The following is a 144,179-nucleotide window of genomic DNA, read 5'->3' on the forward strand; positions in this document are numbered from 1 at the left end:
ACCCCATTACGGAGATTATTCCTTGGTCCGCCTGACCTTTCCTACTTACCGTATATACTCGAAGATAAGCCGAGTTTTTAAATCTCTTTTTGGGGGCTGAAAAAGCCTCCCCCGGCTTATAATCGGGTCAAGGTCAAGCCAGGCAGTGGAGCCTGGAGACTACAGTATGTTTTCTTTTCCAAAACCTCCCTTCTCTGCTTCTCCTCCCAGGCTGGAGTTATCTTATTTTTTAAGAGAGAGAGAGATAAGGGAATGTTTTCAAAAGCGAAAGGAGAGTGAGTGTGTGACGCCTCAAAGCTGCGTGAGCACTGGAAACCAACACGGAGGCCAATAAACAATCTAATATCTTTATTAAAGCAATAAAAGAATCAAACAAAAATAAGCAAAGTATATAGTCAAGCAATAGTCCTTTCAGGAAAAGTCAAATATAGTCCAGTAATATAAAGTACAATGTCCAGTATTAGAGTTCAAGTTTTTCAAATCCAATAACCGAAACACACTCAAACTTCCAAGCAGTTTGAGTGGGGAATAAAGCAAGGTCTTTCAAAGAGTTCCAGGTTCGAAGTCCAAGGCAGGGATAACAAGGCAAGGCAAGGAAGCAAGGCAAGTTGGTCGTGGTGGAACTGAAACGCAGTCCAGACTTGGCAGGGAGACGAGACGCAACGCCCGGTCTACTCAAGAGTAGCGCGCCGCAGGAACTAGAGTCGATGTTAACTCTCCAACTGACACGTTGACACCGCGATGGCTAGCCTGTGCCCAGAACTTTTATGGGACTTCAAATCTTCCCCCAAACCAGGTGCCTGATCACACTTTCCCAAGGGAAACGGACTGAAGACAACAACTTTGCCAGATGCAACCCTCCCTGAAAACTCCCAAGGGAATCGGTTTAATTAGCGTCCTCTCTCTCCCCTAATCTCGCGCTTCGTCTCCGAATCTCCTTCTCAGAGCGGTGTGTTTTGGGAAATGATTTTCTATCAAAAGGAACACTTTCCGGGGAACCAGGCTCTGTTTCAAGGGCTTTTGTAATTAGCTTTGGACCCAATCTGTCAACAGGGAACATCTGGAAGGGAACAGAATCTTGCTGAGTTGGAAAAAAACCCATATCCTCTTCAGTTTGATCTATAATGGCTGCGGGGTCATGACTCGAGGGCCTCTGAGACATCACAGAGAGCCTCTTGCAAGCCAGGAAGAAGAAAAATATTGCATGGGTGTAAGGGGAAGAAAAAGAGAGACTCTTGCAAATTGGCAGGATTTATTATTACTATTATTGCAAGAACGTTTGAGTCAATAGGGAGGGAAGGAGGGAAAGAAGAGCAACAGAAGGTGTGTATTTCTTTTTATTCCTAAGGAAACAAAAATGGGGTGGGTTTTTTGGGAGAGGAAGGGAAGTTTTAAAAAGCCTTTTCTGGCTACTTTTAGAGTTTGAAAAGGGATAAATGAAAGAGGTGGGAGAGGGGAGAAGAAAAGAGGCCACAGTTGTTTTTATGAGGGCTTTGTTTGCATTTCTTCCTTGGCCAAATGCATGCCCCAAAGCTTGTAAATAATATATAGATTTCCCTCTACAAATACATTAATATATGAATTTTCCCCTCATATGTTTGCAAGTCTCTGCAAGTCCTATAAAGATATAATTCTCTCTATATAGAGCAATATCTAGATAGATAGTTATTAATATAGATATAGGCCTTTTAAATATGCACACACACACAGGTGTCTAGATAGATGTAAACATAGATAAATGGGACTTGCAAATATTGCAGGAGGGAAATGAACAGAGGATTTGCAAACTTTTCAGGGGGGAAATGCAAATGTGAAATTAGTATATATAATTATAGAGCTATATCTAGCTCTGTATTGATTATATAGGCATTGAATATTTGCCTGTTACTATGTTGGAAGCCAGCCTGAGTCCCCATGGGGAGATAGATAGAGCAGGATACAAAGGAAGTTGTTGTTATTGTTGATGATAACAATGATGATGATTATTATAAAGTTATTGTTGATACCATATTGTTTTTGTTGACCCTACTTATGCACTTACAGAGTGAGCTTACTGTTTTTCTTTGAAATACGGTAAATATTCAAAAAACATTTACCCCACTTATGCCTCAGTTAATGTAATTTTATTGGTATCTATTTTTATTTTGGAATTTACCAGTAGCTGCTGAATTTCCCACCCTCAACTTATACTCGAGTCAATAAGTTTTCCCAGTTTTTTGTGGTAAACCTAGGTGCCTCGGCTTATATTCGGGTCAGCTTATACTCGAGTATGTACGGTACTTTGTTACAAACATTTCTGCTTTCTTTTCTCTGTGCTGATAATGCACATACCAACTCATCAAACATCCCAGTATTGTACATCTCTCCTGAAGGAGACTCAAAGTGGCTTAACATCTTTATTAATGACTTAGATGAAGGGTTAGAAGGCATGGTCATCAAGTTTGCAGACGACATAAATTGGGAGGGATAGCTAATACTCCAGAAAACAGAATAAGAATTCAAAATGATCTTAACAGATTAGAGAGATGGGCCGAAACTAACAAAATGAACTTCAACAGGGACAAATGCAAGATACTCCACTTAGGCAGAAAAAAATGATATGCAAAGGTACAGAATGGGAGACAACTGGTTCAACAGCAGTATGTGTGAAAAGGATCTTGGAGTCCTTGTGGACAAGTTAATCATGAGCCAACAATGTGATGTGCCAGCTAAAAAAAAGCCAATGGGATTTTGGCCTGCATAAATAGGAGTCTAGTGTCTAGATCCAGGGAAGTCGTGCTACCCCTTCATTACGCCTTGGCAGAGGCGGTCCACCGGCGAGGCCATTTAAGTGGCTGCTGGTGGCGCAATCATTCCGGGGGCGCAGTGAGGCCCCCGGGAAGAAGGCGCCACCCCCCGCCTCCTTCTTTGGGCCTTGCGGACCTTCTTCGGGCTGCCCGGCCCTCCAGAAGGGCCGACGCGGGCTCCAGAAGGCCCGCCTGGCCCACCGGAAGGGCCGACGCGGGCTCCGGAAGGCCTAGCGCAAGCTCTGGAAGTCCTCCTCGGCCCTTCAGGTGGGCCGGGCGGGCCTTCCGGAACCTGCGCTGGGCCTCCCGGAGCCCGCGTCGGGCACTCCGGAGCCTGCGTCAGCCCTTCCAGTGGGCCCGGCAGGCCTTCTGGAGCCCACGTCAGCCCTTCCGGTGGGCTGGGTGGGCCTTCTGGAAGCAAGGCAAGTGGGGTTTATTTGTCTGTGTGGAATAATGTCCAGGGTGGGAGAAAAAGCTCTTGTCTGTTGGGAGGCAGGTGTGGATGTTGTAATTAATCACCCTGATTAGCATTTAATAGTCCTATGGCTTCAAGGCCTGGCTTCCCCTTGCCTGGGAGAATCTTTTTTTGAGAGGTGTTAGCTGTCCCTGATCAGGAGCCTCCGATGGCCTAGGGCAGGGGTCCTCAAACTTTTTAAGCCGAGGGCCGGTCCACAATCCTTCTGACTGTTGAGGGGCCGGATTATCATTTGAAAAAAAAAATACAATCAAATTCCGATGCACACTGGATATGTCTTATTTGTAGTGCAAAAACAACAACAATGAAAGAACAATACAATATTTAAAAATAAAAAACAATTTTACCAACATACATTGATCAGGATTTCAATGGGAAGTGTGGTTCTGCTTCTGGCCAATGAGATAGTCAAGTTAATTAGGGTGGTTGTTGTTGTTGTTGTTGTTGTTGTTCTGTGCCTTCAAGCCATTTCAGACTTTGGGCAAGCCTAAGTCTAAAATTAATTAATTAATTAATTAATTTATTATTTACTGCATTTATTTACTACATTTGTATCACACCCTTCTCACCCCAAAGGGGACTCAGAGTGGCTTACAAATTATATGTACATACAATATATTATATTATTAGCATAGCACAAAATTAGCATTATATATTACTATATTGAACTATACCACTATACTATAATATTATTAGTAATATTATATGTAATATAGAATATATAATTAATATTATTATATGGTATTATTATTAGTGTTATATTGTATTACATTATAATATTATTATCAATATTATATGTATATACAATATATTATATTATAAAACTGAGGGCGGGGGCCAGGTAAATGACCTCGGAGGGCCGCATCAGGCCCCTGGGCCTTAGTTTGGGGACCCCTGGCCTAGGGGATAAAAGCCTCGTGACTTGAAGGTTGGGTTGCTGACCTGAAAGCTGCCAGGTTCGAATCCCACCCGGGGAGAGCGTGGATGAGCTCCCTCTATCAGCTCCAGCTCCATGCGGGGACATGAGAGAAGCCTCCCACAAGGATGGTAAAACACCTGGGCGTCCCCTGGGCAACGTCCTTGCAGACGACCAATTCTCTCACTCCAGAAGTAATTCCGGTTGCTCCTGACACGAAAAAAAGCTGTCCCTGATTGCTTCCTGTCTGGATTTCCCCTGAGTGTTGTTCTTTATTTAGGCTTTTCCTTAATCCCTCCTTATTATCCAACATTTTCGCTTATCCAACGCTTTTATTTTTCAGTGATTGGTTTGGGGGAGGGGCGCCAAAATTTCTGTTCACCTATACTTGAAAATTGCCTTGGACCTGCTTTGCGCCTTGGTCAGACCACACCTGGAATACTATGTCCAGTTCTGGGCAGTTGAAAGGAGATGTTGTCAAGCTGGAAGGTATCCAGAGGAGGATGACTAAAATGATCAAGGGTCTGGAGAACAAGCCCAACAAGGAGCGGCTGAAAGAGCTGGGTATGTTTAGCCAGCAGAAGAGACGGCTGAGCGAAGACGTGATAGCCATGTATAAATATGAGGGGAAGTCATAGGGAGGAGAGAGCAAGCTTCTTGTTTTCAGCTGCCCTAGAGACCAGGACACGGAACAACGGCTTCAAACTACAGGGAAAGGAGATTCCCCCTGAACATTAGGAAGAACTTCCTCACTGTGAGAGCAGTTCGGCACTGGAACTCTCTGGCCTGGAGTGTGGTGGAGGCTCCTCCTTTGGAGGCTTTTAAGCGATTTCCTGCTTCTTGGCACGGGGTTGGACTGGTTGGCCAATGAGGTCTCTTCCAACTCTATAACATAAAAGCATTAGCATACAATTTAAAATACAGTAGAGTCTCACTTATCCAACATAAATGGGCCAGCAGAATGTTGGATAAGTGAATATGTTGGATAATAAGGAGGCATTAAGGAATAGACTATTAAACATAAAATTAGGTTATGATTTTACAAATTAAGCACCAAAACATCATGTTATACAACAAATTTGACAGAAAAAGTAGTTCAATACATAGTAATGCTATGTAGTAATTACTATATTTACGAATTTAGCACCAAAATATCATGATGTATTGAAAACATTGACTACAAAAATGCATTGGATAATCCAGAACGTTGGATAAGCGAGACTCTATTGTATACAAATTTAGCTCTGTATGGCCATGTTCCAGAAGTATTCTCTCCTGACGTTTTGCCCACATCTATGGCAGGCATCCTCAGAGGTTGTGAGGTCTGTTGGAAACTAGGCAAGTGGGGTTTATATATCTGTGGAATGTTCTGTGGCAAGTGTGAATGATGCAATTGATCACCTTGATCAGCATTCACTGGCCTTGCAGCTTCAAAGCCTGCCTGCTTCCTGCCTGGGGGAATCCTTGGTTGGGAGGTGATTAGCTGGTATCAGAAGAGCTGTAAGACCAAGAACAAGCCACGAGAGGAAATTCAAAGATTCACCTAGAGGAAAAGTGTTCTTACCATACATCAAGGGAACCACTGACCGTATAGGGAAGCTGATGAAGAAACACAACCTACAAACTATACAGACCCACTAAGAAAATCCAACAAACGCTATGTTCAGCAAAGGACAAGAGGGATCCTCTCACCTCTGCAGGAGTCTACCGTATACCATGCAGCTGTGGACAAGTCTACATGGGGACCACCACACACAGCATTGGCGAAACACGAATCAAGGAACATGAAAGGCACTGCAGACTAACTCAACCAGAGAAATCAGCAATAGCAGAGCACTTGATGAATCAACTTTGGACCAGCACATTATTTGAGAACACAGAAATGCTGGACCACTCTCACAACCATCATGTCAGACTACACAGAGAAGCCACTGAAATCCACATGCATGTGGACAATTTCAACAGAAAGGAGGAAACCATGAAAATGAACAAAATCTGGCTACCAGTATTAAAAAACGCTAAAATCAGGATAGTAAATAAAGAACAACACTTTGAAAACTGGGGAATTCCAGACATGAATCAATCAGGGCCAGCTAACACCTCCCAACAAAGGATTCCCCTAGGCAGGAAGCAGCCAGGTTTGAAGCTGCAAGGCTATTCAATGCTGATCAAGGTGATTTATTGCACCATCCACACCTGCCTCCAACAGAGAAGAGTTCTTTTTCCCACCCTGGACATTATTCCACAGATATATAAACCTCCCTTGCCTAGTTTCCAATATACCTCACAACCTCTGAGGATAGCATCAACAGGGCCTAATTCAGCTGCATTTCCCCAGAGCGGGGAAAAGGAAAGCGCGCCTCGGTTTCGTTTCTCCCTCCTTTCCCGCCAAACGGGACAGAGGCGAAGAGGGTCCGCCTGTTTCCCCGAAATGACGTCGCGGTGGTCACGCCCCCAAGCGAGAGGGGCGGGGCTTAGCGTGCAGCTGGAAGCGCAACAGGAACCTGGGCGCGGGGCATTGAGGTCCAGAGCAGCTTCGCGGGCTCCCTCTGCGGCCTCTCCGTTCAGGTAGGACCTTTGGGTGAAGGCCTTAGGAGATGCTCTCAGGTTGGTGGGTCAAGATGCCTCAGGAGCTGCTATTGGGGTGGCTGTGCATGCTGGGGGGAGGGGCGCCTACACTGGAGGATCAATGTAGTTTGATACCGCTTTACCTGCCCTGGCTCAACGCTGAGGGCATCCTGATAGTTGTATCTGCCAAAGACTGCTGGGAAGATTCCCCATACTGCATACCCTAGGATTCTATTAGCCATGAGAATTAAAGTGGTGTCAAGCTGTATTTATTCTACAGTGTATATTTTAAATAGATTTTAATAACTACCAAAAAGTAAGAACTGTGGTTTGTTTCCCTATCTCAGGCCACTTCCACACAGCTGAATAAAATCCCACATTATCAGCTTTGAACTGGAATATATAGCAGTGTGGACTCAGACAACCCAGTTCAAAGCAGATATTGTGGGATTTTCTGCCTTAATATTCTGGGTTCTATGGCTGTGTGGAAGGGCCCTGGGTTATCTGCGTCCACGCTGCCATATATTCCAGTTCAAAACTGATAATATGGACTGTCTGCTGTGATATTATATGGCCGTGCACAAGGGGCTCCAGTGTTTACAGTCTGATTCCATCCTTCTTGCACTTCTGCATGCAGGTAACTCACAGGGACTTTGGGTGCATTTACATTGTAGACTCAGTGCAGTTTGACACCACTTTAACTGCCCTAGCTCAGTGCTAGAGAATCGTGAGAGTTATAGTTTTGCAAGGTCTTTAGCCTTCTTTGCCTCAGGGCCCTTCCACACAGCCACATAACCCAGAATAGCAAGGCAGATAATCCACAATATTTGATTTGAATTATCTGAGTCCACACTGCCATATAATCCAGTTCAAAGTGGATTTTATACAGCCGTGTGGAAGGATCCTAAAAGTGCTGGTGCCTCACTAAACTGCCAATTCCAGGATTCCGTAGCAACGAGCCATGGCAATTAAAAGTACAAGAGTCTCACTTATCCAACATTCTGTATTATCCAACGCAATCTGCCTAATCAATGTTTCAATACATTGCAATGTTTTGGTGCTAAATTAGTAACTACAGTAATTACTACATAACGTTACCATGTATTGAACTGCTTTTTCTGTCCATTTGTTGTAAAACGTGTTGGTGCTTAATTTGTAAAATCATGACTTAATTTGACATTTAATAGGCCTTTCCTTAATCCCTCCTTATTGTCCAACATTTTTGCTAATCCAATGTTCTGCCAGCCCATTTATGTTGGATAAGCAGGACTCTACTTTAGTGCCAAAGTGTATTAATTCAACAGTGTGGATGCACCCTTAATGCCCCATCAAAAGGAAGAGCTGCAGAATCGGAAGCTGCTTTGAGTCCAGTGCAAACCTCTGCACCACTTTGAGATCATCCACACGGGGGAGTTACAGCTGTTTGGCACTCCATCCTCTGGAATCTTGGGATTTGTAGTTTTGTTGAGGTACAAGAGTCTTCTGATGAATTTCTTATAAAGTTGCGGATCCCAGAATTCTGTAGATGTAGGTCCTGGCAGCTAATGTGGTGTTAATCTGCTGTAATTTTGCCTTGCGGATGCAGACTTTGTGGGAACTCACCGACAGGGTCATGGTGCAGATGGGAGAAAGAGGGAGAGAGAAAGGAGTTTACTATGTGACTTGATAAGGTGCTAAGTTGGTGACCTTGGGCAAGTGGCCCTCAGCCAGGATCTATGCTACATTATCATGTAATCCAGATTATTTATTTTGAACTGGATTATATGAATCGACACTGCCATATAATCTGGTTCAAAGAAGATAATCTGGATTTTATATGGCAGTTTAGATGAGGACTCAGAGGAAGGCAGAGGCAAGCCCAAAGGGAATTGATCTCAAGTTGCCAGAAGTTGGAAAGGGCTTGAAGACACAGCAACAACGGAGCCAATGAGTCGATTAAAGAAATCTGGAAAGAGACTTATTTGCCTTGCCTGCTACTGCTGCAAAGGAATGTTTCCAAAGCACCCTTTCCTTCCAAAAGAGATTGGATGAGCAATAGTTGTGATGAAGGCAATAAAGATTAGCGGCTAGAGCCACAACTTTGTGCAAGTTTTGTACTGAATCCTGGGTTAGACATTTGCCTCCATCCGATTAGAAGAGAGATGCCCAGGGTAGTGTTTGGAGCACCCTTGGAAGGACTGACTTATCCCTAGTCTTGGTGGGCCCTTCCACACAGCCCTATATGCCAGAATATCAAGGCAGAAAATCCCATATTATCTAAGTGTGGACTCAGATAACCCAGCTCAAAGCAGAATTGTGGGATTTTCTTCCTTGATATTCTGGGATATAGGGCTATGTGGAAGAGCCCAGTGTTGCTCCTATTCTCTAGACTAGAGTTTTCCAAACTGTGTTGCAACATGTTGGTGTATCAGCTGCAGGGGGCAGTTTTGTTGTGCAGATGTAAGGGGAAACCTCTAGTCCAGAGCTTTCCAAACAGTTCATGTTGTTGACACATTTTTTAGACACCCATCATTTTGTGACACAGTAATTCAGTTTTACTAGCAAGCTGAAAGTTAAACCAACCTCTTATAAGAGGTATGGACACATACATACAGTAGAATCTCGGTTAACCGATTTAAACGGGCGGACCCCAACTCGGGTTACCTGGATTAATCGGATAACCCAGATTCTAGGCCCAGGCACCTAGCGGAGGGAGGAAACTAATCCCTCCGGCAGGCGCTTGGACCCAGGGAAGCGGGACATGCCTCGCGCTTCCCTCCCTGTGTCCAAGTGCCGGGTGGAGAGAGTTTTCTCCCTTTGCCTGGCGCTTGAACCCAGGCAGGGAAGTGCGAGGCGTTCTGCTAAGCAGCGACACGCGCTTCTCTAAAGGCCCAAGTGCCGAGTGGAGGGAGAAAACTCCCTCCACTCGGTACTTGGGCCCAGGAAAGCAGGCCACGATCGCTGCTGCAGCAGCAGTGATCGCGGCCCGCTCGCGCGGAGGAGCGGGAAGCACCCCACCTCTTCCTCCTCTCGCGCAAAGGAGCTCCTAGTGAGAGGAGAGAGAGAGGCCGGAGAAAGTGGCCCACGTGGCCTGCTTCCCTGGTGTCACGACCCAGGCGGCAGAGGCACCAATAACCATACACAGAGGCCAGAATCTATCTAATATCTTTATTGAAGGAATATATAAAGTTAATAAAAGCAAATGTAAAAGATAGTCCAGAAGCAGACCTTTCAGGAAAGGTCAAAATTAGTCCAAGGAATTAATGTCCAATATGAAATATTAAGGTCCAAAGTTGTAATCCAATAACCGAAACACTCACTTTGCCAAGCAAAGTGAGGGGAGATGACAAGGTCCTTTAGTCCATAAAACTTGAACGTGGCTAGGAAATAACTTGATACTTGAAACAAGGCTTGAACGTGGAACAAGGTAACTAAGAACAAGAACAAGGTCCGTGGAATAACTTGGTAAAATCCGTGAAACAAGGCAAGGATTGGTCCTGGGAAACAAGGCAAGGTCCGCAGGTAAACAAGGCTGGGAAGCAAGGCGAAGGCTGGATAGCAAGGCAAGGCTTGAGCAAGAGCGAGGCTTGAATCGGAGCGCGCTGTCCAGACACAACTCGCTCCGTAGGCTGACGAATTGACTCCGCGAAGTTGCTACGCGGGCAAAACACCTATATAGAGTCCAACTTTCTCACCAAAGCGGTTCTCTGGGAATCAGAAACGAAAGCTAAACTCTGAGACCAGATGTTAAACTCCTTAAAGATTCTCACGAGAACCAATGTTAATTGGCAACATTCTTAGCTGCTATCCTCGCACTCCTGCGCGAAGCTGAATCCAAACTTCTCTGTTGTTTACAAAACTCCCGGCGCAAGAACACGGGAGAAGTAGGCTCTGGGGTTGTTTGACATACTTCTGGGGCACAACTTTCTTGCAGGTGCAAGGTTTCCAGATCTGCCTGGGAAGGGTCTGGCTGAGAGGAATCCAGTTCAGACTGGGAAGGTAAAAAACCCAAGTTTTCATCTTCATCAGGAATTACAATGTCCTGAGCAGGACTACAAGGCCCATGGTTCATCACACTATCCCCCTCCTCAGGGCCCCTCCCAAACTGGGGTCCTCTCCCCGAGGCGCGAGGTCGCGGTTTGGTGGGATAGGTCAGATGGAAGCGACGGGTTAGATCAGGAGCATGGACTGTGGAGGCGTCTTCCCAAGAGCGTTCCTCAGGGCCAAAACCCACCCAGTCAATGAGATATTGTAGGCGGCGGCGATGAAAGCGAGAATCCAAAATGTCCTCAACCTCGAACTCCTCCTCCCCATTCATCAAAACAGGAGGGGGGGCCGGTTGGTCTGTATCAGGACGCACACCATCCGCCGGAAGGAGCAGGGAACGGTGAAACACTGGGTGAATGCGCATTGAACGCGGAAGTTGGAGTTTGAAAGTCACGGGGTTTAATTGCGCCACCACTGGATAGGGGCCAATGAAGCGGGCATCTAACTTCCGGCATGGGCGGTGGGAGGGCAGAAAGCGAGTGGACAGAAAAACCCGATCTCCTACCTTGATTTCGGGGCCCGGCTGGCGGTGTTTGTCAGCGTGGCGTTTATAGTCCTCCTTGGCTTGGTCCAGTTGCTGGAGCAAAAGTTGTTGCACCGCTGTGAGTTCCTGCAGCCAATCCTCTGCTGCGGGAACTTCTGAAGTTTCAATGACAGGGGGAAAGAAACGTGGATGAAAGCCGTAGTTTGCAAAGAACGGCGTTTCTTTTGTAGAAGCTTGAACTCCATTATTGTAGGCAAACTCAGACAGTGGTAACAGAGAAGCCCAATTGTCCTGTTGGTAGTTTACATAACAGCGAAGATACTGCTCCAAAGTGGCATTGGTGCGCTCCGTTTGCCCATCTGTTTGGGGATGATGAGCTGAAGATAAGCGAGAGTCTATGCCCAGTAGTTTTTGTAGTGCCTTCCAAAAACGAGAGGTGAATTGAGATCCACGGTCTGTGACTAAACTCTTGGGCAATCCATGTAGTCTGAAAACATGCTGAAGAAATAGATCCGCAGTTTCCTTGGCCGTGGGGAGGCCTTCGCAGGGAATGAAATGGGCTAACTTGGTGAATAGGTCCACCACCACTAAGATCGTGGTGAATCCACAGGAAGGTGGTAGGTCAGTGATGAAATCCGCGGAAATTATTTCCCATGGGCGAGATGGGGTAGGAAGGGGGTGTAAAAGCCCTGAGGGCTTCTCCCTTCGTATCTTGGAGCGCTGGCATACTGGGCAGGTGTTGACATATTTTTCCACATCCTTGCGGATCTTGGGCCACCAAAAATCTCTTAGGATCAAATGCATGGTTTTAAATAGTCCGAAGTGTCCTGCTGGTTTGCAGTCATGACACAGACGAAGCGCTTTTTCCCTGCCCGGTCCGGGTGGGATATAAACATGATTTCTATAGCAGAGCAGCCCATCTTTAAGCGAAAAGGGAAAATGCAGACCTTGGCGAAGTTGGTCCTGCGCCCAGGCATCTGCTTGCTGACTAGCCCTGATTTCTTGAGCACAGATGGGTCCTGGAGTAGGGGAAGTTGAACCAATGGGACTGGATTTGGTGTTCCCCACTGTGAGCGTGGCAAAGTTCTCAGGTTGTAGCAGTTGGGATTCAAAGGTCTCCTTGCGTCCTGCAGCGTATTCCGGTTTACGTGACAGGGCGTCTGCTTGCTTGGTTTGAGCTGGGGTCACATAATGGATCTGGAAGTTGAAACGTTCAAAGAATAAAGCCCAACGTTGCTGCCTCTGATTTAGTTTGCGGGCAGTTCTTAGATGTTCTAGATTACGATGATCAGTGTGGACTTCAATGGGGAATTTGGCCCCTTCTAGCCAATGTCTCCAAGTTTCAAAGGCTGCCTTTATGGCCAGTAGTTCTTTTTCCCAAATGGTGTAATTCCTCTCTGGTGTGGTTAGTTGACGAGAATAAAAGGCACAGGGGTGGAGGTGATCTCCCACCGGTTGTAAGAGTACAGCCCCAATTGCCACATCAGAGGCGTCCGCTTGCACCACAAAAGGGGTTCCAGGATTTGGGTGCTGTAGAATTGGCTGGGAGGTGAATAGTTTCTTCAGTTGCTGGAACCCTTTCTCTGCTTGATCAGTCCAGCGGAAAGGCTGCTTTCCACGGATGCAGCTAGTGATGGGGTCGGACCAGCGGGCAAAATCTGGAATGAACTTGCGGTAGTAGTTCGCGAACCCCAAGAAACGCTGCACCTCTTTCTTGTTAGTTGGCGCCCGCCATTCCAATACTGCTGAAACTTTGGCTGGATCCATGGAAAGCCCTAGAGGCGAGATGCGGTAGCCAAGGAAATCTACCTCTTGTAGATCAAAAGCGCATTTTTCTAGCTTGGCATAAAGTCCATGATCCCGCAATCGTTGCAACACCATTTTGACGTGGTTCTCATGTTCTGATTGTGATCTGGAAAACACCAAAAAATCGTCCAGGTAGATTATCAAGAATCTGTCTAGATAGTCCTGAAAAATATCGTTGACAAAATGCTGGAACGTTGCGGGAGCTCCGCATAAACCGAAATTCATAACTCGGGACTCGAATAATCCGAATTTAGTCTGGAAGGCGGTCTTCCACTCGTCCCCTTCTCTGATGCGAACTAGATTATAAGCCCCCCGAAGATCCAGCTTGGTGTAGACCTTGGCTCCTCGAAGTCGGTCCAGTAGATCCGAGATTAAGGGCAGGGGATAGCTGTTCCGCTTGGTGATATTGTTCAATGCTCTGTAGTCCACCACCAAGCGTAATTCCCCTGACTTCTTCTTCACAAACATCACTGGGGAGGCGGCTGGGGATTGAGAGGGTCTGATGAACCCCTTGCGAAGGTTTGTCTCTAAGAATTCCCTGAGAGCTTCTTGCTCTGGTTCAGTCAGGGAGTAGAGATGCCCTCGCGGGATCGGGGCCCCCTCCACCAAGTCAATGGCACAGTCATAAGGTCTATGTGGGGGTAATTTTTCGGCTTCTTTCTCATTGAATACATCCCAATACTCGGAGTACTTCTTTGGCAAGGTGATGATGGGCTCGGAGTCTGTGGCATGGCATACCTTGGCTACGAGGCAATGGTTTTGGCAGTACGGTGAAGCAAACTGCAGTTCTCTGTTGGACCAGGAGATGTTAGGGTCGTGGAGTGTCAGCCATGGAATTCCCAAAATCACAGGGAAATGGGGAACCTCGGTAACAAAGAAGGAAATCTCTTCCATATGTTCCCTTATCCACATCCTGGTGGGTTCCGACCACTGGCTTACGGGGCCCGTCTTGAGGGGACGGCCGTCTATGGCTTGCACCACACGGGCATTCTTGAAATCATGATATTGTAATCCCAGAGAGTCGGCATACTCTCTATCGATGAAATTGTTGGTAGCTCCAGAGTCTATCATGGCGTGGATCATGACGGGTCCCCTTTTTGCTGACCATAATGTGACCACGAGAAGGAACAGGACCCCGGTTGGCGGCTCTTGGATGGATTTTTTGACCGGGTTGGCGAGCCTCTCTACACCCGGTCGTTGGCTTCCCCCGCCGGCTGTGTGCCAGTCGGCTCAGACGCCTTCGACTCCGTGGAGGACGCCGCCGCAAGACGGGCGGCAGGCTTCCCTTTGGCTGGGCACTCTCTGGCGAAGTGGCCCCCGTTCCCGCAGTACCAGCAGAGGTTCAAGCGTTGACGACGGGCCTTCTCGGCGGCATCTAGTCTGGGACGCACATTGCCCAACTGCATCGGCACCTCCTCGCCTCCTCTGGGGTATGGGGTTGGCGGCGGGGGTCCCCACACCGGACGTGGCTGAACACTGGCGGGAGCGGGGGGTTTTGCCCCGGCTCTACCGCCCTGGCCTCGAACCCATTGTTTCCTGTTGGCAATCATGACTTCAGCCCGTAAACATTGATCAATGAGTGCCTCGAGGGTCTGGGGAGGATCCACCTTGGAGATTTCTTCCAGCATTTCAATGTTGAGACCCTCCCGAAATTGTCCTCTGAGGGCTACATCGTTCCAGCCGGTGTTGTGGGCCAGCACGCGGAACTCGGCTATGTACTGAGACATGGGTCTGTCTCCTTGAAGGAGGCGCCGGAGTTTGTGACCGGCTGCCTCCAAATTGTCCTCGATTCCCCAGGTCTCCTTAAGGTGATCCAAGAAGCGTTGTGCTGAACTCAGGTGGGGGGAGGCTTGATCAAACAGGGCCGTCGCCCAGCTAGCCGCTGGTCCGTCTAGAAGACTGTAGACCCACGCCACCTTGATGTCTTCTTGGGGAAACTCGGCATCACGGGCCTCTAGATAAGCTTGACATTGGCGGCGGAAAACATGAACCTTAGCAGCTTCTCCAGAAAACTTGGTAGGCAACGCCATGGCCGGGAGGCGAACTCCGCGCTCCCTCAACCCTTTTATTTCTCCATCCTGCGCGTTGAGTCTGTCACGGATGCGGTCCACTTCGTCCTTGCTGATGGTGTAGCTGAGCGGCTGTCCAGCCGGCGCGGCTCCGGTAGACATCCTGGCCTCGGTTAGTTGGTGCTTATGGGTGGCGGAGTCAAACTGTCACGACCCAGGCGGCAGAGGCACCAATAACCATACACAGAGGCCAGAATCTATCTAATATCTTTATTGAAGGAATATATAAAGTTAATAAAAGCAAATGTAAAAGATAGTCCAGAAGCAGACCTTTCAGGAAAGGTCAAAATTAGTCCAAGGAATTAATGTCCAATATGAAATATTAAGGTCCAAAGTTGTAATCCAATAACCGAAACACTCACTTTGCCAAGCAAAGTGAGGGGAGATGACAAGGTCCTTTAGTCCATAAAACTTGAACGTGGCTAGGAAATAACTTGATACTTGAAACAAGGCTTGAACGTGGAACAAGGTAACTAAGAACAAGAACAAGGTCCGTGGAATAACTTGGTAAAATCCGTGAAACAAGGCAAGGATTGGTCCTGGGAAACAAGGCAAGGTCCGCAGGTAAACAAGGCTGGGAAGCAAGGCGAAGGCTGGATAGCAAGGCAAGGCTTGAGCAAGAGCGAGGCTTGAATCGGAGCGCGCTGTCCAGACACAACTCGCTCCGTAGGCTGACGAATTGACTCCGCGAAGTTGCTACGCGGGCAAAACACCTATATAGAGTCCAACTTTCTCACCAAAGCGGTTCTCTGGGAATCAGAAACGAAAGCTAAACTCTGAGACCAGATGTTAAACTCCTTAAAGATTCTCACGAGAACCAATGTTAATTGGCAACATTCTTAGCTGCTATCCTCGCACTCCTGCGCGAAGCTGAATCCAAACTTCTCTGTTGTTTACAAAACTCCCGGCGCAAGAACACGGGAGAAGTAGGCTCTGGGGTTGTTTGACATACTTCTGGGGCACAACTTTCTTGCAGGTGCAAGGTTTCCAGATCTGCCTGGGAAGGGTCTGGCTGAGAGGAATCCAGTTCAGACTGGGAAGGTAAAAAACCCAAGTTTTCATCTTCATCAGGAATTACAATGTCCTGAGCAGGACTACAAGGCCCATGGTTCATCACACCTGGGCCAAGCCCTCGCCCGGTGTGGGCTCTGAGATCTGCCGGGTAGGCATTCTCTCAGTCCCACGTCCGTCCCAAGTGCAGCTAGTGGGGATGAGAGAGAGGGCCGTCTTGGTGGTGGCCCCCTGGCTCTGGAATTCCCTCCCTAGAGAGATTATGCTAGCCCCCACTCTCCAAGTTTTTGGTCTAATCTGAAAACATGGCTTTTAAAATAGGTTCATGACCTTGATTAGAATTTTAGTGGTTAGACTCAAGGACTTAGTGATTGCTTCACTTTGGTACTTTGGATTGATACTTGAAGACAGCCATTTTTATGTTGTCATTATTTTATATGCTTATGTATTGTATGTGTGTCGCACTTTGGAGTGCTTTTGTGAGCCGCCCCGAGTCTCTCCAAGAAGGTGGTGATGGGATATAAATAAAGTTGTTTATTATTATTATTATTAGTATTAGTAGTAATAGTATTTATTATTATTGCTGCTACTACTACTAGCAGTGAATATACAGGATACCTCCAAAATTTAGACTATTTAACAGCTAACCAGCTTGGGGGTAACTGGGGTACCAAAATTGTTTCTAGCAGTATTCAAAGTGTGTTTAAAAAAGTTCTTTGTCCCAAGAAAATTCTCAAAAATTCTGCCTGAGCTGATGGTTATTGGGGGACAGGTCTTTAAAAGGTCCTTTATGATGTTAGTTGTAAAGGGTTTTGCTTTTCAACTGGAAAGGTATAGCTGAGATGCACTTGGAAGTATCATTTGTATTTTCATAGCATTGCTAAAAATCTTGGGTAACCAATTTAAAAAAAGGAAATATGTGTTAGAAGGACTTAGGTTTTTATTTCCAGTTGCAGTTAGTGTTTAGGCATTTTATTATTGTAGAAGTCACTAGGATCTTATAGGTACAGTAGAGTCTCACTTATCCAAGCCTCGCTTATCCAAGCTTCTGGATTATCCAAGCCATTTTTGTAGTCAATGATTTCAATATATCGTGATATTTTGGTGCTAAATTCGTAAGTACAGTAATTACAGCATAACATTACTGCGTATTGAACTACTTTTTCTGTCAAATTTGTTGTATAACATGATGTTTTGGTGCTTAATTTGTAAAATCATAACCTAATTTGATGTTTAATAGGCTTTTCCTTAATCCTTCCTTATTATCCAAGATATTCACTTATCCAAGCTTTTGCTGGCTCGTTTAGCTTGGATAAGTGAGACTCTACTGTATTATTGTGAAACATAGTTATTGTTTCCATAATGAAACAGCTGAAAAAACAGACACTGAGAAAAGCTATCTACGGAACCTGAATGTTGTTAACTATCCACCAGATCCTCAAGGGTTTGAATATTACTAAAATATTTGTATGGTAGCTCTAAACTGTACAGTTAGGTTTCTTATGCATTATGTGCAAATAAACATGTCTTATCGACAGCAAGGACATTTTAGAAAACTATGCTTTAGTTCATTACTTTAGTTTTGAGTTCAGCTGCAGCAGTGTGTAGAAGGGCATTCGATCCAGCTGATCCACTAAGAATATATTATGTTGTAATATTAAGCATGAGTAAATGAACATTGCTGTTTTAAGTAGGCGAGGGCTGATTAGGTTTGTTTGTTTCCAGCAATGACTAATACCAGATGAGATATTTTTATAACACTTCCTTTGAGCCATCAGTTTCTTTTCTTCAAGCCTTATTCTTGCTGCAACTTTATCAAATCCTGTTCTGAAACTTGCCATGTCTTTTGCATTTTTAATTGGTCACATTTTTAATTTATTTACATTGAATTGGTTTTGCAAAGGAGAGAGACTGAAAAAAATACCTTTTTCCTTGTACTACAGCTTGTAGAATGACTCAGACAGCATTATTTCGTACTCCAAAATTTTCCAAACTTTGCCCGGTTCAACCAAGATGTCAGCTCACTCCAGCCGCTTTCAAATGAACACAAGAGACTCGCTCTGTTATCACTGAAAACTTTACTGTAGGATACTTTGACACGCATAAAGCCGAGATTGCTGGTCGGCCCAGAAAGACTCCCTTATATGCACTCCCCCCACATTCAAAGTAACAATTCCCGCCCAGAGAAAACCCCACACAATTCTTCCCGCTCAGCACGCCAGCCGTTTTCCTTCAGGGCCGGGAACCGCAGGTGCCTTATCAGTCTGTGATGTCAGCGTCCTTGATTTGTGGCGCCAGAGTACAGGCCCTGAAATTATGGTCCTGACACAAGATTCCACACACATTTGGGAAGGAACTAAGCCATTAAATAAGCACATGAATACATGCTGGCCAGTGGATTTTGAGGGTGTACTCTAAAAAAAGTATAATTTCAATGCACTAGTATGGGATACAGCATACAGCTTCTCAGTTATTTCTACTAAGCCCCTTTCAATATTGTCCCTATATTCTGGAATCTGATTTGAGATTATCTGTTTATCCCAAATTATCTGGCAGTGGAGACTCGTATAATTCAGTTTAAATCAGATAATCTGGAATCAGGTCTTGGGATATAGGGACAGTGTGGAAGGGGCCTTAGACCTGTGACTAACAGTTACTTCTGAGTTTATTACTTTATAGTCCCATCTGCCATTCCCGCCTTATCCTGAAAAGGTTTCTGTATAATAGAGTTGGAAAGCCCAAGTGTCTTCATTGAATTCAATCCTACAGTCTATTTCCCCCTCGATAGATTGTCACATTGTCGTGGTGAGGGGGCTTGCATGTTCCGATGAACCTGTGGGTACAACCACCAGAGTCATGCACTTCCAGGAGTGGCCGCAGGGGAGGTTCCAGACCAAGCACAATCCGAAGACCCAAAGACCTCAAAGGCGGAGAGGCGGATGATAGCATGGTACATGTTACAACGGCTGTGAAGGCGGAAGAAGGCTGCAACAGACTGAGAAGCCACTCTTCGTTGTGTTAACCACACCACTGCTGGGACCTCACTCTGTGAAGAATGTGTGTTGACCGGCCGTGCACCGTCCTCCACACATTAAAAAAAAATCACACACAGGCGTCTTCCAAGAAAAATAAAAACAAACCTACAAAAGTCCCATGGCGATCAGCGAGTGGCGACGGGGGCAGGACTGTGAAATCTGGAAGCCCCTAGCCACAGACTGGCACATGGGTGGTGGATATGGACTCAGTCGTTCTACCTCAAGGTCTGAGGCAGTTGAGTAGTCCGGCAGCTGTATCCATTGTTACCAGGTGAGAGTATAGCGGAATCAGTAGCGTACAAATAACACCATGTGCAAAAGACTCAGACCAAGCAGAGGAATTGAAATGAACAAAGGAAACTTTACTCTTGTTTGTTGAGTTGAAATACAAAACAGTTCTGCAATCATACAATGTCCATGTAGTTGCATAAGATCAATAACTAATCAATCAGCATTCAATATATATATACAGCATAGCATATTAAATCAGCTACTTGACCGTAGCTATTAGAGAGCCTTCTTTTTCCTGTGCTCTCGCTAGCAAGCTCAAATCCCAACTGTCAAATCAAGCCACCTGCCAGCAAAAAAGATACATTGTTTGAGGCGTGGCTTTGCCTCTGCAAAAAGCTGAGCTCTTCTGCAGAGATCTCCTGCAAACATCTTTGCAAGGATTTCTTTACACACACACATACACATTAGCATTTTTGACGCAATATCCATGACTGAGCAGCCCTTTTTGGGATCCGCTCTGCTCACCCCACACGGGGAAGGGGCTAGAAAAAGTGCCCTAAACATAGTCTGCCTCTCTTACCCTGACTGGACTGCCGCGTCCAGAGGGGTCACCACTCTGCGGCCAAAAAAAAAGAAATGAACTTTGGAACATGGAACATACGGACACTGTTGGATAACACTGACAGCGAACGCCCCAAACACAGGATTGCTATCATTGCAAGGGAGCTGGGATGCTTTAAGATCGACATAGCATCCCTTCAGGAGACCCAGAGAGCAGGGGAGGGACAGCTGAAGGAAGAAAAAGGAAGCTACACCTTCTTCTGGAAGGGACTGCCTGAAGAAGAGCGAAGAATACACAGAGTTGGCTTTGCTATCAGAAATGACCTGGTGAAACACCTGACTGAAGCACCCACTGGCATCAACGAACAACTCTCAACCCTCCAAATTAATCTTGCCAAAAACCAGCAGGCAACCATCATATGTGCCTATGCACCAACACTAGATGCTAATGAAGACATCAAGGAAATTTTTTATTGTCAGCTGGAGATACCTAAGGAGGACAAAATCATCCTCCTGGGGGACTTTAATGCCAGAGTCGGACGGGACTCCGACCTGTGGCCAGGGATCATAGGAAAAGACGGGGTCGGAAACAAATAGCATCTTGCTTCTCATCAAATGCGGAGAGCACAACCTTGTCATCACCAACACGCTCTTCCGCCAGAAAAACAAGCTCAAGACATAATGGAAGCACCCCTGGTCAAAGCATTGGCACCTCTTGGACTATGTAATTACACGTGCCAGAGACTGCTGCAATGTGCTTCTCACAAGAGCCATGACAGGTGCCGATGACTGCTGGACGGACCACAGGTTAATCCGATCCACGATGCCTATTAAGATCGTCCCCAAACGCAGACTCCAAGGAAGAAAAACAAGGCGCAAAATGAACACCCAAGCCCTTCAGGAGCCCTCCAAACGAGCCCTTCTCCAAACAACACTCAAGGATCATCTACACACAGAACACCCCGAAAATGTTGAGGAACATTGGAACAAACTGAAGACCTCCATCATCACAGCCTGCGAAGAAACCATTGGATACCAAACTAAGAAACATCAAGACTGGTTTTACGATAACGACAAAGAGATCCAACAGCTAATTGATAACAAAAGGAAAGCCTTCCAAACATGGCAGAGAGACACGAACTGTGCTGCTTAGAAAAAGATCTATGCCAGTGCAAAAGCTAAGGTCCAAAGTAGGACCAGAGAACTCAAGAACATCTGGTGGACAAAGAAGGCTGAAGAAATCCAACACTTTGCAGACACCCATGATGCTCAGGGATTTTTCAAAGCCACAAAGATCATCTATGGACCAAGAAACCATGGCATACAGCGTCTACGCTCATCAGATGGAACCAAACGTCTAAAGTACAAAACATCAATTGCACTACGTTGGAAAGAGCACTACCAGAACCTGCTGAATCGCAGCTCCAATGTGGCCAAAGAGACCCTCTCACAAATCCCGCAACAACAAACCAGGGATGAGCTTGCAGCACTGCCTAGTTTGGAAGAAGTCAGCAATGCCATCAGCCAACAAAAAAAACAACAAAGCCAGCGGACCTGATGGGATCCCTGCTGAAATCTTCAAAGAGGGTGGACCTGAGCTGATACAACAACTCCACCAGCTCATTGAAAAAGTATGGGTGACTGAGAAAATCCAAGCAGACCTCAAGGATGCCACCATCATCACCCTTTTCAAGAAAGGGGACAGTACAGACTGCGGGAACTATTGTAGTATCTTCCTTCTAACCTCTGCTGGGAAAATTCTCGCAAGAATCCTTGCAAACCGCCTTCTCCCTGTTTCAGAAGACACCCTCCCAGAATCCCAGAACGGCTTCCGTCCCTCCAGAGGAGCAGTGGACATGAACTTCACTGCACAACAGTTCCAAGAAAAATGCAGGGAACAAAACCAACCTCTGTACATGGCATTCATTGACCTTGCACAGTGAATCGCAGCGCTCTCTGGACCATCCTCCAAAAAATCGGGTGCCCTGACAAATTTGTGAACATCCTGCAGCTCCTCCATGATGACATGATGGCAACAGTCTTGGACAGCAAAGTGACCCATTTAAGGTGGAATCAAGTGTCAAGCAGGGATGTGTTATTGCCCCTACCTTATTTTCCATCTTCATCGCTATGATACTTCACCTTGCTGTTGGGAGCTTCCCACCGGTTTAGAAATCATCTATTGGACAGATGGCAAGCTATTTAACCTCAGCAGACTGAGAGCCAAAACCAAGGTCACTACAACATCTGTTATAGAACTCCAATATGCCGATGACAACATAGTCTCCCTACCTGAGCTAGCGGGGGTGGTCTCGGGCCTGGCATTGGAGTCCCAGCGGCTTTTAGTGCTGGGGGACTTCAATGTCCATGCTGAGACCATCCTGACTGGTGCGGCTCAGGACTTCATGGCCTCCATGGCAACCATGGGGCTGTCCCAATTGGTATCTGGTCCCACCCACAGAGCGGGGCACACACTTGACTTGGTTTTCTGCCAGGGATGGGAGGAAGGTGGCGGTGTGGAGGAGCTTACCATCGCTCCTTTGCCATGGACCGGCCATCACCTGATCAGGTTTAGGCTGAATGCACCACCTAACCTCCGCAGGGGTGGGGGACCTATTAAAATGGTCCGCCCCCGGAGGCTTATGGATCCAGATGGATTCCTGACGGCTCTTGGGGAGTTTCCCGCTGCCTTGGTTGGTGATCCTGTTGATGCCCTGGTCTCTCTCTGGAATAGGGAGATGACTAGGGCAGTAGACACGATTGCTCCAGAACGTCCCCTCTCGAGTAACCGAGCTAAACCAGCTCCTTGGTTTACTGAGGAGTTGGCAGCGATGAAGCGAAAAAAGAGGGAACTAGAGCGCGTGTGGCGTTCAGAGTGGAACGAATCAGACCGAACACACCTGTGTCTCTACCTCAGGGCATATGCCGCGGCAATAGATGCTGCAAAGAATGCTTTCTTGGCAGCTAATATTGCGTCTGCAAAGAACCGTCCGGCGGAGCTGTTCCGGGTTGTCAGAGGCTTGTTAAATCCCGTCGCTCAAGACGGGATCCCTGACAACTCGGCAGCCCGCTGCGAAGCATTTGCTCGGTTCTTTGCGGACAAAGTCACTCTGATCCGCTCCGGCTTTGACACCATATTAATGGCAGTCTCCGAGGATGTAACTCGAGCACCTGCTTGTTCTATTTTGATGGATTCTTTTAAATTGGTTCAGCCTGAGGATGTGGACAAGGTGCTTGGAGAGGTGAGGGCTACCACATGCATCCTAGACCCCTGCCCATCCTGGCTGATAAAGGAAGCCAGAGGGGGGTTGGCCGAGTGGGTGAAGGTGGTGGTGAATGCCTCCCTTCAGGAAGGCATTTTTCCAGCGAGCCTCAAATTGGCTGTGATCAAACCGCTGTTGAAGAAGCCATCACTGGACCCCACTCAATTAGATAACTTTCGGCCCATTTCCAATCTCCCCTTTTTGGGCAAGGTCATGGAACGTGTGGTGGCCGCACAACTCCAGGCATTCTTGGTTGACACTGATTTTCTGGATCCGGCGCAGTCTGGCTTCAGGCCGGGGCATGGTACCGAGACAGCCTTGGTCGCCTTAGTCGATGATCTACGCCGGGAACTGGCGGAGTGTGTCCCTGCTGGTTCTGCTGGACCTCTCAGCGGCCTTCAATACCGTCGATCACGGTATCCTTCTGGGGCGCCTTGCTGGGATGGGGCTTGGAGGTACTGTTCTGCAGTGGCTCCGGTCCTTCCTGGAGGGTCGGTCCCAGATGGTGTCCTTGGGGGACACCTGCTCGGCCCCACAACCATTGACTTGTGGGGTCCCACAGGGGTCAGTACTGTCCCCCATGTTGTTCAACATATACATGAAGCCGTTGGGAGAGATCATCCGGAGTTTCAGGGTGAGGGGTCATCTGTACGCAGATGATGTCCAGCTCTGTCACTCCTTCCCACCTGTCACTAAGGAGGCTGTCCAGGTCCTGAACCGGTGTCTGGCTGCTGTGTCGGACTGGATGAGGGCTAACAAATTGAAATTGAATCCAGACAAGACAGAGGTCCTCCTGGTCAGTCGTAAGGCTGAACAGGGAATAGGGTTACAGCCTGTGTTGGACGGGGTCGCACTCCCCCTGAAGACACAGGTTCGCAGTCTGGGGGTTCTGGACTCATCGCTGAGCCTGGAACCCCAGGTCTCGGCGGTGGCCAGGGGAGCCTTTGCACAACTCAGACTTGTGCGCCAGCTGCGCCCGTTCCTTGGGAGGTCTGACTTGGCCACGGTGGTCCATGCTCTAGTTACAGCTCGTTTGGACTACTGCAACACGCTCTACGTGGGGCTGCCTTTGAAGACGGCCCGGAAGCTTCAATTAGTACAACGAGCGGCAGCCAGGCTTATAACTGGAGCGGCGTACAGGGAGCACACCACTCCTCTGTTGCGTCAGCTCCACTGGCTGCCAATATGCTACCGAGCCCAATTAAAAGTGCTGGTTTTGGCCTACAAAGCCCTAAACCGTTCCGGTCCAATTTACCTATCTGAACGTATCTCCTCCTATGAGCCCATGAGAACTTTAAGATCGTCTGGGGAGGCCCTGCTCTCGGTCCCACCTGCCTCACAAGTGCGGCTGGTGGGAACGAGGGACAGGGCCTTCTCGGTGGTGGCTCCTCGGCTGTGGAACTCCCTCCCCAGTGACATCCGGCAGACTCCATCCCTTCTGAGTTTCAGAAAAAAGGTAAAGACCTGGCTTTGCGAACAAGCGTTTAATGAATGAATTATGATGGCTTTAACTCGGTCCGGACTAAGGTTTACGTGCAAGGTTTATATGGACGAATGGATTAAGTATTTTATTATACTGTTTTAAATGTATTTATGGGATTGTTTTAAATTGATTGTTTTATATTGCTATGTTTTATTTTTCTACTGTATTGTGAGCCGCCCTGAGTCCCTTCAGGTGAGAAGGGCGGCATATAAATGATGGAAATAAATAATAAATAATAAATAAATAGTCTGTACGCACTCAGAAGAAGACCTATAAGCCACTCTAAGCATCTTCGCAGAAGCATACGAGAAGCTCGGCCTCTCATTGAACATCGAGAAAATGAAAGTGCTTTTCTAACAGGCACCAGCTAATCCCTCTGCAATGCCAGGAATACAACTTAATGGTGTCACATTAGAAAATGTTGACCATTTCCGCTACCTTGGCAGCCACCTCTCCACAAAAGTCAACATCAACACTGAAATACAGCACCGCCTGAGCTCTGCGAGAGCAGCATTTTTCCGAATGAAGCAGAGAGTGTTTGATGATCAGAACATCCGTAGAGATACTAAGGTGCTTGTTTACAAAGCCATTGTCCTCCCAACCCTGCTCTACGCCTGCGAAACGGTCTATAGACGTCGCACTCAACTCCTGGAGCGTTTCCATCAGCGTTGCCTCAGAAAAATCCTGCAAATCTCTTGGGAAGACAGGAGGACAAATGTCAGCATGCTTGAGGAAGCAAAGACCACCAGCATTGAAGCGATGCTCCTACACCATCAACTCCGCTAGACTGACTATGTTGTCTGAATGCCTGATCACCGTCTCCCAAAGCAGCTACTCTACTCCCAGCTCAAGAATGGGAAACGTAATGTTGGTGGGCAGGAAAAGAGATTTAAAGTTGGGCTTAAAGCCAACCGTAAAAACTGTGGCATAGACACTGAGAACTGGGAAACCCTGGCCCTTGAGCGCTCTAATTGGAGGTCAGCTGTGACCAGCAGTGCTGTGGAGTTCGAAGAGGCACAAAAGGAGGGCTTAAGGGAGAAACGTGCCAAGAGGAAGGCCTGTCAAGCCAACCCTGACCGGGACCACCTTCCACCTGGAAACTGATGTCCTCACTGCGGGAGAACATGCAAATCAAAAATTGGTCTCTTCAGCCACCTAAGAACCCACCCCCAAGACACCAGAGATGGAAGACAATCCTCCTCGAGCTACGAGGGATCGCCTAAGAAAAGAAGACAGTCTATTTATGGTCCTTGTGACCATATATCACCCCTTGGCAGTGAATTGTCATTTACTGGGTAATAGAAGACAGAATCAAACAGAATTTATTTTTCACAACTATGTCCTCTGTTGAATCTACAATTTAAAAATAATCCTTCACTGACATAGAAACCCTTTCAAAATAATAGCTTAACCGTTTCTTTATAGTTTGAATTGAGTATGCCTTTTTGAAGTGCTTGGAACCACAAGAGTTTTGGATTTCAGATTTTGGAATAGCTGCATTTGCATACAGACACATAATTTTGGAAATAGGATCCACATTCCAAACACAAATTTAATTTATGTTTTGCATGCTCACAGCCTGAAGGTATGTTTGTACACTTGAAATAATGTTGTGCATAAAACAAAACACTGAACCATCAAAAAGTAAAGGTGTTGCTGTCTCAGCCACCAATGTGGACTATTTTAGGTACTGAAATACAGGCAGTCCCTGAGTTACAAACATCCGACTTATAAACAACTCATATGACCTCATCAGGTGGGCCAAAATTCAGCGGCATATGCCAGTTCCTCTGCAGTTTTGCCATGGAGCCCGACAACGCCCATCCCACAACGTCCAACTACTTATGGCAGGGCTCCATGGTGAAACTGAGGAACTGTCATCTCGGCGGCAACTGTTGCATTACCAACAACAGAAGGAAGCCAGGTGGCGGACACTTCACCTCATAGAATGGGTTAGGGGGATATGGGGCGATATGGGGCATGGGGTTATGGGTTTCCCCCCACACCCTGCTGGGCACTACTGGATTTGCCACGATCCATGGCGATTCCGGAGACAAATGTGATGAAGTCCATAGTTAAAAACGGGGGTGAGACAACAGGAAGTGAGAAAAATCTACTCCACTGAAGGAAAATTCACATCTGAAATAGTTACCATGGGGGAAAGGTGTCTCCACTGAAGCATTATCATCAATCCTTGTTTCCACAACAAGCCACATTTTTCAAAATCCAGTTATTACAGGGATAGAAAATTAAGTCACATCTTCTGAACAGGGACACAGACAGCAAAACAAACACCACATGGTATAAGCCAAGGTACTATTGTTCTTTCAGTGTGAATTGGAAAGTAACACTGTAATCTAACTAAAAGGTTTTTATGTGTATACCATATTTCTTCAGTTCTAAGGTGCCATCAATTGCACACTATTTTCAATACCGCCGCCACCAACAAAAAATACATAACACGCACCCTGTTTTTAGAGAGGTTTATTTTGGGGGGGGGGGGAATGCATTTTGGAATTGAAGAAATGCAGTGTGTGTATTCCATATATATTTCATATATTTATATCCCTTATATCCTTTCCTTTGTCAGAATGAATCCCTTCGACTTTAGGGATCCTCTTGCTTACGCAGACTTCTTGAAAACGGAAGGAAATGAACACTTCAAAAATGGGAGATACTCTGTGGCAATAAAAAAGTATGACGAGGCCATAAATATAAGAACTTATTTATTTCAAACACAAAGGTGAGCTGTTGTCTTTTAAAGCTGAGACAAAGTAATGTGGTGCAGTTTTTCAATGTAGTTTTAACTGTATTTCAGTATTGTTAAGCTTCATGACATCAATATATATTTTTTAATTTTATATTCACATTTTAACGCATGTGCTCTGTTTTCAATTGCATTGTCTCATGTTTGCTGTTAGTCGCTTAAGTCCTTGCATTAAAAGAAAGGCAGAATAGAACTAAAGTGAATAAATACATAAACTGATTTCTAGATTTGGTTCTCCTTAAATTACTTGCGGTGGATTGCAGTTTCCTAGAGTATGGATTGGTTTAGAAATAAAATTTTATATTATTATTATTATTATCATCATCATCATTATTATTATTATTATTATTATTTCCACAATTTCTATGTAATTTTGTAAAACCTATGATATCAAACTCGTTCTTTTGATTTTCATCTTTTAGGATACCTTGCCACCGAGAAATGGCAGTGTTGATGTGCAATCGATCAAATGCCTTCTACAATTTAAATAAATGGGATGAAGCTTGTTACTCGGCACAGATGAGCATCCAGTGGGATCCAACCTATGTTAAGGTATGTGAAAGACTTTCAGTATTGCATGTATTTATGTGTTTATCTATATATAAAAATGAGTGATGGAATCCCGGCGACGAGCTAAACAACAGAACTAAACACCTCCCAACCTCGAAATTTCACAACACAATCCATCATCCACGTCTCGAGGTTGAAACAACAAAACATCACGTCACACACCTCCACAGGGCCTGAAAACCACAAAAAACCCACAACGGACTCCTCCCGCTTCCCCCCATTTTGGCCAATTCACTCACCCAATCCCTTTCACTATGGACGCCACCGACGCCCTCTTTCCCCAATTCCCACCACGAACGCTTTCACCCTCCACAGATCCCCTTCTCTTACCACCGCCGCCATCCCCAGGACAACAACTCAATTCCCCACCTTCCATCCACGCCCGGAGCGTGGCCACACCGAGGAAACCCAGACACCAGCCCTCGCCTTCCCTTCGCAGCTTTCCCCCTCCTTCCCCCCCCCCCCACAACCCCACCAGGAAAAAAAAAAGCTTCTCTCTACACCACAACATCCTTCAAGCAAGGTACAGGGGGAAAGAACAACGCAAACACACCTCCTCAGGGGGAAACCCACACAGCCGGGATAAAAACATCTCGGAGGGAAGAGAACCAAGGGCTCGCCCACCCAGATCTCCAACCCATCCGGGGACAACAACCCCACCCAGGGGGCCTCACTTTCCCTTCCCCGCTTTCACCCTCCACCCATCACCCTTACCCACTTTCACCCTTCGCAGATCCCCCCTCCCACCACACACCCAGAGGAGGAGAAGCCCCATTCCTAAAAAGGGAAGAACACACTTCAAAACCAAGGTACCTTACAAATACCAACCTGGTCCAAACTATCTATCTATCTATCTATATATATATATATATATATATATATATATATACACACATACACAAAAACTAATCCAATATAATAACACAAAAACACACCTATATAACCCACAATGCCAAGGCACTATAATCGATATTATCTGATTTCAACTAGATTATCTTAACTTCAGAATGACATATAATTCAGTTTGGGGTGAATTTTACACACCTGTATAGAAGGCCCCTCATGATATAATCAAGTTCTAACCAGATAATATACGATTATAACCCACCTAACACCTCCCAACAAAGGATTTCCCCAGGCATCGCACGCATCACACTGAGGAATCCTCGAAAACCATGAGCAAATGACCTGGGAAGCCTTCACCAGTTGGTTCCGCTACCAAAGCCGGCCCCCACATCCTCCGGAGGACGGAGGAAACGAGAGGGAACACAAAACAAGTCTCACAATAACGACAAGGGAGGAAAGAAAGACAGACAGATGGAATTAACCCGATGTAATACCACTTTAACTCTCCAAACTCAATACTAATTCAATCCAGGAAGTTCTACATTCACAAGTTTCCTACCTTCTCCATCTCCACTAGAGCAGTAACCCACTTTGAGACCATTTCTAACTGCCCTAACTCAATGGTAATACTACCCTGTGAATTTTACTTTGAGGACGGAGCGAATGACGCGGGGAGGGGAGGGGAGGAAGGAAAGGGAGCCCGATGGAATTAACACAGTTTCATACCACTTTAACTCACCACACTCAATCCTAATTGAATCCAGGGAGTTGTACTTTCCCAAGGTTACCAACCTTATCTATCTCCATCTACACTATACCATTAACCCACTTTGAAAACATTTTTAACTACCCAGGCTCAGTGTTAATCCCACCCTCTAACTTTTAGTTCTACAACGTCAGACAACCCAGATTCAGTTAACTCTCTTCCCCACTGCCTATAAAATACAGATTATCTGATTTCAACTGGATTATATGCCAGTGTAGACTCAACACCCTTCCACACAGCTATATAACCCAAAATGACAAGGCACGATAATCCACATTATCTAATTACAACAGGATTATTTTAACTTCACAATGACATATTATTCCGTTCGGGGTGGATTTTATACAACTCTATAGAAGGGGCCTCATCAACTTCTAACCAGATAATATAGGATTATAAATAAAATATATAATAATTACTGTGGGATAATAATAAAGAACAATATCATCTCTAAAAATAGGACAGTAAATGAACACCAATAATCGCAAAACACGGAAAAACGAGGGCCAGCTAACACCTCCCAACCAACCATTCCCCCAGGCAGGAACCACCCAGGCTTTGAAGCTACAAGGCCTTCAAATGTTAATCAAGACAGCTAATTGCAGCATACATACTTCCTACACCGAGACTATTAATTCCTATTCAACCTACCCAACCAAGAATTCCAAAAGGTAGAAAACAGCCACCCTTCAGGCTGTTCACGCCTATTCAACCTGGCCAACCAACAATTCCCGTACATAGAAAACCATCCACTCTAATATTACAGTAAACTAGCCACAGCAACGTGTGGCCGGACACAGCTAGTAAATTTATAAGTCTTTCATCTGTAAAGGAAGATTTCATTATTGACAGCAAGGACATTTTAGAAAACTATGCTTCAGTTCATTACTCTTTTCATTACTCTTTTCTTGTCTCTTTCTAATTACTAACTATGTTATTTTTAAAAAGAAACCTTGAAGTCTTCACGTTTCAAGCTTTCTGTTGTATAAATTCTCATTAGATTAAAAACAGATGGGCGAGGACTGTTTTTCCCTATTCATAGTAAACACATTGGTTTTCAATGTTACTTCACTCTTGAGGTTGCCAGACATCATGTGTAAGAATTATAAATAATAGGTAGCTATGTTTTAAAGCAGTGATGGGCAACTGCGAGGGGATTATGGGGGCACAGTGCACAGGTATAAAACTTATCAGTCCAGTTTTAGATATGTTTGAGATAATTCTCTGTGCCATCTGGCCAGGACATCTCTTACAGAAAAACAGCAAGGAAGCGTGTGATCTGAAGTCTGAAGTCATGTGGACTGCAGCCCCTTTTATAACTTCTCAGCAACCATAGAATAAAAGAAGCTGCATAACAGAACATACATACAGGAAACAGTAAGCAACAGGATCATAGATAAACATTACTAGGGAAAGCTCGAAGGTTGTCATTTCTGCTGTTTTAAGCACTGGATAAGTATTGTTTAAAAGCAGGAAATTAAAAGGGAATTTTAATTTGGGAATAATTTGGTGAAGTTATCTAAGGTTGGTTTACTTGATAGGATAATCAGGAGGAGGTTGGGAACTGAAATGTTTAGAAATTTAAATAAGAATGCGTTGTTTGATTGCAGTAATGTTTTTCATCTCAATTCTTTTAAAGTCCCTTTTTTCTTTTTTTGGCTCTTCTGGTCTGCCCATGTGTTGCTGCAATAGAGTAATGATTCCCTTGAGACTCACTTCCTTCCTACTTTCCATTCTAGGGATACTATAGAGCTGGTTACTCTATGATGAAGTTGTCACATCCTCTTGATGCAGCTAGAATCTTTTGCCAAGGTTTGAAATTTCTTCATGGTTCATCAGATGTGGGCGAGATATCTGATTTTATTGTTGGAGTCTTTTCAAGTGCTAACAGTAAGTGACATGAGAAACAATGGATGGAATTTAATTAAATACTGAAGGGAATTCATAGGGATTGTAAAAGTCCCCCAATCCTGATTTCCAAGATACCAACTACTGCAAGCAAAAAGGCTCTCGGTCCTGCCTTCTTCGCAGACACGATTGGCGGGCGTGAGAGACAGGGCCTTCTCATTGGTGGCCCCTCGGCTGTGGAACTCCCTCCCCAGGGAGATTAGTTAAGCCCCCTCCCTCCTGACTTTCTGCAAAAAAGTGAAAATGTGGTTGTGTGATCAAGCCTTTGGAGAACTGGTGCAATAAATAAATACGAAATGTACAATTGACTATTAGAACGGCCCAGACTACATTTGTGGATCACGTGACTAACAGTGATGGTATTTAAAAAAATGTTTTTAGCGTTAATTGTTTTTATAATTCCATTTAAAATGTTAATTTTATTGTACTCCATTTTTAAAGGCATTAAATAGTTGCCGATGTGTAAAGCTGCCTGGGGTTCCCTTCAGGATTGAGAAAGGCGGGATAGAAGTATCGTAAATAAATAAATAAATAAATAGTAGGTAAAAACCATCTGTAGGCTTTGCATAAGCTTTGTTACTCACTGCTAGGTTAATGCCATATGGATTTTTGAAAGAAAAAAGTTGCTTGAGAGTTATTCTATGATCCCATCTACACTGCCATATAATGCAGCTTCTGAATGCAGATTTGAACTCATATAATCCAGTTCAAAGCAGATAACCACTAATGCAACACTAATAATTATGAATGTATAACAAAGAACTGATAGACTTGGACTGAGTCTCCGAATGCGCCTCTAAATGTTTTAATGGATGTTTTAACTTAATTAATGTATTATTATTGTTTTATATTGGTGTTTTATAACTGGTTGTAAGCCGCCCTTAGTCCCCCTTCGAGGATGAGAAGTGCAGGATAGAAATGCTGTAATAATAAATAATAAATATTAACCTGCAGTCTGAAACTGGATTATATGGCAGTGTAGATCCAGTCTGTATCACTGCTTCTTAAACTTTGGGTTCCGATCCCAAATGGGGTCCTCTTAGCTCAATGTTGGGGACACAAAAAAATGGCAACAAATTTTCTGCATACCATCTAGATACAGTAGCGTCTCACTTATCCAAGACTCGCTTATCCAAGGTTCTGGATTATCCAAGGCATTTTTGTAGTCAATGTTTTCAATATATCATGATATTTTGGTACTAAATTCGTAAATACAGTAATTACAACATAACATTACTGCGTATTGAACTACTTTTTCTGTCAAATTTGTTGTATAACATGATGTTTTGGTGCTTAATTTGTGAAATCATAACCTAATTTGATGTTTAATAGGCTTTTCCTTAATCCCTCCTTATTATCCAAGGTATTTGCTTATCCAAGGTTCTGCCGGCCTGTTTAGCCTGGATAAGTGAGACTCTACTGTATTACATAAATCTGTTAGTGGCAACGTGCAGTGTTTAGAGTGATTTCTGCAGAAAATGCAGAGAGGAAAAGGAAAATCAGCCTGTTTAGAGATCCTTTCAAATGCTGATTTATTATCAGTAAATGTTTGGTTTTTATGCCTATTTTCTATACCTATATACCTGGAGTCATGTACAAATTTCTTGAGAGGAAAAGGATTGTGAAAAAACGTATTGGGCTTAAAAGGTGAAAACAGTTTTAAAAGTCCTGGTTTATACAAGCAGTGAAATGAAGTGATGGTTTCCACCTTCTTCCTCCTCCTCACTCCTGTTCCATTTTTCTAATCTCATCTCATTTCTGTCTTGCAAATTATCAAGTGTCTTACTCCTGTCCCAGCTTAAAATATCATCCCTCATAAACACTCCCATCCCCCTATTTCCACCCACTTTCCACACTGTTGCCCTAGCTTAAAATACCATCCCTGGCTTGGAAATTTACCCGCCCTCTCTTTCTATCCATTCCTGCCCCAGCTTAAAACTTTATCCTTACAAATATGTCCATCCCTTCTTTCCATCCACCTCACTTACTCCTGGCTTAAAGTTTTATCCTGGCAAACACTCCCATCCCCTTTCCCCACCCACCTCATTCGATCCTGTTCCATCTTAAAATCTAATTTTTATCTTACAAGTGCTTTCTCTCGCTTTTTCTGTTCACCCCACCTCAACTTCTCAAACCCACACAGCTGATGAACGGAATACAGGCAGGCCCCGGGTTGCAAAAAGTGCACTCTTTGTAATTTGGCCAAAAAACGTGCACATTATAGTGGCTGCATGCTTAGCATTCCTTCTTTAAACACAAAAGTGTTAAAACATCAAAGCTTCCAGCAGTGGACAATGAGTCTCTCCTGTTTATCCTGCCTCAGTTTCCTTTGGATGCATCTATGCTGTGAAATGAATGCATCTTGACACCACTTTAACTGCCCTGGTTCAATGCTATGGAATCTTAGCAGCTGTATGTATTATCAAAGGCTTTCATGGCCAGAATCACTGGGTTGCTGTGAGTTTTCCAGGCTATATGGCCATGTTCCAGAAGCATTATCTCCTGATGTTTCGCCCACACCTGTGGTAGGCATTCTCAGAGGTTGTGAGGTCTGTTGGAAACTAGGCAAGTGGGATTTATATATTTGTGAATAATGTCCAGGGTGGGAGAAACAACTCATGTCTGTTTGAGGAAAGTGTGAATGTTGGAATTAATAATACAGTAGAGTCTCATTTATCCAACATAAACGGGCCGGCAGAACGTTGGATAAGCAAATATGTTGGATAATAAGGAGGCATTAAGGAAAAGCCTATTAAACATCAAATTAGTTTATGATTTTACAAATTAAGCACCAAAACCTCATGTTATACAACAAATTTGACAGAAAAAGTAGTTCAATACGCAGTAATGCTATGTAGTAATTACTGTATTTACGAATTTAGCACCAAAATATCATGATACATTGAAAACATTGACTACAAAAATGCGTTGGATAATCCAGAACGTTGGATAAGCGAGTTTTGGGTAAGTGAGACTCTACTGTAATAATAATAAGAACTTTATTCTTATATCCCACCCCATCACCCTGGAGGGATTCAGGGCGGCTCACATGGGGACCAATCCCAAAATACAGCATAAAATGCAACAGCAAAATGCATTTAAAACATATAAATATATAAAACAAAGCAGATAAAATACAGTAGAGTCTCACTTATCCACGATAAATGGGCCGGCAGAACCTTGGATAAGCGAGAATCTTGGATAATAAGGAGGGATTAAGAAAAAAGCCTATTAAAGATTAAATTACATTATGATTTTACAAATTAAATACCAAAACATCATGTTTTACAAGAAATTGACAGAAAAAGCAGTTCAATACACAGTAATGTTTTGTAGTAATTACTGTATTTATGAATTTAGCACTAAAACATTGCAACATTTTCTACAAAAACAATGACTACTAAAAGGCAGACTGCCTTGGATAATACAGAACCTTGGATAAGTGAAGCTTGGATAAGCGAGACTCTACTGTACAATAAAAACATACCGACCAATAGCTAAGGCGCAGTGAGCATATTCAAGATTGGAAATAAGACAGCAATATCTTGCAACCTCTAGAGATGGGCCAGAATAAAGTGCAATGGCTGGGTGTAGGTGGAGGTAAAAGGATAGCGTGAATTGTGCTGAATCGAAATAGCCAGGTTTTCAGCTCTTTTCGGAATGTGGCCAGAGTGGGGGCTAATCTAATTTCCCTCGGGAGGGAGTTCCAGAGCCAGGGTGCTACCGACAAGAAGGCCTTTTCTCTCATCAATATATTGGAGAATTAGCCAGCTTACTTAGCATTAAATGTCCTTTCAGCTTCAAAGCCTGGCTGCTTCCTGTCTGGGGAAATCCTTTGTTGGGAGGTGTTAGCTGGCTCTGACTGATTCATGTCTGGAATTCCCCAGTTTACAGAGTGTTGTTCTTTATTTACTGTCCTGATTTTAGAGTTTTTTTAAATATTGGTAGCCAGATTTTGTTCGTTTTCATGTTTTCTTCCTTTCTATAGAAATTGTCTACATCTTGGTGGATTTCAATGACTTCTCTGTGTAGTCTGACATGATAATGCTAATTAAGATGGCCAACTGCAACATTCACACTTGCCTCAAACAGACAAGAGTTCTTTCTCCCACCCTGGACATTATAAACCTCCCTTGCCTAGTTTCCAACAGACCGCTGAACCTCTGAGGATGCCTGCCACAGATATGGGTAAAACGTCAGGAGAGACTGCTTCTGGAACATGGCCAAACAACTTGGAAAACTCACAGCAACCTTGCAGCTATATTTTACATGGTCTTTAGCCGTCTCTGCCAAAGAATGCTGCTGCTCCAGCAAAGTACAAATCCTAGGATTGCATAGCATTGAGCCATGGCAATTCAAGTGGTGTCAAACATGAAGGAAAGGAGGGGAGGAGTGGAGAGGTACATGGAAGATAAAGGAAATGTCAGTAGGAAGAATAAAGGTGGGATCGGAAAGATATCAATAGAAGAAAGAATGAAAAGTTGGAGATACGAGGGCTATCCAGAAAGTAGATTAAGTTTTGCAGTTAAAAATGAACAAAGTATAGGAGAAAACATTTACCATATGCAGTTGAAAGCCACACCCAAATACCACTTCTCAACATAGTTGCCATTCAAATCTAGGCACTTATCTTAGCGATGAATGAGCTTGGCAACTCCTTCCCCACAAAACTCTGGCGCTTGCGTCCTCAACCAGCCAGTCACCCCTTTACGCAGCTGTGCATCGTCGCCAAAACGCAGCGTTGAGGCCTAAGTGAGGCCTAAGTCTGCCTGTCCCCTAACTGAACCCTGGCTGTCCCTTGGCTGAGTTGGTTGCTAGGAGACCAAGTGGACAGATTAGCCCTCTAAACTGGCAGCAATTGGATAAAAACAATTATTGCTCTCCCTCTAATTAGGACTTTATTTTTCTTTTCTTTTTGTTGTATTAATCTAGAGGCGTGGATGATGGGTTGTGTTGTCAAATTTCGAGGTTGGGGGGCCTGTAGTTTTGTTGTCTTGTCCGGTGCCCTGATTCCATCACTCTTTTATATATATATATATAGATTATTATTAGCATAGTACAATACAGTAGAGTCTCACTTATCCAAGCCTTGCTTATCCAAGCCTCTGGATAATCCAAGCCATTTTTGTAGTCAATGTTTTCAATATATCATGATATTTTGGTGCTAAAGTCATAAATACAGTAATTACTAAATGCTGTATTTTGGGATTGGTCCCCATGTGAGCCGCCCTGAATCCCTCCAGGGTGATGGGGTGGGATATAAGAATAAAGTTCTTATTATTATTACAGTAGAGTCTCACTTACCCAAAACTCGCTTATCCAACGTTCTGGATTATCCAACGCATTTTTGTAGTCAATGTTTTCAATGTATCATGATATTTTGGTGCTAAATTCGTAAATACAGTAATTACTACATAGCATTACTGCGTATTGAACTACTTTTTCTGTCAAATTTGTTGTATAACATGATGTTTTGGTGCTTAATTTGTAAAATCATAACCTAATTTGATGTTTAATAGGCTTTTCCTTAATCCCTCCTTATTATCCAAGATATTCGCTTATCCAAGCTTCTGCTGGCCCGTTTAGCTTGGATAAGTGAGACTCTACTGTATTACTATTATACATTGCTATATTGTACTACTATACCACTATACTGCAATATTATTAGTAATGTAACATGTAATATATACTATATAATTATTATATTGTATTACTATTATTTTATACTGCATTATATTATTATCAATATTATATGTATATACAATACATTATATTATTAGCATAGCACAATATTAGTATTATGTATTACTATATTGTTGCTGGAAGGAGGGACTCCCAACTGATGACCCAGGAGACATGGTGGAACTGTGCCTTCCTAGCTCCCTTTCTTCTGTATAAACAGAAGCCTATTATATTTTGTATTCTCTGCAGATGAAAGGACCGTTACTCTGGACTTTTTATCCATCTGTAGAAAGATTGTGAATGATAACTTCAGTCCCAAAGTTTGGCAACAAGTCGTTGAAAAGCTGGCAAGGAAAGGATTGTGGCAGGTAAGTCTCTCACCATTTTAAACGTTGATATTCTCCTTCTCCTAAACGTAGGATCCTTTAAAAATGAGGCAGAAGTTTAGAAAAACAATTACTAGTTCTGGAAGTTGTTTGCTTCAAGGTTTTAGATCTCACAGCTATGATGGTGCTGTTTAATATTGGATAAACTGGCGCGGGTTCCTTCTGAATGTGTATGCGCAACACATTCAGTATAATTATATTGAAGGATAACACCATGCCTCATAGAGATCTGAAACAGACATGAAATCTAAACATAATTGTAAGTTAATATTTAGAGAGTATACGCTCACCCCTAAAATGTGTGTTTTTCCTCCTAGTCTTGTCTGTTGTTGACTGCTGAGAAAGATAAGTTGCCAAGGCATTTGCGAGTCACCAATTTATCACTCAGAGATCTGTTTGAGGTTAGTCCTGAACTTTCAGTCGAAATTGTTTACTAAGCTTAATTGAATGCATAGAATCAACAGGTGGATTCTGTCGAAGAGTGCACGGATAAGAAGGGGTTTTTGGTAACTAATATCTTCTTTAAAGCAGAGGGCACACCCAGAAAGGTCTGCAGAGTATCCCTTAGCAGCTTATTGTAACAATTGTTGAATTTCCCAGTATTGAAGGTTGGTAGGAATCTAAATTTGAAACTTTGTGGACCTAACCTTACATATACCTGTCTGAGGTCTGCAGAAGGGGGCTACAGTATACAGTGTGGAAGTATATGGAAGAGGACTTTCTTTGCTATAGCACCCTGATTGGCACCAACAGTGCCATGCAAAAAACATTACTTTTTATTAAAGTCTTTGCAACTCAAGTGGGGTTACCTAAATCTGCACAAATGTTACAGTTGTAATTGTTTCATATTAGTTTAACTGGTTTCAGTAGTCTTGTTTCAACCCATCACATTGTTTGATTATCTATATATATAAAAGAGTGATGGCATCACGGCGATGGACAAAACAACAAATCTACAGCTCCCCCAAACTCTGAAATTGGCAACGCAATCCATCATCCCCGCCTCCAGTAAGATACAACATAATCAAACAAAAAACACAATCACAACACCAAAAAAACACAATAGGCAATCTGCGCATGCGCAGAAACACAGTCCTCCCAACTCTTTCCGCGCGCGCACACACACACAGAACCGTTCCCCTCCCTCCCTCTCTTGCACCTCCTCCACCGCCGAAGCCAGGGACTCTGCAGGAGAAGGCACATCTCCGCCTCACGAGGCTGAGCTCCCCATCCTCGAATCGGGAGTTCCACTCCAAAACACCCGGAGGGCCTAAGCCGACCCTTCCCTGCCCTCACCTCTCGCCTGGAAAACAAAAAGGTCCCTCCCTCGGGACCTTCCTGGTTTTTGGCGCCAACACTGTCATTGCCGCGCCAGGCACTTCTGGGAAAGGGAGTCCTGCCTCTCTCCCTCTGTGTGGAGGGGCAGCCTTTCCCACCCCTTTCTCTTCCTCTCGGGCCTGCAGCGGCGGACGAGCACCACGTTGCCCGCCTTCCTGGCCCGGTTCCCCTCCTCCTCCTCGCCGCTGCTCAGGCCTCCTCCTGTCCTCCGCGGGAAGAACATGGAGGCCGGCATCGGGAAGCGCGGAGGCGGGGAGGAAGCCGCGACGCCCCAGGCCTGCGCCTCCACTGGAGCCCGCTCTTGCCTGGCCTACAACCCACCACCACACCGGCGCCACCTCCGGTAGGAGGGGAAGGGCCGGGATTGAGGGGCAAAGGGGAAGGGCAGACCTCACCCCGCCACACCTCCCGCCTGGCCCCTGAGCACGTACAGAGCGCCTTCTCCTCTTCTCTTATTTACCCTTTTCCAGGGCCCGGGAGATGGCGCAAACGCCTTCCTTGCAAAATTATAAATATACAGTAGAATCTCACTTATCCAACATAAACATCCCAGCACAACATTGCATAACTGAATATGTTGGATAATAAGAACGGATTCAGGAAATCCCAATTAAACATCAAATTAGGGAATCATTATACAAATTAACCACCAAAACATCATGTTATACAACAAATTTGACAGAAAAAGTATCACAATTTAAAACACTGAATACACAAAAATTGACTACTAAAACGCAGACTACATTGGATAATCCAGAACATTGCATTACCAAATGTTGGATAACTGAGATTCTACTGTAAAATGAAATAATTACTGTGGTGCAGTAATACACAACAATATAATCTCTACAATCACAACACTAAATAAACAACACCACTCTGAAAACGGGAATTCCAGACAGGAAACAATCAGGGCCAGCTAACACCTCCCAACAAAGTATTCCCATCGCCAAAGTCTGGCAAATCCTCTGTTTTCTGAGGGTCACAGACAGTAGAAGCACATAAAATATCACACACAACACCACTCTGAAAACAAGGAAATTCCAGAGAGGAAACAATCACGGCCAGCTAACACCTCCCAACAAAAAATTCACTCAGGGAGGAAACAGCCAGGCTTTAAAGCTACAAGGTCATTACATGCTAATCATTTTTCCTAATTGCAGCATTCATACTTCCCTCCAACAGACAAAAACAATAAAAAATATTGTATATTCACAACCTTTCGAAAATAATACCCCTGATGGTGCAGCGTGTTAAAGCGCTGAGCTGCTAAACTTCTGGACCGAAAGGTTGCAGGTTTGAATTCGAGGAACAGACAGAGCCCCCATTGTTAGCCCCAACTTCTCCCAACCCTAAAGTTCAAAAACATTCAAATGAGAGTAGATGAATAGGTACCACTCCAGCGGAAAGGTTACGGTACTCCATGCAGTCATACCACATGACCTTGGAGGAGTCTACGGACAACGCCAGCTCTTCAAGCTTACAAATAGAGATAACCACTAACCCCCAAAGTCGGACACGACTGGACTTAATGTCAGGGGAAAACGTTTACTCTTTACCTTAACTACCACCAATTCCTCAATACTTTATTTCCCATACCACCAGACTTCGCCACAGCAACGCGTGGCCGGGCACAGCTAGTACTATATATTCTGTTTTAATAGTCTTTAAATTAATGAAACTGAATTGCTTTCATGTAATATAGGGTGAGAACCAAATATTTTAATACAAAAATTAAAAATGTATTGGGATCGTAGTCTTTCTGTTGATATAATTCTTCTGAGTTATGTTGATAGCAGAGGATGGCAATTCGATGTGCCCCAAATATAACCCAATACTATCATTTTCTGTTTTTTTTCCAACCAGAAATATGTTGTTTTTGGTCACTATGAGAGGATGGAAAGGATGCCCGGACTAGTGCAATGGCTAATTTCCATAGGAGCAGATATACAGAGTATTGGAACCTATCCCCTTCATGCTGTCATGAAGCTTTGTATCAAAGCAAGTAAGTGAATCTTATAAAAAGCATTCTAAAATGAATGATAGCCTAAATTACAGTATCAATTTGAAGAGAAATTTTACACCTATAGCTACAGTTTTTAATTTGTCGCTGAATTAACAAAGCCAAATAAAAAAGCACAGAATTTGGTACTGTTCTGTTGTCCGAATGGAGACCACTAGAGGGTGCTAGAAAGAGGATAGTCCATTTTATGGGGACAGGGGGAATTGAACTAGGAAAACAATTTCCCCCATTTTTGCTGATTATTCCTCCTCCCCACTTCCCATATCATAAATGAGGGTTGTTTCCACAACAAGGACATGGGTGGGGGGAATTACAGGAAAACGGGGAAATGGTTTTCCTTCTTCAACCCACCCGGCACCCCCATAAAACAGACTATTCTTCTTCTCTAGCGCCCCCTAGTGGCCTCCACCCAGATAATGGAACAGTACCCAGAATTCTTATTCATTCCATCCCTATTATAATCTTGTAATAATCTTTAAATTAAAATAAAAAATCATGTTGTATTTTCTTAAATTATTCAGAAGGAAATCACCTTTTCCGATGGTTACTGGATCATAAGCCTGAACTAAAAAGTCTTATCAACCAGCAAAATGAAGATGGATTTACTGTTCTCCATGTTGTAGCATCCATATCCAGTGGATACTCTATGAACAGTAAGTGGAGTACAAAAGTCGGCACTTGTCTTTGATTCCCTCCTCCTTTTTTTCAGCTTTTCTATTACTAAGGATTCAAATAAGGTCTTTTGTATTTAAGGAAGAAGTTGTTAAAATAATTGAATATGCATGAAAGATGTCTTAAATTATTGTTCCTTGTAAAGATGCTTGGTCTGTTGTGAGCAGGAGTAATGTTGCCCAAATAGTTTTCTTTTGGAAGAGAATCTGGTTTTGCTATTCTTCTGGCAGAAGGTTGTACAAACCTGGGAAGCAGAACCCAAGCATTCACCAAAAGCAAAGACAAATTTGGCAGATCACTGTGATCATAATAAAATGTCTTTTTTCTTCGAAGCAGATGAGGAAATTACGTGGTAACCAAATGGGGGGAAAGTCAGAAAGTGGCCATAGGTCGTAATGGTGTACAAACATGTTGAAGAAAACAGTTCACTTAAATGTAGTGATTATTGTAAGTTCCTAACAATTTCCAAATTAAGTTGAACATGTACAAAACATTCTGGACTATGTTCCAAAACATGTTCTGCTGATATGATAAGAGCTAGAACAGTGGAGTAAGATACACAAAATAAACAGGATGTACATAGTTTGGAAAGAGTGCTTGTTCCTTAATAATAATTGTGTGTGTCTTAGTCTTTTGTTGTTCAGTTGGTGCCACTTCATGTTTTTGAAAGGATTCTATATAACTGTATATAAAGTTGATTTGCATCTTCTGAGTAGAACTCTTTCAATTTACTATCAGAATCAATTCATGAACCTAAAAGGGCTAAAAAATTCCCTTTATAACCTGAGGGCAGAGGTGAAGAATTTGTGGCCTTCTAGATGTAGTTGAATGCTAATTCTAGTCACTTTTAGTCTGCAGAACATGTTTTAGGGATAATGGGAGTTGCAATCCTATGATATTTGGGGGACCACATATTACCCATGTGAGCCTAGGCCAGTGGTTCTCAATCTGTGAGTCCCCAGATGCTTTGGCTTTCAACTCCCAGAAATCCTAACAGCTGGAAAACTGGCTGGGATTTCTGGGAGTTGTAGGCCAAAACACCTGGGGACCCATAGGTTGAGAACCACTGACCTAGGCAGTGAGCACATCATACAGCCACCTTTCTGAAGTTAAACTGGCCTCAAACTGGTCTTCTCCCTTGCCTTTCATTATGAAGGTAGGATGAAAATGAGGTATTGGTGTAGTGGCAGACATCTACTGTAGCTTATACTTTAATTTACTTTCTCTATTTTGGTGTTATTCAATTTTGACCATCTCTCTCTCTCTCTATGTGTGTGTGTGTGTGTGTGTGTATATATATACACATATATATATATATAATCACGGCAGTGGACAAAACAACATAACTAAACACCCCACAACCTCGAAAATTGACAGCACAACCCCTCATCCATGCCTCTAGATTGATACAACAAAAAGAAAAGAAAAATGAAGTCCTAATTAGAAGGAGAGGAATAATTGTTTTTATCCAATTGCTGCCAGTTAGAAGGCTAAGCTCCGCCCACTTGGTTTCCTAGCAACCCACTCAGCCCAGGGGACAGGCAGAGTTAGGACTCACTTAGGCCTCTTCCATACTGCCTATAAAATACAGATTATCAGATTTTAACTGGATTATATGGCAGTGTAGACTCAAGGCCCTTCTACACAGCTATATAACCCATTTATATTATCTGCTTTGGACTGGATTATCTTGACTCCACACTGCCATATAATCCACTTCAGTGTGCATTTTATATAGCTGGGTAGAAGGGGCCACATATAATCCAGTTGGCTGTGGCCCAAATTATTCTTTGGAACTTATGCCTCAAGTACCACCTCCCAGCAGTAAAGAACTGATGGGATCACAAACCTGCAAAAGTATTGTGCCTCTGTTTGTACTCTGTGCAATTTTCTTACAGCAGCTGAGGATATGATCAATGGTTTCGTCAGCTTCCTTGCACAGTCTGATTTTGGGTCATCAGCTGATTTTTCGATCTTGGCCTTAATTGCATTTGTTCTGATGGCTTGCTCCTGGGCTGCAAGGATCAGGCCTTCTGTCTCCTTCTTCAGGGTCCCATTCGTGAGCCATAGCCAGGTCTTCTCCTTATCAGCTTTTCCTTCAATTTTGTCAATTTTATTATTTTTATTTTGTCAATTTTATTATTACTACTACTACTACTACTACTACTACTCATTAGATCAGTTTCAGAACAGTTGTGTAATATACTCTTCTCAGAGGCATCATGTTCTTCTGATAGGTTCTTGCTCCTGGTGACTCTCAGATCATACTGAGATAGGTCCAAAAATGATAACTGTCATGGAACCCAGTTACAGGGCTGAATTACCAAGCCCTGGACTGGGAGTCATAACATAAACAATCCTAGAAGCACCTGGCAGAAGAAGATAGAATATGCCTGGGAACTTGGGGTTGAAAATATAAACAATTATAATTGGTCTAGTGTGTGAAAATGGTAGTAATGTGATATTGGGGGTGGAGATTGATGATGATATTTACGTGTGGTGTTACGTAGCATCAGAGGTGATAAAAATGATTGTATGTAAACATTACGTCATTCTTGACTTTTCCAAAGTCGTGTATTCTTCAATAAAGATTGGATTTGAGAGCAGCTATCTCTGATCTGCGTTCAGACTGATCCTTTGAAGTGAGCAGGACAATTAAGTCAAGAATCCCGTTCTCACCCTCCTGCGAATTCGCAGTGAAGTGATAATGAGTGGAGAAGGAGATCAAAGCCCTGACGGAGCAGAGAGGCCTTTGCTAGGGGCTCGGCCGTTGGCGGAAGAAACGTTGCAAGCCATAGCTTCCTCTACGGGGTACCCCAAGCCGGACGGCGTGACCCAGAGGATTCCCAGAGGAGGAAGAGGCGTTCCGGCGGCGGCAGAAACCAGTTGGGGATCTGGAGGAAGCATGCCGGAGACCGTGGCCCTGCGGTTATCCATCCTGGAAACTAATTTATCCAGGCTGTCGGAAACCGTGGGGAGATTGGTGCCACTGTTGGAAGAAAATCTCCAGAAGGAACCCACCCGATATGGCACCGCGACAGAGCCACGTAAGGAAGGAGTTTGGAGCCAAAGGGGCCAACGCGCCTCAACGCAGAGCCCCATAGCGGCGAGGAGCGAGGGGGATGAAGAATACTGGCAGGAACTGGAGTTCCGGGACAGAATGGCGCGCGAGGTGGAGCACCAGCACGCTCGGGGAACTCTGAGACCACCGACTCCAATAGAACTTCCTATCCAGCTTCCAACCCCCCGAATGGGCGTCGGGGTGGAAAGACCCCTGGGGCCAGGAATTGGGTCCAGTGGATTAGCAGATGAAGGCGGAGAGGAGCCGGAGACCCAGGAAGGGGAGGAGAATATGCCGTACGGCGAGGAAAGGCGAGAGGCGGGGGCTACAGCGAGGCCCGAATTCGGGTGGGTGGAAGGACCGACAGCAGCGGCAGAATTTCGGGAGCCGCGCAGGACGACAGCCGGAGTGGGGCGCGGCGTGTTAAAAGGAGCCGTCCAAGGAAACCCGATGCAACCCTTCCCCATGCCCCCCAGACAGCAGCAGCGGGCCGTAGAATGGATGCAAAGGAGGGAAGATCTCAAACTGGAATACGGAGGGGAATCATCTGAACTGAACTTTTTCCTCATTAGCGTCAGAGGATATATAGAAGACAATGCACACACATTCCCCTCCGAAGCAAGCATGGTTCGGGCCATCGGCAACACGCTAAAGAGAGGAGCGGCCAGCTGGTATGTACAACTACATGCCAGAAACGACCCGTGCCTAAGGTCAGTGCCCCGCTTCCTCGCCGCACTGGAAAACCGGTTCCGAGACCGGCTAGAGCAATTGACGGCTCGAGACCAGCTTAAAGGAATAAAGCAGAGGGACAAAACGGTGCCCGAGTACGCAGAGGAATTCCTCCATCTCGCAGAAAAGGTACCAGAGTGGTCTGAAGTGACCAAAGTGGAAATATTCAAGGAGGGACTACGCCCCGAGGTTTTTAGTTGGGCGGCACATAGAGACGACCCAGAAACACTACGGGGCTGGATACAACTAGCGGGGCGCGTTGAATCCACCCTAGCCCAAGTGAAGCGTTTCAGGGGTGGTGGCGGCCAGCAAAGACCGACGGCGAGAGGTCGAGGAGAAACGAGGAAGCAGGAAAGGCCCGGAGCAAGGCCGGGGATCCCCTTCAAAGGAGATGACAACAAGCCCAAACCGGGATGCTTTGTATGTGGGAAGACGGGCCATCGAGCAGCGGAATGTTGGGCCCGGAAGGGGGAGCCGCCAAAACCCTCAAAGCCCAAGCCAGCAGTCGGGAGGCGAGCGGAGGAGGAGATGCGAGCCCCAGAATCTCCGGAAAGGCTGGTGAGTCGAGACAAACGCATGCTAGTAGTGCCGATCTGCCTATCGGGGCTAGAGAATCGGGCCACCTGCAGGGCATTCGTGGATTGCGGTTGTTCTAGGAACATTATAACTCCGGAACTAGCAGAAGCACTGAAATGCCAGCAGACATTTCTTGTCTCCCCAATTGCATTTTCGCAGCTAGATGGATCAGTTGCTGCTGGGGAAGCATCTACAAAGGAAATGCAAGGGGTCCCATGTAAAATAGGCAAATGGGAAGGAAGAATATCCTTTGTGATAGCCCCTATTGCCACATACCACGTAATACTAGGGATACCGTGGCTTGAACAGGCAAACCCTGAAGTAGATTGGAGAGGGAAGAGCCTGGCATTTAAAGAACAACAGACGCGATGGGAGATAAGCAGATTAGCAGGAGAGGAGGACGAGGGAGATGAAGCAGGCGAAATAGACCCACAGCTATTGCCGCCGGAATACAGAGACTTTGTGGATGTTTTCAATCAGAAAGAGGCGAGTAAATTACCCCCCAAGAGGAATGTAGAAGTAGAAATTGAAATAACACCAGGAGCAACCTTACCGAAACCAAAAGTATATCCCATGTCTGTTCAGGAGAAGGAGGAATTGAGGAAATATATTGATAAGAACCTGGCCCGAGGCTTTATTAAGCCATCCAATTCTCCTCTAGGAGCCCCAGTGTTATTTAGAAGAAAGAAAGACAACTCCCTAAGACTGTGTATCGACTATAGAAATTTAAATGCAATTACTAAGGACAATAAATACCCTATGCCATTAGTAAAGGATTTAATTACCGTACTGAAGAAGGGGAGTATATTTACTAAACTGGATTTAATTGAAGCGTATCATAAATTAAGGATTAAACCTGAGGATACTTGGAAAACTGCATTTTCCTGCGCATTCGGCCATTTTGAATATAAAATTTTGCCATTTGGATTAAAAAACGGCGGCAGTTGCTTTATGCAGCTTATAAATGAAATACTGCACCCATTATTATATCGAGGGGTATTCATATTTCTTGATGATATCTTGATCGTAACTGAAGATAAAGAAAAGCACGTAGAATTGGTGCGGGAAGTTTTACAGAGACTAAGGGAAGCAAAGCTGTATGCAAAATTATCCAAGTGTGAATTTAATAAAACTCAAATTGACTTTCTGGGATATCGGATATCTCCAGAAGGATTAGCTATGGACCCGTCTAAAGTATCAGACCTAAAAGAATGGGGAGTACCTCAAACAAGGAGGCAATTGCAATCATTTCTGGGGTTTGCAAATTTTTATAGATCCTTTATAAAAGGCTTCGCGCAAATAACCGCACCCCTTACTGAACTTTTAAAAACAAAAGGAAAAGGGGAGACAGCAAAAGTGAAAGCTCCTGGCGCCAAACTGAGTTGGACGCCGGAATGCCAAAAGGCATTTGAAACCCTAAAAGGATGCTTCACAGAAGAACCCATCCTAAAACACCCCGATATCAAAAGCCCTTTCATAATCCATTGCGATGCTTCAGATTGTGCATATGGGGCAGTACTATTGCAAAAGGATCAAAATGGGAACTTAGAACCTTGTGGATATTTGTCCCGGAAGTTCAGTGAAACTGAAAAATGCTGGCCCATATGGGAAAAAGAGGCATTAGCAATATTAAAAGCCTTAGAATGCTGGCGACACTTCCTCGAAGGGAGCGGAATCCCATTTGAAATTTGGTCCGACCATAAGAATCTCCAGTATTTAAAATCTCCTCGAAAATTGTCCCCCAAACAAATTAGATGGGCGCAATACTTCAGCAGGTTCGATTTCCAATTAAAGTTTTTCCAAGGGAAGCAAAATGTCTTGGCAGATGCTCTTTCACGCATGCCTCAACACGAAGGCCTGGCCGCAGCAAAAGAGGGAACAATATTCTCTGATAAACAATGGGGTTTAGCGGTCAGGACAAGAGCGCAAACACAAAAAGAGAACACTGCTATTATTGAACTCGACGGGGAAAGTAATTGGGGAAAAGAACTGAAACAGTCTTATGAGGGAGATCAGTGGATCACATCCAATTCGGAAAAGGGGGAGCAGAAGAGGGGATTTTGGTTCGTGAACAAAAAACTGTATATCCCAGCAATATTAAGGATTAAGATTTTGGAGCGTTTTCACAATAACCAGAGCGCTGGTCATACAGGAATCACAAAAACAACAAAGGCAATAGCGAAACATTGTTGGTGGCCAGGAATGAGGAAGGACATAAAGAATCATGTTGTTCAATGTGATGATTGTGCCAGAAATAAATCAAGAGGAGGGAAGCCAATGGGATTATTACAAACAGTAGTGGAACCTACCAGACCTTGGGAATGTGTAGCTATGGACTTTGTAGGGGAACTGCCGGTCAGCAAAGGACATCGTTATATTTGGACAGTATTAGATTTATTTTCTAAACAGGCCCACTTTATACCACTGACGAAATTACCATCGGCAGAGAAACTAGCTGAATTATACATAAATCATATTTACAAACTTCATGGATGTCCCAGTAGGGTGGTCAGTGACAGAGGAGTTCAATTCACAGCAAAATTTTGGGAAAATTTTTTGGAAATGCTGGGAGCAGAAAGGAGTCTAAGTTCTGCTTTTCACCCCATGACAAACGGAGCAGTGGAACGTACTCAGCAGACACTTGGGCAGTTCCTTCGAATGTATTCTAATATAAGACAAAATGACTGGTCTAAGTGGTTGGCTTTTGCAGAACTAGCTTTTAATTCGACTATACATTCAGCAACAAATAAAACTCCCTTTGAAATAGTTTACGGGTATGAAATACAACCTCTGCCCCAGTTGCCAAAATGGACAGAGAATGAGGAAACAGGGGCAGGGAAATGGAAAAATCAAATGCTAGAATGCTGGGGTCAAGTGACTGCATCCTTAAAGGAAGCACACAAAAAGTATAAAACATTCGCAGACAGAAAAAGGGTGGAAGGCGATAAATTGGAGAAAGGAGATCTAGTATGGTTAAGTACCCAAAACATCAAATTGGGGCTACCTTCAAAAAAATTGGGCCCTAAATATATTGGGCCATTCAGAATACAGAGTGTTATCAACGAGGTGACTTTCCAGTTGGCGTTGCCAAAAAGTTTGGGGAAAATACACCCCGTATTCCATCGAAGCTTACTGAAAAAGTATAGGGGTACTTTGGACAAAATGGACACATAGAATTATTGTTTGGTTTGTTTCAGATTTGTGATGAAAGAAGAACCGAAGAGGAGGACGAAGAAAAGGAGGGCACCATGTCATGGAACCCAGTTACAGGGCTGAATTACCAAGCCCTGGACTGGGAGTCATAACATAAACAATCCTAGAAGCACCTGGCAGAAGAAGATAGAATATGCCTGGGAACTTGGGGTTGAAAATATAAACAATTATAATTGGTCTAGTGTGTGAAAATGGTAGTAATGTGATATTGGGGGTGGAGATTGATGATGATATTTACGTGTGGTGTTACGTAGCATCAGAGGTGATAAAAATGATTGTATGTAAACATTAGGTCATTCTTGACTTTTCCAAAGTCGTGTATTCTTCAATAAAGATTGGATTTGAGAGCAGCTATCTCTGATCTGCGTTCAGACTGATCCTTTGAAGTGAGCAGGACAATAACTTTATTTTGTCTTGCATTTTAGACCAGGTAGATGATGTGGTGATGCTGCTTGAAGCTGGCGTAGATCCGAAGATCAGTGATGCACAGGCAAGATCTGCTATGGATATCTTTAAAAGAAACAAGAAGTTCAAGGCTCTAGCTGTCATCAACAAGCACATGGCTAGTAATATGTCATGCTCAGAGGAGTCACAAGGTACCTAATGGGGACACTTACTCAAATTATTACTTTATTTATTTATTTATTTATTTGTTTATTTATGTATTTCCCATTTCTATCCCATCCTTCTCACCCGAAAGGACTCAGGGCGTCTCACAGTCTGGCAAAAATTCAATGCCAATATATAATATAAAAAGATAAAACATAAGCAATTAAAACAATTGGATAGTTTAACAAAATACATTTAAAACAATAGAATATAAAATACTTGAACCATTTGTCTGCAAAACCTTATACATGAACCATAATCTGGACCGAGTTGAAGCCAACAGAATTCACTCATCAAACGCTTGCTCACAAAGCCAAGTCTTCACTTTTTTCCTAAAACTCAGAAGAGATACAGAGAGAGATGCCGGATATCACTGGGGAGGGAGTTCCACAGCCGAGGAGTCACCACTGAGAAGGCCCTGTCTCTCGTCCCCACCAGCTGCACTTGTGAGACAGGTGGGACCGAGAGCAGGGCCTCCCCAGATGATCTTAAAGTTCTCGTAGGCTTATAGGAGGAGATACGTTTGGACAAGTAAGTTGGACCGGAACCGTTTAGGGCTTTGTAGGTCAAGACTAGCACTTTGAATTGGGCCGGGTAGCATATCGGCAGCCAGTGGAGCTGGCTCAACAAGGGAGTAGTGCGCTCCCTGTATCCCGCTCCAATTAATTTGGCTGCCGCCCGTTGCACTGGAGGTTCCAGGCCGTCTTCAAAGGCAGTCCCACGTAGAGCGCGTTGCAGTAATCCAAATGGGATGTAACCAGAGCGTAGACCACTGTGTCCAAGTCAGACTTCCCAAGGTACGGCTGCAGCTGGCGCACAAGTCTTAGTTGTGCAAATGATCCCCTGGCCACCGCCGAGACCTGGGGTTCCAGGCTCAGCAATGAGTCCAGGAGAACACCCAGATTGCGAACCTGTGTCTTCAGGGGGAGTGCGACCCTGTCCAACACAGGCTGTACCCTATTTGGCCCTGCGACTGACCAGGAGGACCTCTGTCTTGTCTGGATTCAATTTCAATTTGTTCACCCTCATCCAGTCTGACACAGCGGCCAGACACTGGTTCAGGACCTGGACAGCCTCCTTAGTGACACGTGGGAAGGAGTGACAGAGCTGGACATCATCTACGTACAGATGACACCTCACCCTGAAACTCCGGATGATCTCTCCCAACGGCTTCATGTATATGTTGAACAACATGGGGGACAGTACTGACCCCCTGCGGGACCCCACAAGACAATGGTTGTGGGGTCGAGCAGGTGTCCCCCAATAACACCATCTAGGATCGACCCTCCAGGAAGGACCAGAACCACTGCAAAACAGTACCCCTTTAATGGAATGAGCGGAGAGGCTGACTTCAGGCAGAGGGGAATCTTTTTTTTAATCCCACCACTGCCACCAATATAAAGGAATGACTGAGCGGAGAGGAGAGAGGAGAGGCTACTTCAGGAAGGGGGGAATCTTTTTATATCCCACCGCTGCCACCAATTATAAAGAAGGCACTGACACTAAATATATTGGACACCTCTCCACTCTACACACTCTCACGCAAGCACACGTATGTGAGAGGCGAGGATATACCGTTTGATTTTAGATTTTCTTTTAAAATGGTAGCTGCCACCAACCTAAAATGTCTTTAGGATTTTTGTTGTTAAATGTGTCTGAGGCAAGCTTCTCCCATTCCTTGCCCACACTGTTTCTACCCCTGGCTCCCAAACTGATGTTCACTATGAGGCTTTTCTGTGATATTTTATTGTTGTATTACTGGAAATTTTATAAAGGCTTCTTGATGGAAATACACTGTGGAGGCTTTTGAAAGCTGAAAATAGAATAAAATTTATTTTCATAAAACAGGCAAATGATTACTTCAGAGAGGTACATTAGCATAATCAGTTACAGACGTTCAGCTTAACTTAGTTGTATGTTTCAGATTACTTCACTTAGTTTCAAACAGTTCCAACCAACCAATCTATCTATTGGTCACAAAAACCCTCGCTCTATTTGCTGAGAATAGTCAGGAGTTCCCCTGGGTTGTTAATTAACTCTAACCTAGAGTCCTCCTATTAACCAGCCCAGTAGTGAGAGCCAAACCCTTGAGTTATCTTCCCCTCAAGAGATCCAAACTGCCTGACCTAGCCTGTCAGTTTTCACAGCTTTCAGTTCTCTCTCTCACACACACACCCTCCAAACTGCTCTTTTCTCTCCAAACCCCAAAACCGAACTGCTCTCTTCAAACCCCAAAACAGAACTGCCTGGAGCTCTTTTTTTCTCTGCACTCTAAGACTTGGCTCCTCCCATCTGCTCTGGTTGGCCAATCCTAGGAGTCTCTCTCTAAGCTTCTCACCCTTTCTAACCACACTCAAGATGGCTGCCTGGCATTCCTCTACAAAATGGAGGCTTGCCTCACTCACTGTTACCCAGGCTTCATTCCAGGCCTAATAGGTAAGGTTCACTGCAGCTCCTGAGACCCATCCTGGCAAGGTGCCCCAGAAGGATACCGTGATTGACGGTATCCAAGGCCGCTGAGAGGTCCAGCAGAACCAGCAGGGACACACTCCCCCTATCCAGTTCCCGGCGTAGATCATTGACTAAGGCGACCAAGCCTGTCTCAGTACCATGCCTCGGCCTGAAGCCAGACTGTGCCGGATCTAGAAAATCAATGTCTACCAAGAATGCCTGGAGTTGTGCGGCTACCACACGTTCCACAACCTTGCCCAAAAAGGGGAGATTGGAAATGGGCCGAAAGTTATCTAATTGAGTGGGGTCCAGTGATGGCTTCTTCAACAGCGGTTTGATCACAGCCAATTTGAGGCTCGCTGGAAAAATGCCTTCCTGAAGGGAGGCATTCACCACCACTTTCACCCACTCGGCCAATCCCCCTCTGGCTTCCTTCATCAGCCAGGATGGGCAGGGGTCTAGGATGCATGTGGTAGCCCTCACTTCTCCAAGCACCTTGTCCACATCCTCAGGCTGAACCAATTTAAAAGAATCCATCAAAATAGGACAAGCAGGTGCTCGAGTTACATCCTCGGAGACTGCCGTTAATATGGTGTCAAAGCCGGAGCGGATCAGAGTGACTTTGTCCGCAAAGAACCGAGCAAATGCTTTGCAGCGGGCTGTCGAGTTGTCAGGGATCCTGTCTTGAGTGACGGGATTTACCAACCCTTTGACAACTCAAAACAGCTCCGCCGGACGGTTCTTTGCAGACGCAGCATATGCCCTAAGGTAGGCATCTAGCTGTGTTCGGTCTGATTCATTCCACTTTGAACGCCACACGCGCTCTAGTTTCCTCTTCTTTCGCTTCATCGCTGCCAACTCCTCAGTGAACCAAGGAGCTGGTTTAGCTCGGGTACTCGAGAGGTGACGTTCCGGAGTGATCGTGTCTACTGCTCTGGACATCTCCCCATTCCAGAGAGAGACCAGGGCATCGACAGGATCACCAACCGAGGTGGCGGGAAATTCCCCAAGAGCTGTCAGGAATCCATCCGGATCCATAAGCCTCCTGGGGCAGACCATTTTAATTGGTTCTCCACCCCTGCAGAGGTTGGGGGGCGCAGTAAGTCTAAACCTGATCAGGTGATGGTCAGTCCATGGCAACGGAGCAATGTTAAGCTCCTCCACACCGCCACCTTCCTCCCATCCCTGGCAGAAAACCAAGTATAGTGTGTGCCCTGCCCTGTGGGTGGGACCAGATACCAATTGGGACAGCCCCATGGTTGCCATGGTGGCCATGAAGTCCTGAGCCACTCCAGTTAGAATGATCTCGGCGTGGACATTGAAGTCCCCCAGCACTAAGAGCCGATTGGACTCCAATGCCAGGCCCGAGACCACCCCCGCTAGCTCAGGTAGGGAGACTGTAGTGCAGCGGGGTGGACGGTAGACTAGCAGAATCCCTAATCTGTCCTGGTCACTCACCCTCAGGTGGACACATTCAAACAAGGTTGACTGTGGGATGGGGCACCTGGTCAAGGGGATAGAGTCCCTATAGACCACTGCGATACTGCCTCCCCGTCCTCCAGATCTTGGCTGGTGCTGCATGGAGTACCCGGGAGGACAGAGTTGGGTGAGATTAGCCCCACCTGCCTCATCCAACCAGGTCTCTGTTATGCACGCCAGGTCTGCCTGTTCATCCAAGATGAGGTCTTGGATGATTGCTGTTTTTCCATTTACAGACCTGGCGTTCAACAGCACCACCTTTAATCCGGAGGAACCGCCAACCTGGGTATCCAAGTTTACCATATCAGGAGGCCGTTTTAAATCTATAAGAAATCTCTTCCTCTCCCTAGGCCAAATCAGTTTTGGCCTCCCTTTCCCGTATCTCCCCCTCCCCTGAATTACCTCTATGGGGGCCCCTCAGCTAGTGGACACCCCCCCTCCCCCTACATGGCCCCTCTCCCCTTCTTCCGTCATTGGACTGGCACTAGGTTTCAAATGTAAACCAAATCCCTGTTTAAATTCCTCTCCCCACTCCCCCCACTTGGGAGTTGCTAACGTAAAATGCACTATGAAGTTTTTTAAGTCCCTCCCTTCTTGTTTGTTCCCGAAATTGCTAAGGGTGGGGAGGGATCCAGTTCATAAGTAGTTAAGATAGAATCACTGGGGTGCGGGAGGCAGAACAACAAGCTAAGGGACAGTAATGAAATCACAATTAAAGTGCCAGAAGCTTTGGTTCTTACTATAGCGTTATACAGTTCTTTAAATGAAAAAGTGACTTTGTACTTCGACATAACCCCGGTCAGAATATGGCTGTTCTGTAGGTCAATAATAAGGCACATCCTCCCCAAGCCTCTCAGGCAACCCACCCCAACCCCCCCACTCATGGCTCCAAATTGATAAGCTAAACACAGTTCATAGCAACATGAAAAAATTCATCATAGAATGTTAAAACAATTAATTATAACAGCTATATAAAGTGCTTAGTCCAGATGGTAATCAATAAGGTGATAGCAGTGCATCTCTAGATGGAGCAGGATGTTAAAGCAGTCCAGTGGAAGGTTGGGTAGGGAGGCAATTTACAGGCCGCATTGGTCTAGGTGGATTAGCAGTCTAGGTGGATTAGCAGGCTGACTCACCAACCAGCAGGGGCCAAAGATGGAAATGTGCCTTCAATCTACTCTGAAGGTCAAATTATTTTTACTAGGTACAACCTCAGGGCAACCCACATACATAGCTCTACACAGATCTTAAGAATTAGCATCCCAAGACCTAGAACAAATTTCTATTATACCTCAAAGGTTGCCTACATTGATTACCAAATTATTCTGAATCCATGAGCTCTTGCATTCTTAAAAGGGAAGAAAAAATCGCAACCATGCTTTTCAATCTTGTTCAATGCAGAGCAGACAGAAAGCAACGCCACTACAGATTCTGTTGCCTCGCTTCGGGATGCTTTTGAGCAGTTTGCACAGTTTTGTGTGAAAAACAATGTGCAACACATCAGTCTGAAGCATGAAAAAGTCCGGAGGCTTTTGGAGCCGCTGTCTGTAGTAAGAGGTACAGTATGACCTTTCCCGCGATGTTTTATTGGTGCCAGTAACATTTTAATGACTTCTTATGTAAAATATTAATTTGGGAAAAGAACGACAGCATTGTTCAAGGAGAAAGTAGTGTTACAAATATTAAACTAAGGAATGTATGTTGCTCAGTCGTTCAGTCGTCTCCGACTCTTCGTAACCTCATGGACCAGTCCACGCCAGAGTTCCCTGTCAGCCGTCACCGCCCCCAGTTCCTTCAAGGTCAACCCAGTCACTTCAAGGATACCGTCCATCCATCTTGCCCTTGGTCGGCCTCTCTTCCTTTTTCCTTCCATTTTCCCCAGCATCGTGATCCAAGTTTTCCTGTCTCCTCATGATGTGGCCAAAATACTTCAGCTTTGCCTCTAATATCCTTCCCCCAGTGAGCAGCCGGGCATTATTTCTTGGAGGATGGACTGGTTGGATCTTCTTGCGGTCCAAGGCACTCTCAGGATTTTCCTCCAGCACCAGAGTTCAAAAGCGTCTATCTTCCTTCACTCAGCCTTCCTTATGGTCCAGCTCTTGCATCCATAGGTTACTATGGGGAATACCATTGCTTTGACTATGCGGACCTTCCTTGCCAGTGTGATGTCTCTGCTCTTCACTGTTTTGTCAAGGTTGGCCATTGCTCTTCTCCCAAGAAGTAAACGTTTTCTGATTTCCTGGCTGCAGTCTGCATCTGCAGTGATCTTCGCGCCTAGAAATATCAAGTCTGTCACTGCCTCCACGTTTTCTCCCTCTATTTGCCAGTTATCAATAGGTGTAGTTGCCATGATCTTGGTTTTCTTGACATTTAACTGCAACCCAGTTTTTGCACTTTCTTCTTTCACCTTGGTGATAAGGCTCCTCAGCTCCTCCTCGCTTTCGGCCATCAGAGTGGTATCATCTGCATACCTAAGGTTGTTAATCCAATGCTTTTGGATTAATATAGAAGGTTTGTCACTTGCTAAGGAAGAACTATTAGCCAAAATGTCTGAGGACATCTCATGTGACATCCTATGTATACAGGAAACACACAGAGACATTACAATGAGAAGACCAAAAATTCTTGGAATGCAGCTGGCAGTGGAACGACCTCACAGACAATATGGCAGTGCCATTTTTGTACGATCTGGTGTAGCAATCTCTGCAACTTCCCTCACAGAAGTGAACAACATTGAAATCTTATCTGTGGAACTTGATAGTTGCACCGTATCATCATTCTATAAACCACCTGGGGCTGATTTCTATTTTACACCCCCAACCAGTTGCCACAATCATGAAGCCCATTTTGTTGTGGGAGATTTCAATAGCCACAGCTGTGTCTGGGGCTATGACGAAGATGATAGAAATGGCGAAGCAGTTCTGACGTGGGCCGACAATAGTAGAATGAGCCTCCTTCATGACAGTAAATTACCACCATCATTTAATAGCGGCCGATGGAAGCGTGGTTATAACCCTGATCTGATTTTTGTAAAGGAAAGCATAAGCCACCAATGCACCAAAAGGGTATTAAACCCAATACCTAACACACAACACAGACCAATATGCTGCGTAGCATATGCAGCTGTAAGACCGAAAAGTGTCCCATTCCGCAGAAGATATAACTTCAATAAAGCTAACTGGACAAAGTTTACAGAGACCTTGGAAGCTGCTATTTTTGATATAGAACCTTCTATAGAAAATTATGACCTGTTCGTAGAAGCTGTGAAAAGATCCTCAAGGCTCTCAATCCCTAGAGGCTGTCGCACAAGCTACCTACCAGGCCTAAACGAAGAATCACTAAATCAGCTACAAGAATATCTCAGATTATTTCAAGAGAACCCATACAGTGATGGGACTATAGCAGCAGGCCAAAAACTATCTACAGCCTTAGCTAATGCTAAGAAAGACCGTTGGATAGAGCTGCTTGAGAACCTGGACATGTCCAAGAGTAGCCGAAAAGCCTGGCAATTGCTGAGACGCCTGGATAGTGACCCTCTGGTCAACCCTGGGCACGCGAATGTGACACCAGATCAGATAGCTCACCAGCTAATTCAGAATGGGAAAACCAACTGCAGCAGAATAAAGATGAAAATCAACAGGGTGCCAGAACTTGAAACCCACCAGTTGTCTTCCCCTCTAAACCTGAAAGAACTCAGAGAAGCCATCAAGCGATGTAAGACTGGTAAAGCACCTGGCCTAGATGACCTGATGATGGAGCAAATCAAACACTTGGGGGCCAAAGCTGAAAACTGGCTTTTGAAATTCTACAATCAATGCCTGGCACTCAAACAGATTCCCAGAGCATGGAGGAAAACTAAGAAAATTGCCATCTTAAAACCTGGTAAAGATGCCTCCAATGCCAGGAACTACCGACCCATCTCCCTCTTATGTCATCTATATAAAGTCTATGAGAGGATGCTATTAAATCGACTAGGACCTGTTATCGAACCCAAGCTTATTGCACAACAAGCAGGTTTCAGACCAGGGAAAAACTGTACAGGTCAAATTCTTCATCTGACTGAACATATCGAGGAAGGCTACGAGAAAGGCTGCATTACGGGAACAGTTTTTGTGGAGCCTATGACACGGTGCAACATAGAAAAATGCTGCATAAAGTCTACCATATCAACCGGGACTTTGACTTTACAAAAACTGTCCAGACCCTCTTAGAAAACCGCAGCTTCTATGTGGAGTTTCAGGGCCAGAAAAGCAGGTGGAGGAGGCAAAAGAATGGTTTACCCCAAGGCAGCGTTCTTGCACCAACCTTATTTAACATCTTCACGAACGATCAGCCACAACCACCACTCACAAAGAGCTTTATATATGCTGATGACCTTGGCCTTACAACACAAGCAAAAGATTTTGAAACAGTTGAAAAGCAACTCACCAATGCCTTGAAAGATCTCTCCAGCTACTACAAAGAGAACCACCTGAAGCCTAACCCTGCCAAGACACAAGTGTGCGCTTTCCACCTACGTAACCGCGAAGCCAACAGGAAACTGAAAGTTACTTGGGAAGGCCAAGAGCTCGAACACTGTTTCCATCCTAAATACCTTGGTGTCACCTTAGACCGAACACTAACATATAGGAAACACTGCATGAACACCAAGCACAAAGTAGCTGCACGCAATAACATCCTGCGGAAACTGACTGGCAGCGCATGGGGAGCAGACCCACAAGTAATAAGAACATCAGCCCTGGCCTTGTCTTTCTCAACTGCAGAGTATGCCTGTCCTGTTTGGCACAAGTCTGCCCATGCAAAGCAGGTGGACATAGCACTGAATGAAACATGCAGAATCATCACGGGATGCCTTAAACCTACACCTGGTGATAAACTCTACAAGTTAGCTGGCATTGCCCCTCCTGACATGCGACGGGAAGTTGCTGCTAACGGTGAGAGAAAAAAGGTCGAACATTGTGAAAGCCACCCACTGCATGGCTATCACCCTCCTCCCACCAGACTCAAATCAAGGAAGGGCTTCATGAGAACCACCACTCCTCTTGATGTTCCTCCAGCAACAGCAAGGGTGTCCCTCTGGGCAGCTAAACCTGGCAATTCTGACTGGATGGCCCCCCAAGAGGGTCTTCCTCCAGGGGCAAACCAGGAATGGGCAACTTGGAAGTCCCTGAACAGACTCAGAAGTGGAGTGGGCAGATCAAAAGACAACTTGGCAAGGTGGCACTACCTGGAGGAATCCTCCACCTTGTGTGACTGTGGAGCTGAACAAACAACTCAGCATATGTATGCTTGCCCACAATGCCCTGCCTCATGTACAGAGGAGGAGTTGTTTAAAGCTACAGACAATGCGGTTGCTGTTGCCCACTTTTGGTCCAAAACTATTTAGTTGCTTGTGATTTCTTTCCTTTTTATTTTATTTCCATTATTTGAAATGTATTTGCTGTACCAATGCTTTTGACACAAAATAAATAAATAAGGTTGTTAATGTTTCTTCCAGCAATTTTAACTCCGGCCTTGGATTCCTCAAGCCCCGCATGTCGCATGTATAACCGATGTAAATGAATTCCATACTTCTAGGCTTTTAAAATCCATTTAGTATTGGTTATATTCCAATACTTCATATAGTCCCAGGCTAGTATTGGCATGAATCCTACAGATAGAAAAATAGCATATCAAGGAATATTTTACACAGGAATATTTCAGCATAATGTATTGTTTGGTTGAAGGAATGCATATGTTCAACTTCTTTTACTTGGAGTAATGTTTTGCTATAACAATAGTATTAATTACTCTAAAATTCATGGTGGAAATACAGCTCCCATTTCTCCCCAAAGCTCTTTCCTGTGAGACTGAGGCTGGATCTACATATAATCCAAATTATCAAAGAAGATAATTCAGATTATCTGTTTTGAGCTGGATTATATGAGCCTATACTGCCATACAATCCAGTTCAAAACAGATAATCTGGATTTTATATTCCAGTGGGGTATAGACCATAGAGTGGGTTACTTGCCCAAGATTTCAAGGAAGGTTTTCTTGGTTGAGCAGATATTTCAATCCTGGTCTCTAAAGTCATAGTCCAATGCTGAAATGACAACACTGCATTGACACTGTGTTGAAAATATGACACGTGAATGTTTTCATGATAGTGACAATGACATGAGTATTCTGACAAATTTCCTTACAGGGGAAATCTATTTATTAATACACCTTTCCATAATATTTAGCTTAATCAGATCTAAATGTCCTGCCTTGAGTTTGCCATTGCCTTTCTTGAGTGAGCAACTTGCTTAGTCTTTGTTTAATGTTCTTGTTTAAAGGCTAAGTATTATGTTGTTTACCTCAACTACTAATCTCTCCAAAGCATAGCATGCCTTCTGCAATCCTTTTCCTCGTGTAATAGAGTCTAGGAGTCCCAAGATTGGTAGAGGACCATCAAGTTATCAAAAGGGAACAGTTGATAAGACACTGTAGTTCTTGCCTCATATATAAATATTCTGGTGATTTCTAGAAAATTTAACAAATCTTGGAAGAATTAGTGATCTTCACTTTGCAGTTAACTTGTGGTAGGAGAGATTCTGCTAACTTCCCAAACAAGTGTGTCTTCTAAGCCACTGATTCTTAAACTGATTCTTATTTGGGCCCCGAACCCTAAATGGGGTCCCCTTAACTCAATGTTGGGGTCACAAAAATTGACAGAAGTAAAAGGTTTCTGAATGCATTTACTGTGGACTCTACAGAAAATTCTTCAGCTGTACTTCATTAAAAGGAAAATAAGCCTGTTTAGGAAGCCTTACAATTCCTGATTTATTTTCAGTAATGTTTGATTTTATATCTATTTTATATACCTGAGGTCCCATAAACTTGCAGGCAATAAAAACAACCTGGTAAAAGTAGCTTGGATTAAGCGTTGCCCTATGACTTTGGAAACCAAGGGATGAATCCCCCCTCAGCTATAGAAACCCACAGGGTAACGAAGGACGAGTCACATAGTCTCTGCTCCAGAAAATCCCTGTGAAAAGAACCTTTGGGTCACCATAAATTGGGAATAACTTGAAGACACAGAATAACAGCAAAGACAAATCCAGGTGGATATAGGAGACTGTGTTTTGCTCTGAAACTCTTTGGAAGTTGCATGGCCTGCAACTGCAAAGTAGGTCAAAATCCCTAAGTGGACAAATGTTTAGATTTCAAAATATGTATATATATATCAAACAATGGGAGGGTGATAGTAACTGTAACCTATTGAAAAAGTGGCTTCCAGGACAGAAGTCACCCTTTCTGTGATTAGGGGAAAGAAGTGACCCTAGGAGTCTAGAAAGGTTGAGGGTTATAGAAATAGCTTTAGGTGGTGCTTTGACCCCCTTTTGTATAGATCAGTTTTAAGGATTTTAACTATGGTATTTCCTTTTGAATAGCATTAATATTTAATTTTATTTTGATGTTCGTGTATTTTTAGGTTTTAAATTGCATTTCATTTGGTTTTACTCTAAGCCTCCAAGAGTCTCTTTTGCAGAAAGAGAAAGAGAGAAAGCAGGGCATAAATAATCATAGAGTGGCAGATAAAATTGTCACTTGGTGTTTTATACTTTTTTGAGTCTATATTGTCTATATTTGGAGATTCCATAGCATGCCATTTTAAATATCTTGCATTTTGTGATGTTCTCCATCTTTTTTGACAATAAATAAAAAAGGAATAGCCTTTTGTAATGACAGCATGATCTTAACCAACCCATATTATGGAATGCTTGATGAAGGCCACAGCTGAAGCAGAGAAGAATTGAAAAACGGCAGTATTTGGGAAGGAAATGTATCCCCACCCCCCCACCCCAGAAATTTGTTTTTTGATTTTTCCGATTGAAGAAGAAAACTCATGCAGCGTTTTTTGGATGTGTTAAATACTTTGTCACTTGTAATGTCTCATGCACAAGTTTACAGCTATAGTATTAAAAGACAGAATGATCACATGTTCTGTTCCAAATCCAGGCAGCATTTATGTGTATGGCCTCTAGGATGTGCTGCAATCGTAAGTGAGAGACATACAGGGTCTTTGTTGCTTGTGATTTTCTTCTTGCTGCCTTTTGATCTAGTCTGAAGATACTAGAAGCAGACGTCCTGTTCATATTGTCTTTATCTTGTTATCAACATATTTATCCCGCCCTATTTTGAATATTTTGCAGGTGATCTACATTAAAGATGGCCAAGTATGGCTTCAACCCAGTGTTCCAAGCTAGTATTTACTTAATAAGGGTGAAAGTAAGACATTATTATGGTTTGTGATGTAAGCATCTAGCAAGAGTCTCTCAGTTTCTTGTTTCCTTTGAAAGATGTAGTAGTTTTTTTTTCTTTTCCTATGCAGAAATTCCTGACGAAATCATCTTTGATATTCCTCCTGCCTGTGCCAGTAACTTGATAAAACTATTGCTGGAGAAGCGAAAGTGGCATGAAGTTCTGTTGCTGCTGACCCGAAAGGCCACAGGCGAGGTGGCATCAGGAGAGGGCCTTCTTAAGAGCTGCAGTCTTTCAGACTTTGATATTGGGATTGTCTTGAAACACATGGAAGGATCAGATAAGCGACGAGTGCCACTTATAAGAGGCTTGATACAGAGGGGAGGTAAATATTTTTGGATATTGAAATGCTCTTCAAAACCTATGCATCACAAATGTCATTAATATGCCATTTATTTGCATATTGAACAGATATGGTAGTGATATATTCATAGAATCATAGAGTTGGAAGAGATCACATGGTCCATCTAGTCCAACCCCCTGCCATACTGAAAAAGCACAACCAAAGCACCCCTGACAGATGGTCATCCAGTCTCTGTTTAAACGCCTCCAAGGAAACTGCTTCCACCACACTCTGAGGCAGAAAGTTCCACTGTTTAACAGCCCTTATGGTCAGGAAATTATTTCTAATGTTCAGGTGGAATCTCCTTTCCTATAATTTGAACTCAGGTTCCATCTCTGAATCTTAGTCTTCTTATTGTTTTATGCAATAATAAGACCTTGAAAAAGTTACTTCTCGAATCTTCCAGCCAGCATAGCCAGGAAACAAAAATAATCAAGCAAAATTGAAATTTGGTGCTGTGAGCTATTTTGGTACTGCTAGGTCAGAAGGAATAGGTTGGCTGTGATTTCTCTAGGCATTTGAGAGTTCAGCCCTTACCCATGGAAAGATAACGAGGTGAGATTTACTTAATGGTAGAGAGCCTTCGACACATAGTGTTCACATTGAAGAAAACCTGTTTTTATGCACCCTTTCCCCCAAACACTCAAGATACAGGACTTGAAGGCACACAACAAACTCCTTACACTCGGAAGGCTCAAAATTCTCGTTTTTAAACACTTCCCTAGTTGCCACCAATCTCGCATCAAGTACCAAATCATAAGTACACTACATGCTTCTTTACCACCATTGGTATACCACCATTGGTATAAAAAGTAGTTCCTTTACACTAAACACCCACAGAACATTAATCCACGTGTTCTGATCATCACATGATCTTGGGCATTATTATTATTATTATTATTATTATTATTATTATTATTATTATTATTCTGTCTTACTCTTTTATTTTTTTAAAATATAAATCTTTATTAGAAGTTTCCATATATATGATAAAATAGCATTGGGGAAAATAAAGAATAAAAAGAGAAAAATAGGGGTAAAAGTGAGGGGGCAGATAGAGGGAAGACAGGGATGGAGGAAAAGAAAAAGAAGAAAAAAAAGAAAAGAAAAAGAAAAAAAGAAAAAAAAATTAATTAAAATAGGACTTCCAGGTCATCCGGTGGGGTTGGTCTTCTGCTCATACTTCTTTCTCCTTCTTCATCCAATCTTTTTCCTTTTGTGTGTGTGTATATCTAAATGTATGACCTCTTTTTTATTCGTTTTTCCTTTCTCCTTCTTATTTATGTAGTTCTCCACTTGTTGCCAATTTGTTTCTTTTCTTGGTTTTCCCTGTTGTTTAGACATTAAAAAGGTTAATCTGTCCATATTTTTTATTTCTAAAATTTTATTTAGCCAATCTGTTTTATTAGGAATTTCTTTTTGTCTCCAAAATCTCCCATATATAATTCTAGCTGCCGTTGTTAAATATGTTATTATCTTTTCTTCATTTGAACCTGGGGGGAAGTTTGAAATGCCTAATAGGTATATTTCAGGTGTTTTGTTAAACTTTTTATCCAAAATGATTTGTGTACTCTCATGGATTTTTGTCCAGAATTCTTTTGCTCTTTTACATGTCCACCAAATGTGGAAGTATGAACCCTCTTCCTCTCTACATTTCCAGCATTTTGAACTCATACTTTTGTTTATTAGTCCTAATCTTTTTGGTGTTATATGCCATCTGTAGAACATCTTCGTCCAGTTTTCCTTTAAGTCATATGAATATGTAAATTTTAATTTCCTACCCCAGCATGCCTCCCATTCTTCCAATTGTATCGATCTCCCAATATTTCTCGCCCATTTAATCATGCAATCTTTAATTATTTCAGTTTCTGTATCCCATTCCAGTAGTATTTTATATATTTTCGATATTGTTTTTCTTTCTGTATTAAAGATTCTATCCCATCTATTATTATTTTCCATAAAACCCATAGTTTTGTCTTTTTTAAAGAGTTCCTTAAGTTGGCCATACTGTAGCCATGATATGTTTGGATACTTTATTTTTATCTCTTGTTGTGTTTTTAATATGTGCTCTGAATCCTGTTTCTTTATTAGTTCCTCATATTTTGGCCAACTTGACCATCCCAATAGCCTCCTTTGTGATGCTTCTAAGGGTGATAACCATCCTGGGGTTTTATTATACATTCTGGTTTTGTATTTTTGCCAGGTTTTTATTAATGCTGATCTAATTATATGATTACAAAATTTTTTCTCTAATTTGGTTCTGTCATACCATAGGTATGCATGCCACCCAATCCTCAAGTCAAAACCTTCTAGATTCAATATTTTTCTATTTTTTATTTGTATCCAATCTCTTATCCATAACAGGTTGGTTGCTTCATAATAGAGTTTCAGGTTGGGTAGTGCAAGACCTCCTCTACTCTTCTCATCTGTCAAATTTTTTATTTTAATGCGGGGCTTCTTCCCATTCCATATAAATTTACTTATGTCTCTGTTCCAATTGATAAAATTTTTCTGATTCCTTAAGATTGGGAGACACTGAAACAAGAATAACATCTTTGGAAGTATATTCATTTTGACAGTTGAAATTCTTCCCAATAGTGAAATTTTTAGGTTTCTCCAAGTTTCTAATTCTTTTTTTTATCCCCTTCCATATTTTCTCATAATTATTTTTCAGTAGTTGGATATTTTTTGGTGTGATGTCTATCCCCAGGTATTTGATTTTAGAAGTTATCTGTATACCTAATTGCTCTATTATGCTGTCTTGTTTTTTCTTTTGTATATTTTTCGCTAAAGCTTTAGTTTTGTTTATGTTCATTTTGAAGCCAGCCACTTCCCCATATTCTTTAATGGTCTCAATCCATTTCCCTCCTTTCTTTAACGGTTCCTCTATAAAACAAATCAGATCATCTGCATAGGCTCTTATTTTATAATTGACACCTTGTATCTCTGCACCCTGTAATTCTTTATTTTCTCTAATTTTATTAAGTAATATTTCTAATGACATTATAAATATTAATGGTGACAACGGGCAGCCCTGTCTTGTCCCTTTTTGAATTTTGATTGGTTCTGTTTCTATTCCATTTACTATAATTTTTGCTGTCTGATTTTGATAAATTGCTTCTAATAAATTTTGAAAATAATACCCCATGTCTAATTCTTGAGCTAGAAATTTGAAATTCTCAGCGTCTATAGCTAGAAATAATACTTCTCTTTGGCTATTTGTTTCGTAATATTCTATTAAGTCTAAAACTATGCGGATGTTGTCCTTGATGTGTCTGTTAGGAAGAAATCCTACTTGATCCTCTTTTATCCAGTTAACTAAGAAATTTTTTAATCTCTCAGCCAATATATTAGAGAAAATTTTATAATCTATGTTTAGCAAGGAAATGGGCCTATAATTCTTAATCTCTTCTGGGTCCGTATTTTCTTTGTGTATTACCGTAATTGAGGCTTCCTTCCAAGAATCTGGCATTTTTCTTTCATTTCTTATTATATTCATTATGTTTTGGAGATGTGGTATTAATTCATTTTCGAATGTCTTATAGTATATTGCAGATAGTCCATCCGGTCCTGGGGCTTTGGATCCATCTAATTTTTTAATCGCATCCTTTATTTCTTTTCTTGAAATTTCTTTATTTAATACTTCCCTTTCCTCGGTTGTTATTCTTTCTAGTTTTAGTTTCCCCAAGTAGCTTGTAATGTTTTCTTCTGGGATCTTATCCTTCTCGTATAATTTACTATAGAATTTAAAGAATTGATTTGCAATTTCTTTCTCTGTAAAATAATACTTCTCTCCAATTTTTATTCTATTTATATATGTTGATTCCCTTTTTTTCAGATATTATTTTAATTGATCAATCGTAAGTAGAGAATGATTCAATTCTTTATATTTTCTTTGTCCTTTGACTCTATCTATCAATCTTCCCCATTTCAGATCCCAATTCTTTTTGATTCGGCCTGATATATATTTAGTTCTCCTTTCAAAGATATAATCTTGAAGCATAAAATCAGCTAGGTATTCATACCATTTTTTAACTTCCCATTTTGTTTGTTCTTTCCAACCCAAGGCAACTGTTGCTTGAGCGGCAACTAACATGTATTTTATGATTTCCCCCCAGTCCTTAGTAATTTTATTCTTATCTAATTTCTGGATGAAGAATTCTTTATTTTTCAAAATCAATTTATGTCCTGTTAAATCTTCCATTTCCTTCTTTACCTTGTTATAAAATTTTTGCACTTTATCACATTCCCACCACATATGAATATATGAGCCAGTTATCCCACATCCGTGCCAACACAATTTTGTGGTTGTTTTAGTTATATAAGCCAATTGTATTGGGGTTCTATACCATTTAGTCAGTATTTTCCTTTGGGTTTCTCTTATCCTTATCTGCTTGATGTTTTTAATTGAGTTGATCCAGTATTCGATATCAGAGTCGTTAATATTCATGTCTTCTTTCCATATCTCAGCCAATGTTTGTTTCAATTTATATTGTTTTTCAATTAATATCTTATAAATAAAACCCATCAGGCCTTTTTCCTTTTCTAATTTCCATTTTAAAATTTGGTCAAAATCTGTTTCTGGACCTTCCTTTTTCTTCCAATTCATAATCCTTTGTTTCAGTCCACTCCAAAGAAGCCAGTTACTTTGCCCACAAATGTCTTTTATCATTTCCCAATCCTTGATTGTCCCATCTGGGTTTAAGAGGTCTTTTATCAATTTCATTCCATTTTGTTTAAAAATTGTTATCGCTTTACCAAATATCTGTTCCTTTTTATTATTTAAAAACTCTATTGGGAGTATATCTACTTTATTTATTGGCAGTTTACCTTGCCATTTTTTCCAACACTCCATGGATGAGATCATTGGCCCTCCTTTAATTTCTTTTAGAATTTTATTATCTACCCATCCTTTTAAACATAGGCAATTAGTTGACAGGCTTCATAATAGTCTTGTAGATTGGCTGCCCCCCATCCTCCGTGCTGTTCTGAGGAATAGAATACTGAATTGGGAATTCTATTTTTATTTCTACCTGTTATCCAGGTTTTTATTGAGTTGTCCCATTTCTTAATTATTTTACTGGGGATACTATATGGAAGGGCTTGAAATAGGAATAGAAATTTGGGGAGAATCATCATTTTAACTATCTTAATTTTGTTTGATATATCCCAGTTCCGATTATTCCAATTACGAATTTGATTGTTTACTTTTTTCCATAAATGGTTATAATTTAATTGAATTATATTGTTTAAATTTTTGGGAATATAAACGCCTAAATATTTTAACTTCTTTTCTCCTAATCTTATCCCAGATATGGTCTGTATTTCTTTTAACTCTTTCCAAGATAGATTTTTATGTAAAATTTCTGATTTTTGGATATTAATGGCCAATCCTGACAGATTCTCAAATTTTTTTACGGTCTGAATAACTTCTTTTATAGATTCCATTGGTGATCCCATTAAAACCATGGCATCATCCGCAAATAAATTAATTTTGATTAATTCCCTTGCAATTTTGAAACCTTTAATTTTGTCATCCTCCCTAATAAAATTTGCTAACGGTTCTATTGCCAAAGCAAATAGAATGGGGGAGAGTGGACAGCCTTGTTTAGTTCCACTATTAATCTTGATTATTCTTGTCCTGGTTCCATTTATAAGTAATTGTGCTAGGTTATCTTTGTAAAGTTCCTTAATTACTTCACAGAACTCTCTCCCCAGATTATATTCTTCACAGACTTGCTGAAGATAATGATGGTTGACCGTGTCGAACGCTTTGTAGACATCCAATTTTAATAACAACAGTTTTTCTTTTTCTCTAGTAGCTTGATTGATTACATTGAGTATATTTCTAATTGGGTCTGCGAGTCTTCTATTTTTAATAAAACCGTATTGGTCTTCCCCTATCAGTTTTGGGATTATGTCTGTTAATCTATTAGCAAGGAGTTTTGTAAAAATTTTATAATCAACGTTGCATAGGGTGATTGGCCTGTAAGAATTGGGATCAGACTCGTCTTTATTGGGTTTTAAGATTGTGATTATTTCGGATCTTTTCCATGTTTCAGGGATTGTTCTATTCTTTAGTATCTCATTAAATAAGATTTCTAAATTTGGAGTAATTTCTGGTTGAAATATTTTATAAAAGTTAGAGGTAAAACCATCAGGTCCGGGGGAAGAGTTTGGTTTAAGATTATTAATAACTTCTTCAATTTCCTTACTAGTAATAGTTTTATTTAGTCCTATTTGGTCCTGTGGGTCTAATTTTCTTACAACAACTCCCTCTGACCTTTCTGTTTCTTTGTTTGCATACAACTTTTCATAATAACTTGCCATTATTTCCCTCAAGTCTTCTTCCTTGGTTTTAATTTGACCATTCTCATCCTTTAATTTTTTTACCATGTTTCTCCCTTTCTTTTTTTTTAAATAGCTTGCTAATCTCTTTGTGTTATTTAGAGAGTTAACATGGGAATCATTCTTTACGAATAAGTATTTTTTTGTTACTTCAATTTTTTCCAAATCTTCTAATACCTTCTTATTCTCTTTCCATCTTTCTTTATTTTGAACTGAAGGGTTTTTTTGGAAATTCTGAAATAATTTGTCTCCTTCCTGTTTTAGTTCCTCTCCTCTCTCTTTTAATCTTTTTTTAATACCCCATTCCATTGTGATACATTTTCCCCTAATCACTGCTTTAAAGGCATCCCAAATTGTGTTTTCCTTTAAGTCAGGCGATCTATTAATTCTAAAATAATGTTTTATTTCTTCTTTTAGCTCCTGTTTATCTTGATCCTTGAACGTAACCAATGGGTTAAATCTCCATTTATATTCTATCTTCCTACTGCTAATTCCTAATTTAAGAAAGAGTGGAGCATGATCTCCTGGCCACCTACTTCCCACTGATGTTTCAATTATAGGCCATGTATTGTTATTACCCACAAAAAAATAATCTAATGTAGAAAATGAATTGTGCCTGGCTGAATAAAATGTGGGGGTGTCCACTCTTCTTCCAGTTCTTTCATTGACTTCCTGAATATTCCATTTCTTAAAATTAACTTTATTTTTCTCCCCATTCTTTCTTTTCTTATACAGATCTAAATTCAGATCCCCTCCAATAATGATATCCCCCTCTGCCTCTTGATCTATTTTTTTAAAGATTTTATTAACGAATCTTTTTTGCCTCTGGTTGGGACCGTAAACACTGATAAATGAAACTTTACAATTATTTATTTTCCCACATACCATTATAAACCTCCCTTCCCCATCTGTGATTACTTTCCCTGTTTCAAAATTTAGGTCATTTTTTATAATAATAGCTACTCCTCGAGATCTGCTTGAACCCTTAGATTCATACTGAGTTTCCCAATTAGTAAAGTTTAACAGCTTAGTTCTTGTATCCTGTTTGTGTGTTTCTTGCAAGAGGGCGACTCTAATCTGATTTTCAGATAAAAGTTTGGATAATTATGCTTTTTGACTTCTGATTTCAGACCGTTAATATTCACTGACATAATATTTAAATCACCCATCAACATTTAAATAACATTCATTTTGCTTAACATTCCATTTACTTTTCATTCCCTTTATTTCATGATTCTGAGTAACTGTTCCCTTCTTTCCCTTCCCTTCCCCTCCTCCCTTCCCTTCCCCGCCTCCCTGTCTGGATTTCGATTCCTCCCTGCTGACTATGGAAGGAATGACAAGGAAGCTACTTCCTACCATTTACCAGACAGCTTGCTCAGGGCCGGTGTCTTATTTTTCTCGATATCCTCTTTCTTTTTTAGGAGATTTCCGTCTAATCTCCATTTCCATTTCCCCCTTTTTTGGTTTAATATCAATTCTATCGGGCTGTGGTCTGTATCTATCATAGGTAAAATCTTTGTTTTTGTTACTTTAGGGCTTAGTGATCTTGATATCCAAAACATGTCGATTCGGGACCAACTTTTATGTCTTGCTGAGAAAAAAGTATAATCCCTCTCCTTTTCGTGTTGTAACCTCCATATATCTACCAGATTATATTCCTCCTTAAATTTCTTAAATTCTTTAGATAATGTTCCTTTATTTTTCCTGTTTTCCTTGTCTGTTCCTGGGTTTTTGTCTATTTCATTATTTAGGACTCCGTTGAAGTCTCCCATTAGTATTATCCCATCGAATTCCTTATCTGTTAATAATTCTTTAAGTTTTTTCACAAATGTTGTTTTTGACTCATTTGGTGCGTAAATATTACACACTAATATTTTTAAATTTTCTAACTTTATTGCGACCCCTAATATTCTACCCTCGTTATCCTTAAAACTTAATTCAGCGGGAATTTTAGATTTAATGTATGTGACCACCCCTCTTTTTTTTCTGCGCATCCAGGGAGTAGAATTCTTGTCCTAATTTTTGTTGTAATAAAAATTTAGCATGGGATTGTTTTATATGTACTTCTTGTAAAGAGATTATATCATAATCCAATTTATTGAGCCTACTAAACATTTTATTCCGCTTCTGGGGTGCGTTCAGTCCGTTTACGTTGTTGCTATACAATTTTAACTTTCTACTCATACTCATTCTTCTTCTTTTTCATTTAGATCCTTCCCTTCCTCCTCTGAGGGGTTGATTGAGTTCTCGTCAGTAACTTCTTCTTCCTCTCCCTCTTCTTCTGATTTGTCTTCTCCTATTGGCTGTTCGTTTCTTAGTTGTTTTTTTCCGTCTATTTCCTGTCTTTTTTTGTTGTAATTTTTCCGTCCGGGTTTTCCTCTCATCATTCTGTCATCCTGATCTGTCTCCTCCTCTTCCTCCACCTCCTTTTTAATCCGTTTGTAAAAATGTTGTGCCTTCTCCTCTGTTGTAATCCAATATTTCTCTCCTTTGTATGTAGTCATCAAACCCTCTGTTTTTTCCCACCGCAATCTAATATTATGTCTTTTCAATTCCTCTACTAGGAAAAAGTATTTTCTTCTTCTGTTTATGGTGTCCAGGGGGAATTCTCTCAGTATTACCACCTTTTTCTCTTTAAATTTGACGTAATTTTCATTATTCAGTTTCAATATTTCATCTCTATAGATTTTCTTTGTGAAATTCACTATTACATCTCGTGGTGTCTTGTTTCTTTTTGCGTAGTTTGTGTTGATTCTGTAAACTCTGTCTATTCTGTTTTCTATCTCCTCTATTGGGCATTGGGTAAGGTTGGCCATAATCTCTACTACCACACTTCTTATATTTTCTCTTGATTCTTCGTAGATGTTTCGTAGTCTCAGTTGGTATTCCATTTCTTTCATTTCCATCAGTTCTTGTTTTGTTTCGATTTTATTAGTTTTTCCTTCTAATATTTGTACCTCTCTTTGCAGTTTTTGTGTGATTTTCTGAGTTCTGCTTTATCACTTTTTAATTCTTTTAGTTCTTGACTTATACTTCCTATTTCTTGTTTCATTCCTTTCAATTCATTTTTGATTTCTTAAAGTCTAACATCTGCTCTTGAGCCAGTTTTTGGTAGGCATCTTGCTTCTCTTGCATCCTATGAAGTTCTTTGAGAATCATCTCAGTCATCTCTTTAACTTGCGATTCTTCCGAGAATGATGCTCTTTTCTGCATGACCCTCAGGTCCTTTATTTCCTTCTCGCTTCTTAATTTATAAGCCATTTTCCTTATAATATCCACAATGTGTACTCTTAGAATTATTTTAGTTCCACTAAGGTCTGCGCGTATCTATATGGAGATGTTTTCCGGCTTCCCTTCTCTTCTCGCGTGTTGCCTTCCTTCTTTTTTCTTCCTGTGTCCTCTCGCGTTGCTTTCCCCCCCTTCCTCTTCTTCTCTCTGTTTGGTTTTTTTTTTTCCCTTGTCTGTGTGTTGGCGCGTCAGTGCCCTCTCTCGCGAGAGTTCTTCCTCTCCCCCTCCGAGGTCTCTCCTCCTCTGGAGCTCGTCCACACCTCTCCCTCTATTCGATCCTGCCGATTCACTATTGTCTTAATATCGCCAGCGTTTCCAAGGTCAGTCCTTTATAGTCGCCATCTTCAGTCTTAAGAATCCAATGCAACTTTAGTACAATTCTATTAAAACAGATTTTGCTCTAATTATATGTTACATCAGTTCTCTTGCGCCTGGGTTCTTTGGCAAGCAAGTGTTTTATTCCTTTTATTTTATTTTATTTTTCCAGGTCATTAGGTCCCCTGTTGTCTCTCTCCGTCTGAATACTTATATCATTCAATTAGTTCAATTGATAGTAGTATGAATGAAGTACTCTTACCCTCCTACCGAAGCGACCTTCTTTCTTTCTTCCTTTTATACCTCTTCCTTTTTTTTAAAATTTCTCTTCTTGTGGTGATGTGGTGGCGATGAGTGTTCCGTCTGCCTGTCCGGCAGTCGGTTCGCCTCCTCCCGAGGTTCGCCGTACCCTATGGGGGTTGTCCCGGACCCTTTTAGGATCCCCCCCTTGATGGAGGGGTTCCTTTATGGGCCATCGGGTTCCCCGTGGGTTGCGCAGTCTCCCCGCTTCAGTCCGCCAGGGGAGAGGGAGCGTCCGCTCTACCCAACCAACGGGAAGGCTGATCCTCTAGCAGAGCTTCAGAGGATCCGTCTCAACGCCATATTCCCACACCGGAAGTCCCTGTCTTACTCTTTTATTTGACCTTGGAAGATTATGGATGGCAAGCCCTGTACTCCTCTGTCCCTGCTATTGGATTTTGACTTTTTGTTTATTTAATGACTAGCTTAGGTACCTGGGTTATTTGAAAAAGACATTGTTTGTTTTGGTGTGTTAGGTCATATCAGTTCGGTAATTTGTAGCTCTATTTCTTAGAAAAAAGCCAGTCTTTCCTGTTGTTTTTTATGAATGCTCCCATTAGAAAATGCATAACAATCTGGGTGAACTGCAATTCCCAAAATCGTGGGCCAATCACCCCAAACCCCACCAGTATTCAAAGTCTGTTTGCCAAGTTTGGTCGAGCTCTCTCATATGCTGGATTCAGTATTCTCTGAGTATGGATGAACTAGAAGCCTCTGATACCAAATTCAATTACCCACAAAGCCTGCCAGTATTCACAGTTAGCCATCTTGGGTCTGTGTGCCTAGTTTGGTTCAGATCCATCGTCAGATGGGTTCAATGTTCTCTGAATATGGGTGAACTATTATTCCTGATGTCAAGGTCAATCACCCCCAAACCCCTCCAGTATGCAAAGTTGGCCATGTTGGATCTTTGTGCCAAATTAGTTCCAGGTCCATTGTTGGTGGGGTTCAGAGTGTTCTTAGATTGCAAGTGAGCTATACATCCCAGTCCTTACAACTACTAGAAATCATGATGAATTCTCCCCAAACCCTCTCTTTAGTATCTTCAGTTGCTGAGTGCAATAGAAAATAATAGAAAAGGGTTAAGGGAGAGGCAGTGAGCATGGATATGAAAATTCCACACTAATGGAGAGGGAAAGACATGTGATCTTTTCATCCCTCCTCCCCGTTGTAGACACGGCTCTACAAGGGCCAGAAAAATAGTACAGGCTCAGAAAATGGTGTCAAGAGGAGCATTTTGGCTTCCTTGACCATGGCCTACTCTTCCAGGAGGATGGCCTACTGGCAAGTGATGGGGTGCATCTCACACAAGTAGGAAAACATCTTTTTGCACACAAACTCACAAACCTCATCAGGCGCACTTTAAACTAGATCCACTGGGGGAGGAGAACAACAGCCTGGCAAACACTATATTACCCACGACCACAGGGAACCGCCAAAAGGCTAAACGGAGGGCTGCACAAACACAGCAAGGACCAAGTACGGAGAGCACAATAATTCCAAATAAACAGCTCGGGGGAAGATCACAGGGGCTTACATGTCTTTACACTAATGCACAGAGCATGGGAAATAAGCAAGACGAACTCCAACTTTTAGCACAGCACCACACGTACGACGTTATAGGCATCACTGAAACCTGGTGGGATGACTCCCATCACTGGAATGTAGCCATTGAGGGCTATAACCTCTTTCACAGAAATAGAACAAAGGGGAGAGGAGGGGGAGTAGCTTTATATGTCAAAAAACAGTTACGTTGCAGAAGAAATGCAAGACTGTAATCTGGGAAACCAACTTGAAAGCATCTGGATAAGAATCAAGGAAACCGGGATTCAAAAAGATCTCGTCGTGGGTGTATACTACAGACCCCTGAGTCAGGCTGAAGGACTTGATGAAGCCTTTTGTCAACAGCTGATCAAACAGGCACAAAGAAGAGATGTAGTAGTCATGGGAGATTTCAACTATCCTGATATCTGCTGGAAAACAAACTCGACCAAGAGCACAAAGTCCAACAAATTCCTCACTTGCCTTGCAGACAATGTTATGGTCCAGAAGATAGAAGAGGCAACAAGGGGATCAGCAACTCTTGATCTAATCTTAACAAATGTGGAAGACCTGATCAATACAGTCGAAGTGGTCGGATCCTTAGGAGCAAGTGACCATGTGCTCCTGCAGTTTGCCATACAAAGGAAGGCTGAAACTAAGACAAGTCAAACATGCATTCTGGACTTTAAGAGAGCTGACTTCCAAAAAATGAAGGAAATACTGAGCGGCATTCCATGGACGCCAATATTAAAAGACAAGGGAGTTAAGGATGGATGGGAGTTTTTTAAAAGTGAAATACTCAAGGCGCAAATGCAAACAGTGCCAACAAAGAAAAAAAAATATGACAAGTGCGAAAAAGCCAGAATGGATGTCCAAAGAACTTCTAAGTGGGCTAAGATTCAAAAGAAATATGCACAAGAAGTGGAAAAGGGGAGAATTCACCAAAGAAGAATTCAAACGTATAGCCAACTCCTGTAGGGAAAAGGTTCGCAAGGCTAAAGCGCAAAATGAGCTCAGGCTTGCCAGGGACATTAAAAACAACAAAAAAGGCTTTTTTGCTTATGTTGGTAGAAAAAGGAAGAAAAAGGAGGTGATAGGGCCTCTGCGAGGATGGGGTGATGGCGACGGGGTAGGGAAAAGGCAGAACTGCTTAATGCCTTCTTTGCCTCGGTCTTCTCACAAAAAGAAAGCTATCCTCAACCTCAGCAACATGAAATGGACGAAGGATTTGGGGAAATCCAACCCCAAATAGGGAAACAAGTTGTCCAGGAACACCTGGCCACTCTAAACGAATTTAAGTCGCCAGGGCCAGATCAACTACATCCAAGAGTACTGAAGGAACTAGCAGAAGTTATTTCAGAACCACTAGCAATCATATTTGAGAGTTCTTAGAGAACGGGAGAAGTCCCAGAAGATTAGAGGAGGGCAAATGTGGTCCCTATCTTCAAGAAAGGAAAAAAGAACGACCACACAATTACCGTCCGGTCAGCCTCACGTCAATACCAGGCAATGATCTGGAAAAGATCATTAAGGAAGTGGTCTGCAAACACTTAGAAACAAATGCAGTCATTGCTAATAGTCAACACGGATTTACCAAAAACAAGTCATGCCAGACTAATCTGATCTCTTTTTTCGATAGAGTTACGGGTTGGGTCGATACAGGGAATGCCGTGGATGTAGCGTACCTAGATTTCAGTAAGGCCTTCGACAAAGTCCCTCACAACCTTCTGGCAAACAAACTAGTAAAATGTGGGCTAGACAAAACTACGGTTAGGTGGATCTGTAATTGGCTAAGCAAACGAACCCAAAGGGTTCTTGGAAAGAAGTCACGAGTGGAGTGCCACAGGGTTCTGTCCTGGGCCCAGTTCTGTTTAACATCTTTATTGATGACTTAGACGATAGGTTAGAAGGCATGATCATCAAGTTTGCAGATGACACCAAACTGGGAAGGATTGCCAACACTCCAGAAGGCAGGAGCAGAATTCAAAATAATCTTAACAGACTAGAGAGATGGGCCAAAACTAACAAAATGAAGTTCAACAGGGACAAATGCAAGATACTTCACTTCGGCAGAAGAAATGGAATGCAAAGATACAGAATGGGGAACGCCTGGCTAGACAGCAGTACATGTGAAAAAGATCTTGGAGTCCTTGTGGACAACAAGTTAAACATGAGCCAGCAATGTGATGCGGCTGCTAAAAAAGCCAACGGGATTTTGGCCTGCATCAATAGGGGTATAGCATCTAGATCCAGGGAAGTCATGCTACCCCTCTATTCTGCCTTGGTCAGACCACACCTAGAATACTGTGTCCAATTCTGGGCACCGCAGTTGAAGGGAGATGTTGACAAGCTGGAAAGCATCCAGAGGAGGACAACTAAAATGATCAAAGGTCTGGAGAACAAGCCCTATGAGGAGCGGCTTAAAGAACTGGGCCTGTTTAGCCTGCAAAAGAGAAGGCTAAGAGGAGACATAGTAGCCATGTACAAATATGTGAGGGGAAGCCATAGGGAGGAGGGAGCAAGCTTGTTTTCTGCTGCCCTGCAGACTAGGACGCGGAACAATGGCTTCAAACTACAGGAAAGGAGATTCCACCTGAACATCAGGAAGAACTTCCTCACTGTGAGGGCTGTTCGGCAGTGGAACTCTCTCCCCCAGACTGTGGTGGAGGCTCCTTCTTTGGAGGCTTTTAAACAGATGTTGGACGGCCATCTGTCGGGGGTGCTTTGAATGCGATTTCCTGCTTCTTAGCAGGGGGTTGGACTGGATGGCCCATGAGGTCTCTTCCAACTCTACTATTCTATGATTCTATGATTCTATGAAAGGAACATTAGGATGTGACGCTCACTATAACCTGTAATGTCAGTGGAGGGCGAGCTTTGGTGGCTCCTCAGAAGTTTTATTATGTGTTTAGATATTTCTTTACAACTTAAAATAATGTATCCCAGAGACCTAACATAATGTATCACAGAGACGACTTGTTTTTGGTATTAGCTGTTGCCCCTATGTTACCTAACTCTACTGGTTAAGGGTGACTCGAGTTGCACGTTCTCTCTCATTTTCTCTTACTCAAGGTCTTCAATATAAAGTGGTGGTAGTCACTTCAATTTAAATGGTTAATGTTCTGTTGAAGCTAGATAGGTAGCATAAGAATTCCATGGACAGTTTCTATAGTGCTTCAGGTTTTCAAACCTACACTCAGTTCTCAGACTGAGTGTACCTTAGGAACACAAAGCAACCTTAAGGAGTATTGCATAAGCTTTTGGGTATGAAACATTTTCCAGCTTTTTTAGCTATTTAAACTAATTATTGAATGCATCTGTCATTAACTACTTCCCCTACCCACTCTGTGTTAGCCTGTGGTTGTGGTGGTAATTATTTATGTTCTTTTTTCCTCAAAGCATCACCAGAAGGTACTGGAACTTTCAATGAAAAGCCGATTGAACAATGCTTAAAGAACAATGAGTTTGAGTTGGCATATTTGCTGCTGAGTGCCGGTGCAGATCCTCAGTGTGTATCCCTTGTGGAAGGTGATACTCCTTTACATGCTGCTCTATCAGTTGTTTTGGATAAAAAAGGTGAGCATTTGTATTGGGTGAGTTTTCTTCCCGGTTTCCCCCCATTGAAGCATTATCAAGCATATTTGCTTGAACTTCTGCAGTCATCCCTTTGACAACCAATCCTTGATTGTGGTCATCCATTTAAGTTAACTTTGTGTATGTAGAATGTCTCAGAAAGGGGAGGAGGAACCTCACTAGCTTCATGACAGAAAAACAAGATTTACAACATCCCAGGTTCCATCTCCAGTCTGTAAAACAATGACAGGCAGCAATGCTAAGAGAAACCCATTCTTAAAACTTAGGGGAGCTTTTGCCAGTTACAACAAACATGACTGGACAATCGGCCAGTGAGTACAGGGCACTTTTATATATTTTAATGGTTTCATATTTCAAAGAATTAAGTATAGGTGATCACATTTTCTCTTGCCTCTTGGCCTTTTTAAAAAAAATCTCATTTAGAATGGTCTAATGAGTGTCTATAACAGAGCTGAGAAGTTTCTTTAATGCTTATTGAAAATAAATTAACCATAAAATTACATAAACAATTAAAATACTTTAATGCTTAAATAATAATAATCATACACTTTATTTATATTCCGCTTTATCTCCCCGGAGGGATTCAGAGATTACAGAATACACATATAAGGCAAACATTCAATTCCTTTTACACATACAACGACATACAATACACAAACAAAGGTCTTCCGCTTTTTCATCTCTGGCTTCTGGAAGCGATGCTCAACTCCAGCCATGAGGAGGTGCTCTTGTTCAGTTTTTCCTTGCTGAGGAGCCTGTTGTCCATAGACATTTCCGATTGTGTTGCCGGCATGTCTGCATATCTGCACGGGACTCCCTTTTACCTTCCTGCCGAGGCGGGTACCTATTGATCTTCTCGCATTGGATGCTTTCGAACTGCTAGGTTGGCAGAAGCTAGAGCTGACAGGAGCTCACCCTGACTTGTGGCTTCGAACTGCCAACTCTCCAGTTGGCAGATTTCCTGCAGCTAGCAGTTTAACTCGCTGTGCTACCACAGCCCCTAAATTACCCTTCCTGGTATGAGCTTTAAAAAATCTTATCAATAGGTTGCTGTAAGCTTTTCGGGCTGTATGGTCATGTTCCAGTAGCGTTCTCTCCTGACGGTACATTCATGGCTACTCAAATGTCATTCAAGCTTGCTAACTGCAACATTCACACTTACTTTAAATAAACAAGGGTTCTTTTTCCCATCCTGGACATCCCACAGATATATATATATATACATACACACACACACATACACTCCACTTGCTTTGCTGCTAACAGAACCTCTGAAGATGCCAGCCACAGATGCAGACTCTAGGAATGCTGCTGGAACATGTCCATACAGCCCGAAATACTCACAGCAACTCAGTGATTCCAGGCATGAAAGCCTTTGACAACACTTACCTTGATATGTTTTGTGTGTTTTCCTCCAGATCCTATTGGTGTTCGTTTTCTGAGTTACCTTCTGGAATTATACAGCTCAGATCCCTCTGCCTTTCCACAACTCAACCCCAACTGTAAAGACAGGAATGGAAACACAGTGATGCACATTCTTTTTCAGAAGACCCTGACAAAGCAGGTTAAGAATATGTTGGTTTTACTGGCAAAGTTTGAGATAAATCTCAATTTAAGGAACAATGCAGGAAAAGATGTGTGCCACAGAAAAAAGAAGAATGACCCAATGCTTAGAGCTTGGAATGAAGCCCTGGGTGAGAATAAGAAAAAACCTCGGCATGATGTAGGAGGGCAGCAGCCCAAAGTCCCGAAGTTTACTGCACCTTCTGATAACTCACAGACTAAAAGTTTAGCCAATTCTTCATTTCCCTGTTCATCCAAAATGTCAGCTAAAAGCCAGATGTTAAATGAGGAATCAGACATAGGGAGTGCTTCCCATGAGCAGCAAGTAACAGAAAGTGCTGCAACAAAAAACTCAGCATGTGTGATTGTTAATAAGCCTCTGACTTTGAAGGAATGTCTTGTGCAAGAAATTATGCAATTAATTCAGAACCTAAAATTGCAGGAAGTCTCAGCAAAAATTAATTCATCTGTACCTGAAGTGCAAAAGTCATCATCTCCCATGGTGAAAAGCAAAGAGGATGTCCACCAGCAGATCTATGGCCATGAGGGGTTTTCTTGTGATAGTAGGGAGGATGTTTGTTTAAACAAAGACACTTCAAGGGAGAGGGCTGCTAATGAACTTGAAGAAGACAAAGGAGAAGAGGACTCCTCTTCTGAAGATGATGAACAGTTCCAGGATGCTGAGACAAGCATCCAAGACTTTGATAAAATGACATGGGAAATTGAATGTACACCTGAAACGTTAAAGAAGTTGGGACGTAAAGATATGCCTCATGATATGAGAAATAAGGTCATACATGTAATCCAGCAGCTGGGGAATGGCGACTGGACCCAGGGTAATAAAAAACAACTGAAGCATGTCAAAGGGGGCATTCATCTTTATGAAGCAAAGCTGGGCAAAGGGGCAAGAATGCTCTGGGAACGTGCAATAGACTTTTCTCCTCGTTGCAGTGAGACCACAGAAAAGATCATAGAAAGTGAGGATTTGACTCATCCAACTGGGAGAGTTTACACAGAAATCATTCGAATATGGGACATTGTTCTCGATCATGACAAACTTAGAAGAGCTATCAAATACGCTGTTGAACATATCTGTGCTGCATACAACCGTGGACAGTCTTGCATATTAAGGAAAACCCTCAAAGTTATGAACACAACTTCATTTTCAGTGAACAAAAAAGACCAAAAGCGCATTCCTCGTATTTATGTTGAAGACATCAAAGCAGAGAAACCAAAAGATCATGAATACTTTCCCCCAGCAAGTACAGCAGAAGCGGAATATAGTATAATGAAATTTCACAGTTTCAGTACTAACATGGCACATAACATCCTAAATGATATGACTTCTGCTGTTGAATACCCCTTCAGAGTGGGAGAGTTGGAATATGCAATCATTGACTTGAACCCCAAACCTTTGGAGCCAATCATCTTAATTGGACGAAGTGGAACAGGAAAGACCACTTGTTGCTTATATAGGCTTTGGAAAAGATTCCACTCTTACTGGGAGAAAGCAGAGTTGGCACAGGGTCCCCTATTGGTTAGACAAGTGTGGCAGAGACAAAAATGCAATTCTCATTTGGAAAACAAGGGCTGCGAGGAGGAAGTCCTTGATGACAAACAAGATGCCTGTGACTCCAGTGATTCAGTTGAATTGGAAGTATCTGCAAGTATGGACAGTGAACAAGATGAAAATGACCAGAGTTCTTCAGGTTTAGGAGACTCAGAAATCAATTCATCATGTGATTGTGATGAGGATGAGGAGCATGTTGAGGAGGAAGCTGACAAACTGGAGCACTTGCATCAGATCTTTGTTACTAAAAATCATGTTTTGTGTCGAGAAGTTCAGAAGAATTTTATTGAGCTTAGCAAGTCTTCTAAGGCAACCAGCCATTACAGGCCACTTGAACCAAATGTTTACAGACTTCAGGATGTGAAAGATGAAAGTTTTCCTCTCTTCGTCACATCCAGGCAGTTTTTACTCTTACTTGATGCCTCGATGTCTGACCCATTTTTCCTTAGGAATGAAGATGGAAGTCTTAAGCATAGCATTGATGGATGGTCAACAACAGAAGACGGAATTACCTTAAATTGGCAAGAGGAAGATGATGATGTTGATATTGAAGTTGATTATGATGAAGACGAGGACACTGCTGAAGTTCATACAAGACCATGCGATCCTAGAGTCTTTGTGACCTTCAGTGTATTTGCTCATGAGATCTGGCCCAAAATGGCAAAAGGCAAACACCCCTACAATCCAGCATTGGTTTGGAAAGAAATAAAATCTTTTTTGAAGGGGTCTTTTGAGGCATTGAGCAGCCCACGAGGCATACTGACCGAAGAAGAGTACAAAAAACTTGGTCGAAAGAGATGCCCAGACTTCAAAGAAGACCGTAGTGAAATTTATCAACTGTTTTGTCTTTACCAACGAATAAGATCACAAGGGAATTATTTTGATGAGGAAGATGTCTTGTGCAAATTGTCTCAAAGGCTCTCTGCGTTCAGAGTTCTGCCATGGTGCATCCATGAACTTTATGGGGATGAAATTCAGGATTTTACTCAAGGAGAGCTAGCATTGCTAATGAAATGCATTGATGATCCTAATGCAATGTTCCTGACAGGTGACACCGCACAGAGCATCATGAAAGGAGTTGCATTTCGTTTCAGTGACTTGACGTCACTTTTTCATTATGCCAGTGAAACCTCTAATGACAAGAAACAATGTATTGTTAGAAAACCAAGAAGAATATACCAACTTCACCAGAACTACAGATCTCATTCAGGTATCTAAGCCTTATATGTTAGGAAGCTGGATGTAGTGGGGATGTAAATATATACGTTTTAATAGTCATTGTGCTTTTTTAAACCAAAAAGCAGTGAGTTGCTCTGAGTTTTCCAGGCTGTATGGCCATGTTGCAGAAGCATTCTCTTCTGATGTTTCACCCACATCTGTGGCAGGCATCCTCAGAGGTTGTGAAGTCTGTTGGAAACTAGGCAAGTGGGGTTTATATATCTGTGGAACATCCAGAGTGGGAGAAAGAAAAAGGCCTTTTAGTGCTAATCAAGGTGGCCAATTGCAACATTCACATTTACCTCCAACAGACAAGAGTTCTTTCTCCCACCCTGGATATTCCACAGATATGTAAGCCCCACTTGCCTAGTTTCCAACAGACTTCACAACCTCTGAAGATGCCTGCCATAGATGTGGACGAAACGTCAGGAGATAATGTTTTGGGAACATGGCCATATAGCCCAGAAAACTCACAGTAACCCAGTGATTCTGGCCATGAAAGCCTTTGACAACACAAAAAGCAGTGTTCTGTCTCCCTGTCATTGTACACTTTATCAGTGTGGGTTGCGGGTAGGTGATGTTACTACTTATACATCCTTGCAACTACTCCTTGACATAGGCTTGGGATATTTACTGAATGGAGCATTGAAGCTGGAAACCAATTTCACCAATGATCCAATGCTGAAGATCCAGGTCGATACTGTTCCTACCATTGAACTTCTTAAGTACCTGCAATCAGTAGTCTTCCCTAGCATTAATAGGTTTGTAGTTGGGACTAAGATACAGCCATGGTCATTATTTCTTAACCAAATAAATTTGACCAATAAAGTTTGCTCTGTTGTATTGTCGAAGGCTTTCACAGCCAGGGTGTTTCTGGGGTATATGGCCATGTTCTAGAAGCTTTTTCTCATCTGTGGATGACATCTCCAGAGGATCTGGTGGTACAGATGTAGGCAAAATGTCAGGAAAAAAATGGTGCTAGAACATGGCCATACAGCCGGGGAACCACACAACACAAGTGGAATGGACCTGTTTATATTCTTATGCCTGTGGTAATGCATGCAGTTCATTTATGTACAGCATTGGTTCCCAACCTTTGGGCCTCCAGGTGTTTGGGACTTCAGCTCTCACAGATCCTAACAGCTGGTAAGCTGGCTGAGATTTGTGGGAGTTGAAGTCCAAAATACCTGGAGGCCCAAAGGTTGTGAACCACTGATGTACAGTATGGCCCCTGTATCTGCAGGGGATGCGAGTAAGACTTTGCACGAACACGCAACTGTGGATAATAGCAAATCCTCTTAAAATGAAGGATCCAAGTATCTTAGAGGACCTAGGACCTATGTTAGAGGACCTAGAAAATGTCTACAGAGGACCTGTTTTGTTAGAGGTGGATAAATGAAATGGCAGGAACTGTGGATAAGGGGTCATACTGTAATCAGAAATTTGGCATGAAATGCTCCTTCCTCCATGTTCGGCATTTTAATGAAGCTGTTTGTAGACATTAAACCGCTTTCTACTCTAGCTGCAGTTTTCAAACAGCTATTTACCAACTTTTTTCAGTTGACTTCATTTTCTGTTTCCATGTGTTTGAGACATTGATTGTGCCAAGTTTTTATCTGCTTCTCTTTATTTGCAGGGATCCTCCTCTTGGCCTCAGGAGTTGTTGATTTACTTCAGTACTATTTCCCAGAATCTTTTGATAGTCTCCCTAGAGATTCAGGCCTTTTTGATGGTCCTAAACCCACTGTATTGGAATCTTGCAGTGTTAGTGATCTAGCAATCCTACTAAGAGGCAATAAAAGAAAGACGCAACCAATTGAATTTGGAGCACATCAGGTAACCATTCTCTGGCATGTGATGGTTTATAGATGGTTTCTGCTAAGCAAATATGCCTTACAAATTTGCTCTTTTCAAGAGTGTCTCTATGATGTGATAATTATTTTCTAAATGAACTAACATTTTGAATTAAACTTCAGGCGCTTCCCTCTTCCTAAAAAGTCAACTGTACCTGGCTGGTTGGTTGATATTTTAATTGTTGTAAATACTTGTCTTATAGTATTACTGTTTTATCTTTTATATTGCCAATTAGCTGTGCCTGGCCACGCTTTGCTGTGGCGTTGTCTGGTGGTGTTGGTGAGAACTTGTTGAGGTAGTGGTGGTATTGAATATGTGTTGTATGGTTGTCTTTATGTTTAGTATGCATTTGGTTGTTTGTGTACTGTGAAAGTGGTGAGGGTAGAGGGGGTCTATGTCCCTGTGTAGTATTGTATAGTATTTATACATTGTCCATGTGTTGTGAATGCTTGGATTGTGTCCTGCTTCATAGTAGAAAGGGTTAGGGGTCTCTCCAAACTCTTGGATTCTATGCTTCTATTATTATTATTATTATTATTATTATTATTATTATTATTATTATTATTATTATTATTATTATTATCTTCTTCTTCTTCATCATTATTATGTAGAGACTGGATGGCCATATGTCAGGAGTGCTTGGATTGTGTCCTCCTGCATGGTAGAAGGAAGTTGATCTGGATGATCGTTAGGGGTCACTCCAAACCTTAGGATTGTATGATGATGTTATTATTATTATTATTATTATTATTAGTAGTAGTAGTAGTAGTAGTAGTATTAGTATTGAGAGGCTGGGTGGCCATCTGTTGGGAGTGCTTGGATTGTATCGTCCAATGGCAGAGTTGGGTTGGACTGGATGGCCTATAGGAGTCTGTCCTAACTGTCTGATTCTATGATTCGATTTGTATTATTACTGTGCAGATCTTGGATGGCCATCTGTCAGGAGTGCTTGGTGTGTGTTGTTGTGCATGGTAGAAGGAAGTTGAACTGGATTATCCTTAGGGGTGTCTCCTAACATTATGATTGTATGATATTCTCCTCCTCCTCCTCCTCTTCCTCCTCCTCTTCCTCCTCCTCTTCCTCCTCCTCCTCCTCCTCCTCCTCCTCCTCCTCCTCCTCCTCCTCCTCCTCCTTCTTCTTCTTCTTCTTATTGAGAGGCTGGGTGGCCATCTGTTGGGCGTGCTTGGATTGTGTCCTCCATGATAGAATTGGGTTGGACTGGATTACCACAGTAATTATTTCATATTACAGTAGAATCTCACTTATCTAACATTCACTTATCCAGTGTTCTGGATTATCCAACGCAGTCTGCCTTTTAGTAGTCAATGTTTTTGTAGTCAATGTTTTAAATTCATTGTGATATTTTGGTGGTAAATTTGTAAATACAGTAATTACAACATAGCATTACTGAGCATTGAATTACTTTTTCTGTCAAATTTGTTGTATAACATGATGTTTGGTGCTTAATTTGTATAATCATTACCTAATTTGATGTTTAATTATTTTAATTTTTATTATCCAACATATTCACTTACCCAGTGTTCTGCCGGCCTGTTTATGTTGGATAAGTGAGACTCTACTGTATATTTATAATCTTATATTATCTGCTTAGAACTGGGTTATATGAGGCCCCTTCTACACAGCTGTATAAAATGCACACTGAAGTGAATTATCTGGCAGTGTGGACTCAAGATAATCCAGTTCAAAACAGATGTAAGATTATAAATGGGTAATATAGCTGTGTGGAAGGGCCTTGAGTCTACACTGCCATATAATCCAGTTAAAATCAAATAATCTGTATTTTATAGGCAGTGGGGAAGAGGCCTGAGGCCTAACTGTGCCTGTCCCCTGGGCTGAGTAGGTTGCTAGGAGACCAAGTGGGCAGAGTTTATCCTTGTAACTGGCAGCAATTGGATAAAAAACAATTATTACTCTCCCTCTAATTAGGACTTTATTTTTCTTTTCTTTTTGTTGTATGAACATAGAGGCTTGGATGAGGGTTTGTGTTGCCAAGTTTAGTGTTTCTGGGATGTATAGTTTTGTTGTTTTGTCCTAGGCCGATTTTTTTTTTATCCTTATATATATATAGATTGTATTTATGCTGTGGTTTTTGCTCAATTGTATTGTTTGGGCCTTTCCCCATGTGAGCTGCCCCGAGTCCCTGTGGGGAGATGGTGGCAGGGTAAAATAAAGTTGATTATTATTATTATTATTATTATTATTATAACCCAGTTTTTAAAGGGTCGATTTTGGACTAAAATTTCTAGACTTATACATGAGTATATGCAGTATTTATCTTGTGTTGACATGTTGTTCTGTAGAACCATAGAACTGAAAGAGACTACAGGGGCTATCCAGTCTAGCCCCTTTCCATATATGTATGTTTTCTCTTCTCATTGCTTTTGGATAATTTAGACCAGTGGTTTCCAACCTTTGGTCCTCTGGGTGTTTTGGACTTCAACTCCCAGTCAGTTTACCAGTTGTTAGGAATTGTGGGAGCTGAAGTCCAAAACACCTGGAGGATCAAAGGTTGGGAACCACTGATTTAGACATTCCTGCAAACTCAGTTATGGTTATCAAACTGAGCTCAAAAAAAGGAACCTGCAACTTTTTAAGTATGGGTGGAGTCAGTGAAAAACATTCCTGGACAAAATAATGTAATCTTTCATTGATGGCTGTCATAATCATTAATCATCATTCGTTCAGTTGGATTCAACTTTAGGACACTCGCCTACTTAAAATGACCCACTGTTGATTTTAATCCTACTTTTTCATCTGGTGGGATTTTTCAGTGCTTGCTTAATGGAAGTTTGCCTCTCTTTCTTCACCAAAATTACAAATCTTGTGTTCTCTAATTTGTTGTAGGTGATATTAGTAGCAAATGAAACCGCAAAAGAAAAGATTCCCGAGGAACTCAGTTTGGGTCTTGTGCTAACAATTTATGAAGCAAAGGGGTTGGAATTTGATGATGTACTCCTTTACAACTTTTTCACAGATTCAGAGGTATGCAAAATGCTCAAAAAGTTCTTGGGAAATAATTGGTCTTTTCTCACCCAGCAGAAATGAAAAGCTCAAGCGATTGGCCAGTAGTCCTTTAGTCTTGCGACATCATTGTGCTTAATTTTTATCATCCATGTTTGCTTGTATTGAAAAAGGATTGCAATATTAGCATATCTGTATTTTTAGGTGACGTCTTTGCTTGATTGAGGCCCTGGTGTATGGGGAGACTTAACCTTGGAAAACTTGCTGGTGGTGATGTTATGTGCCTTCATGTTGACTTTGATAAATTAATGAGATCCTTTCAGTAACATCCATGCTCACACCTTATAGAAATAGGGCTGTGCTTTCCATCCATTGCAGTCTGGTTTCAGGCCTGGTCACGGTATGGAGTTGGCTTTGGTCGCCGTGGTGGATGGCCCCTGCAGAGAGCTTGACAGGGAAAGTGTGCCCCTGGTGGTTCTTGTGGACATCTCAATGGCTTTTGATACCATCAACGATGGTATCCTTCTGGGGTGGCTTGCTGGAATGGGTATTGGAGGTGCTGCTTTGCAGTGGCTCCGCTCCTTCCTGGAGGGTCGCACCCAGTTGGTCAAGTTGGGAGATACCTGCTCAGGCCCCTGGCCATTGATTTGTGGGGTCTTGCAAGATTCCATTCTATTTCCCATGCTTTTTAATATCTACATGAAACTACAGTTTCATATCTACAGAAATTACAGTTGGTACAAAGGTTGGTAGCCAGGATGCTAACTGGAGCAGATTATAGGGAGTGGACAATCCCGCTATTAAAACAGCTCCACTGGCTGCCAATATGTTTCTGGTCCCAATTCAAGGTGCTGGTTATCACCTATAAAGCCCTAAACAATTCGGGTCCAGCCTATCTTTACAATTGCATCCTCCACTATGACCTGCACAGACTTTAGGATTGGTTGGGGAGGCCCTTTTCTTGCTCTCACCTCCATCACAAGCACAATTGGTGGGGATGAGGTAGAGGGCCTTCTCGGTGGTAGCCCCCCAGCTCTGGAACTCACTCCCCAAAGAGATTAGATTAGCACTCACTCTGTCCACCTTCTGGACAGACCTGAAAACTTTATTGTTTCAATGTGCCTTTGATTAATCGGTTCAATAATTGACTTGGCCCTTCATATCTGGTTTTTGCACTTTATTACCAGCCCCGCCCTTGTAGTATGTTGCATAAGCCCTTGCCCCGCACGTTCAGCTCAACACGCCCACTGTACTCGGCTACTCGTTATTGGTTGTTGTTGAGTTTATGTTTTTATGATGTTTTATACTTTTTGTGTTTAATTCATTGTAATGCAATGTATTTTATGGTGATAGATTTTAATTTTGTTTTATTGGGCTTGGTCCCCATGTAAGCCATCCCAAGTCCCTTTGGGGAGATGGGGCAAGATATAACAAAGTTGTTATAATAATAATAATAATAATAATAATAATAATAATAATAATAATAATAATAATTATTATTATTATTATTATTATTATTATTGTATGACACAGCAAACAAGCTAGATATGCTGGATTTCGTTTCACAAAATCACAAATCGAACACTTCCCAAGTGTCTAGGACTGTGTGATGTATTTTCGGTGATGCGCGCAGATCCCAGTAGGGTGGCCTTTTGCAGTTGGTAGATCGTAATTTTGTCAATGTCTATTGTTTCCAAATGCTGGCTGAGATCTTTTGACACGGCACCCAATGTGCCCATCACCACCGGAAACACCTGCACTGGTTTCTGCCAGAGTCTGTGAAGTTCAATCTTGAGGTCTTGAAGTCTTCTCCTTGTCAGCTTTTCCTTCAATTTTGTCAAGGAACTTTCCATGCAATGTTTTGTTGTGCCAGCTGTCAGCTCTAGTTTGTAGTGCAGTTTTCTTGTACTGGTTTTTTGTCTGCTGTGCTTTGAGGAGTTTCTAATTTTTGACTTCAATCAAAGCAGGTTCTTCACTTTGCTTTACATATTCTGCCAGGGCATGTTCTTCTTCTTTGACTGCTTGTTTTACTTGTAAGAGTCCTCTGCCTCCTGATCTTCTAGGCAGATATAGCCGGTCAACATCACTGCGAGGGTGCAGTGAATGATGAATGGTCCCGAGTTTTCTTGTTTTTCTGTCCAAATTGTCCAGTTCCTCCTGTGTCCAATTTATAATGCCAGCAGTATATCTTATGACAGGTATGGCCCAGGTGTTTATAGCCTTGATGGTGTTGCCTCCATTGAGCTTGCTTTTGAGAATTTTTCTGACCCTTTGTGTGTATTCTTTGCTGACCACAGTTTTCACATGTTCATACTTGATGTTGTCCAGCTGTAATATGCCCAGATATTTATAGGGCTCTGGCTGGTGACACTTTATTGTTTGGCCATTAGGCATATTTATGCTCTCACTTTAAATGATTTTTCCCTTCTTCAATGCCCCTATTGAACATTTGTCCAAACCAAACTCCATGCTGATATCAGTGCTAAAAATTCGGACAGTGTTAGTCAGAGACTGGATTTCAGTTTGCGTTTTCCCATACAGCTTCAGGTCATCCATGTACATCAGATGTGAAATTTTGTGAGATTTTTTAGATGTTTGATAGCCAAGGTTTGTTTTTTGTAAGATTGTTGACAGAGGGATCATGGCAATAATGAAAAGCAGAGGGGACAATGAGTCTCCCTGGAAAATTCCTCTTCTGATGTTGACAAGTCCATAGCTTTCATTTCCAACAAACAGTTCAGTTTTCCAGTGCTCTATCATGTTTTCAATAAAGGTGCCAACGTTTTTACAAATCGCGATGGCGTCCAGGCACTTGATGATCCAGCTCTGTGGGAGTGAGTCAAAGGTCTTTTTGTAGTCAATCTACGTCATGTGAAGATTAGCTTTTCTGCTTTTACAGTTCTCCAGAATCATTTTGTCAATTAATAACTGGTCTTTTGTGCCCCTGTTTTTCCTGTTTGTTGCCTTTCTGTTCATCTGGCAAGATATTTTTTTCTTCAAGATAGTCTTGAATTCTGTCAGCTATGATGCCAGTCAGTAGTTTAAACATAGTGGGCAGACATGTTATTGGCCTGTAGTTTCCTGGTGCTGCTCCTTTTGCTGGATCCTTTTGTATCAGGTAAGTTTTTCCAGTTGTTAGCCATTCACATTATTATTATTATTATTATTATCCACTTATAATGTGGTCTTCTCCTTTTCCTTCTGCCTTAAAGTTTACCAAGCATTGTCATCTTTTCCAGTCAATCATGCCATCTTGTGATATGCTTTGCAAAACTGTGTTGAATAGTGCTGCCAATATGTAACCTTCTGTATTTTTTTTCACATTTTTAGGCTCACAAAGAATGGAAAATTATTTCTTTTTTCAAACCTTCCTTTTCCTTATCCAAAGAAACTAGGGTGGTTATTGAAACTCCCATTGAGAAAGATGATGACACTCCAAGAAAACATCTTCTGTTCAACCCGGATATGTACAAGGTGAATTTTAGAAGTCATCATCCTGCCAGTACATAACCTTTTTTTTGCTAATAGTATTTTTTTCGTATCGAGATCAATCTATTGGTTAGAGGCAGAGTCTGTTATTGCAACAGCTAATTGCTGTTTTAGACATTATCTCTTTTAGAAGTAATCTCAGATGGCAGAAACTGAAAGGATTTTGAGTTGTAGTTCGAGAGTCTTCAGTAGGATAGAAGTGTGAATAGGGGGACAAAGTCCTTGAAGAAGATGGTGAGTGCAAAAACATGTGCAAATGTCGATCTTAGTAATCAAAGAGATTTTGCTTTTCTCCATCTCATTAGAAGTTGATTTTTGACCTTCAAAATTAAAAATTGTGTTGTAGATGTATATACCAAACAAAGAGAATTGATACAGTGGAGTCATTTGGGATGTTGTGTGCAGGGAATCTGCAATTATAATAATAATTTTATTTTTGTACCCTGCCACCATCTCCCCAGAAGCCGCCCCAAGTCCCTCTGGGGAGATGGTAGCGGGGTACAATAATAATTATTATTATTATTATTATTATTATTATTATTATTATTATTATTATTATTATTATCTGGTGACACTATCTGAGAGGGATGATATTAGTAGTGTATTGAGAGATCTTGGCAGAAGTCAGAGAAGATGAAGGGAAATTAAACTGTAGTATTGGCTCTTTGTAGTAGTTTCCTTTATATATCGTACATCTCTGAATCGTTCCTAGATGCTTAATGGTGAGCTAAAGCTGTTATATACCGCTATCACAAGAGCCAGGGTCAATCTGTGGATCTTTGATGAAAACAGAGATCGGCGTGCACCTGCATTTCAGTATTTCATCAAGCAAGAATTTGTTCAAGTTGTCAAAACTGAAGAAAATGAAGGTAAACCGTACATATCATCCTTTTATAAAAGTTTGTTCATTATTATTCAGGTCCTGAGTTACTCTCCGGGTTTTGCATGAAATATAGAAGTGCTGAAGTAAGAAGCAAACTTGGACAATTTATAGTTAAAATTACAGAATTTTCACTGCCTGCATTTAAGGAAATTCCTAGTGACCTCAGTAAAGTTGAGCTATTTTAATCCAGAAAGGATCGAGATGTAATTCTTTTAGATTTCTTTTTACTTTTGTAATTAAACTGTGGGAGCCCCTGGCAACACAGCGGGTTAAACCACTGAGCTGCTGAACTTGCTGACCGAAAGGTTGGCGGTTCGAATCCAAGGAGTGAGGTGAGCTCCCGCTGGTAGCCCCAGCTTCTGCCAACCTAGCAGTTTGAAAACATGCAAATGTGAGTAGATCAATAGGTACCGCTCAGGTGGGAAGGTAATAGCATTCCATGCAGTTATGCTGGCCACATGTCCTTGTAGGTGTCTACAGACAACGCCAGCTCTTTGGCTTAGAAATGGAGATGAGCACCAACCCCCAACGTCAGACACGACTAGACTTAATGTCAGGGGAAAACCTTTACCTAACTAACCTATGACTAAATACATCATTGAGGAAATTAATTCTTTTAGTTCATCATTGAGTAAGGTTGTTCAGACATGGAGACTAACAGATTTACATCCCTGAGCTGCTGTTGTCTTTGCTAAACAGCTATTTTTGAAGTAGGAGTTGGAATTAGGAAGGCAAGCTTCTGTCCCCCTCCCACAATCACTTGTTTCAAATCTGTTCAGACAATCAACAATATTTGCATTCACTTTTTCTGGCCTCTAGCTTACAATTTGTCATCAAGAACAATACTTTGAGAAGACTTACAGTCAAAATTAGTGAATGCAATTTTTTTTACTATGAAATGCAACTCTAGAATCTATCATCCACAGTGAATGATGATTAGTTAGCACAAGAACAGAAATTTGCTTATGCAAGTAGATATTAATACTGAACTGCTAAAAGTTTTCAATTTATAAAGCATTGAGGCTTCTTAACTTGCCCAGAATGAAACCAGTATCTACCAGAATTCATTTCAGAGCAAGCATTTGATATCAGTCAGCATGTGCAGTTTCATATATACCGAAAGGAATTAATCACATTTTTGCATTTATTTATATTTTAGCATTCCTGTTGAATACATTTAGAGAAGATATATCCCCCTAAAGAAATGTGTACATATCTGTCACACCTCAGAATAGTTCACCTAGCTATAGACACTCAGTCACACACAGAATGAAGTCTTTTGTAGTTTTATTGAGCAAAAGCAAATATATATCTAAGCAGGCAGTTATAAGATTTTCAAGATTGCAGTAAAAGAGTCAATAGGAATCCAATAGTTCATAAGCCATAAAAATCCATTAATCCATAAGCCATAGAAATCCAATAATTTATAAGCCAAACCAGTAGACAATAGATCCCAAAGAACAAAGGCCCAAAGGTTACAAAGATCCAGGAACAGGAAACTTCTCTTAAGCATGAAGCAGGAACATCCACTCAGACGAAGCGAGAATTTGCTTTGACAAAAATCTATCTCAAAACACACACTTTTAAAAGCAACCCAAAAATGCATTTCTCTTTCCTTCCAAGGCCTCTCTCTTCCCCGCCAATCTTACACTCCTACGAGGCTGAGGTAACCGGTCCGCCCTAGATAATGATGGCGCCCCTTCAACGTCCTCGTTATCTTGCACCTGAACCGGGGCTTGAGACACCGGGGCTTGAGACATCTCTTGCTCATTAATTCCCATGGGAATGTCATCCTGGCTGTTATCTATGGCCAGCTGGGTCAACAGTTCATTCTGCTCAAGCTGCATATCTCGAGCCTCTGAATCATCCTGTATCATTCCCATTCCCATGCCATCATCCTGAAATTCATCCTGCATTCCATCATCTGGCTCTTGTATCTGAAACCCAGAATCCCCTTCTTCATCCTCACTCTGGCTATGCTGTGGCTGAGTCACACCAATATCTCAGTTAATCTGAACTGAAAAAACATGTTGTAAAGGAAATACCTGAGATGAGCTTAAACTTGATATCTAAGAGTAAGGCTAATGTTGTCCTTATTAGTAGACTGTTGAACAACTAACAAATTTGGAATTAGTTAAATAGAGTCTCAATTAGATTTGATTTGAGGTGTGATTACAAAATTTTAAATAGAAAACATTTAATGCCTATATTCAGTATAATGTTAAGCAGGCCCATCAGTTTTTTTCTGATTTGTTTATCAAAGTAATAGTTTGTAAAGAATGTATATAACAAATTCAAGTCCATTCTCTTTTTTTCTAGCCTTAGATGACACTATGTTTGTGAAAACATCAACTCCGGAAGAATGGGTGGCACAAGGAGAATATTATGCCAAACACCAGTGTTGGAAGGTAAATTCTGGTCCAGAATTGTTTGGATCTGCACAATTTGGTTTGCTTGTTTTGCATATATGCGTTGGGGAGAAAAAGTTTTCTTTACTATAACCAAAATCTGTATCAGATGCAAGGTGCTAGTTCGAATCATAAAAAGTTTATGTTCAAAAAAGTGGTTATAGATTTAATTTTTTTCCAAGTAAATGTATATGGGATGCAGTCAAATGTGAACCTTTTTCTTGCATTGTATAAAAAAGGTAAAGATAAAGGTTTCCCCTGATGTTAAGTCCAGTCATATCTGACTCTGGGGGTTGGTGCTCATCTCCATTTCTAAGCCGGCGTTGTCCGTAGACATCTCCAAGGTCATGTGGCCGGCATGACTGCATGGAGCGCCATTACCTTTCCGCCGGAGCGGTACCTATTGATCTACTCACATTGGCATGTTTTCGAACTGCTAGGTTGGCAGAAGCTGGAGCTAACAGCGGGCACTCACTCCGCTCCTGGGATTTGAACCTATGACCTTTCGGTCTGCAAGTTCAGCAGCTCAGTGCTTTAACACACTTCGCCACCGGGGCTCCCCCACACATAACCAGTCTGTCTTCACCATCCCTTCATTGTTAATCCTAATACCAAAAACTTGCAGCTAGAAAGAAGACAAAAAGGACTGGGAACATTCAAAAAGACTTTTAAAAGGAGCTTCTTTGTCCCATGCTTTGTAAATTGATATATGTCTTATATGAACCTGGGGTTGGATCCTGAGATGCCTTTCTGCATCTTGAACTCATGAGAAAATATACTTTTTTATTACAGTGATGCATAAAGGGGAGGGGGGACCAGAATTTGTTATTACCTAATACAGAAAACCCAGCTGTAGTATCAAGTGAAAGTTTGAGTTATCCCTTGTGCAAGATTGTTTGGAATTGCACTGGTGATTATTTTCCTTCTACTCACTGTTGTTTTGGCTCCAGCTCTTACAGTCCCATCTGCATTGTTCGCTAACTCATTAGACTTTATGTCAAAAGGAGCACACCTTTTGGCTGGCGGAGCATTTGAATATAAAAGTTGTTTAGGTTCTAAATGCCTTGCGTTTTGATCAGCTTGATCTCTCTTCTTCTTGCTCTGCTTGAGCTGCAGAGCAGACAGACATGTCTCATGAGCTTCTACAACTTACTGAGGTTGAAGGGGAACCAACCTTTTCTGGGAAATCTCAACCCCCCCCCTCCCTTGTTGGGCAAAATCATGTCCCTTTTGCCATGGTGCTGGGTTGCAAGTCAATCTAGCAGAAGACAGCAGGCAGTTTGCAAAATGTTTTTAAAATTTCCAAGATGCTCCTGTGGAAATAGAGAATTCCCATTCCCATTAACATTAGAACTTGATATTATGTTGGGCTATAATAAGGAATGTAATTTTTTGAGGAAATGTACGATTAACATGGAATTCATTTTTATGGCCAGTTTCTGAAATGGCTTTAAAAGGGTGTTGGGCAGATTTAGGGAGGACAAGAGTGTTATTTACAGAACCTGGAAAAGCAAGTTTGTTGAACTATAAATCCCGGGATCCTCCAGATATTGTGACCAATGTTTTCCCAACTCTGAATCCTATGATGTCTAAATGGAACAGTAAGGGAAAGGAATTACCCCTTTTCCAGACCCGGGAGCAGGAGCGACTTTCTCATTTGATAGATTCTTTTACAATCCCTGAAGAGATTTGCTGATATAGTTCTACCTAAGTTGGGGAGTTGCAAATCTTTCAGCCCATCTCTCAAGTTAAAAAAATGGAATTAGAAACTCTCAAGCCTACAAACCCCTTGGATATAGTTGTTGCACCTCAGCAGGAGTTCAGCTTGCTCGCAGCACCCACCAAGAATCCAAACGTGATAGTATAAAACAGTTTATTGATAAAAACACATATAAAAAGGGGAAAACACCATAAGAAATTGGAAGAGCAAAATCCAAGAATTAATAAAGGAAGCAAGACACGCAGGCAGTAAGTCAGACCAAACTGGTAATAGAAAACAATCCAAAAGCAATAATCCAAACAGCTCAAAGCTGTTTCAGAGACACAGAACAGGAATCCCCAGAATCCAACATGGGAATAAATCCAGGAAACAAGGAGTAAAACATGAACATGAATCCAAAGGTATACTCATAAAACCAGCATCAAAACTGATTACATAAGTCAACCTTTTGGCAGAGACTGACTTTGTGTGTGTGTTCAGGATTGTAGTATTGTTCATTTTCCACACTTATTAGTTTAGCAATAATTTAGCAACAGTATATAGTGCCCTGTTCTATATTCTGACTTTTTTGTTTTCTACACATTGAGACTGCAAATTACAACTGTAATTACACTTTATACAATGCAATACAAATGCAATTCACGAACTATTACTAACTTGGTTAGATAATACTAAATAGCATTTTACCCCATTCACTTGAACATATATGGCTTCCAGGTTAGAGACACTAAGGCCCCTTCTATACTGCCATATAAAATCCGAATTATCTGCTTTGTAGACTGCATTATCTGGCAGTGTTGACTTATGTAATCAGTTTAAATCAGACAATGTGAATTATCTACATTGTTAATTGGATTATTTCTTAGTATAGAAGGGGCCTGAGAAAGTAAGTATTCCATTTTAAGTAGCTATAATGTCTCCTAGATGATGGCCATTTATAAAACAGGGTTATTGTATGTTTTTCGGGCTGTGTGGCCATGTTCCAGAAGTATTTTCTCCTGACGTTTCGCCTACATCTATGGCAGGCATCCTCAGAGGCTGTGAGGCATGGAAGCCATGCCTCACAGCCTCTGAGGATGCCTGCCATAGATGTGGGTGAAACGTCAGGAGAGAATACTTCTGGAACATGGCCACACAGCCCGAAAAACATTCAACAACCCTGTGATCCCGGCCATGAAAGCCTTCGACAACACATTTATAAAAAGCTTAAAATTCAGAACCCAGAATCATCTTTTTTTTTCTTTCTTTTAAAAATAAGGTTAAAAAAACAATTACATGGGCATGGGCAACCACCCTCCGCCCACCACAGAAACCAAGAATGACAAACACTCAGTGTTGGGGTAATAACAGGCCACAACTTGTGTATTGGTTACAAATGAGAAACAGGGTTGGCCGCCATGCATGGATCCTGGATCAGGAATCAGATACCCCGTTGCTGACTGATACCACTTAACCACACCAGGAAAAGCAGCTGTTTTCTGACCAGCACAATACAGGGACACTATCCTCGCAGTGCTGCCTTGGCTACTAGCTACTGTGCCACCTTGCAGCTGTGCCATTTCTATGGCCACCAACAGCCAAAAGATCACTGGCTGGGGAGTGACCCAGCCCAGCCTTAAGTAGGCTGCTGGTGGACCAACATGGTGGCCAGCCTGACTAATCGAGGCAGGGCGGGCCCATCAGTGAATGGCCAGCCAACTACAGTGCATGAAGTCAGCCCAGCACAGGGGGCTTCTGGGAAGAAGGAGCCCCCCAGGCGCAATGGTGGGCAGGAGGATGCCCCCTGCCACAATGCTCCTGTCCAGTAAGTCAGACAAGGTATTTTCCCAGTACTTTACAAACTTCTCTGGGTCCTTAAAAGTCCTAGTTTCTGTCTTTTTGGTGAACTGCTAACTATCCTCATGTTCTAAGGAGCATACTGAGCTGCATCAGAATATATAGGGATCTTTCACACATTTATGCTCTTTTTGCAGGCTTCCTACATACTTCTTCTTGATCTTGACTTTGTGAAACAAGGTGTTAGACTAGCTAGATCAGTGGTTACCAATCTTTGGGCCTCCAGGTGCTTTGGACTTCAACTCCCAGAAATCTCAGCCAGCTTACCAGCTGTTAGGAACTGTGGGAGCTGAAATCCAAAACATCTGGAGGCCCAAAGATTGGAAACCACTGAGCTAGATGGACCGTTTGTGTTGAGGTAGACAACTTGGTTAACTCCAGATATATTGAATTTCAACTGCTGTAGATATTGACCATTGATTATGTTGACTGGGACTTAAGGTAGTTGTAAACCTGGAGGATACTGGATGATCTCCTGTGGTTCTGCATGATCCAAGGAGGCTTCTTTTACAAACTGATCAAGTGCAGAAACTTGCAAGTTCAGCTGTTGTTGAAAACACAAAAACAGGAAGCAATGGTAACAAAAGCTAGCAACCCTACTTGTTCAGTGGCCCACCAGTCTAATCACTTTGTCATACTTCTGCTGTGTTGATTATATCCTTCAGCTCCAGCATCTTATGTAGGTATGATTATTGTTCTTTCAGGTGGCTGCTAAATGCTATCAAAAGGGAGGTGCAATTGAAAAGGAGAAACTGGCCTTGGCAAATGATGCTGTGCTTAATGTCCAGTCAAAGAAAATCACTCCCAAGTAAGTGGTTTCTAGATGTTTAAAAAGGCACGTATCTAGAAAGTTTGAGAAATATATGTTTAATCAGGCCGTGGTAATAAACTAATTATGTGTGAGTATATGCGGGTTTAGTCAGATGTACATATACTGTATCTGTGTTTTCTCCAATTTACCAATAGGGCAGATTATAATACTGTAATAGTAATTTTATTTTTTACCCACCTCTCCTCACGGCTTGAGGCGGGTTACAACATTGTTATAACACATAATTATTTAAGAACACTCCATATTAAAACATATTCCCTAAAATTCATATTAAAATAACACAAAACAAAAGTTAAAAATAGAGTGGAAGTTTAAAATTTGTCATTAAAACTATCCGGATAGGGCTGCCAGAAAAGATAGGTCTTCACTTACGTCTAAAATTCCGACAGCTGATCTAGGAGTCAGAACTCTACTGGCAGGTCATTCCATAGTTGTAGGGCGGCCAATGAAAAGGTCCTCTGGGTGCTCCTTGCCAGTCGGGTTCTGGCAGTCTGGAGCATATGCCCCCCAGAGGACTTCAGTGAGCAAGGCGGATTGTACGGAAGAAGTCGATCCTGTAGGTAACCTGAACAGCAATTACTGTTGCCCACTTTTGGTCTAAAACTATTTAGCTGTTTGTGATTCCTTTATTTTATCGCTTTTAAACTTATTTATTATGCAATGCTTTTGACACGAAATAAATAAATAAACCTGGACTCAAACCATGTAAGACTTTAAGATTAATACTAACACCTTATACTTTGTGTTGTTATATTTATTTAAGGGTTTTGGGGTTATTTTTTCAGTTAGTTTTTATAATTTTATATTGAGATTGTTTTATTCAATGTTTTGATTTGTTATTTGTTGTTTTTGGCATTTAATATTTGCCATTTTGTTACTTTTGCTGGAAACCATCCTGAGTCCCCTCAGGGAGAAAGGATGGGTTATAAATAAAGTATTATTATTATTATTATTATTATTATTATTATTATTATTATTATTATTATTACTTTGCCTTGGAAATTAATTGGTAGCCAGTGGAGTGACTACTAATATGCTCAGTCCTAGATGTCCCTGTAACCAATCTGGCTCCCATATTTTGAACCAACTGGAGTTTTTGAAATTGATACAAAGGTAGCCCAATGTAATGCACATTGCAGAAGTTCAATTTTGAGGTTACATGAACTACCATCTTAAGGTCCTCCAAATCTAGGAAGGGGCGCACCTGGCAGGTCAGCTAAAAGCTGATAGTAAGCACTCCTGACTGTCGCAGATGTGCAGAAAATTATAATATAAGTTTTGCTGGAGGGAACACATAGGGTATAGAACAGTGGTGTTTTGGCCTGCAACTCTCAGAAATCCCAGCCAGTTTACCAGCTATTAGGATTTCTGGGAATTGAGGGCCAAAACATCTGGGGACCCACAGTTGAGAAGCACTGGTATAGAACGTTGACACTTTTCACAGGTGAAAACTTTGTTTATCTTCAAAACATGTGGGGCAAAAAGGAGCAAAGCAATTTGGTCATTTAAACAATGGTGGTTTTCCAGCAGTTCAGTGGCTTATGAAGAGTAGCCATTAGTATACTTTTTAAAAGAGTTAAATGTTTTCAAATAGCTGTTGAAATGAAATATCTTTGATCACTCGACTGACTATTTTTAAATCTGTAATTAGGTTGTCATGTGATCATTTTTTTCTTATTAACAGGGAGAAGCAAATGGAATACATGAAACTGGCCAAAACCTACATAGAATGTGGTGAACCAAATTTGGCTCTCAAATGCCTTTTTCATGCCAAAGACTACCAGCGTTGTGCACAGCTTTGTGAAAAATTACGAAAGGTAAATATGTTCTACTATTTTCCAGGGTGGGAAAGAGTGGGGGAAAGCATAAATATAACTGTGCCATTGTTTCAGCTCTTAGACAATGCCCATAGAAGAGAAACTGCAGTTTAGAACGCCACCTTATTTTTCTCCGCTGGACTATAAATATCTGGTACAGCAGTTATTAGAAGTGGGATGGTTTAGGTGGGCTCTTTACCTTGCAGTTACTTGGCACAACAACCATTTATTTCATGCTACGTGTTGTAGTAGAGCCTGTGAGTAACGTTACAAACAGTAGTATGGGTGCCAGAAGGGGGAAAAGGGTTACTCGGGAGCAGGAATCTGATGATGAGCAGCAGAGAAAGAGGATCCAGGACATACTTACAGCACCTACAGATGAAGAGTCGTTTGAGGGATTCTCTGGGGATGATGGGTCAATGAGTGAAGGAGAAGGAGACACCATGGATTGGACTAAGATAAGTGAAGTGCAAGCTATTTGTGAGGCACCAACAACTAGTGATACCTTTATGGGGTTCTCTGGGAGTGAAGACTGGCAATCAGGGGATCCAACTGATTCTTGGGGGGATCTAAGTCTTGACAGGAGATGGAGGAATTGGAGAGAGAGTCAAGGGAATTTGCGTGAAGAGCTGGGAGCAGCTGCGGAGGATGGTGATGGGGCGGTGGTCAGTTCATCTTCTGATGGTGATTTGTAGATAAAAGTGGCTTCAGTGATGAGAAGTCTTTGCAGAAGGCAAGGTGTTGATGTGCGTTCGTGTGCTGGGTGCTGTGTATTGGGAAAGTTTCTTGTAGTCTTGCTGCTGCCTGTTTCATGTTTGGCGTTGGACTCGAATCTGCAGTTTGGACCTGAACCCGTTTGGCTAAAGACGCTGTTTCTGCAGACACTGGAGCAACGCTGCTTTGGATTCTTCCTGCTTTGACCTTGGACTTTGGCTGACAACGCTTCTCTTCTTGCAACTCCCTTTGTTAACCATTTGTGTACTGTGCCTTTTTGTTTTGCCTTAGAGCGCTTTGTTTGACTTGTTGCTCTTTGCATCCAATTGATCTGGATTACATTTCTGTTTACCTTTTGGACCGGGTCTGGTTTGGATTTTTGAGTTTTTGACCAGTGGAACTACATTTAAGTATCCCTGCGTCCTTTTCCTTTTGTTTCAATAAACTCTGTTTTGAAGTCACTTTTAAGTCTGGCCCTTTAAGGCATCTGTGATTCCAATACTACCTGCTTTTCACATTTCTTCACCTACATACGGTCACTTGGTAGATATGGCAAGCCTGATTGATGACTCAAATCCCCAAATGTGTTGTGTGGAATGTATGTGAGTGAGATTGATTTAAGATCAGCCATAGGAAAGCAGCAAGAGGGATAGTGTGCTGACGGGCTTAGATCTAACCATCATCCCGTTTGGTACTGGTTGTGCTACAATATAAATCAGATGGAGGCATGAGGTTCTCCAGCTATTGCTGAACTACTGAATCCATCCATTCTATTCAACATTGCCAATGGCGGGAGGCTATGGTACTAGCAATCCAGTGACAATTGCCAATCTCTTTTCTCAGATGCATTTTTGAAAAGGAAGACTTTGTTATAGTAGTTTTGAAAAAAAAAATTGAAGTGACTCACATGTGTACTTTTCATTTTCTTTTCACTGATTATGGAATGTTTGATGACTTTGCAAGTAATGTACAAATTGGCTCTGCTGAAATATATTCTGTCTGAGTTAACTTGATGTACAAGCTCTTGAGTTTTTATTTGTAATGATGTTAACTTGTAATTCTCTATTAACATAGAAGAATTGACACTTCTTTTTCCAATCAGGAAAAGAAGACTATTCTATCATGGTCCAGTCCTACTTCCTCCAATTGTGATATGTCCTGTTTGTTTTGTTTTTACAATATTTGCATGTTTAATTAGACACAACTATAAAGTATTATTATTATTATTATTATTATTATTATTATTATTATTACGCAGGTGAAAGAGGCTGCATATTACTATAAGAGAGCTCAGTGCTACAAGGATGCATACAGGTGTTTTGAACAGATTCAGGAATTTGATCTAGCAATTAAAATGTGCTGCCAAGACAAACTGTATGAAGAAGCAGCAAAAACTGTTGAAAGGTCTGTATTTTTTAAAAAAGAACTTGTCATTAGTAATATTCATTCCCTCTCTTTTTTCTATGTCCACTTTTTATTTAACATACTAATTCTAAATAACTGCAGTTAGGCTGTATTTCAGACAACATTTTTAAACAGTTTCAGCACTGCATGAATGTAGGCTTAGTAAGAATGTTTTTACATTGATATTGCAATATCAGGAATGCAAAACATAAAACTTGTGCACAAAAAGATAATCTCCCACTCTCCCTATGCATTTGATGTGAAAAAGGTAAAACCATTGTATTTGTATTCCTCATCGAAGGTGGAATGGGGAAATTACTGTGTTTTGAATTGGGGTTAAGATTGTCTGGTTTTCATTAGCAATATGAGACAGGCTGAATTCTTAGATGGGCAACAATACAGCAGCATATTATAAGTCATGCTAGTCTTTACAGGTGCACTGCCACTGTATTGTCTTTATCCACATTTTCCACTGTTAGCCTACCACATTTCAGAACACTCATCCACAAATTTTTGGAGAATTTTTAAATCTTTTACAAACTATTTTTTTAAACTACGTAGCTATCTACTTGAATTTTATATGCAATGCACAAAATATCCAGAGCATCAATCCACCCAAGTTTCAGAAAGTTTCACACATCTACTGATTTTGGGGGATTTTAAAAAGTTTAGACAAAATCGTTTGTCTCTAAAAAGCCACAACAGCAATCCCCTTGAATGTCTGTCGAACAGTGTGTCTATATGACACAAAATGAATCATAGAACTTCAACTTAGCACAGATTTATACTATTACGTACTTTATAGATTCAATAATTTTATTTATTATTAGACTGATTCTAAACATTTCTGACGCTGAGCACTGCATTCTGGGAAATGTAGTTTTAGGGCAGGGCCTTTTGAATTTTCTGCCACAGGGGACTTTGCCTTCCCAAACTTCATTGCTGTGTTCTCAGTCTCCAACCCAACTAGCTGCCCTTCATTATGGCGACCAGCAAACAGCCTCGGTCTAGCAATGGCCTCTTTGGCTTTATCAATGTTGCTTAAAGGCTTCTGAATGTTACAGAATCTGAATGTCAAATATCTTCAGAGCCCTTTTTAAAAATGTTTCAACTACTATGAGATTATTTGCCCTTGAACAGAAGCCCAAATGCCAATGTGTTGTTGATCTTATAGTCTTAGTTACAGGAATAATAACAAAATAAATAAATATTCCATATATTTATCATAAATATATGATAAATATATTCTGTTGGTGTACATTGGCTGCATGGGAAAGCTATACAAATAAACCCTGCAAATTTATTGCTGCAGATTAGCATTCACTGTGACTTCTTGTATTCCGCTGTTTGTAATTCATTGGTTCTTTGATTCTTAAATTTTTCTCCCCCCTTCCTGCATGTTTCTTAATAGCAATTTGTTTGCATGAATTTAATTACTAACTAATAATGGGACTAAAGATAGTTTTGCACAGCCCTAATTATATTATATACTAGCTTGGGAACCCGGCAATGCCCGGGTTATTTGATAAAGGCATTATTTGTCTCTGATTGTTAGGTATTCTCAGTTTGGAGTGGGTGAACTACAATTCCCAGAATTGTGGGTCAATCCTCCCCAAACCCTGCCAGTATTCAAAGTTGGCCATTTTGGGTCTGTGTACCAAGTGTGGTCCAGATCTGTCATTGGCTGGTCATCGCCTGGCTGCAGTGCTCTCTGGATGGGGGTGAACTGCTATAACTCCCAGATTCCAGGGGCAATTGTCCCAAAACATCCACAGGAGGCTATGTTGAGTCTGTGTGCCAAGTTTGATCCAGATCTGTCGTTGGCTGGGTTCAGTGCTCTTTGGATGCAGGTGAACTACAACTCCCAAAATCAAGGCCCATTCCCACAAACCCCTGCAGTATGTTCAGTTGGTAATGAGGCTTCTCTGTGCAAAGTTTGGTCCCGGTCCATTGTCAGTGGGGGTCACTGTTTCTCTGGATGCAGGTGAACTATAAATCCCTTTCCTCCACACTTGTCCAATATGCTCTTTTGGTTATGGGGGCTCTGTGTGCCAAGTTTGGTCTTGGTCCATCATCGGAAGGATTCGGAGTGCTCATTCATTGCAGGTGAACTATAAATCCCAGTACCTACTACTCCCAAATGTCCAGGCCAATTCCCCTCAAAACCCACCATGATTCAAATCTGGGCATATTGGGTATGCATGGCAAGCTTGGCCGAGAGCCATCATTGTTTGGGTTCATAGTATTCTGGGTGTAGGTGAACTACATTCTCTACATTCCTCTACATTCCCCAGTAAGAGTCACAGTGCTCTGACTTGATGCAGGTGAACTACAACTTCCACCATGTTGACTCAATCCCCCAAACTCCTCCAGGAAGTGTAGTTTTGCTGTGTTTGTTATGCAGACAGATTTGAAAGGGGAGGGCAGTAGGCGGGGTCATGCAAACTTCATACTAATGGAGAACCCTGGGATGCCTGCCTATGGTGGAGGACAATGCAAAATCTAGGATGAAATGATCCCCAAACGAAAGCATTCCTTGGGTGGTGGGCCGTAGTATTTGGGGAGGATATTGGCAGGGTGTGGGCTACATTTTCATGGAGCTTGCTGTAACCGCAATGTCAGTCGAAAAGAGTGATTTGGTGGCTCCTTAGCAGTGGGAACTATAGCCTGTTTGTGGAGTCCGGGGGCTGTCTGTGTTAACAGACACCCGTGCCACATACACACTCATACAGGGTTTCACTTTTATTATGGATATAGAAGATATATAGATATAGATATAGATATGGGTGGTTACACTTACATACAAATTCAAATTAAGAACAAACCTGCAGAACCTATCTTGCTTGTAACTTGAGGACTGCCGGTATTCTAGAAATGTTAAAAAATATTGCTGTGTTATCCATTTACATGATTTACTTAGGCATACGACACAGACCTTCTGATATACTGAGCCAGGGACCTCTTTTTTGCATTAAATTGTTAAAATCGTATTTGTTGACATAATTTTTCATGTAGAATCATGAGTTTTTCCCAAGGTTTCTTCTCTTTAGTAGTCTTTTTAGTATGTGTTATGTCTCAACAGATGTTCAATCACATATTTATTTCCATTTCACAATTAACATTTATGGATATGTATTGATTTTAGGTATGAGAAAATGCTGCAACATGAAAAACAGCCAGATTCCAAACTTTCATATACAGCTAACCAGTTTTATTTGGAAGCAGCTGCAAAATATTTACATGCAAACAGAAGCAGTGCTATGATGGAGATGCTTTCCCACCTTGACACCGAAGACCAGCTTGTTTTCTTGAAAGAACATAAATGTTTTTCTGAAGTAGCTGGGCTTTTGAAAAAGGAAGGCAGAGACGAAGAAGCTGCTAAGTTTATGAAACAGCATGGATTTTTATTGGAAGCAGCCAAGCTTTCTAAACAAATGGACTTTCAAGCATCATGCTTACTTGCTGCGGCTCGCCATGGTGTAGCAGGCTGTTATGATCTGGAGAATTTGCCAGCCATCTTGGAAGAAGCCTTACATCTCTGTGAAGAAACAAACCAAAAGTCTGGCAGAGCAGAGGCAACTTATTTGAAGGGTGTTCTAAGCAAAGACTTCTCTATATTGAGGGAGGCTTTCCACAGTTTCTTGCAAGTGAATCACACTGCAGGCGCTGTGGAAGCATTGTTTAAAGCCTCAGGTTGTGCAGGAGGAAATGAAGCCTTCCTGCGATTATCATCACAAGGAATTGGGGCACTTCTGAAATTAGTAAAAGCATTCCAAAAAGAAGACACCAATGCTGAGAGAGACATGGTGAAGTCCTGTTTTGAATACTTCGGTATTGTGCCAGTAGACAACAAGATTTGCCAGATCTCCCAGAATGAAGCAGAATGTTTACTGGAATATTTTCCTGAAAGCTTAAACCTGAGAGGGAAGAAAAGTGATCACTTCACTGCAAGTATGGAAGAGGTGAAAATTGTCCTGAAGAGGCATTTGTTGAATAGGCTGACTACCATTGTTCACCATCTCCTTGAAAGGAACTTCCCCAATATTTGTGCCAAGTTCATTGCAGGCTTGAAGTGTGAGGACAAAGCCTGTGAAGACTTCCATGGAGTTTTATCATATGGAGAGATAAAATCTGTCTTTCAGTGTAAAATGCATCTGGCTGCAATAAATTGGTTCCTCTTAGAAGCCAAACAAGTGTTCCCAAAAGATTTGCTTTGTGAGCGTAATGCCATTGATGAATTGTTGACAGCCGATAAATATGTTTTGAGCAGATCCCTTATAAATGCCATCTTTCCTAAACATTTCCATCTGAGAATGATCTCCAAAGACCCACTGGCATGCAAAAACATCCTAAGTCTTCAAGGCGGTGGCTATGTAACTTCTAATCCTTGCAGAATGGTGTTGAGGGAATATGTCCTATCTGAGTTCAAAAACCAGACTCCTCAAAACAGAAGAGAATCTACTGATTTATTGCTGAGAACAATGCAAGTCCTCGCCTTAACTGGTCATTATCCTGAAGAGTTTGAGAGGCTTCTTGACAGAGAAGAAGATGACTATAACAGAGAACTAAAAATGACACAAAATAAGCAGAGAGGGAATACCAGAGACACTGAAGGAAGGCGTGGTATGTTGTTGCCTGACAAATACGCTGGAAATGCTGGCAGCATCCACTTGTGTTTCATTCGACTCTTACAGGAGTCCTTAGACCAGCTCTACATTTATAGAAATCCAGAGAAGTGTAAATGGCTGTTCTACCGTTTCATGAATGTCTTGGTAAAGAAGTGCACTTATCCCTTGATTCCAAGCATAGGCAACACAGTGACTTTGCTAGAGTTTCAGTTTATTTTTTGTTGTGCCATCCTTATGCGCCTCTCCAAAAGCATGACTCTTTGCCTTCCGAAGAGTTACATTGCTTTCTGCCACTATTGGGATTTTTTTTTCACCAAGGGAGACCGACAAAAATGCATGTTTTCTATTATACAGGATTATAGGCCAGAAGATACAAAACAAGCCATACAGCTATTCAAACATCAGCTGACATATTTAGCAGATGTTCTGTGCAAATATGAAAACTTCAGTGTACTCCTGGATGCTTTTAATGACCCTGATTCTGTTGTATCAGGAGAGGCTGAACGTACTGTTGTCCTTTGCTTGGTGATGCTGGTGAATGCAGATCAAGTGCTTGGTTGGAAATATAAAAGCATTTTATCAGAACATTTCCCTGCTCTCAAGGAAAGCCTTATAGAAATGAAGAAAGAGTGTCCTTCTAAAGTACCTGAAAGGTTGTTTAAAACTGTGGACATGATGTGCAGAGCCACTAATGTTAAAGAAGTCATTGAAGGCCTCAAAGAGTTGCTGTTTTGCCGAGATGAAGAGTTTTTGGCTGACTGTTGCTGGAGATGGGATCCCAAAGGAACTCGGGGTTCCAGGCATGAAAATAATAAAGGGATCAGAGGTATCTATTACAGAGTTGCAGACATAGGCAGATTTTCACATGTCAGTCAGGCACCATATTTGGAAGAGCCAGAGCCAGATTTTGAAGAAAACATATACTTTGAAGAAAGAGAAGATCCACTAGCTAGTTTAGCATCAGTAAGGCAGCAAAAGCAACAACAAGCTCTTGTCAAGCGGAAGTTGCGGTGCCTTTTCCTGTTTGTTCGTTGTTGCGTTAGATGGCAGCGGCTGTCTTGTTCAAAACCAGAGACCTTGGAAATGACATTGGGGATTTTCAAAAAAGCAGATATTGATAAAACACAGTGTGATCTCTGTGGCATCAAATTTGCCCAAAGCCCTCTGAACTTTACTCCTACGATCGAGCACTCAGAAAAAGAACCTACAGAAGAGACACCAACTGAAATGGAGTGGGAAGAAGGTGCAGAAAAGCAGGAAAGCTTTGTGGCCAGTGAAACATTTGAACATCATATCTCCCTGCGTGAACATGAAAACAAAAGCATTTCTTACCAGAAATATTTTGAGTTTTTCAGAAGCAAGATAGAACCATTAGTCCATAATGGGAATAAGGTGGTGGAAAAGATTGTGGAGAATACCTGCATCAAGAGTCACTTTTCTACCAATGAGCATTCTAAGTTAGAGCAGAGGAAAATTGAAGAGGGCATTAAGAGAATTCGTGATGCTGTAGAAGATATCTACAAGAGGAAAGCATGGATTGATGGTAAGACACTTTGGCTATGTCTCAGCAGTCAGGAAAAATCTTTACTATCAGAAATTCAAAGACAAAACCTTTAATTCATCTGAATGAAATGTTTACCAAGCCAATGCAATTTTCAGTATTAGTTCATTCTCATAAATACTTTTAAATTAGTTTTAGATGATGAGTATATATCTACCAACTCTTGAGGGGTGGTTACATTGATTAACCCATACTGCCCATACTGGGGTGCAGCTTTGTTATATTTTTGGACCTTTCTGGCCATTAAGCTTAGAAGAGAACTTGTTTGCAGGAGGAGTCTATTGCGAGGCATCATTTGCTAAAATAATTTTTAGTGTAGTTCTGGAAGTGCCATTTGTGCAACCTGCAGACCACATTTTCCTATGTTTTAGATCCATAGGAATATATGAATAGCAGGACTAGATAATATTAAAAGCTTGTTTAATAATAATAATAATAATAATCAACATCATCATCTTTATTTGTATCTCTCCGAAGGGACTCAGGGCGGTTTCCAACATATAAGGCAAACATTCAATTGCCGGAAGGAAACCATACGAACAATAAATGAAATAGACATATTCAACAATATAACACAACATAATTACCTTGTTAAAACACACTAAAAGTAAAAATAAAATATTTTAAAATACCCATCTCATTGTAGCTCCATCAGTAAAAGGTTCAACAAACCAGTGGCCAAGATTACAAGATGAACGTGGCCAACTATAAAAGGGCTGGGCCAGGGATAGTGCAACAATGTATCACAGGGCCAGAGAAGTGGATAAAGTGCAGGACAGAGTGTCAGAGTGTTATCAGGTTACCTAGGGACTGGGCCAAGGGATTAATCATTCTTGGGAATTTGCTGGAACATCCAGGTTTTCAAGTCACTCCGACAGGAGGACAGTGTGGGAGCTTGCCTAATTTCCCTGGGGAGGGTGTTCCAGAGACGCCGGGGGGGGGGGGGCACCACCGAGAAGGCTCTCCTTCCCTTGTCATCACCAGTCATGCTTGTGACAGTGGTGGAAACAAGAGGAGAGCCTCCCCAGCAGATCTTAGAGCCCGTGCTGGTTCATAGGAGGAGATGCGATCCCGAAGATAGATGCGCCCGAATAGTTTAGGGCTTTATAGGTCAAAACCTGCACCATAAATTGGGACTGGAAACTTCTCAGCAGCCAGTGGAGCTGCTTTAATAGGGGTGTCGTACATTCCCTATAATTAGCTCCAATTAGAAGCCTAGCTGCCGACCTTTGTACCATTTACAGTTTCCAGGCCATCTTCAAAGGCAGCCCCACGTAGAGTGCATTGAAATAATCCACTCTGGATGTCACCAAGCCATGAGCCACCATGGCCAAGTCTACCTTCTCGAGGTATGATCGCAGCTGGCACACAAGCTTTAATTGTGCAAAGACCTTCCCGGCCACCAACGACACTTGGGCATCAAGCATCAGTTCTGAATCCAGGAGGACTCCCAGACTGCGGACCTGTGTCCTCAGGGGGAATGTAACTCCATCAAGCACAGGTTGCCACCCAATACCTCAATTGGCCTCATGACTGACTAGGAGGATCTCTGTCTTGTCTGGATTAAGCTTCAGCTTGTTAGCCCTCATCCAATCCATCACAGCTGCCAGGTACTGGTTCAGCATCCGGAAGGCTTAGTCCAGCATTCTATATGTGGTATCCCTTTGTCCTCAAAATGTGTTTCAGATTGTCTTTCATGGCAATATGCAATGCCCATCTTCTTTTTTTCTCCCATGGTATTTTCTTTGGGAATTTTACACTTTTTGAACTCCATGCAATACAGCAGAACTGAGTTCTAGGTAAGCATGAAAAGAATTACTCTGTAGTCAGGGAAAGGCAGCTTGTTTCCTTTCTCATTATTTTCTTCTAGTAAAATCTTCATGTTTGATAGAATGCCATTAATTTGTATGTGAATCCTATGATTTATATTAGGTTTTTCACTTGAATTCTTCCTTGAAATTCAGTCCTGAATATGCTTTCTTCGAACTGTAACACTGGGTTCAGTGGGATTTCATTCAGAACAAGCATAGATGGGATCAATTTGACTTCCTTAAGGAAGGGAAAGCAATTTGGACTTCGAGACTGAGATAACTTGAATTCTTTAAATTCCTTCTTTATCTCCCACCATTTTGTGACTTTATCTCCCACCATTTGTGACAGACAATATGCCCTTCTTGACTGTTGATTTGTAGCGGCCCCAACAGTGCTTTCGTAAAATGTCTACTGTACACATGAACCCCAAAAGATTGGGAGCCACAGTTTTAACTTACTGCATCAATAAATATTCTATTTTAGCTGAAGAAATCATGTCCAAGTTGGCTCGTGGATTGGAATCAAATGTAGACAGTGCTGTGAAATGGCTGGAGAAGATGGAATCCTCCCTGCTAAAGGAGGAAGGTATGTTTCTAGTTTTACATGAATCTGTACAGAGGTTGTATCTATTAACAAGTTTTATTTTGTTTAGAGGTCAGTAGTACTGTGATTTGCAAGAATGGTGAGGAAGCGCTTGATCTGTTGTGCCATCAGTAAGGCACAGTCAACATTCACTGGTTAAACCTTAGCAAAGTTTTTGGTGCTTTAGTTTTTAGGGCTGTTCTTTGTATTATTTGGGGCACTGATTCAGAAAATTGCATTGGATAGACAACATCAGCTCTTAGATATGGTTGAATGTATAGTGAAAAGTTTGTATCACGAATCTGCTGTGTGAAATAAGTTGATTTTCACATAGTACACTTTTCTTTTGATGTTTAATATGTTTCCTTCATACTTAAAGCATATTTATTGAAACACTATATTAAAATATCCTGATTTTAATGGGAGAGCAGAGTGAAGAGTGTTAAATGGCATATGTTCAGTATCTCAGAAACTAAATAGGGGGGAACTGGTGCCATTTCTGGAATCAGCAAGTCAAATATATCCTGAAACAGATCTGACATTTGAGGCATCAAATATGTGTTGCCAGTGGCTGCCACCTAAACTTTTGCCCTATGCCATTTTCAAGTAGAACTTTGATTACAGACTATAAATGGTGAAATTTGGGAGGAAACCAAACTGGCAGGTGACTAAGAGAAACTTAGGAAAAGGGGGAGGACAGAGGAGAAAATGCTCTTCTCCATTGATTGTTCCACTGCCATATTTCCAGTTCCAACACTGCAGTCATGGACAGGTTTTCCTTCTTTCCTTCCTCCCCACTCTTCTGCTGTCTCACAAGTGCATAAGCTGGAGAAAAAGGAGCCCTTAACATGCCTGAAAGGACAGTTCTATTTGCCATTGTCTCACATCTCTCCTCTTCTTCGCACCATCACCTGCCATTTGCAGGCCATGCACTCATACATCTTCATGCCACCATCCTGTATGGAGTGGGGAGAGGAGAAGAAAAGGGGAAGGGTCTGAGGAAGGCAATACAATGGAGAGACACAGAGCTTGTATCTACTCAAAAGACTTAACCAAGTGGGAAGGGTAATAGAGGAGGAGGAGGAGAGCAAGAGGAAGGAGCCAAGAGAGGCAAAGGAAATGGAGAGTGGGAAGAGCTCCAGTGCGGAGCAATAGTCTGATCTTGGATGTGGCTGGGAATTGCATTGTGGTGAAGGTGGACACTTTGTTACCATTGCAGAAGATTGCAGGCACAGTGGGCACTCTGGTCGACACTAAGGTGTACTTGATATGTGACAGGTGGAGGTTGTTGATACGGGGACCCTTAATGTCATGATGATGGTGATGATTATTACTTGATAAACAACAAGTTTAGTACACAGCAAACAAGATCACTATACTGGCTGTTGTATTGGATCACACGTTGGACACTTCCCAAGTGTCTAGGACTATGTGATGCATCGGTGAATAATGCGTGCAGATCCGGGTAGAGTGGCCTTTTGCAGCTGACAGGTGGTAATTATATTTTTAATTGCTGGCCAATGTATTTAGGTACCATGGGACCACCTTGACGACAGGGTATGCGGGTGGGTTTGGGTTATTCGAAAACCATCGATCAGTCAGCTCCGGATCAGCACCCTGATGAATTGGTGAACTTCTGCCCTTCACCAATTCTCCTCCAATGTCAGACTGCTGGTCTCTCCCGTTCTGAGAAGCAGTACAGAATCAAAGACATCTGCAGTTTAAACTCTTATTTAATATTCACAAAGCTATATTTACATCGCAGCAAAAGCCATCGCTGGAAGCAGGCATTCTTTCTTTGCCTCTCGGCTCAGCACACACAGTTCAACAGATAAGAAGCACATTCCTTAGTCCGAAGGAAGTCCTGTCCTCCAAGGCTGGTAATCATGTCGTATAGGCCACAGCAGGCTGTCAGTCAAACTGGCCTGCTGTTAACTGTTTCATTGCTGAAACACACACTTGCAAAACAGCAAAAACACTTGATTCACATTTCATACAGACACGCAACCAAAATCCAACACACCTTTACTGGCTTGTGCCAGAGTCTTTGCAGTTCGATCTTTAAATCCTCACATCGTGTCAGCTTTTCCAGTTGCTTCTTGTCAATACTGCTATCTCCTGGGATTTCTATTATTATTATTATTATTATTATTATTATTATTATTATTATTATTATTATTATTATTATTATTATTATACCCCACTTTATCTCTCCCACAGGAGACTCAAAGCAACTTAACATAAAAATATCAGCATTCAATTTAAAATATTACAAATATGCAAACATTAACACAGAATTAAATATAAACAGTATTAAAAATACCCAGTTGAAACTGGCCACAGTAGTTATAATAGCCTGGGCCCAGATGTGAATGAACCATTTGTGTGAGCTCAAAATTGCCACAGTTACAGGCAAACTGCTCCCCCCCCCCCTTTTGTACAGCTTTCTGTTTACATACAGTAGAGTCTCACTTATCCAAGCTTCTGGATTATCCAAGCCATTTTTGTAGTCAATGTTTTCAATATATCATGATACTTTGGTGCTAAATTTGTAAATACAGTAATTACAACATAACATTACTGCGTATTGAACTACTTTTTCTGTCAAATTTATTGTATAACATGATGTTTTGGTGCTTAATTTGTAAAATCATAACCTAATTTGATGTTTAATAGGCTTTTCCTTAATCCCTCCTTATTATCCAAGATCGCTTATCCAAGCTTCTGCCAGCCCGTTTAGCTTGGATAAGTGAGACTCTACTGTACCTTGAAAAAAGGAGGGTGGCAGAATATAAATACAATCTAACTATTTTATTATAATTGAAACCAATGTGAAAAATGACTGCATGGGTTCAAATTATTATTTTCCCAGAAAGTGGACTTGATACATACTTCATGCTTATTGCTTTGATCTTTTTTTTTAACTAGTGTCTTCCTTTCATTTTAAACTAGAGTTTGACTGTGACAAAGACTCGGACAGTAAAGAAAATTATGAAGAGCAAGGATTTCCAGAACTTAAAAAAAAGCCCATAAGAAAGAAGGGGCGCCGAAGACGCAAATAGGTTGTTTGAAAAAACTGCCAAGGTTTACTTTTCTGTTAACTTTCTGTTAAAGTGTTTTTTTAAAAAATAAAATCAGGGAAATGCTATTTTGCTGGACATTCAACTTTAATGTAACTGGGAAGCAGCTGTTAGTTCTTAAGACCCTATGCCTATTTTTACTGGGTCTCTCAAAAAGACTGGGATTGATTGTATTTTGTAACATGTTTTAATATCAGCTGTTATTTCAATGTGCTTTAAAACATTCCTTCAGAGTGCCATTTTTGTATATAAAATGTGTTTATATATTTACATGTGTTTTTAATGAGAACAATTTTATACATTTGAAATTCTGAAAACAAATGTATGGAAGATTTAAAAAGAAAATAAAAGTATTGATTTTACAACATGTTTTGTGTTTTCAATACCAATAATGTAATTTATTCTACAACACATATGGGTAAATAGAAGTCATAAGGCCCCCTGTGGCCTTTTACTGCTCTCTGTGCTCAGACATAAGGGAATGCTTTGATCCACTTCCTTCTGCTACCCAGTGTCTCAAACATGGGATAGTAGAGGAACAGGGTTGCTATTTTCCTACTACTATTAACAGTAAGAAGGGAGCAACCAAGATCAGGTCTATTGGGGGAAATGCAAGAAAAGATATTATCCCCTTTCTCTCCAGCACCATTCAATGATTTCATGGTTAATTTCAGCAGACAGAAAGAAGAAATTAGGAAACTGGGCTTCATGAATCAGGAGTACAATTTTTGAGGGGAGGAAAAAGCATTTTAAGTCCTACAATGTAACAGACCAGAAATTGAACAGACAGGAGACCCCCAAGTTCATTACCAATACAATCTAATATAGAAAGTGTCAGGTCAATTTACATTATACATATATCATAGTAACTTTCCACACAATTGCCTTTCCAGACCGGATGTTTCCATTATCTTCCAGGCTAGGTATCAAAATGTACTTTACAGAGATTTCTTCCAAATTCTCAGCTACCAGAAGACCTTAACATGTACATGCCAGGAGGAGGAGGAAGCATGTACTTCCAACTCCATGTCAGCTTGCTTTTCTAGGAAAAAAAATCCCAAATCACACAACTCTCAAAATTCATGGAGGGAGGGGGAGGGGGAGACAGAGAGAGAGAGAGTCATACCAATGAGTAAATGGTGAAAAAGCAAGATAGTGGGTGGAAAGTGACTTCCATGTCAGTGAGATAGTGAATGTGTTAGCGAGGTTATTTTGGGAATAGGATTTGGCTCCTTGGATAGTTCCTTTGAAGCAGTGGTTCTCACTGTGGGTCCCCGGGTGTTTTGGCCTACAACTCCCAGAAATCCCAGTCAGTTTGCCAGCTGTTAGGATTTCTGGGAGTTGAAGGCCAAAACATCTGGGGATTCACATGTTGAGAACCACTGCTTTAAAGCATGGTTTAAAATCCATGTTGCACTCTAGCCGTGGAACACCTTTTCACCCAGCACCACACATAGTTCAGTAGTTATTAACTACAGCAGTTTATTTACAAAACCTTTACAAAAGGGGGAAAGGGCATTTCCCAAAAAGCAGTAGAAGAGGTGCTACAAAATAAAGTAAGCCATATTAATATAAGATCAATAGTCCAAATTGGCAAGGTACATAAAATCTAGGAAGTCAAGAACATGGGCCTAAATCCATAATCATGATAATGAAAACAGGAACTTTTCCAAGGCAAAACTCTTTCAGGAACATAGGCAAACACAGTAGACGTGGAACATGAACTTCAGAGCTGAAAGAGGAACTTGAAAGAGGAACTTGGCAATGTTGTCTGCTCTGTAGACACCAGGTAACCATCCCTTAATTTAAGCTCAGGCTCAACCAAGCATCCATGAGGTCATGCCTTTGAGGCCTGGGTTTGAAGGACTCCTCACAGAGTCTTTCTGACTGCCTAATTAATCTAGCCAATTCCCAAGAGAAATGGACTTTTCCCTGATTGATAAGGAATAAATACTGGAATCCCAAACATCCCATGTCTCCTCTGCAGCTGCTGGCATTCTCTTCTGACCTGAGGCCTGCAATTCATCCTGATCACAAACAGACTCCTCAATGGGAAACCCATCATCCCCCCTCATCCTCAGGAATCCCCAGCATCCTGCTGCTAAACCCCAACAATCCAAAATGGATTTCATTACTTCACTAAGCTACCAGCAGTTTATTCCTTTAAGACAAGTGTGCAATGAAGAACTAGATCCTCCAGGCATCTGTGTTGGAACAAGGGCTTGTTCGAAAATACTGGAGTGAGAAATGACGTTTCTGCAAAATGATTTACAGAGATGGCAGAGCTCTGAAATTATCTCTTCAATGTGAAGAGAATACACGTTCAAACATTAATGCAATCCTCTATTGACAAAGATTATACTATTTATAGTTCTTCTCATAATATGCCTCATAGATGTGAGTGGCTGCTCACTCCTCTATCAGTAACAACAGGGATAGGAATCATGCAAAACCCCAGATGTTGGACTGCTTGCAGGTGCCCTAGCAATACAATCCATGGTGATGAATACAAGCAACTGCCAGTTCAACAAGATCTTGAAGGCCACATGCTACCCACTGCTGTTCTAGAGAAGCACTTGCCATATTGAATAGGAGGCATCTTGGAACTATAGATCAAACACGTAACTATTCCATGCAGGCACACACACACATACAAATACCCACATATATTAGCTTGGGGACATTGAAGAAGAAGGCATTGTTTGTTTTGGGATGTTAAATTTGGTCCAGATCCGTAGTTAGCTGGGTTCAGTGCTGTCTGGATAATGGTGAACAACATTTCCCAGATTCCCAAGGCCCCCAAACCCTACCAGTATTTGCAGTTGGCCATGTTAGGTCTGTATGCCAAGTTTGGTCCAGATCCATCGTTGGCTGGGTTCAGGGCTCTCTGGATAAGGGTGAACTACAACAGCCAGATTTGAGGTCAATCACCCCCCAAAGCAGGCCTGTACGCACAGTTGTCTATGTTGGGTCTGTATGCCAAGTTTGGTCCAGATCTGTCGTCAGCTGGGATCAGTGCTTTCTGGATGCAGGTGAACTATAACTCCAAAATCAAGGTCCATCCCACTAACACATGCAGTATGTTCAGTTGGTCATGGGGTTTCTCTGTGCCAAGTTTGGTCCCAGTTCATTGTCGATGGGGGTCACAGTATCAGTGAAGGTACAAGCAAGTCCCATCATCTGTGGCAAGTGTCATCCAGATTCATCGATGCTTGGGTTAACAGTACTCTCTGATTGTAGGTCAAGTACAACTCCTGTAAATCATGGAGAATTCTCCCAAACCTCTTGCTGATCAATTCCTCTGTTAACTATGTGCCATTGGAAAGGGTAGGAAAAGGTTAAGGTAGAGGCAGTGGGTGAGGTCACTCAAATTAAGGAACCCAGGGATGTCCATTCTGGTGGGAAAACAGAATATCTAGGATGAAATTGTCCCCGCATGAAAGCCTTCACTTGGGTGTGGGGCAGAATGGTGCTTGTGGAGGACACTGGCAGGGTTTGGGCTACATGTTCATGGTGCTTTCTATAACCTGCATGTCAATGGAGGAAGGGCCATTGGTGTCTCCTGCTCAGTGGGAACTACAGCTGTTTGTGGAGGTGGGAGACTGTCTGTAAGTAGACACCTCCATCACATACACACATACACATTTTTCACTTTTATTATGCGTATAAATATAGATATATATCAATCAGGCATGGGCTGGGCCAGTGGCAGATGGATTAAGAGTGTTCATGTGAACTAATTCACACAGTGCAATACAAGATTTAAAATGGAGAACAATTTTAACCAACATAAACTTAAACGGTCTGGGCAGAAAGACGCAGGGAAGAAAGGTGTGCCTCGGGAGGATGCTGCTCCTGCTGTTGTTTCTGGCAGCTCAAACTTTAATTTTCCTGCATTTCTCAGGAGGAGAAAAAAAGAAGAGGTGAAAAGCAGCATGGCACCGCGTAGCCCCTCACTATCAACCATGGAGCCCCAAGGGTTCCATGGAGCATGGTTTGAGAACCCCTGCTCTAGGACATAACCTCCATGCTCCCTTTTCTAGCTTAAGTATTCAAATCAATCAGCAGAGGTCAGTGCAAGGCAAGCAGCTTCTCTGAGAAGCTTGTTTGTTATTTGTCCTGGGATCCTGCATAAGAAAATGACTTAACATTTCTCCAAGGAACCCTAGGCTTCCCCAAAACACAGCTTGGAAATTACTGAGATAGAAGGCACTCATTTGGCAAGCATATTTTGAATGCCAGCTGAAGCTTCAATTATATTTTTAACCAGCATTCTTTAGAGCAAACTACCCAGACGCTGTTGTTTTCTGCCCATATATACAGCACTGCTGCAAATATTCCCTTGTGATTAAAAGCAGGTGTTTTGGAAGTGGGCGTGCGTGTGGAGGAGGGAAGATCATCTCAGTCTCTCCTGTTTATCCAGCCCAGGAATGAGACAAATCCCTCTTGCTAGCAGATGGCAGGGGGAGTGTGCGCAGAATCTATTATATCATGTTTGGGCATTTTTTTGTTGCTCTCCTGCAAGGATGTGCGTGTGTTTACAGCAAATTATGGGAACAAAAGGATGAATACTTTTACAAAATGAGAGAGAGATTGGGGAGGAGTCCTATTTTAATCTTATTGGACAGCAGTCCTTCATAAGCGTAAAACATATTTTCAGAAATAATGATCATGGGACAATGCAGCCTGATTCAGTTCATACTTGCTCAAAAGGAAATTGGGGTTGCACAGGCATGACTGCAGAATGAATAATCCCTTCATTTGTTTATTTGATTTATATCTTACCATCCTGAATGGGACTCAAAACAGCAGGTGTCCTGATACAGTTTTGTAATTCTTGCAGCCCTCGTGCAATCTCTTATGGAGGCTGCACACATTACAAAGGAAAATATTCTACAGAAAGGAGAAACTGACTTCTGCAGCTTATAGGATACATGAGTGCAAATACTTGCAATTTTGAAGCATTCTCCCTTTGGCAGTTTGAAGGGATGTGATGAGTGCCTTGAAGCTACTTTCAGATTTGCCCATATGCTGTATTATCGATGAAATGGCACAATGACCCTCCAGCTCTTGCACTGCAACTCCCAACAGTCTTTACTCACATAGTAAATGTGAGGAATTACAGGAACTTCAGTACAAAAACACCTCGAGGTCAACAGTTGTCACCCTCAGGTTAGTAATTTGTTGCTGATAAATCTTGGATTGCCCTGGATATAAAATCTCTGCTGCTAAACATGGTACATTATTATTGAATTAAAATTTGATTAGCTTCTCCAGATAATGTTGTTTTCATTTCAAATATTTATATCCAGTAAAAAATAAAAATAGCAACATTAAAAAACCAGCAGTTAAAATAACAGAACCAGCCAAAGTTATCCCACAAATTTAAATTGGTTCTCCAGTCTGAAACTAACTGTTCCCAAGCAACAAGTGTATTTTGCTGTAGAGCCCAACTTTTTCACAGTTCAATTAATAATAGGCCACCAGCTAGCTCTTCTTGATTTGTTATATATCTATTCATTGGTTTCTTTACTGGTGGCCAGGGAAGATTTTGCACAATTAAAACTTGTGCACCAGTTGTGCCCGTACCTTGAGAAGCCAGACTTGGCCACAGGGGTCCATGCTCTTGTTACACCTTGAATAGACTACTGCAATGTGCTCTACAGGGGGTTGCCTTTGAAGACTGTTCAGAAGTTCAGAAGCGACAGCCAGAATGCTCACTGGAGCGGCATACAGGGAGCACACAACCCCCCTGTTACGCCAGCTCCACTGGCTGCCAGTCAGCTACCAAGCACAATTCAAAATTCTGGCTTTAGCCTATAAAGCCCTAAATGGTTCCGACTCAACTTATCTGTCTGAGTGCATCTCCCTCTATGAACTACCTCAGGAGGCTCTGCTCTAAGTCCCACCTCCTTCGCAAGAGACAAGAGACTGATGGAAACAAGAGACAGGGCCTTCTCAGTGGTGGCCCCTCGGCTGTGGAACTCCCCAGTGAAATTGTTTCAGCCCCCTCCTTCCTGACCTTTAGAAATTAACCTTTAGAAAGAAATTAACAACATGGCTGTGTGGCCAAGCCTTCAGACAGTAATTTCAGTGCAATAAGTGGATATGGAATAAATACAATTACAACTGGAATGGCTGCTTGATTATAATTTTGAATTGTGTGATTTTAATAATTGGTTTTAATGTTTAGATGCTTTTAACTTTATGGTTTTAATGTACACATTTATTGTACTTGTATATTTGTTTATGTGGCATCGAATTGTTGCTTAGTTGTAAGCGGCTCTGAGTCCCTTTCGGGTTGAGAAATAGTAAATAAATAAATATGGGTGCCTTACTTTAGGCTAGAATGGAATGGACCACATATGGCCCATGGGTTCAATGCTACCTTATGAAATAGAGTCCCTAATGTCACTCAATTTCAGCACCAAAATGTGGACACAATCCATATTTAGGAACTAAAACAAAGCTTCTCATAGTACCATTTTTCCAATAAGACGGTGCTATGCACCTTGAATACTCCCGATCATTTAACCAGTCTGCTGTGAACAATGTTTTGGAGAAACTGCAAGTATTGTTAAAATCATTTCTGGTTGTCGCCACACCTCCACATGTTGGTGCTGTATAAAATCAAAAGAAGAATCCAAGAACTGATATAGACATTTTTCATAGATGGGGCAGAACTACAGCCCTGGGATAATAGCCTACTGAACTCATAGGGACTTATTTCTCAGTAGACATTCATAGACGTGCACTGTTAGGAAAATTTTTACTGATGACATGGTACTCTATTAGGAAGTTTAACATGCTGGAGAGCTGACGTTTATCATACACATAGGCTTATATAACAAAATTTTAACCTAACATCTGCACACAAAAAGATTAATCCAGTTAGTCCCGCACCCCTCTTGAATCCCTAGTTATCTCTCTTTCTTCACTGTTCAAGGATGTTTGCCCTACTTTCTGTCTTCCCAATGCTTTCCATCTAATTGATAGGCAGACAGGATGAGCGCTCTGAGCAGAAGGTTTTTGCAAATAAGCTTTTACTGTAGGCTGTCACCGTAGTATTCTTCTAAACCCTAGATAAACTCCATTGCCTGAAATGAATAGTAGATGAAAGCAGAATTAAGAAAGCTGCCCAGTTTGACTTGTGGCAGGCATTCCATTTGTTATTGTTATTTCTGTTATTATTTTATTGGTTGCTGAGATTCATATTTATATTCAATTCCTTTTGATAGATACACTCTGTAAAGGAGAAAAAAAATAATGTATTCGATCTAATAGAATATTTTTTTCTCTACAATTTTTTCTCTTTCCAATGTTTCAACTGCTAATTGTAGTAGGAATAGAACTTTATGGGAGTCTTCTGCTGAAGCCAATTACATTGTTCTCTATTTTCTTGTTGACTGGCATTCCACCAACAAGGACTATTTCACAGTACATAATTATAGCACCATGATTCCACCTTAATTGTTATGGAAGCATCCTATGGAATCATATGGTTTGCAGTTTAGGGAGAAACAACTGGAAGCTTCAGGCAGAGCCTTCAGCAACTCACCAAAAAAAAGCCTTACTTTTCCAAGGACTGGGCTGTGGCGCAGGCTGGAAAGCAAGCCAGCTGCAACAAATCAACAAATCACTCTGACCAAGAGATCATGAGTTCGAGGCCAGCCCGGTGCCTGCGTCTTGTCTCTGTCTCTGTTCTATGGCATTGAATGTTTGCCTTTATGTGTGCAATGTGATCCGCCCTGAGTCCCCTTCGGGGTGAGAAGGGTGGAATATAAATGCTGTAAATAAATAAATAAATAGGAATCAGCCAAGTAATTAAAGTGAAATCCTAGTGCTGTGCTTATGCAGTATGAAAGGCTCCAGTTCTATAATAACCAAGTGTTCAAAAACACATACTGGTACATAATGACATAGTAGCCATATTCAAGCATTTCAAGGTTATACTAACAAGAAAAGGGGGACAGGATGCCTAAGTTCCTTTAAAGAACTGGCTGGGCATCTTTGTCCAGTTTACAATAACTACATTCAAGATTCAGGAAGCAGTGTTTTGCATGTAATTTCACTGTCCATAAGGATGCACATTCTCAGCTAATATGTCCCCACTTGCCTCTGCTGATATTGGCAAATCAGCTGCACATTCAGTCAACCATTTGGTTGTTTACTCAGCTGCACATTTAGTTGTACAATGTAGCACGGAACCTGTATAGGACAATCAATGCAGAACTATGCAGAGGTTTACACTTCCCAACCCCGAGGCAGGATCTTGGCCTTACACTTTTGCTGTAATATATGAAGAAGAAGGTGTATATCTTCCCTCATTATCCAAAGAATACTTATTTTCTTATGTGGAAAAATGCAGGGCAATGGAATGCCAGGAGAGCTTCCATGTATTTAATAGCTGCACAAAAACCTATTTCTAGCAGATGTTGCTTGTGATGGGGGAATAAGAAAATCTAAATATTTTGAAATGTTACCTTGACTCATTGTTGTTGTTTATTCGTTCAGTTGCTTCCGACTCTTCTTGACCTCATGGACCAGCCCACCCCAGAGCTCCCTGTCAGCTGTCACCGCCCTCAGCTCCTTCAAGGTCAAGCCAGGCACTTCAAGGATACTATCCATCTTGCCCTTGGTCAGCCCCTCTTCCTATTTCCTTCCATTTCCCCCAGCATTATTCTCTTCTCCAAGCTTTCCTGTCTTCTCATTATGTTGCCAAAGTACTTCATTTTTGCCCTTAATATCCTTCCAGTGAGCAGTTAGGCATTATTTTCTGGAATATGGACTGGTTGGATCTTCTTGCGGTCTAAGGCACTCTTAGAATTTTCCTCCAACACCACAGTTCAAATGCGTCTATCTTTCTTCTCTCAGCCTTCCTTATGGTTCAGCTCTCGCATCCATAGGTAACTACAGGGAATACTATTGCTTTAACTATGCTGACCTTCGTTGTCAGTGTGATGTCTCAACTCTTCACTATTTTATCGAGATTGGTCTTGATACCTTGACTCACTGCCCTTAAAATGAGCAAGAATGATATCCTTCTATTTGTTTGCTTACTCTAGTGGTCAAATTCCTCCTTCATATACTAAGTTGTGGATTCTCAGATATCTCATGGTATATGTCATGAGTCTTCACCATTGGCTAAAATGTCTTTGGTTGATGAAGATAGTAATCTTAACAGTTGGAGGATTAGGGCTTCTCCATCTCTGATATGAAGGAATATCAATATCCCTCCACAATGTCGATGTTTTCTGAGTGATACACTATGAGTTATATTTGGATAAAATTCATTGATCAAACTTCACATAATAAATTCCTGTTTTGGGACACAACCACAAAACCACCCTCTTATTTTACTCATCTATTTTGAGAGTGTTCCTCAACCTTGCATCCCTATCTCTGTCTCATGTCCCTTTCACCTGTCAAAGTAGAGCAAGTCCATTGTTGGGATTGTTATTTTGTAATGTACAAAATGGATGGCCGGTACCTCTACATTAACCTATTATATTGTTCCATGACTTTCTTCTATCTGTTTTTTTTTTTTACCGAATACAGATGCCCAGCTGGGGCCATGTGAGTCACAGCTGGAGCTCCTGAAAAAATTTCTCCTACATTTGAAAATAGGGCACAGCAGTTATCTCTCCATTTTTCTTGTGAAACAATCATGTGAATTAAAAAAAACTAGAATACTTTATCTATAGTTTTTGGTTTTGCTTATTTAGTTATAGATATATGTTGCAAAAAGTGGCTAGGTTTGCCAGCTTCTTTTTTCTGTATTTTCAACATTTGTGGAACTAGGAAAATGCAGACGCTGCAGCCAAAACTGCTGTGACTGCTGAGGATACTAGCTAGTCATTAACATGGACAGGCAATTTCAAGACCCCTGATCTCTTCTCTCCTGATTTTATTTTATACCAAGGTCCTACAAACAAGCAGAGAGTAATAGCAGTGCTTTTATGGTGGATCCCACACCCCAATGAATGCCACAGCCTCCTTCGTCACCAGTTCAAATGCATTTGTGATTGCAGAACAAGTGGTTGAACTGGGCTGTGGCGCAACTGGTTAGTAGCCAGCTGCAATAAATTACTACTGACCGAGAGGTCATGAGTTTGAAGCCAGCCCAGGTTGGACTGAGCTCTCGACTATTAGTTGTCTAGCTTGCTGTTGGCCTATGCAGCCCAAAAGACAGTTGCATCTGTTGAGTAGGAAATTTAGGAACCACTTTATGCGGGGAGGCTAATTTAACTAATTTACGACAACATAAAACCTTCCAGCAGTGTATCGAAGAATGAGATAGTACTCCATCAAGGACTTGGTGTCACAAGTGGACGGTAATGTGGCAGCTCCCCCTGTGGATGGAATTGAGCATACCTCCATGAAGCCAGAAGCTAGAATGTTAAATTGCCTCTGTGCCTGTCTATATATGTTGTATGTCTAATGGCATTGAATATTTGCCATGTATATGTGTATTGTGATCCGCCCTGAGTCCCTTTCAGGGTGAGAAGAGCGGAATATAAATATTGTAAATAAATAAATAAATAAATTGAACTAACAATTCTGTTGCCGAAAAATTGAACCCTCACCTGAAAGATTAACTTTGAATCAAATTATGAATTTACATATTTTTATTAACCCATAAAACCTTCACAACAGCTAAGCCATCCCGCTCCAGCACTTTGAAACAGTACAAGTCTTCAGTGACCTGGCTGAAACTCAGACATTTCAGAAAAGAGTAGAACAATTATTTACCAAGATCAAGTAGAAGGCAAATGTGTACTTAAGCTTCACCTTAACCTTCTAACAAAGGAGTTTCGGTCCCCATTTGGAAACTACATGTCTGGGGTCCTTGGAAATATACTTTACAAAATGCACATGGTTATACTTCATTTGGGACTCATTGAGATATGTATATTTTATATTTTGTATTAAATAACTAAGATACACTGAAGTGGAGATGCCTAGATACGATCCAGTGCGGTGGCCGGGAGGGCTTTCACACAACTCAAACTTGTGCGCCAACTGCGACCATACCTCGTGAAATCTGACTTGACCACGGTGGTGCATGCCTTAGTTACCTCTAGGCTGGACTACTGTAATGCGCTCTACGTGGGGCTTCCCTTGAAGACGGCCCGGAAATTACAATTGGTCCAGCGCTCGGCGGCCAGATTAATAACGGGGGCGAGCTACAGGGAAAGATCTACTCCCTTGTTCAAGGAGCTCCACTGGCTGCCGTTCATTTTCCGGTCCCAATTCAAGGGGCAGATTATCACCTATAAAGCCCTAAACGGTTTGGGACCCTCCTACCTTAGTGACCGTATCTCCTATCATAAACCTGCCCGATCTCTTCGATCATCAGGGGAGGCCCTCCTGTCGCCACTGCCTATATCTCAGGCCCGTCTTGTGGGAACAAGGGAGAGGGCCTTCTCTGCTGTGGCCCCCCGACTGTGGAATTCACTGCCCACTGAGATTAGGCAGGCCCCCACTTTGCTAACCTTTAAGAAAGACTTAAAAACATGGCTCTTCTGGTGTGCCTTTGGAGAGTAACTGTCATATCTTTCTTCGGTTATTCCCTTGGGATATCTATCCTCTAGACTAGGGGTCCCCAAACTAAGGCCAGGGGGCCGGATGCGGCCCTCCAAGGTCATTTACCTGGCCCCCGCCCTCAGTTTTATAATATAATATTTTTATATCAGTTTTAATAATATAATATATTGTATATACATATAATATTGATAATAATCTTATGTTATACAATATAATACTAATAGTAATACCATATAATAATATTAATTATATGTTATATATTACATATTATATAATAGTATAGTGGTATAGTTCAATATAGTAATGTATAATGCTAATATTGTGTTATGCTAATAATATAATATATTGTATGTACATACAGCTCCTCTGAGTCCCATTCGGGGTGAGAAGGGTGGGATATAAATGTAGTAAATAAATGCAGTAAATAAATAATTAATTTTAGACTTAGGCTCGGCCAAAATCTGACATGACTTGAAGGCACACAACAACAACAACAACAATCGTAATTAACTTGATTATCTCATTGGCCAGTAGCAGGCCCACACTTTCCATTGAAATCCTAATAGGTTTATTTTGGTTAAAATTGTTTTCATTTTTAAATATTGTATTGTTCTTTCGTTGTTGTTGTTGTTGCACTATAAATAAGACATGTGCAATATGCATAGGAATTTGTTTGTATTTTTTTTTCAAATGATAATTCGGCCCCTCAACAGTCTGAAGGATTGTGGACCGGCCCTCTGCTTTAAAAGTTTGAGGACCCCTGCTCTAGACTGTTCCACTATTTTATGTCCCTGCTCCCCGTGGTTTTATTCATATGTCTTTCTCGCCGAGTTTTAACTTAGTGTTCATGTGGCCTGCCCTGGTTTTATTGCTTTTTCTGAATTTTGGGTTGTAATGTATGTTATTATTTATTGTATTGTTAAATTGTTTTATGATATGTTGTTTTATATTCTGTCATATTGTATAGTTTTGGGCATGGCCCCATGTAAGCCGCCCCGAGTCCCCGTTGGGGAGATGGTGGCGGGGTATAAATAAAGTTTTTTTATTATTATTATTATCAAGAAAATTCTTAAATAAAATGTACTGTGCATGGTTATGGGACTTTTCCGGCATCCAGCTGGGAGGCGAGCTCAACTAAAGCTACAATGCAAACCGGAAAAGACTAATCTTGTCACCAAAGATCTTCATCTCTTCAAACCACTTTGTCAAGTCCAGCTCTTTTTTCCTGGGTGGGCTCTCCAAATGGAGTCAACTTCAAATGGACAAAAGACAGCTATTCATTTTTCCCGCTGCAAAGAAGACTGTTTATCTCTGATGTCAGCAGGATTCCACAGCCAACAAGAACGCAGATCCAAACTTGACTGCTTTTCAGCCAATTAAAGGAAAGCACAGGAAATGTCTTGCACTGTCTTGCTTGAGTATGTCTGATTCCTTTTGAGTGGAGATTCTGTATCAGATATCCTTTTAGGTCTGAAGGTTAATAAATTTCTGTGTGTTGCTTCCAAACCCGGTCTGTATGATTCCATCTGGCTGCTAAAGTAGCAAGATGCACCAGGCATTGGATCCTCACTTACCTCATGGTGGATAGTTGAGTTTCAACTTCAAATTCAAGGGTGCATTTACACTGTAAAATTAATATAGTTTGATGACACTTTAACTGTGATGGTTCAATGCTTTGAAATCATTGGAGTTGTTTTAGAAAAAGTGTTGGTGTCTCACTAAATTACAACTTCTAGGATGCCAGAGCATTGAGCCATGACAGTCAGTGGTGGCAAACTGCATTAATTCTCCAGTGTAAATGCACCTGGAGAGTTCTGCGCTTTATCCGGTAAATTCTTTAATCCTTCCTGGTATTATCCTGTAAATTCCTAGTGCAAAGAAAGAAAAGCCTCTGGATTACACAAATGGCCTTTAAAATAAGATCCTCAGCCATGACAAATATACAAAGTTTTGTTCCATTGTGATAGGGCTGTGCAAACAAAAACTGATTACAGTGTCCCCTCACTACTTCGCGGTTCACTTTTCACGGATTCGCTGTATCACGGTTTTTCAATAAACTCTAAAAGACTATTATAAATCATAAAAAATTACAATTTACAGCTTAAGGAAGGGAAGAAGCAGAAGCCAAAGAGAGAGAAAAGGAGCCCAAGCGGCAACGGGAGGAAAAGGAGGTGATTTATCAAAACAGGTTTCGTTGATAAAGACTTAAAATAGTGTATAACTACTAAAATAATGTATAAACATTAAAATAAATATAGTATCCCTACTTCGTGGATTTTCACTTATTGCGGGGGGTCCTGGAACCTAACCCCAGCAATAAGTAACACTGTATTAAAAACTTACCTCATTTAACAATTATTTTTGGAGAAAAATGTTCAAGAGAGAAGAAAACGCTGAAGAAATTTTAATAAGTTTAGATTATTTAGGACTCTTTTGCCTGCCACTATGATATGGCTGATTAATCACTCATTAATCATAATGAGTGGTAATTATTTCTCCAGTCTATCTATTTGTCTATCTCTTTTCTGCCTTTATTCTGACATGGGACTCAACTTAGCTTAACAACATTATTAAAATGAGACAAAGCTAAATATCTGGTGTTAAAAAATTAGAAGCCAAGATTACAAAACTGATGCTGTCATACTTTGGGTATATCATGAGACAGTGTAACTTTTTTTAGAAAAAAAATAAAATACTCAGCAAAGTAGAAGGCGGTTAGAAAAATTGAGATGGCATCAGAGATAGATTGGGTCAGTCAAGGAAATCACAAGATTTCAGTTTGCAAGACTGACTACGGTTAATGGATGTCTCACATTCATGTTGTTATTGTCTGCCTGCAAGTAATTTCAGTCTTATGGTGATTGTAAAATGAACCTATGAAGACGTTTTCTTAGCAAGGTTTGTTCAGAGAGGATTTGCTTTTGTCCTCCTGTAAGTCTGAGAATGTGATTTGTCCAAGGTCACCAAGCAGGAATTCAAGAGTCATACTTCAAAACTCAAAGCACTATACTAGTGGTTCTCAACCTGTGGTTCCCAGATGTTTTTGGCCCACAACTCCCAGAAATCACAGCTAGTTTACCAGCTGTTGGGATTTCTGGGAGTTGAAGGCCAAAAACACCCGGGGACCCACAGGTTGAGAACTACTACATTATACCATACTGGAGCATTCATAGGATCACCATAACTTCACTTCACTTCACTTCACTTTATTTCTTAATTAGTTGCTCTCCACCAGAGTGCTCTGAGCGACTTACAATTTAAAATATCATTCCACAATATAAAAAACCTTCATCATAAAAACATTCAACATAAAAACATTCAACATAAAAACATTCAAACTAAAAATATTCAACAGTGACTATTTGGCAAATTAGATCTGATTTACTTAAATGCACAACCAAACAGCCAAGTCTTGAGCACTTTTCCAAAAGGTCGCAACTCCGACATTGCTCTAACATGTGGAGGCAATGAGTTCCATAGAATTGGAGCATAGGTCGAAAAGGCTCTACGCCTTGTAGCTTCCAGGTGTACATCCCTAGGGCCCGGTACGCATAGGAGATTTTCCTGGGAGGATCGAGGTGACCACTGATGGAAAAAAGGAATGAGGCGGTCCCTAAGATATAATGGTCCTTGGCCATTTCGAGCTTTAAATGTCAGGATCAGTATCTTGTAAGAGATCCGATGTTCTATTGGTAGCCAGTGTTTCAGAATCAGTGTAATATGGGATCTTATAGATGATCCCGCTAGCAGCCTGGCCGCCGCATTTTGAACCATTCGGATCTTCTGGGTTTTTGTCTTCGGAAGGCCGGCATATAAGGCGTTACAATAATCCAACCTAGTGGTGACTGTTGCATGGATTACCATTGCCAATGCTTCTGTCGAGTGGAGAAGCTGAAGTCAATATGATGGAAAATAATAACAAAAAAGTCCAAACATAATTTCACAAGCTGTCCAACCAACTAAAAAACTTTATTACTTTAAAACTTTATTTAAAAAACTCTGTAGAATATGCATTGAAGGAACATGCTCAGTTCTTTCTATGTATCCTGCACTGGCTACCAATAGAACACCTGACTCACACGGGCATAATCTCTCCTTGAAGGGGGTCTTCCAGTATCTCCCCCTCCAATACCAAAGATGGAAGAGCACGATATCTTGCCAGGGTAAAAGTCCTTCGATGTTTAGGCACCTCCAGGTTTTTTAGATAAGACATGGAGGCAGTGAGGTATCTATTAGCTTGAGATATCTATTCTCTGTCCCGGAGTGTGGTGGAGGCTCCTTCTTTGGAGGTTTTTAGCAGAAGCTGGATGGCCATCTGTTGGGGGGTGCTTTGAATTTCCTGCTTCTTGGCAGGGGGTTGGACTGGAGGGCCCATGAGGTCTCTTCCAACTCTATGATTCTATGATTCATTAACATTAAAGGCTGGGGAGCAGGCTAAGTCGGATTGGCGCTCCATATCCAGGATCCATTGCTCAATGAGATCCTTGGCTTGGTCCCATCCCATGCTTAACAGTTGCCCTTTGGGAGAAACGTAATGTTGCAATGTTTACTGCCACTGTTTTAATCCATGTGGACTGGAAGTCATCCCTCATAATTAGGGGGCAAGACCATGTAGGGAGAATGACAGATATAGCCAGTAGTTGAGAATGGCTGCCCATACTCTCACCTCCACTTTCACGAAGCCTGTCTCCAATCACAGGATGGCGTTAGAGACACATTTGGAGCCTGTAGAGCTAATCTTAGGAATTTTGATTGTACATGCTCTAGTAGGGCATAATTTGAAAAGGGGCCAAGCTGGGCTCCATACAGCATTTGTGCAATTGGTTTAGCTTCAAAAAGTTTAAAAGATATAAAGTGGCCTCCTCCCGTCTTGAGATATCTTAGGATGGTGATTGAGCTCTTTTGTGCTATCTCTGCTACATACTCTGCATGGGCTTTCTTGCTTCTAGTGTAGTGGAAGAGTACTCCCAGGTATTTAAAACTTGAGAACTGCTCAATTTTATGTCCATCTATTTTCCAGTTGTGATTCTTGGGTCATTTGGCAAAGATCATAATTTTGGTTTTCTGAAAATTGAGATGAAGCTGTTCTGCATGGAAGTATTTCATTAATGCTCTCAGGGCTTTTTTTCAGTCCAACTTCAGTTCTAGAGAGCAGAACTGCACAAGCTGTCATATTAAAATACCATCCATTTTCAAAAGTATAAAATAATTAAAAATCTAACAAAAACGATTAAAGTTACATCCCTTGACTTCCCACATTTCAATTGAATGAGCATGTCATGGGCAATTAACTGCAAAACAGGCTCCTTCACTTCAATATGCTTATACACACAGGAAAACAAAAACAAAAAGAAAGTATCTTTATTTCAGGATAACGTAATCTGAAAAAACACCATCAAATATACAAAGAGGTAATTTAGCCATTCTGTTGTAGTTGGGCCAGGGGACAATAATACTACTACTAGTAGAACTGCTAGCAGGACGAAAAGGGCTAATGGTGAGCAGGTGTTTGATGAGGAACAGCAAGCAAAGCGGGTCCGGGAAATACTTATGGCTCCTTCTGAGGATGAAACGTTTGAAGGGTTCTCTAGCAATGAGGAGTCAATGCTGGAAGAAGATGGGTTAACAGAGAGTAGAGCAGGGGTCCCCAAACTAAGGCCCGGGGTCCGGATGCAGCCCTCCGAGGTCATTTACCTGCCCCCCACCCTCAGTTTTATAATATAATATATTGTATATACATATAATATAGATAATATTATAATGTAATACAATATAACACTAATACCATATAATAATATTAATTATGTATTCTATATTACATATAATATTACTAATAATATTACAGTATAGTGGTATAGTTCAGTATAGTAATATATAATGCTAATATTGTGCTATGCTAATAATATAATATATTGTATGTACATATAATTTGTAAGCCACTCTGAGTCCCCTTTGGGGTGAGAAAGGTGTGATACAAATGTAATAAATAAATGCAGTAAATAAATAAATAATAAATAAATAAATTTTAGACTTAGGCTTGCCCAAAGTCTGAAATGACTTGAAGGCACACCACAACAACAACAACAACAACAACAACAACAACAACAACAACCCTAATTAACTTGACTATCTCATTGGCCAGAAGCAGGACCACACTTCCCATTGAAATCCTGATAAATGTATGTTGGTTAAAATTGTTTTTATTTTTAAATAATGTATTGTTCTTTCATTGTTCTTCTTGTTGTTTTTGCACTACAAATAAGACATGTGCAGTGTGCATCGGAATTTGTTTGTATTTTATTTTCAAATGATAATCCGGCCCCTCAACAGTCTGAAGGATTGTGGACCGGCCCTCGGCTTAAAAAGTTTGAGGACCCCTGGAGTAGAGGAACTAAAAGGTCAACTCGGGAGCAAGAGTCAGATGAGGAAAGGGAAAGGAAGAAGATCTGGAATCTACTCACTGCTTCCACGGAAGATGAAACATTTGAGGATTTTTCTGGGAATGATGGGTCTGGGAGTGAGATGGAAAGTGCTGCAGATTGGACTCAAGTAAATGTGTGTGCAGAACCAGTTCCTGGGAGTGAATCAGGGGATTGGCAAACTACTGATACACCAGGGACATGGGGAGATCTAAGTCTTGAACAAAGATGGAGGGACTGGAGGGATGATGGGCGAGGTTCACATATGAGATCAAGATCAGCTGTGTATAATGATGACAGGGTTGAGGCCTCATCATCGCCGGATAACGATGCGTAAGTTAAAAGTGGAGTTGGAAGTACAGACTCCTTGCAGAAGGCAAGGTGTCGTTTTGGACATTGGGTTGTCGCTGCCTGTTCTCCTGTTGGGCTTGGGTCCTGGCTGTACAGCTTTGTGTTCTTGGATTTGGTTTGACTTTTGACGACAGCATTGCTTGTTCCTGGCTTGGCGTTTCCTGGCTTCCCCTTCGGCTCCTGAATTTGGCTTGGCTCCTGGCGATTGCATCGTTACTCCCGGTTGGCTCTCCTTTTGGTTCCTGAATTTGGCTTGGCTCCTGGCGACGGCATCGCTACTCCCGGTTGGCTCTCCTTTTGGTTCCTGAATTCAGCTTGGCTCCTGGCGACGGCATCGCTACTCCCGATTGGCTCTCCTTTTGGTTCCTGAATTCGGTTTGGCTCCTGGCGACGGCATCGCTACTCCTGGTTGGCTCTCCTTTGGTTTCTGGATTCAGCTTGGCTTTTGGACAATGGTGTCGCCTGCTCTTGCTACAGTACTCTCCTGGCTTTCCGTGCCGTAGTTTGGCGTGACTATAGTTTCAGTGAACTCTTGGCTGGAGTTAAGCAAGATTATCAGGCAGGATAATCTGGATTATTTTCTGTTCCCGCATTTTTGCCTTTTCTTGAAGCAAAGACATTTACTTTTACCAGGAACGCTGAAGTTAAGTGTTCCTAGGTTAAGGATATCATTTAATAAACGTTTGTTATCTTTACTCATTGTGTGTGACCCTTTTAGAGGAGTCTGTGTCCTGACACATTCCTTCCTCTGAATAGTAGTAGTAATAATAATAATAATAATACTTTATTTATATCCCACCACTATCTCCCAGAAGGACTCGGGGCAGCTCCCAGAGCACTCAAAGTGTGACATACAAAATACAACAAGTGCAAAACAGAACATAGACAAAAGGTTAGACACAACATCATAAATTCACAGTATCCTCTGGTAAAGTCAATAAAATACAGCAATTGCTGTAGGTAAAACAGCAGTATTCAATCTCAGAAATATAAAGTGCTAATATAAGAATCTAAAGGTCCTCATATGTATTATTAGAGAGTCTAAATATGATCGAAGGCTTGTCAGAAAAGCCAGGATTTAGTTGTGAAAGGTTTGGAGGTTGGAGGCTGGCTTGATCTCCCTCAGGAGGGCATTCCAAAGCCAGGGGGCCCACCGAGAATGCCTTCTCTCTCGTCCCCACCAACCGCACTTGAGACAGAGGTGGGACCGAGAGGAGGGCCTCCCCACTAGATCTTAAAGCCCGTGTCGATTCATAGACAGAGATGCAGTCTTGAAGACAGGTTGGATCCGAAGCGTATAGGGTAATAACCTGCACTTTGAATTGGATCTGGAAACTCATCGGCAGCTTACATCACTTGGTATTAGTTGGTGGTCATCCAAGAACTTCTCAGGGAAGAGATTGCTTATCTCTTCCCTGGCACAAGATCAGACAAGATCTGGTGCCTTTAAGGTATCTGTCCTAATTTGATAATATGAAAGATGAAGCCAAACTTTTTAAGTACCATAAAAGGTCTTTCCCTTCTATCTGAGTCATTTGAGAAATTGGTCATCATTCTCCCTTTCCATAATTAATTGGGTTTGAACAATGTAGGAGATGTGGGAGTGAAAGCTTTGTGGAAATGCAGCCACACGTGTATGAAACCACTAATTCAGACTTCTTAAGCAGCAGGACAGAAAGTACTTTGGGATCTCTCACTGACTTTCCACTGAGCCAACATTGTAATTGTGCAGATCACAAACAGGCCAATTTCTTTGTGTGGCTTCCAAAGCCGTTCGAAGAATGAAAGATGCTGCATCTGAACAAGCTGAACAGTGCCAAAATATTTTCAAATCTTTGTGGAAGGACCTTCTTTTATGAATCTATTGAAACTAAACATGGATAGCTAGGATGAAATATTGCACCTTAATGCAAAGCTCTTTTCTATACATGATGTTTCTTGACAACACTTTCATTCATTTTCATTTCCTACAGTTGCCACCCCCTCCCTTTCTTCTGTGAAAGCAGAAGATATTAATGGTAAGGACAGTTGATTAAAGTTATCTTGACTCCTGGTATTTCACTAAAATGAAGACTTGAGGAAGAAAATTATTCACAGGGTATGAGAGATGATGCTGATAAGTTGTCATGGCAGCGAAGAAGAGTCCCCAGGCTCCCAACCTGATGACGAATCCTCCATGGAATGATGGCCCTGCTCTATGATGATGGCGGAGAGGGATTAGGAATGGTTTCCTAGGTCTGTTCAGAGAAATTTCCCTTAATGTTCATTCTACAACAATTCCATTTTGTTTTTCAGCAATTTAGCAAGCCTTACTTCTAAGCGATTCTAATCCAGCTGCTAACTTTATTACCTGAATCAAGACCTATAAGCAAGTTATTAATCCTTAATGTTGCATGCTGCCATTTTTCCATATCCACCTTTTCACTTTTAACATTTCCCGTTTGTTTTTGTTTTTTTTGTATTGGTTTTTTATCATGTCAGAAGTGATTTGAGAACATACTGCAAGTCGCTTCAGGTGTGAGATAATTGGCCGTCTACAGAGATGTTGTTCAGGGGTAGCCCGGATGTGTTACCATCCTGCTGGGAGACTTCTCTCACGTCCCTGAAAGTTAGAGCTGACCGACAGGAGCTCACCCTGTCTCGCGAATTCAAACTGGCAACCTTTGCATGGGTAAAAATAATAATAAAAGATATATGATGAACTCTGCTGGAGTTCCTGATGGAAACTGAATCAAACTTGAACAAATTATTGGTTTAGTTATGAATCTATCTTGAATATGAAAAAACTTTACTGGACTTTTGGAGGCAGCTTGAAAACAGATTTTAAGAAGCAAAGATGTGCTCTCCTTTTGAACATATGGTTCCGTGTTTCCTGCTCACCCATGGTGAAATAAGTCTCCAGGCGACTGAGTACATTCCTTTGTGTGAGGAAAAAGAATGATGCTTCTATAAGTATGTTTTTTGTTTACCAGTGCCCAGATTCTGCAGGTAGAGAGTCAGCAAGCAGTATTGTCTCAAGATGACAGCCACAGTGGTACAGTGTTCCCTCACTTATTGCTGGGGTTAGGTTCCAGGACCACCCACAATAAGTGGAAATCCATGAAGTAGGGATACTATATTTATTTTAATATTTATACATTATTTTAGTAGTTATATACTATACACAATTGTGTGTTGATAAATCACCTCCTTCTCCTTCCGTTGCCACTTGAGTTCCTTTTCTCTCCTGTTGGCTTCTCCTTCCTCCCTTCCTTATTATTATTATTATTATTATTTACATCATTTTTATCCCGCCCTTCTCACCCGGCGGGACTCAGGGCGGCTTACAACAGTTGGCAAATTACATTGCCCAAAATACATTCAATAAAAGAAAAGACATATTAATAAACAATAAAACAGTACCACATCAATTAAAACTCTAATTAGACTCTATTAAACCAAGAATTATAAAATTTAAAATGTTTAAATCTATTTGCTAGGGTAGTTGTGGAAATTTTGTAATCGGTATTTCAGAGGGATATGGATTGGTAATTTTGTACATCTGTCGTGTCCACATTTTCTTTTGGGATAGTTACTATGTCTGCGGGAATCCAGGATTCTGGAATTTCTTAGACTGTAAATTGTATTTTTTTATTATTTATAATAGTATTTTAGAGTTTATTGAAAAAATCGCAAAACAGCGAATCCGCAAAAAGTGAACCGCGAAGTAGTGAGGGAACACTGTATATCTCACAACTATTTCTCTGCATGGGGACAATATCATTAGGCAGAGGGAAACAACTACCTCCTGCTGTGCGGCCAGAGGAGCCCTATTTCTCCTGCATCCCCAGCTGTTCACTACTGATGGAAGACAGTGCTGTGTGTGCCACAAAACCTATCCTACACTCTATTCCTGCCTATACTTTGTCCTGTGGTTGAGGAAAACTTACCTACAAACAGAAACTAGCTGCCCAGAAACTAGTTGTTTGTAGAATGGAAGTGATGACTTGGGAGCCCCCCTGTTTTTGCCTCAAGCAGGAAAGCATTTTGGGCCACCTTGCTGATCTGTCTAAAACCAAGGTGACCTCTTTTGAGATCTTGCCTAAACCCATCTCAAATGGCTATGGCCTGATCATCCACATGGCAAATATGGGAATCATATGGCTCTACAAATACCTTTGAATTACTATCAACAGTCAGCAACAATGATTTTATGGGAAGAAGCCCAATTAACATTTGGAGGGTCACAGATTACCCAGTATTTCCTTATGGTCTCTGAGGTTTTTCCTCAGCTGCTTTATATAACACCAACCACAAGTTTATCATTTATTTATTTATTTATTTATTTATTTGCGTCATTTCTATTTTGCCTTTCTCACCTGAAGGGACTCAAAATGGCTTACACATCTGGTAAAAATTCAATGCCAATAAAAACAATAATACAATACAATAAAACATAAAACAGTTAAGAAACAGTTTTCATTAGGCATTAAAACACATGAGACAATATACAAAACTTAAAACATATAAAATGCATAAATCCATTCATCCAAAAACTTTGTGCATAATCCTTGATCTAGACTGTGTCAAAGCCGTAAAAGTTTATTCGTTAAATGCTTGTGCATTTCAGGTCTTTAGTTTCTTTCTAAAACCCAGAAGGGATGGAGCCTGCCGGATATTGCCAGGGAGGGTGTTCCACAGCTGAGGAGCCACCACTGAGAAGGCCCTGTCTCCCGTCTCCACCAGTCGCGCTTGTGAGGCAGATGGGACCGAGAGCAGGGCCTCCCTAGACGATCTTAAAGTTCTACTAGGCTCATAGGAGAAGAAAAGTTTGGACAGGTAAATTGGGCCAGAACTGTTTAGGGCTTTATAGGTCAAGACCAGCACTTTGAATTAGGCTCAGTAGCATATTGGCAGTCAGTGCAACTGATGCAACAGAGGAGTTGTATGCTCCCTTTATGTCGCTCCAGTTATTAGTCTGGCTGCTGCCTGTTGTACTAGCTGGAGCTTCTAGGCTGTCTTCAAGGCAACCCTATGTAGAGAGCGTTGCAGTAATTAAGTGGGATGTAACTGATTTGACCACCATGTCAAATCAGACTTCCCAAGGTACAGACGCAACTGGCGCACAAGTCTTAGTTGTGCAAATGCTCTCCTGAATCCAGAAGAACACCCAAGTTGCGAACCTGTGTCTTCAGGGGAAGGCAACCCCGTCCAACACAGGCTGTAACTCTATGCCCTGTTCGGCCTTATGTAAATAACAAGTAAATAATGTTATTTACATCCACACAGTTAATGTCACATCTAGTTTGATCTCAATATTAAAGTATAGTAGTCTCACTTATCCAACGGATAAGCAAAAATGTTGGATAATGGGGGATTAAAGAAAGGCCTATTAAATGTTATGATTTTACAAATTAAGCACCAAAACATCATGTTTTACAACAAATCAACAGAAAAAGCAGTTCAATGTAGTAATTACTGTATTTACGAATTTAGCACCAAAATATCGCAATGTATTGAAAACATTGATTACAAAGACATTGACTACTAAAAATTGACTACAAATAAAGATAGAATCGCATAAAATGAACTTATAGAAACAACATTGTCAGAAGTTAAATTTGTAAAAATTTCAGTCCTTGCTGCCTAGAGAAACAGCTGTGGATCCAGGCAGGAGACAGATTGCGTTGGATAATCCAGAATGTTGGATAAGTAAAGGTTGGATAAGCAAGACTCTACTGTAGCTCTGATGGTATTGTTAACTTTCCTGCCATTTGGTGCTAACATAAAGTATTCCTGTCTTTAGCAATGGAGTAAAATACCAATGCTGTTGATGAGCAATGTAATAATACCAGAGGATTTGTGCCACTTTGTAATTACTCAGTCCCAAAGACCAAATAAAACACATTTAATTGCATAAGGTTCCAAATTCCTTGATTTGTTTGCTGTGTCAGAACAATGCAGTCATATTTTACAATGCCGCATAATTTTCTGTATAATCAGACAAATTGCTCTTTGTTACATAATATGCATTGTAAATTAACATTATTTCCTCCTTATTCTCTGTCCTCTCTACTCCCCATTCTTGCACACAAGTAAATATAGGCCTACAGAGCTCTTTTGAGCCATTGGCAATTACTTATTCAGCATTTTGATTTGAGATCTCTTTTTCTTCACTGGCACTGTGGTGAAATGAAGCCTAATGATCCACATTGAAATGGATTCAAGCAGCAACAACTCACATGTTCTCATTTTATATGCCAGAGGCAGAGAGAGACCTAAAAGGGGGGTTGCGTGACTCCCTTTTTGGGATAATATTATGTATCAAAGAGGATGCCTTTAGACAGCTACATCTGCAGAATTTTATTTTCCCTCAGGTGCACCTAAATTTGGAAAAGAGGTTAATGTGAACTCATGTGTGGTGAAGTAAACACAACTTTATCCCTTCAGCTTTAGTTCCCTTTTCTCTCTGATGCAGATTGGAGTTGGCATTTTTAACTGTTCACTTTGTCCTTCAAGGTCAACCAGGGCTTTCATACACCAGCCACGAGAGTGCGCTTCTCAGTATACACAGAGCAAAGCAAGGAGCAAACTAGACAGCAAGCAACTTCAGTATAAACACACACACACACACACACAATTAGAAACATTTGGAGCAGTGGCAGGGCTAAAGATCAATAAGGGTAAAACCAAAATATTAACCAGAAACATATCAAAACCCATAAGAGAAAAATTACAGGAATTAACAGAAATGGAAGTGATAAACAAGATTAAATATCTAGGCATCGAAATAACAGCTCAAAATTCACAACTCTTAAAAAAATAACTGCAAAACAACTTGGAAGGAGATAAAAAAGAAACTAGACAATTGGAAATTTTTAAATTTTGACACTGTTAGGCAGAATTGCAGTTATAAAAATGAGCGTACTCCCGAAAATGTTGCTTTTATTTCAAATGCTACCGATATTAAGGATGAACTATTATTTTAAACAATGGAAGAAAGACACCCTAAAGTTTATTTGGAAGGAGAAGAAATCAAGAATTAGATTCAAAATACTAACAGATCTAACAAAAAGAGGGGGGTTGGCATTACCTGATTTCCAAACGTATTTCGAGGCCTGTGCACTAACTTGGGTGAAGGACTGGGCCACATCGTCGTTGTCTCACTCGTTCAGTCGTTTTCGACTCTTTGTGACCTCATGGACCAGTCCACGCCAGAGCTCCCTGTCGGCCGTCACCGTCCCCAGTTCCTTCAAGGTCGAGCCAGTCACTTCAAGGATACCGTCCATCCATCTCGCCCTTGGTCGGCCTCTCTTCCTTTTTCCTTCCATTTTCCCCAGCATCATGATCTTCTCCAAGCTTTCCTGTCTTCTCATGATGTGACCAAAATACTTCAACTTTGCCTCTAATATCCTTCCCTCCAGTGAGCATTCGGGCATTATTTCCTGGAGGATGGACTGGTTGGATCTTCTTGCGGTCCAAGGCACTCTCAGGATTTTCCTCCAGCACCAGAGTTCAAAAGCGTCTATCTTACTTCGCTCAGCCTTCCTTATGGTCCAGCTCTCGTATCCATAGGTTACTATGGGGAATACCATGGCTTTGACTATGCAGACCTTCATTGCCAGTGTGATGTCTCTGCTTTTCAGTATTTTATTGAGGTTGGCCATTGCTCTCCTCCCAAGAAGTAAACGTCTTCTGATTTCCTGGCTGCAGTCTGCATCTGCAGTGATCTTCGCACCTAGAAATATAAAGTCTGTCACTGCCTCCACGTTTTCTCCCTCTATTTGCCAGTTGTCAATCGGTCTGGTTGCCATGATTTTGGTTTTCTTGACGTTTAACTGCAGCCCGGCTTTTGCACTTTCTTCTTTCACCTTGGTGATAAGGCTCCTCAGCTCCTCCTCGCTTTCAGCCATCAGAGTGGTATCATCTGCATACCTAAGATTGTTAATGTTTCTTCCAGAAATTTTAACTCAAGCCTTGGATTCGTCAAGACCCGCACGTTGCATGATGTGTTCTGCGTACAAGTTGAATAGGTAGGGCGATAGTATACAGCCCTGCCGCACTCCTTTCCCAATCTTGAACCAGTCTGTTGTTCCGTGGTCTGTTCTTACTGTGGCTACTTGGTCTTTATACAGATTTGTCAGGAGACAGACAAGGTGACTTGGTATCCCCATACGACCAAGTACATGCCACAGTTTGTTATGGTCCACACCAGGGGTCCCCAAACTAAGGCCCGGGGGCCGGATGCGGCCCTCCGAGGTCATTTACCTGGCCCCTGCCCTCAGTTTTATAATATAATATATTGTATATACATATAATATTGATAATAATATTATAATGTAATACAATATAACACTAATAATAATACCATATAATAATAATAATTATATATTCTATATTACATATAATATTACAGTATAGTGGTATAGTTCAATATAGTAATATATAATGCTAATATTGTGCTATGCTAATAATATAATATATTGTATGTACATATAATTTGTAAGCCAACCCTTCGGGGTGAGAAGGGTGTGATACAAATGTAGTAAATAAATGCAGTAAATAAATAAATAATAAATAAATAAATTTTAGACTTAGGCTCGCCCAAAGTCTGAAATGGCTTGAAGGCACACAACAACAACAATCCTAATTAACGTGACTACCTCATTGGCCAGTAGCAGGACCACTCTTCCCATTGAAATCCTGATAAATGTATGTTGGGTTAAAATTGTTTTTATTTTTAAATATTGTATTGTTCTTTCATTGTTGTTGTTCTTTTGCACTACAAATAAGACATGTGCAGTTTGCATCGGAATTTGTTTGTATTTTTTTTTATTTCAAATAATAATCTGGCCCCTCAACACTCTGAAGGATTGTGAACCGGCCCTCGGCTTAAAAAGTTTGAGGACCCCTGGTCCACACAGTCGAAGGCTTTAGAGTAGTCAATAAAGCAGAAGTAGATGTTTTTCTGAAACTCCCTGGCTTCCTCCATTATCCAGTGGAGATTGGCAATTTGGTCTCTGGTTCTTCTGCCTTTTCTGAACCCAGCTTGGACATCTGGCAGCTCTCGCTCCATGTATTGCTGAAGTCTGCCTTGCAGGATCTTGAGCATTACCTTACTGGCATGGGAAATAAGTGCCACTGTACGGAAGTTTGAACATTCTTTAGCATTTCCCTTTTTTGGTATGGGGATATAAATTGATTTTTTCCAATCTGATGGCTATTCTTGTGTTTTCCATATTTGCTGGCATATGGCATGCACCACCAAAAATCTTTCAAGATTTTTAACAGTTCAGCTGGGATCCCATCGTCTCCTGCTGCCTTGTTGTTAGCAATGCTTCTTAAGGCCCATTCAACCTCACTCCTCAGGATGTCTGGTTCTAATTCATTCACCGCACCATCAAAGCTATCTTCTATATTTTTATCCCTCCTATACAGATCTTCTGTATATTCTCGCCACCTTTTCTTGATTTCTTCAGCTTCTGTTAGGTCTTTGCCATCTTTGTTTTTGATCATGCCCATTTTTGCCTGAAATTTGCCTCTGATGTCTCTGATTTTCTGGAAGAGGTCTCTTGTCCTTCCTATTCTATTGTCTTCTTCCACTTCCATGCATTGTTTGTTTAAAAATAGTTCCTTGTCTCTCCTGACTAACCTCTGGAATTGTGCATTTAGTTGGGCATATCTCCCCTTATCACTGTTTCCTTTCACCTTCCTTCTTTCTTGGGCTACTTCCAGTGTCTCAGCAGACAACCATTTTGCCTTCTTGGTTTTCTTTTTCTTTGGGACGTACTTTGTTGCTGCCTCCTGAACAATGTTGTGGACTTCTGTCCATAGTTCTTCTGGGACTCTATTTATCAAGTCTAGTCCCTGAAATCTATTCTTCACTTCCACTGCATATTCATTAGGAATATTTGTGAGATCATATCTAATTGGTCTGTGTATTTTCCCCATTCTCTTTGGTCTGAGTCTAAATTTTGCAATAAGAAGTTCGTGGTCTGAACTACAGTCAGCTCCAGGTCTTGTTTTCACCGACTGGATGAATGTCCGCCACCTTTGGCTGCAGAGGATGTAGTCAATCTGATTTCGGTGTTGACCATCTGGTGAAGTCCATGTGTAAAGCCGTCTTTTAGGTTGTTGGAAGAGAGTGTTTGTTATGCACAGAGAGTTTTCCTGGCAAAATTCTATCAGCCTACATCCTGCTTCATTTGGTTGCCCCAGACCATGCTTGCCTGTGATCCCGGTTATCATTTGACTGCCCACCTTAGCATTCCAATCTCCTGTAATGAGAATAATGTCTCTTTTTGGTGTGTTATCCAGTAGGTGCTGCAGATCCTCATAGAACTGCTCTAATTCTGCTTCTTCAGCAGCTGTGGTTGGGGCGTATATTTGAATCACTGTGATGTTAAATGGCTTGCCTTGAACTCGAATTGAGATCATTCTATCATTTTTTTGGGTTGTATCCAATCACTGCTTTCGCAACTTTATTATTAACTATGAAGGCTACTCCATTTCTTCGCTGTTCCTCTTGTCCGCAGTAGTAAATTTGGTGGTCATCTTTTGTGAAGTGGCCCATTCCAGTCCATTTCAGTTCACCGACTCCCAGAATGTCTATCTTTAATCTTGACATCTCACTGATAACCACATCCAGTTTGCCCTGGCTCATAGATCTTACATTCCAGGTTCCTATAGTGTGTTGATCTCTAGAACATCGGATTCGTTATTCACCTCCAGCACCGTCAGCCGTTAGCCTTCATTCCGGCTTTGAGCTAACTGCATCATCACATCTGGGGCTACTTGGACTAGTCATCTGCTCTTCCCCAGTAGCATTTTGACCATCTTCCGACCTGGGGGTCCTATCTTCCGATGGTATACCGACATTTCTTTGGTTGTACCGATCCATGTAGTTTTCATGGCAAGAATACTGGGGTAGTTTGCCATTGCCTTCCCCAGGGATCGTATTTAGTCTGACCTCTCTGCCATGACCTTCCCATCTTGGGTGGCCCTGCATGGTATAGCTCACGGCTTCATCAAGGTGCGCAAGCCCCAGCAAGGTAACGATCCTTTGCTGGGGATCTGGGCCACACTAGCAATATATATATATATATATATATATATATATATATATATATATATCCTTCCCTCCAGTGAACAGTTGGGCATTACTTCCTGGAATATGGACTGGTTGATCTTTTTGTGGTCCAAGGCACTCTCAGAATTTTCCTCCAGCACCACAGTTCAAAATCGTCTATCTTCCTTTGCTCAGCCTTACTTATGGTTCAGCTCTCGCATCCATAGGTTACTACTGGCAATACCATTGCTTTAACTATGCGGACCTTCGTTGTCAGTGTGATGTCTCTACTCTTCACTATTTTCCCTTTGATATTAGGGAAAGGTATATCTCCTTGTTGCTGACTAGGTTACAGAGTACCATTGGAAAAGCTGTATTTTTCTATTGTAAAAAGATATAACTTTGAATTGCTAAATTCCTGGCCTTGGCCTTATGCTTGTGTGCTAAAACTAAAGGTGGTGTTTGTAATAGAATCATAGAATAGTAGAGTTGGAAGAGACCTCATGGGCCATCCAGTCCAACCCCCTGCCAAGAAGCAGGAAATATAGATAGATTTGTATAATAAAATATTCACAGACTGATTGACACATTCTGAATATTTCAATGAAACAATCCTCTGGCAAAAAAGCCCCTTTCTTTATAAAGTCTTTTTATACCCAGCATTATGCTTTGTATAACTTAAAGGTTTTAGCAGCCTCAGCAGTGGGAGCATAGTGTGAGAGAGACCTGGAGAAATAGATTTTCAATGCTTAAGAGAGGGAAAGGCAGCACTGTACAATAGCCAATCCTACTATAACTGTGTGTCTGCCTATAATAGGCAAAGTAGGGCACACATTTAGGAATACAATGTTCTTTGTTCCTTGCATATAAAGGTCTGTGTATAAACGGCATTGAATGTTTGCCGCATATGTATGTTCTGTGATCTGCCCTGTGTCCCCTTTGGGGTGAGAGGAGTGGAATATAAATACTACAAATAAATAAATAAATAAATAAATACATAAATACATAAATAAATAAGGCTTGACAATATATTAACCTTGCAATGGTCTT

The 144,179-nt window shown here is 41.7% G+C and overlaps 1 protein-coding gene across 2 annotated transcripts; it reads left to right on the forward strand.

Annotated features, from left to right (window-relative positions):
- Positions 1–6,593: 6,593 nt before the first annotated feature.
- trank1 (tetratricopeptide repeat and ankyrin repeat containing 1) lies at positions 6,594–114,130 on the forward strand. Of its 2 annotated transcripts, XM_062958232.1 has the most exons (24): positions 6,594–6,745; positions 27,305–27,457; positions 27,904–28,033; positions 31,403–31,553; positions 37,503–37,621; positions 37,957–38,040; positions 40,844–40,982; positions 41,522–41,653; positions 49,677–49,847; positions 55,192–55,347; positions 62,150–62,404; positions 77,618–77,794; positions 79,231–82,155; positions 83,800–83,999; positions 86,883–87,020; positions 90,330–90,473; positions 91,201–91,357; positions 93,691–93,779; positions 98,040–98,143; positions 99,852–99,984; positions 101,957–102,102; positions 105,248–108,273; positions 110,587–110,688; positions 113,638–114,130. In XM_062958232.1, exons 1-24 carry the CDS (start codon positions 6,609–6,611, stop codon positions 113,745–113,747), a joined length of 9,078 nt encoding a protein of 3,025 aa, XP_062814302.1. In that variant the 5' UTR covers positions 6,594–6,608; the 3' UTR covers positions 113,748–114,130. The 2 variants fall into 2 exon arrangements, with proteins under 2 accessions (XP_062814302.1, XP_062814303.1); XM_062958233.1 differs by lacking the exon at positions 55,192–55,347.
- Positions 114,131–144,179: the final 30,049 nt, after the last annotated feature.

The sequence above is a fragment of the Anolis carolinensis genome, chromosome 6, assembly GCF_035594765.1.
Source record: "Anolis carolinensis isolate JA03-04 chromosome 6, rAnoCar3.1.pri, whole genome shotgun sequence".
Taxonomy (NCBI): Eukaryota; Metazoa; Chordata; class Lepidosauria; order Squamata; family Dactyloidae; genus Anolis; species Anolis carolinensis.

Bases quoted from the DNA above. Each gene is read 5' to 3' on its own strand.
- trank1 (XM_062958232.1), top strand. From the start codon at position 6,609: ATGACGTCGCGGTGGTCACGCCCCCAAGCGAGAGGGGCGGGGCTTAGC. The intron at 41,654-49,676 runs GTAAGTGGAGTA...CTTGCATTTTAG, and splicing joins CAGTGGATACTCTATGAACA to ACCAGGTAGATGATGTGGTG. The intron at 90,474-91,200 runs GTGAATTTTAGA...AATCGTTCCTAG, and splicing joins TCAACCCGGATATGTACAAG to ATGCTTAATGGTGAGCTAAA.